This window comes from Euphorbia lathyris, chromosome 10, assembly GCF_963576675.1.
Source record: "Euphorbia lathyris chromosome 10, ddEupLath1.1, whole genome shotgun sequence".
Lineage (NCBI taxonomy): Eukaryota > Viridiplantae > Streptophyta > Magnoliopsida > Malpighiales > Euphorbiaceae > Euphorbia > Euphorbia lathyris.
Genome location: NC_088919.1, coordinates 28,312,760 through 28,456,938, shown reverse-complemented (window position 1 = coordinate 28,456,938; position 144,179 = coordinate 28,312,760). Strand labels below are relative to the sequence as shown.

Below are 144,179 nucleotides of genomic sequence, written 5' to 3'. Positions count from 1 at the left end.
ATGATGTTAGAACTTAGAATTGTGCTTTTAAAAATGAGTATGAAAAACAAAGAAAGAAGAAAGAGAAAATTAGAGGTTGCAGTTGCACATGATTGGAAGAAAATTCCAAAAAGATGTGAATAGGATTCCCTGAAGAAGAGGCAATAAATGAAAGCCTCAAGTAGATGAAACAGATGTCCTTTGATGAGAGCGGGACTTAATTGAGAGGTTGTGTCCCATTAGGACTAGTTGATAATAATCCAGGCCCATATGAGGTTAAAAATCACATTTAATGTTAAAAGTATGTCCTAATTGACTAAAAGGCTAAAAAGAATTTCCAATATTTAGCACAAGGTACTGTCCGAACACGTGTACGGTAGCTGATGGTATAGTACTTTGTTCATATTACTTCCATCCAACGTGCTCTTCTAAGTCAAGTTGTAATCACTACGATTAGTCAATTGTTTTGTTTCTAATGGAGATTGAGTTGAGAATTACTATTAACTAACTATTGGTGATATAGTAATACAGTTTCTTTACACCAAGTAATTCAAAGTTTGAATTTTGGCGACTCTTATTTATTTAAACTGGTGATAGACTCTTATTTATTTAAATGAATTTTCAACGCATATAAGATGAATATGTACTTATCTATATGTTTGAAAATTGGACATTCGGGGTGAGTCAAAGATTATAATAAAAGTCATTATTGAATATCAACTATTAGTTTAATCTCTTAGTTCAAATAGTTTTTTTTCATCATCATACGAGAGTCTTTTGAACTAAGTGATGAGAAGTTGAGATTGATGGGCTCCTGATGGGTTTTGACTTCTGTACTGTGTTGATAGTGGTCCATGTGAAACACTCTAACGATTAAGTCAGTAACGAAATCGTTAAATATAGTAGGAGATTGGGAGAAAGGAAGTAGAGAGAAGATTCAAAGAAATAATTTATGTCCTGTACCATAGGCTGGGTCTTCCTATTTATAGCTAATCCTTAAGGAGTTGAGGAATGTCCTAAATGCCTATGAGATGTCTTATGATCTTCTCATAATCATTGCGTCATACTGGCTGCAAGGGATACTAATTTAGAGCATGGGGTAGGATCTTAATTTTAGGCCCATATGCTTTATCAGAAGTCTCTCCCCTCCCTCAAGTCATCGAGTTGAGTCACTGTGTGCAAGTGTCTTTGGGGGTAAATTGAGTGTTCCATTTGGATCTTCTCTGAGCCTCTAGTGGATGTGAGGTCTTTTACTTCTCATTGTACTTTATGTACCACACACATTATGTGTTTAATTTTGGCGACTAAGCTAGGCTATAATTATGACACAAATGAGGCATTTAATGGGTGTGCCAGACGTGGGCAGTCATAATTGTTTATGTTTCCCCAATGTCTGTGCTTGCATTTAGTAGAATGACGATTAGTTTTCGCCTTTCTAACTATAAATAGGGAAGGGAAAATTCATGTCGTCTAGTTTGCTTTATCTCTCATGCTTCATGCTTCTTCTTTTTGCGTCTTTGTTCTTTTTACGAGTTTTCAAGCGAAGAACTTGGTGGTGTTTCCAACAAGGAATTTGAGGTCAGTCTTCAGTTACATTGGCTTCTACTTTCTTCTAGTACCTCTTCCCTTTCCCCCCTTTTCCCCCATTTAGAGATATTTAGGTGAGAGTTTGCTATAGTATGTCCATCGGCGAGTTTTCTGGCTCAATAAGTCCCCATTAGAGGTAGAAGTGGAGGAGGCTGAGTAGGGTCTGTCATGTTAGGAGCTTGAAGGTATAGAAACTCCATCAACCTCTGGGGCAGTAGGTAGCAAGATGCAAAAGTCAGAACCTAACTGCCATCAGTGTTGCCACCACGCCTTAGTGGAGGAGTTATGCGCGCAAATCGATGGGTGGTAATGGGGGATACCCGATATGTACAGGAGCCTAGGTTAGGTGTAGGGGCTATGTTTTGTGATTTGATAGAAATGACGTGGCCTCGAGGGCTAGGGAGAAACATCAATTCTTTCGGACTTAAGTATGATCTGTTTAAGCGACTATCAGTGCTAAAGTCTAAGAAAGTGGAGGATGGTTATAACATCATCCCCGTGAGAGAATTAGAGGCAATCATGACCGTATATCGACTGGCCTGATCGTTGATCCTAGCTGCCCTGACCAAGGATGGGAGGGTGAATGACCATTATGAGCGGAATGAAATGTTTGTGTATGAGGATCAATTAGATGCGGTGATGAGGCTACTAATGCTGCCTTTTTCATCAAGGTTCTAAGAGAGTTTAACATGGCTCCGGCCTAAATAACGGGTAATTGGTGGAGGCTAATAGTGGCGATGTATTCATTGTGGTGGGCGGCTGGCTTCCGGGTGACTAGGTTGGTATTTTAACACTTCTTCAAACCTTCATAGGCTAAGAACTCGCAGCATGTGAGTTTGTGCATCCCCACCCGAAGTTTATTGGGCGGGCTTAGATTAAAGCCCCATAGAGTGGAGATATCAATATTTGAAGGTGAAGATGATGTACCTTGCATTCCCCTTTAAAGTGAACTGGAATATGAAGCCCACCTACCTGAGCATCTAACTTTTTTAGAGGGATTTTACTATACGAAAGTGTACCTTGGTGGGATGGCTGGGTAATGTTGCCCCGGAACCTCAACAAGATTATGAGGATCTGATTTTGAATTATTTAAAGAGCGGGTGGTTTATCTACTCGACATGGCGGGTCACTCGTCTAGAGGGTTGGAAGAAGAACGGTTTGAGAAAGCATCTTTAGGGGAGAGGCCTCATCCCTCAAGATCTCGTCGATCTAGAGGCTGCTATTAAAGTGATGGTGGAAGAATATGCTCCTGCTGAGAGTAGGAATGCTTTCAACTTCTTTGTGTTTACTAGTGGACAATCGAGGGGGGCCTTTTGTTGTCCATTCTTGTGCCCATTTAGTGCACTGACCTTAATTAATTTCTTTTACATATACAATGGCAAGAGGGGACCAACTAGGTTGGTCGGTGGATCTTGATGAGTTCGAGTTTCCCTATGACCTGGAGCCAATAACTGGGGATTTTCAAGAGGACATCGAGCTTCCTTTAGCATTGGATTACACGTTATTTGCTTGAGGTCATGAGTGTGTAGGGACTGGTGTCTTGACCTCTAATGCGGAAGTGGATAGTGCCTGAGTTGAGGTGGGTGCGAGGAATAAAAGTGTGACTGCAGAAGCCGTTCTTGGCACATTGACTCTTCTAAGACCCATATCTCGAAAGAAAAGGGCAGGGAGAAAGCCTATTGATGTGCCTGATTCAGATGAGAGCGTGGAAGAAGTGTAAGGGGGTCTTCTCGTGGTAGGCTCTCCTTAAGTTATGGTGTTGGAGGATGATGTCGAAGGGGAGCCTGTGTCAAAGAGGTGTAAGACTGACTTAGTGCAGCCACGAGTGTTAGATAAGGGCGAGGCATTGCATCATATTGAAGAGGAGTCCGAGGAGCACATCATGAAGGCAACTAGCTTTGTGAAAGAACTAAGCAAAAGGTCTTTGACTTTCTGGACTTCGTGAGATGTTTAACGCCATATGAGGATGTGCCAAACAATTTGCTATGAAGGCATCTAATGTCGCTGGCGCTAGTTCTAAGAGAAAAGAAGATGGTTTGGGAGCTCAACGTGAGGAACTCAATAAGCCGAGTTGTGGCCTCAAATGGAGCTGTAAATGATAGGCTCTTCGGAAGTTGTGGCTTTGTGACTTTTTACTCTCTTTGTTCTTCTTTTTTGTTATTGTACATTCTCTATTCTTACCTTTACTTGATGGAACAGAATATGGTAGAGCTGAACTTGGCTCTAAATCAGTAATGCGAGCTCGAGAAAAGTCTGGAGAAGGCTAAGAAGAAGTCAGAGTCTCGATAGAAAGAGGTGGCTTTTTTGAAGCGACGAACAAAGAGGTTGACAAGGGAGAAGGAAACCCTAATCGGCCAGAAAGCTGAGCTAGAGAAAGCACGTTGATGCCTTCAATTCTAAATACACTTTCCGTTCTATCTTCTGATGAACTGAATCAACAACAAACAGTTAGGGAAGGGCCGAAATCTGGTGTCCCCTCTCCGATGGTAAGTCAATCGGATACTTAGGAGTAAGTAATAACTTGAAAGCAGTTAATGAGAGATTGTGAATAGTGAATGTACCTAGAGCTCTGTTTCCAAGGCTATATAGATAATCACATGCATAAAGTGTAATTTCTAATTAGGTTCAGTTAATTGTCTTTCCACATGTAGACCGTTGGTTGGCTTTGGACTCATTTCCCTTTATGTCATTCTGTAATATCTAGCATGATCTAGGGAATAGAAGCGTACCTTTGAGGTCTGAAGCTCCTTTGCTTGGCTTTAATTCATTTATCCTATATCAGATGTCTCCCCCAAGCTTTAAAAACCTCTTCGAGGCTTCGTTATTGAAAACAACGATGTCACCTGGTGAATGCTTATTAGTGATGACACTTTACTGCCATATCATATGAGTCGTCATTCCAAAGCCCATCATTATTACCTTAGGCTTTGGGATAAACAAAAAGCCTAAGGAGTAATGATGGAAACCTTTCCTATTTCCTCCCCTATATATATAGTGGAAAAGACGTCTTCCAAAATTCACCTTGTGGCTTTGCTTCCTCTTCTGCAATTTAACCTGTAAGTTTCTTTATCCTTCTTCTTTACTTTTCTTTATCTCTCTTTCCATGGCTCCCAAATCACACAAAACTAGTTCTAAAATATCTTTCAAAAAGTAGCCAACCTTCTTTTTCCCGAAACCTAGAAGAAGCTTCTGCAAAGATTCATAAAGTTAATCCAAATGTTCCTGCACAACCTTCAATTATGATGCCGGAGCTTGTTAATATAGCTATAGACATTGGAGTTGGAGGACCCATGATGAAAACCTATGATAAACGGTAAAAAACGATAAAAGCGACTGATTCACATGAAAAATAAAAATTCTGAAAAATCTTAGACAGTTCATTCAAACAGAACCGTCAGACTCGTACCAATCAAGCGGGGCCAACAAAACTCGCCAAATCCAACATAGGGCCTATGTAAATGGGCCTGTTGGCTTGAACACGGGTCCGTACAAGCAGACTCGTTCGTCCGATCCCGGGCTCGATCGATCAGGCCAGCCTGCTCAACCCCGAGCCCATGCGAAAATGGGCTCAAAACGTTGGTCACGGGTCTGCGGCCCATGGCCGTGAGCCTTCGGCTTGCGCCTATTTACAAGCGGGAGCCGAAAAGCCCAAGCCCATCCTGTCCATAGGTGTGGCTCATGCCCAGGCCTTAGGCTTCACGTGTGTAAATAAGCACGAAGCCCGAGGCAGAGGGGAGGCAACTTTCGATCCCGAAACGCTGCCAAAATACTCTTGTAACACCGAAACACATTAAAATTAGTCGTTTTTTTCGATTTGAATCGAATACCAACTAAAAAGGTATTTTTCTGAGGTACTAGCTCAGTTTAATCATTTTAGTCCATTTTTACATGTGTTTTGTATTTTAATAATTGTTTTAAATTGTTGTTTTGATTTTAAAATAATAAACTTCATCTTTATAATCCTGATACATGAACAATGACTTGTTTCAGGTAGTTTGGGGTGGAAATGAAGTTTTTAGATTAGATCCGGGACTTTTACACTATTTTGAATTTTTTTAGCGGTGATTGGGATATCTTGCCTTTTCTGTCAACATAGGTTTAGTAATTGAATTTTCGTCACTAAATCTACTAGAAATTTAAAAATTGCATTTTCAAAGTGTTAATTGGGTTTTTTTTATGTTTTGGTATATAATAGTATTTTAGTTTTTTTATATATATATGTAAAGTTATATTATCTTTAGTTTTTATATATATATATATATATATGTATGTAACTTTTATATCTAATAGGTTTAGTTATTATATATATATATATATATATATATATATATATATATATATATATATATATTAGTTATAATTAACATGTTTATATTTTAGTATATAAATAGTTATATAATTTAGTTATATATGTTTATATGTAATATATATATTCACGTGTATTTAACTTTTATTATATATATATATAGTTATGATAAATAGCTTTGTTATGTTTAGTTATATTAAATAGTTGGATTATTTACTTTATTTTATAAATAGTATTATTTACTTTATAAATAATTATATTTATTTTATTTTACAAATAGTTATATTATGTACTTTTTAAATAGCGATAATATTTATTTTACCTATATATATAGTTAAATTCTTACTTTTATATTATTTATTTTATTTACATATAGTTATTGTATAGTTGTATATATTTATGTATAATATATGGTTGTTTAGGTTTATTTGCATATAATTAATATATAGTTTATATATTTATGTATAATATATGGTTTTGGGTTATATGTATATTTATAGGATATAGTTTATATATATATATTATGTTTTTGGGGTTCACTTGTATGTAATTAATATATAGTTTATATGTATAGGTATAATATATGATTTTGGAGGTGTTTGTACTTATTTAGTTATAATGGAAATGATTAATTAATATAGGTTATAATATATATATATATATTAGTTATAATAAATATAGGTTTAGTTATAATATATATATTAGTTATAATTAACATGTTTATATTTTAATATATAAATAGTTATATAATTTAGTTATATATGTTTATGTTATGTTTATAAGTAATATATATATTCATGTATATTTAAGTTTTATTATATATATATATATATATATATATATATATATATATATAGTTATGATAAATAGCTTCTTTATGTTTAGTTATATTAAATAGTTGGATTATTTACTTTATTTTATAAATAGTATTATTTACTTTATAAATAATTATATTTATTTTATTTTACAAATAGTTATATTATGTACTTTTTAAATAGTGATAATATTTATTTTACCTATATATATATATATATATATATATATATATATATATAGTTAAATTCTTACTTTATAAATACTATATTATTTATCTTATTTACATATAGTTATTGTATAGTTGTATATATTTATGTATAATATATGGTTGTTTAGGTTTATTTGCATATAATTAATATATAGTTTATATATTTATGTATAATATATGGTTTTGGGTTATATGTATATTTATAGGATATAGTTTATATATATATTATGTTTTTGGGTTCACTTGTATGTAATTAATATATAGTTTATATGTATAGGTATATTATATGATTTTGGAGGTGTTTGTACTTATTTAGTACATATATACATAGTATATTGGAGTAGAAATGGCATGATTAATTAATATAGGTTATAATATATATATTAGTTATAATATATATAGGTTTAGTTATAATATATATATTAGTTATAATTAACATGTTTATATTTTAATATATAAATAGTTATATAATTTAGTTATATATGTTTATGTTATGTTTATATGTAATATATATATTCATGTGTATTTAAGTTTTATATAAATAAAACGGTTTTCAAAACGAGAAAGAAATGATTTCAAATTAATTTTAAAATTAAAGGAATATGTGATTAGGCCAAAAGTGCATAGTAGTGTTAAATAGGAGGTCGGCGGTTCACGGGGCGATAATGGGGTGCCTAGCCACTTTTCTTTGTGAAAATGCCAGCCTTCCCATAACGTACCCAATTTCCCGAACCCAACTGGTCTCCCGCAAGGAGTCGAGTTACGTTTTCCCGTTTAAATCGGGTGCAACTCTACTTATCTCCGAACTCCGGTCCTGCCAAGTTGTTTGATTTACACATCGGATTCGCTTCGATAACACACGGTCGACCAACGATTTCATCCCTTCGGGTCTTCTGGGCGAGGCTTGAAATCTACAATGGCGACTCGGCTGGGGAAGTGAGAAATTGATTCCGAAAGACATTGTTAGGCACTAATGGGGACATATTATATTATTCTTTTTCGTATGCATTCATTCGCATCTATACAAACCTTTTGGGTAATTTTCGCGAAAATTCTATCGAGGTCCATTCATCACTCGAAAGAATCTAGCGCAAGTTCCCCCTTATGATCAAGTTCCGAGCTATCTCATTCCATTTGATAGTGATAGTTTGGGCTTCGTTGTGAGGTCCCGCGTGAGCGTGTCAGCATATAGTAGCCTTAGAAGTTTTCCTTAGGATTACCCGTTATAATATTTTAATATGATAAATGTGTGATTTGTGTTTCACTTTTCCATAATACATGTCAATCCCAATATGATTAAAGAAAATGAAATGATCCATTAATATACTCTCCAAGTCGGTATATACATCACCCAAAAATATTAAACCAAGTCGAATTAAAACTACATAATTGTGCCATATGGACAAAACTATGCCTTTGTCTAATAGCTCGGTCGCTCCGACTATTACCAAAATGCACATTTTCACGAAGTATGGCCCGACTCATGGACGTTTAGTTGAGTTGTGTTTAATATTAAATGTGATTATAGGCCGCTTTGTCGAAGATAAAAAAATACATCATTACTCACATTCTCTAATCACATTAGGATAAAACGAATCACGTCAAAGAGAAACAAAGTTTGTTTCTACTTAAAATGACCTAAGTCGTAAAATAAAAGTATCGTTGAGACCATCCATTTTTTTAAGATAAGTCGAACGAGATGGGCTTTTACGTTAGACTTTGTGTAGTTCTAAAAAGAGACAGGTGTGTTTGTTGATATGGCGTTGGTAAATATACGATCTAAATCTCCTTTTGTCATGATACGCGTCAATCCCAACATTGTCAAAGAAAGTGAATTGACCTGTCAATATATGTCTCGACTCGGTATATACGCGCCCGAAATTGTTAAGCCAAGTCAAACTAAAACTACGTGACCGTGTCATATGGACGAAACTATACCTTTATCTAGTAGCTCGATCGCTCCAACTATTACCAAAACGCACATTTTCAAGAAGTATGGCCTGATAAACGGACATTTATTCGAGTTATTTTTTATAATAAGGACGACTGTAGCCCGTTTTGGTAAACATAGAATCAAACGGCTGTCAATATACACATTCTTTAACCATGTTAGGATAACACGAATCATATCAATAGAAGCGAGGTTCGTTTCTAACAAAGATGATCTAAGTCATAAATAAAAGCCTCGTCAATTGCTAAATAAGACTCACCGGCTTTTAACGTTGAATCACGCAAACGAGCTTTTACGTTAGACTTCATATCACTTTGAAAAGAAACGGACGTGTTCGTTAACATAGCTTTGTTCTGAGGAATCTAAAGGCAATAGAAATAAAAAGACACGCGTTTAGACCCCAAAAGTCCCAAACTCGTTAAAATGAAAAAATTAAATCAAAACAAAATACAATTTACTCGGACAAATAACGATCCAGATATGGAACGAAGCTATCTTAGGGAACACAGTCTTGTTTTAAATAGTTCGGCATATCCGAACCCGAGACGTATTAAAAAGGGTCACGCCTAAGAATGCAATTCGTCTTGTGGGTCGATAAAAGATGACGCATTTAAGCAAGCACCTCCATCGGTCGGTATAAAACATTACCAAAGTATCGGAATGCCAAACGGGTTACAGTTGTCTAATGATTCATTTAATTCTTGTAATAAGCGATGGTATGATGCATTCCATGTTAATGCAATGTGTGCCGAAGCCAAAATCCTAGGAAAGGGACTTGACCACGTGTTAGTGGAGGAATAAGGTTGGAAGAGAGCGATCAAATTACATGCTATGTGTGATTTTCTCTAACTAGTTTGTTCATGTTGGTTTATCTCTTATTACATATTGATCGAGCCAAAAACAAGTCGTTCAAGTCATACCATATAAAGCGTCGCATGCTAACCAAATTGCGTGCAGCCATTCTAGGTTTTATAGATTTAGGATATGTCTTTATTTTGTCAAACTATGAGAAAGGGTTGACCCAGCTTAGAGTCGGTTACATACCAATCATGAGGTATGCCCCGTATGTCGAGACATATCCCATACATCTTCACTAGGTCTTATACACCTATCAAGAGGCATACCATGTATATCGTGACGTATCTCCTACATCTTTACCATATCTTATACACTAGTTAGGAGGCATACCACGTATGTCGTGACGTATCACGTGCGTCTATGCCGTGTCATATACACTAATAAGGAGACATACTCTTTATGTCGTGATGTATCCCATACGTCTTTGCCTTGTCATACCATGTATCTCGTGACGTATCATGTGCTTCTTTGTCAGGTCATATACACCAATCAAGAGGCATACCCTTTGTGTCGTGATGTATCCCATACGTCTTTACCATATCGTATACACCAATCAGGAGGCATACCACATATGTCGTGACGTATCTCATACGTTTTTACCATATCTTATATACACCAATCAGGAGGCGTACCCCATATATCATGACGTATCACGTGCGTCCTTACCATCTTATTTATACCATCATGAGGCATACCACGTATTTCGTGACGTATCTCGTGTGTCTTTATAATGTATCAAGCATACCATTCAGGAGGTATATATAACCTATGTTGTGATGTACCCCATATGTGCTTACCTTGTCCAAACCGCTTATTAGCCATACCTCGTTTGTCATGATGTACCCTTATGTCATTTCCATCTTGAAGCACACCCTGTATACTTTCAACACGGTCGAGTCAAGACATACCACATATGTCGCCACATCATACATAATACACCCGTATTTGGAAAATACATCGTTGTATTGTTCGTACCCCGAGTTCAAATTAACCGTCCGACACATATCTCATATGTTGTCATCATTTGTACTTCAAGACATACCACGTATATCGCCATATCATATATAATACACTCGTACTTCAAAAATACGTCGTTGAACTATAGATACCCCGAGATCAAATTAAACTCTTAACTCATATGTTGTCATCACGGCCCATTCACACCCCGATATGTACTACGTACATTGCCACATCATACATGATACACCTGTATTTCAAAAAATACGTCGTTGTGCTGTCAATACCCCAAATTCAAATTAACTGTTCAACACATATCTCGTATGTAATCATAACGTCCTGTTCACACCTCAAGACGTACCATATATGTTGCCATGTCGTACATAACACATCCGTATTTCAAATTATTGTCTATACCTCGAGTTCAAATTAACCGCTCAACGCATATCTCGTATGTTGTCATCATTCATACCTCAAGACATACCACGTATGTCGCCACGTCATAAATACACCCGTATTTCGAAAATACATCATTTACTGTCGGTACCCCAAATTCAAATTAACCATTCGACACATATCACATATGTAGTCCTCACATCTTGTTCACACCTCAATTGGCACCCCGTAAGTCACCACGTCGTACATAATAAACTCATATGTCCAAAAATACGTCATTGTACTCACCCTTTAACTAGTATGTTATACTCACATCCTATTGGTACCTCTAGACATGCCCCATATATCGCCACGCCGTACACCTTGTATTTCCTCTACCTTCCTGAGCCACACTTAGCGCACCTTCACAATGACCAATGTAAGACATACCATGTATGTCGCCACGTTTCATAACACGTCGGTATTTCAAAAAAATATACTATTACGATACCCGTGTCTCGAGTATAAGTTAACTTTTGGCATATACACCATGTGTTGCCACTTACATCCTATTTATACCTCGAGTCTCAACAGGACATACCATGTCTGTCACCTCATCGTACATAATGTTTGTATTTCATGAGTACATCGTTATGTTAAGAGGTTCATAGTCAAACCTTTGACACATACCCCATATGTCATCATTTGGGTCTCGCTTGCATCTCAAACACCGAATTGTTCATATTACCGAGTTCAAGTCGAACCTTTGATGCATACCCCGTATGTCGTCACTTGTGTCTTGCTTTCATCTAAAAAAGCGAGTGGTTCATACTATCAAGGTCAAATCAAACCTTTGACACATACCCCGTATGTTGCCACTTGCATCTTGCTTGCATCTCAAACATCGAGTTATTCGTATTGTTGAGTTCAAGTCAAACCCTTGCCATGTACCCCATATGTCACCACATGCGTCTTGCTGGCATCTCAAACATCGAGTTTTTCATATTGTCGAGTTCAAGTTAACCTTTGACGTATACCCGTATGTCGTCACTCGTGTTTTACTTCCATCTCAAAAATCCATTAATATACCAAATACATTGTAACATTCGCATGATATGTCTACGTATTCCAAAAAATATGTCGTTATTTGGCTTGTGTCTTAAGGACAAGTTAACCTTTGACAAATATCACGCATATCGTCACTCGTATCTTGCTTGCACCTCAACCCGATTGGGGCATAACCCACATACTAACACATTCTACCAGATGCACCGATGTTGCGTAAATACGTTGATGTGTTTGTGTCTTGAGTCTAAGTTAACCTTTAACCCGTACCCTGTGTCCTACTTGTGTCCCACATATGTTGTCTTTACGTCTTATTCGTGTCCTAAGTCGGTCAAACATACCAAGTGAGTCGAATTTCCCTATAATGGTTAATATTAAAAAAATAAATCGTCCTGTTTTTCACAAGTCAAGTATGAGTCAACCATGTTGCATACCACGTATGTCGCCCAATGTGTCTTTCTTTTACCTCAAAGACATACCATGTACATCGTCACATTTTATAATGCATTGGTATTTCAAAATACATCGTCATGCTACTTGTGTATCAAGTATGAGTTAACTTTTGGCATATACCCCGTATGTCGCCACTTGCATCCTATTTGTACCTCGAGCCTCGGACATGCCCCTATGTTGTCCTGTCATATAATATGTCTTTATTTCATAAACACGTTGTTGTGTTCTTTGCGTCTTGAGACAAGTTAACCTTTGACACATACTACGTATGTCATCACTTGCGTCTGGCTTACACCTTAACCCGATTAGGGCATACCTCGTATGTTACCACATTCTACATGGTACGTTAATGTTTCACAAGTACGTCGATGTATTTGTGTCTTGAGCCCAAGTTAACCTCTAACACATACCTCGTATGTTGTTATCGCGTCCTGCTTGCGTTTGGTTAGGGACATGCCACGTACGTCAGTCTATCTCATAATGCTCGTGTTTCCAGAAAATGCGATGTTGTACTATCGTCTTGAGTTTAAGAAAACCTTCGACACGTGCCCTGTATTTTTCTTCACATTTTATTTTGGGTCTCAAATTATCAAAACATGCTATGTATGTCGCTATCATTCCACGTAATGCATCGTATTTCCAGAAAATAAGTTGTTATGACTGGTCCTGTCTCAAATGTAAGTCAACCCCTGACATATACCTCGTATGTCGTCACTTATGTTGTCTTTATATCATGAATTACATTGACGTACCAAGTATGTCATCTTCCACACGTGTCATTATTCCTCGAATATGTCGATATGATGTTGATACCATCAGAGTGTGCACTCATTTGTCTATGTAGTGTCTAACATTTCATGGAGTTTCACTTGTCTTATTGGTCCGCTCAATCTCACATGCGTTAGTCATATCAAGCATCATTCAGTATTATACATCTTGTAAAGCATGAATAATAGATTCATAGGTCTCATGCTAATGTGCATAATAGTTAACAGGGCTTCTAGTGCTACCATTTTGACCTGCACTTCAAAAGGTAAGTTAGTACAGATAATCAAAGCGCTACAATAGCGGGGTAAAATTACTGGCTCTATTCAAGATCGCCCAGTCAGGCAAAGTAAAATTATAACCATGTTATAAGAAAAAGCACACACCACAAATCATGCATAAATCATACATCCATTAGTAGAATCCACAAGTAGGTAGCTCCAGCATTTAGCTCGTACATGCATTGAATCATAAAAGTTCACAATGCCTAGAATGTTTCACTCATGCATCTTTCCCCTTTTCCTTGTTAGAGATCAAATTCATGGCACAGTCTAGTGATTCAAACCATAATCTTGAGAGCAGAGTGCAAAAAAACCTTAGTGAAATAATACCTCATTTCAGATGAGTTCAAACATGCCCTTAACTCCCAAAAGGCTCTTGAGAATGACATGGCTGATGAAGCAACTAGTCAGATTGGAGAATTAAGAAAGGAAGATCATAGCTCCAAGGGGCCGGTAAGAGATCTTGACCTCCGAGAAGCAATCAAGCAAGTCCTCCCTGATATCCTTGATTCTGTTGAATTCAAGATAGAGCTGAAGAGGTTGGTCCAAGAGATCATGAATGACTCCCTGATTATTGAGACTCCTGAAGCTGCAGTTGTGGACTACTTCCCGATTCATATCACGGTCCACCCCATCAACATCTGCTCCAGTAAGAACTGCCTCACATAAAATACCTACTATTCGACCACAGCAAACTCCACCCCCTTGGAACCGTGAGCTTACTAGGGTTGTTCACCCTTCATCACACGGTAAGTATGATAAGGAGAAAAGGAAGTTCTCCATTTTTACTCAATCCTTGTCTGAAGTGTTTAAGGGTCTACAAAGGCATGATGTGCTCTATCCCCTACCAGTCAGTGATAAATCTGTCCCTATACAAGCTAAAAGTAAGGGATACTGTTGTTTCCACCAACAACATGGCCATAACACAAATGATTGTCATAAGCTGAAGCATGAAATTCAAGATCGCAACGAGACAGGAAAGATAAGTGATCCCGATTCTTTTCGGCAGGTAAATCCTTTAGTAATGCGTTGAACAGTAAAAATCCACAATGGATCAGAACGAGCTGAAGAAGAAGTTCTCGAGATCGACGACGAAATGAAGTAGAGGAACCTAAAGCTCCTTAAAGTAGCATGAAAATGAAGGATTGCATTTTTAGTCTTTTCCTTTTATCTTTTCTTTTATTCAACAAGATGTTATGAATTGCTCTTTTAATTTCAATGAAATTCTATTTTAGTGTGATATTAATAAATTGTGTACATTCTCATCCACACCATATATCAACATTTGACATTCACTCAATTGAAACACTTCTAATTTTATCATGGCACGGACGAAAGTCTTAATATGCTTATTGCTCAGAACTTAACCACCGAAGAGAGAAAATTAATGGAGTGAATAAACAAAATAAATCATGAGAAGTTTTTCCTTGGCTCTACAATGATAAGTCAACCGTGGATTCATCAAGCAAAAAGTTCTAGCCCACTTACACACAGGAAAAGTCGAGCAACAATAGATAGAATTCAATAAAAAAGAAGAGAAGAAGTAGGTGACCAACCCAAAACTATGCTAGTGTCAAACACCAAGACTTCCGTGCAAAGGTCACCTCCAATTCCAAAAGGGACACAATTATGCAGATACACCTTTCAGTTCGGGACAAGGGCAACCGACCCCTAGATAACAAATTGTTGAAACACGATTTCCACACTGACTTTTGATTATGACAAAAATATTCAATAGGAAATTAAAATCCCATAAATAACTTAAGTATAAAAATTAATTGTTGATTTAATTAATTTAATGGTTTGTTGAGTGTGTTTGATTAAATAAGAGAAAGAAAAGGAATTAAGGAAAGACTTTAAGATTCGATAAAAGCCCAAAGCTTCATTCAGGCCTAGAAGCTGGAAGGATCCAGAAGCTTGTCTCACGCCTAGAAGACTAATTCTATCGGAAGATAAGAGAATCAAAGAAAATCAAAGTTGACTTCTCTCACTAACAATGCCTACAATATGTGGAAAGAAGTACAAGCAACATGTTGCTTGTCCCCCCTAGACAATTTAGACTATTTGCCATAATTGTCCAAACCGCTAGTTAGCCTCCGGCAGAAATCAGTAGCATGTTGTCTCAAGAAGACAGAAGGAAAAGCAACTTCAAAAAAAAAAGCTTTTGTACTGAAATCAGAATGTGAAAGTGACAGAAGGGAGCTTTCCCTCTAACGGTCATTTCAAATTTCGAAATGACCCTCCTCTAGGCTTCACTATAAAAGCCCTAACAAAAGCTTCATTTGCACTTGATCATCAACGCTGAAGTCAAGAGAATTATTCTTTAAGTGCCAAAAGCAAAAAGCAAAAAGCTTATGCACATTCATTGTTTTCATTCGTGTAATAGCTGATAGAACTTTACTTTGTGTTCTAAGTTAGAACAAAATTCATCAATTGTTAAAATCAGAAGCTCTTCTGTTCACTTCGGTTATAGGTGAATATGTTGAGAGATAGATAGATTGATGAGTGTAGTGTGCAAAAGAAGGTACTTTGCAGTGCCTCTGAGTCTATTGTAAAGGTTTGTGCTCTACCATGTGAAAAAGTTCATTAGTGGATTAAAACCCAGAAGAAAGTATTCTGGGGACTAGATGTAGGCAGGAGGCCGAACCAGTATGAATCGTTGAGTAACTTCTCTCTAACCCTTTACTTTACTTACTTCTGATAGTTGCTTGCTTTTGTATTAAATCATCTAAGTAACGCTTCCAACTATTATGCACAATAGATCTTATAACATTAAGTCTTAACAGAAGCTCCTATGGTTGAGCCGCATTCTGTGTAGAAAGATCAGAAGCAGAATAAAGCTTTATTTAGCTGTGTAACTCAATAAATGAAGATTGCCTCTGATTCAGAACTTGCCTTTGTTTCGTGCTATTGAATTATTTGTGAGAAAAATTTATTAACGGTCAAATTTACCCAATAGTTCCATTCAACCCCCCCCCCCCTCTAGCCCCTTGGAACTAAACTTTATCTCACAAGGGACCAACAAGTGGTATCAGAGCTTAGCTCTATTCATTAAAGATATAACTATGTTGAGCCAAATCCCTAAATGGCATCCAATAGCACACGTTTCCTTCCGAGAAATGAGACAACTCAAATCCTTCCAAAAGGATTGTCTATCACCAGAACTCCCTTGTTCTTTGGATCGAACTATACATTATGGAAAAACAGAATGAAGAACTTCATCCAAGCACAAAACATGAGTGAAAACAGTTGAAGGAGTGAAAACTCTCAAAACTGAAGATAAATGGTCAGATGATGACTTAAAGAAGCTTTAAAATAATGCCTCGCCTATCAATATGCTTCACTGTGCTCTAGATGATGCAGAGTATAATAAGATTTCAGGTTGCGAATCAACACAGGAGATGTGGAACAAGCTGGAAGTCACTTATGAGGGAACCTACAAGGTCAAAGAGTCGAAAGTAAACTATAATATGAGGCTCCATAAACTATTTGAAATAAGAGAAGGTGAAGGCATCTCCGAGATGAATGCCAGATTCACTAACATAGTAAATGAGCTAAAAAGACTACGAAAAACTCTTCTCAAAAGAGGAAAAAGTAAAAAAGATTCTTAGAAGCCTTCCGAAAGGTTGGTAAGCTAAGAAGATAGCTATCAAGGAAGCTCATGACTTAACAAAATACAAGTATGATGAGCCAATCAGACCCATTCTGACCCAAAAAATTTCCATGAAGAATTTCAAGGTTAAAGAAAAGTTAGAAGATAAGAAACAGAAATCAATAGTGTTGAAAGTTGATTCCTCAAAGGAAAGCACTATTGATGATGAAGAGATGGCAATGTTCACCCGCAAGATGAAGCGGATGTTCAGAAAGAACGATCAGTACAAGAAGCCATACAAGAGCTTTGAATGACCAAGAAGGGAACATGGTGATAGGAAATTTCAGATGGACTCTTCCAAACTCATTACCTGTTTCGAATGTCACCAGCATGGGCATATTAAGTCAAACTGCCCAATGCTGAAGAAGGACAATAAGTCTGGCAAGAATGCCATGGTAGCTACGTGGAGTAGACCTGGGCATGGGCCGGGCTCGGGCCGGGCCTGTCGGGCTTTTGATAAAGCCTGACGAGCCCAAGCCCAGCCCAACCCGTAAGATATTTAGTCGGGCTCGGGCCTAAGATATGAATCCCAAGCCCGCCCGTCCAAGCCCATCTGTATATTAAAAATATATTATAATTTATATTTATATATTATAAATATATATATGTATATATTATAATTTATATACATATCACAACAAATTTTTTTTAGAAAATAACACAGCAAACATTATTTGTATTTATATATATAAAAATATATTATAATTTATATTTATATTTATATATTATAAATAATATAAATATATATATATATATATATATATATTATAGTATATCGGGCCGGGCTGGGCAGACCCGATGTAAATTTGTAAAGCCCAAGCCCGCCCAATTTTTAGCGGGCTTATACGGGCTTGGGTCGGACCGGGCCTGACAGAATTTTCATGTGTCCAAGCCCGCCTAAATGGGCCTGGGCTTGGGCGGGCTCGTCGGCCCATGCCCAGGTCTAACGTGGAGTGATAGTGATGAATCTTCCTCCTCAGAATGTGATGTTGCTGAAACAACCAATATATGTTTTATGGCTACGGAGACAGAAGAACAAAGTGTCGATGATGTAGAGATGTCAAATGTTTCCGATAATGAAGATCATAACCTTGAGGTAATATCTCTTCATGTCTTCCGAAACGAAATGATAAATGCCTTATGTGATGTCTATGCATTTGTTAAAAAGTGCAACAAAAAGATAAGGGTGCTACGAAGGAGATGTGATGAAGTTGAGGAAGTAAAACTCGAAGACATCCGACACCTTCTTCAAAACAATACTAGGCAAGATGAAAACTTGAAAATCATGCATAAGTTTGTCACTGAAGTCTAGAAGAAATCTAAAAACCTTCGGAATGACATCACATCAATTCAAAGTCATTTGACTCTGAAGCAATATAGCCACCATCTCCAGTACACTAGGAATGATATTTCTAGTAGAAAATGATGGAACCCACAAACAAAAGTCTAATGTGACTTTTGTGAAAAATCTGGCCACACCATTAAGGTTTGTTAGCACATGAATGACTATTTTAAATATGAAAATATAAAACCTATCAAAACTAACCCTAAAGGACCCAAAAAGACTTGTGTACCTAAGAAGCCTTGACTATGATGCAGGCTGGCCTAAGATGTGCAGTAAAAAATGTGATGTATAGACAGCTCATGCTCAAGACACATACTATTAATGAAACTCAATTCATCACACTCGAACGAAAAAGAGGAGGTATAGAAGGGTTACTTTTGATGCCTCTGGATGTCAAATCATCGATAGTAAGAACAATTCTATAATCATTGTTGCTCCTAGAATAGATAATGTTTTTTATGCTGAACATGGAAAATAAGTTTTCAAAAGAAATTTGTCTTGTCTCAAAGGAAGAAAATTCCTAGCTATAGCACATAACACTTTGGTCATCTAAGCATGGACCTTCTAGCCAAATTAGCAAGAAAGCAACTAGTTGAAGGTTTGCCAATACTGAAATTTAAAAAGAATCACATATGCAATGCTTGTCAATCTGGAAAGCAAACTAGAAAATCTTTTAAAAGTAAAAATATTGTATCAACCAAACGTCCTCCGGAACTAATACACTTAGATCTTTTTGGCCCTGTTCAGCCTCTGAGCTTGGGCGAAAGAAGATTCACACTAGTCGTAGTGGATGATTATTCTCGATATACATGGATCATTTTGCTCCATAGAAGCCTCTGTAAGAGAATTGAGAATGACTTAAAAATCGCTCATATCAGAAGTGATAATGGCGGAGAATTCAAGAACCAAATGTTTAATGAATTTATGTAAAACCAGAGGCATTGATCATAACTTCTCTGCTCCTAGAACTCCTCAGCAAAATGGGATAGTTGAAAGGAACAACAGAATGTTAGTCAAAATAGCTAGGACAATGCTGAGTGAGAAAAAGCTTCCGAAGTATTTTTGGGGAGAAGATGTTAACGCAGCATGCTACATTCTCAATAGGGCTCTTATTTAGAGCTATGCTGAAGAAAACTCCCTATGAACTATAGAAAGGGCGAAAGCCTAAGATAGGATACTTCAAAGCTTTTGGTTGCAAATGCTTTATTTTAAATACCAAGGACAATCTTGCAAAGTTTGATTCTAAGGCTGATGAGGCCATCTTTCTCAGCTACTCAACTAACAGTAGAGCCCATAGGATTTTCAATAAATAAACCCATGTACTTAAGGAATCAGTACATGTTGAGTTCGATGAGACTGACCCTGTAGATAAACTCAACAACAAGAAGAATGAAGAAGATCCAGCCTCAGTACCTACTGAGAACACTCATGATGATGAACCTCTTCCTATTAGAACTTTGGAAGGTAAACTCAAATCCAAAATTATCTTTACTGACAAAATTATTCCTACAGATATTGTTGAAACACCCACAGCTCAAGATAATCCTCTCCCTAGAGAAGTAAGAGTTCCCAGAGGTCACTATGAGGAAAATATAATAGCCACTGTCCAGAATGGAGTAAGAACTAGAAGCCAACTAAGGCTTCTGAATAATGTTGTGTTCGTCTCATGCCTGGAACCGAAGAACTTTCCAGAAGTTAAAGGAGATAAGTACCGGATGACTGTTATGCAAGAAGAACTGGACTAGTTTAAGAGAAATGATGTATGGGGCTTAGTGCCCCATCCAAAGAATAAGAAAACCGTCGGAACCAGATGGATCTTCCGAAACAAGTTAGATGAAAAAGGAAACGTGATCAGAAACAAAGCAAGGCTGGTTGCACAAGGATACAGTCAACAGGATGGTATTGACTACGCAGAAACGTTTGCTCCTGTAGCAAGGTGAGAGGCCATCCGAATTTTAAGTGCTTATGCTAGTTATATGAATTTTAAGTTATTTCAAATGGATGTAAAAAGTGCATTTCTCAATGGGATTATAAACGAAGAGGTCTATGTAAATCAACCTCTTGGTTTCGAAGACCCCAAACATCCGAACCACATTTATAACCTCAATAAGGCTCTGTATGGATTGAAACAAGCATCACGTGCTTGGTATGAACGTTTAACAAACTTCCTTCTGACTAGAAACTATGTTAGAGGAAAATCCGATACAACCTTGTTTATCAATAGGAAGGGTAAAGATACCCTTTTAACACAAGTATATATTGATGATATAATTTCTGGTGCTACTGATGAATCACTTTGTAGAGAATTTAGCAAACAAATGCAGACTAAGTTTGAAATGTCCATGATGGGAGAACTTAGCTTCTTTCTTGGACTTCAAATTAAGCAAGGAAAAAATGGAATATTCATTAGCCAAGCTAAATATGCCAAAGAAATACCGAAGAAATATGACATGGAGAATTGCAAGGCAATCTCCACACCTATAAGCACTGACACCGTACTTTCAGTAGATGAGTTAGGTAAGTCAGTAGACAACAAATTATACAGAGGTATGATTGGTTCCTTACTCTATCTAACTGCAAGTAGACCATATATACAATTCTCTATATGCTATTATGCTAGATATCAATCCAACCCTAAGGAATCACACTACATAGCAGTGAAAAAAAATCCTTAAGCATTTGTAAAGTTTTGTGAATGCATGCCTCTGGTATCCTAACACCTCTGAATTTACCCTTCTAGGATACACGGATGCTGACAATGGACGGGTTAAGTTGGAACGAAAAAGTACCTCTAGTGGATGTCACTTTCTTGGAAGCAGCTTAGTATCTTGGTTCAGTAAGAAGCAATCCTCAATGGCTCTATCAACCACAAAAGCGGAGTACATTGTTGTTAGAAGCTGTGTTGCTCAAGTCCTCTGGATCAAGCAACAACTAGAAGTTTTTGGAGTTAGAACCAAGACCATTGATGTCATGTGTGACAATAAGAGTGCCATTGATCTTTCCAAAAATCTAATCCAGCACAACAGGATGAAGCATGTTAGCATAAGGCATCACTTTATCAGAGATCATGTTCTTAAAGGAGAAATCAAATTGATCTATGTACCTTCAGAAGCACAATTTGCCGATATCTTCACTAAGCCTCTAGCAAGAGAGCAATTCTGTGCTCTAAGAGAATCAATAGGTATGTTTAATCCTCTTCAGTAGCTCTGTCTGCCATGTATGCATGTTTTAAATGATAATTGCTTCTTGCTACGTGTCTCTTCTGATTGATTGCCACATCTTCTAGGGTTAGCATGCCTATTAAACCTAAGAACTAGAAACGACATTTCATCATTAATTATAGCCTTCATTTGTGCCGCTACTGATATAATGTTAGAATCTAGGTAATAATTGCCTCTGCTTTATTGAGACCTCTGATATTCTAACCTCTCACCTGCCTAAAATTGCCTATAAAATGCAACAGATCACATTATAATCTTCTTTATGCCTAAAAATTTCTTCTGCTTTCTCTCTCTCCTTCTCTCTACGAATTTCACTCTTCAAGAGTTCATCTTCAAGCTTTAAAGTTCATCTATAAAGTTCATCAATGGAGTCGACCACGAAGACAGAACCTCTACCAGTGCTTCAGAAAGTGAGGATCTTCACTCATCTGAAGTAAATCCTTCCTCATTGGAGGAACAACAGGTGGATTACGAGGATTCACCAAAAAACCTAAGACTCCTCCCCTAGAGCCTTTCAGCCCATTACCCATCTACCCAGATCTTCATGAAGTCACAAACCCTCCTATACACAAATCTAGATACTTTGAGATGAGTTACATGAACTCCACAGAGCCTTTTGTCTTGTGGATTAAACAACAGTGATAACATCATGATATTAACCCGAGGACTAAAAGGGATATTCACCTCAGGAACGCCGCGTAGTGATCCCCAAAGGAGAGCTGGCAGGCGGATCTCCACGGATCTGTTCTGAGGGATCCGCTGGCGGACCTACGAGGCGAATCTCTTCATTCACCTGATTCGCCACTATAACGGCTGGCCGCCGACTCGGCCATAAAGATCATTAATGATAATCAATTAGCTAACTTCCAGGTTAAAGATAACTCGTAACCGCCATTAATGGAGCATTAATGGAGACTTTCTAGTTACCTGAAGGTTACAACTTCTCAGCTATATATAGCCTGATTCCCTAGGCTATCAAGGTACACATTCTTACAACCTTTGTCAATTCAGTTTGTTTCCTTGAATCATCTTACTGACTTTGGCATCGGAGCTTCCCCCCGTCGAACCCAACGACGCCCCCCACAGGGACGGACGTTGACCAGAATTTCGCTACCTGTTATCAATTGGTGCGGTGAAGGTGGATTCCTTGACCAAGCAAAGGGTTTTTCGTTCACACTAAAAAACTATGACAAACGGAGATCAAAATCCCTCCTCGGGGATTGAAACACCATTAGTTACACCATCTAGTGCTAGCCGCACTGATTCTACTGCTCCTACAACGCACGTCGAAAATAGTATGCCTCCAGATGCTTTCATCAATATGTGTGCCCAAGCAATTGGAGAACGGTTTGGAACCGAGACGGGGAATCGCCTGCGGTCATTTATGACCCTCCCTCCACATTGGAGCATGGCATCCACATCGGCCGTATCATCTTGGCCTTTGTTAAGCTTTGGACCGGGCGCCCAAAGTTCTTCATTCCTCCAAGCTCACAACGTGGATTCTATGATAACCACCACAACGTCGACTGGCGAACGGCAAATCAATCGTGAGTTATTTCCTGATGGCGCTGAAGGAAGTCAAAGAAATAATTCATCCTTACCGGGTGGGTCCACGGGACCAGGATTAAATCTGGATGGACCCAGTATTCCCAGACCCCAGCGGACGAATCTCCCTCCTGGCGGATCCAAAGGGCGAACACACAAAAAGCATAGAAAGGAGAAAGGCAGGCGGTCCAGGTCACCTTCGCCTCGACGACCGAGATCCTCCCATCGTGGTAGATCACCCCTATCTACTGGTCGTGGACGGAGTAAAAGACCAAGAGAGACACCCCATCCAAGTGGACCACCACCACCACCACCACCTTCGGGAACTGTTGGACACATCCCTTTAGGAAGCCAGGGAGGGGGAAACGGGCCGGCTCCCCCTGGCGGAGGAGGCGGAGGTGGAGGTGGCGGAGGAGGAGGCGGACGCGGTAATGGAGGAGGGCGTTCGCCATCAGATCCATCGTCTGATTCAAGTTCTTCTTCTTCTTCTCCAAGCAGATCGCCACGAAGAGATCGTCCCGGGGCGGATCCGGAAAATTTTGATGATAGAGTTAGGGCCTTGGTGCTCCGTATGAATGAAGAAAATGCTAGGCATAACCCGTTCGCCAATAGGGATTCGCCTTTCGCAGCTTGGATTGAGGCGGAGGAAACAGACAGAGCTTTTAAAATTCCCAATCTTGCAATATACACAAGAAATGACAACCCAGAAGCTCACGTTAGAAAGTATCGAATACTGCTTAGACTCAACCGTGCCACTGAGCCCGTGCTCTGGAAAATGTTTGTCACCACGCTGGGGGGCCCAGCCTATTTGTGGTTTCAATCTTTACCTCCGGGTTCGATAAACAGCTTTGATCAATTGAGCAGGGAATTTTGTGCTAAATTCGCCGGCTGTATTCCTCCAGTGGTGAAATCTGGGAAGCTTTTTGAATTAAAGCAAAAGGCGAATGAGTCCCTTCGGGAGTATGTGGACACTTTCAACCAGTTGTGCATACAAATTGTTGATGTGGATATCTCCGTAGCTGTGGAATGTTTCGTAAGAAACACCACCTGTAAGAGTTTGCAGGAAGATCTCATTCGAAAGAAACCCACCAGCATGGCAGAGTTAATGGAGCGTTGTAAGGATTTCATAGAGGTGGATGACATTCGCCGAGGTTCGCCATCATCGCCGAAGAGGGACAAGGGCGAATCTCATCCCCGAGATAGAGACAGAGACAAGCGTCAGGACTCTTCCTCCAGAAACAGGCGAAGAGATTCTAAGAACAAATCAACGTTTGTCACCTCTTTCACACCTCTCAATGCTTCTAAAAGTGAAGTCCTTATGTGGATCGAGAACAGTCAACACAAACGGAGCATTTCATACCCCGAACCGAAGGGAGGGGAGTTCACCAATAATGGTAAAAATCCTAAAAACTATTGTAAATATCACAGGAAAAATGGCCATGACACTGACGCATGTTGGGAGTTAGCTCGAGAAATCGAGCGTCTCATTGAGAGGGGAAAATTAGATCGGTTCATCCAAACTGAAAGCAAGAAAGGAGATGGTGATAGATCCAAGGAGGACCCAAAGAAGAAAGGAAAGGGTACCATCAATGTCATAGCAGGCGGACCTGGATACCAGCCAATGCTAAAAAAGGCAAGGACTGCCGCCCTCGACAGGACGTCGTTAAATCGCCCCTTTTCCGATGTAGGTCCTGAGATATCTCCCCATGCGGATGCACTGGTTGTCACTATGATGGTGGAAGGCTGGGAGATGAAAAGAGTAATGATTGATACTGGAAGTTCATGCAATGTCATCACCAGAGGAGCTTTCGCCAAACTCATGATTGATCCCGTTCAAGTAGAACCAACTGTGGTCGATATCTTGGGAGTGACGGGACATACTATCCAAACAAAAGGCCAAGTCACTCTGGATTGTGAGCTTACAGACGATGATCAAGTCTGGAGGGGTGATCTGGAATTTTCTGTCTTGGATTGTCAGTTAGCTTACAATATCATCCTCGGGCGGCCCTTTATCTCCGAAGTTGCAGCCCTTATCTCCATACGCCACTTAATACTTTACATTCCCACGGCCAAGGGAGGTGTAATGATCAGAGGTAGCCAAAAGGTGGCCCAAGAGACATATTCGGCATCACTAATGATTCGCCCACAATCTAAAGAGGAAGACGAAGAGGAGCACATCACAATGGCCTTGGGCAAGACCGAAATGTACCTTATGGCGGATGAAAAGCAGGTGTGAATGGCTAAAGGGCTCAAAGGTGAAATTAAGAATGCAATCACCAAAGTGCTCTGTGAGGTGGAAGATGTCTTCGCATGGAAGGATGAAATTCTCCCAGGAATCAGTCCAGACGTGATCACTCACAAGCTCAACATTCATAAAGATGCAGTTCCCGTGGCTCAGAAACGGAGAAATCATGGCCCGGAAAGGCAGAAGGTGATAGAAGAAGAGATCACCAAACTCCAGCGGGCGGATGCCATTGAGGAGGTACTTTACACACAGTGGTTGGCGAACGTCGTTTTGGTGAAAAAAGCAGGCGGATCTTACCGCATGTGCATCGACTTTACGGATCTCAACAAAGCTTGCCCCAAAGACAACTATCCTTTGCCATGTATTGACATGCTTGTAGACGGAACCGCCGGTCACTCCATGTACTCCTTTACTGATGTGAAGTCAAGTTATCATCAGATCCTCATGGAGCCCTCAGATAGAATCAAGACCTCGTTCGTAACACACCAAGCCACTTATTGTTTCAAAGTTATGCCCTTTGGGCTTAAGAACGCAGGTGCAACTTATCAGAGGATGATGAACAAGATATTCGCGGATAGTAAGGGGGATAACTATTCTGTCTATGTGGATGACATGATCATCAAAAGTACGACCATAGAAAAGCATGCAGATGATATAAAGGAGGTACTAGACGTACTCCGACGCCACAACATTAAGCTGAACCCAGAGAAGTGCACTTTTGGTGCGACGTATGGGAAATTCTTAGGGTTCATGATCAGCGAAAAAGGAGTTAGAACAAATCCTGACAAGGTTAAGGCTGTCCTAGAAATGCAAGCACCACGGAATATCAGAGAAGTATAACGCCTTAATGGGCATATCATAGCCTTGGGCAGGTTTATCTCTTGTTCAGCTCGCAGATGTCAGCCCTTTTACGAGGTCATTAAGAAGCAAAAGGCATTCGAGTGGAATGAGGATTGTGAGAGAGCCTTCGAAGGAATCAAGCGGTTCCTCACGGAGCCACCCATGATGAGTCGACCTTTGAAAGGAGAGGACCTCTACATGTATGTGTCAGTTATGGATAAAGCCGTGTGCACGGTCATGATACGAGAAGAGGATGGCCAGCAATTTCCAATTTATTATGTGAGCAAGATTCTGAAAGACGCTGAAACCAGATATTCCAAACTTGATAAAATGGCGCTGGCTGTTGTCACCACGGCAATCCGCCTTAGGCCATATTTTCAGGCGCATACCGTAGTGGTTCGAACAAATATACCAATGAGAAAGGTGTTGCAGAAACCAGACACTTCGGGAAGATTGATGGAGTGGGCAATCCGCCTGGGCGAATTTGATGTGAGATATGAAAGCAGGTCAGCTTTAAAGAGTCAGGTCCTGGCGGACTTTGTGAATGAATTCACTGATGAAGGGATGGATCATCCCAACCCTCCAATAGAGGAATGGACAATGTACACCGACGGCGCTTCCTCGGCGGATGGAGCTGGTGTAGGCATTGTGATCAAGGGTCCCCAATACATAAAATTACGGTACACAGCAAAATTAAATTTCCATGCAACTAATAATGCTGCTGAATATGAAGCTCTAATATTGGGATTACGCCTACTCAAAGAAATCACTCATGAGCGGATTGTGATCTATAGTGATTCCAAGCTAATGGTCAACCAAGTAATCAAGAATTACGAGGTGAAAGACGAGGTTCTGGCCAAATACGTAGTAGAAGTTAAAAAATTGCTGGATCACCTTGAGACTAAAAAAAACTAAATGGGAACTAATTCATATACCAATGGAGTCCAACACAGAGGCGGATCATTTGGCCAAAATGGCCTCTTGTGAGGAGAACTGGACAGATCCGGATTGTCCCTTCGAAGTTAAAATAGCTCCAGCCTTCGCCTCAGAGGAAGTATCCCTACTCACAACAGTAGAAGATGATTGGAGATCGGTCATCCGCCAATATCTGCTAAATGGAACCTTACCTGAGGACAAAGAAGAGGCACGGTGGATAGTTAGGAGAGCGGCTTATTTCTCCATGATCAATGACGGCCTTTACAGAAAATCCTTTAGCCATCCCTGGTTGAAGTGCATTCTACCGGAAGAGGGACAACAAATCCTCAAGGAGCTACATGAGGGATCATGTGGGGCTCATGAAGCATCCACCGCCATCTTGAAGAAATCCAGGTTAGCGGGTTTCTACTGGCCCACGGCTGAATTGGATGCCCAAAAATTGGTAGAATCTTGTCACAGTTGCCAGATTCATGCGAATGAATCACATACTGCCAAACATATCCAGAGGCCAATCATAGAAGGACGTCCGTTCGCCCTCTGGGGAATAGACATTGTTGGCCCATTTCCTCCTACTCGCCGACAGAGGAGGTACGTGGTAGTGGCGGTTGACCATTTCACCAAATGGGTAGAAGCCGAAGCTGTTTCCTCCATTACTGCAGAACGAATAGTGGAATTTGTCAAAGACAACATCGTAGGAAGATACGGTGTTCCACATACCATCATCACCGATAATGGAACACAATTCAACTGTGGCGAATTCAAAGCTTTCTGTGAAGGGTTGGGCATCCTGAACAGATTCGCCTTCGTTTATTATCCCCAGTCCCACGGAATGACTGAAGTTACCAATCGAACGATCGTAAAGGGGATAAAGAAGAGATTGGGAGAGCATGATAAGAAGTGGGCGGACCAGCTGACAAGTGTTCTATGGGCTTATCGCACCACCCCAAGGACGGCCACAGGGGAAACACCATTCGCCCTCTCTCATGGTGTCGAAGCCGTGATCCCAGTCGAAATACAGGTCCCCAGTGATCGAGTGGCCTTTTATTGTGAAGAGGACAACGTCAAACTGCTAAGAGAGCATCTAGATCAGATAGAAGATCGCAGGGACCAATCCTATGTGCGCATGGCGGCATATAAACAGCGGATTGCAGCTTACCATGATAAAAACGCCAAGCTTGTGGATCTAAATGTGGGTGATCTTGTGCTCCGAAAGGCTGACAAAGTCCAGTCTCGAGAAGGCAAGGGCAAGTTAGGGCTCAACTGGACGGGTCCATATCAGATAGTGGACAAAATTGGATTCGCCACATTTAAAATTCAAGACATGGAGGGCAATACATTGCCACGCACATGGAACCTCCAAAATCTCCGCAAATATTTTGTCAGAAAATGAAGTGTACACACGGTCTTGAGTACTCTTTTTCCTTTAATAAGCTTTTTTCCCATGTGGTTTTTCTTATTAAAGGTTTTAACGAGGCTCACCTATAAGACCTACTTGCTGTAATAAGGCATTTCTCCCATTAATAAACATCATTTGTTCTATTATCTATGTTCTTTTTATCGTTTAGTGCAGCAATATCAATATTCCAGTCTTAAAAGGAAGGGGGGCACCCAACGCTCTCCATATTTACAATGTATCACTATCTTATAGCTACGTTCTTTTCGCCTTAAAGACATAAGAGAATCAATCTTGTGGGCGGATCCGTCTCTAAGCGGATCCCAATCTCCAATAGAGTTAAAATGATCCTTGGACGCAAGGTCTTTACACTCTTTTATCCTTCCCAGAGAAGGATTCACAAGTCCTACGAGTGGATCACTTCACCTCAAAGATAGGTAGCAAATTGATCCCCTGGGCAGCTTTACTTCCTCTAGAAGGAATAGAACAGCTTCTAACCTTCACAAAGGTTCATACAATGGAGTATGGCTGGCCACCTACTCCAAATCCTAGATGCCTATATATTTCCTTACGCAAACGTAAAGGTAAAATAACATAGCTTCCATAGAGGATTAAAACAAATTGTACTTAAAGGCGTTTTTACAATATCACAAATAAAAACAAACTAAGTAACAATGGGAGCATCCTCCTTTGCGCTTGCTTGGGGATCTTCCTTCTCCACATCCACAGATACGCCAGCCGGAGATACCTCCTTATCCACAGAGGATGTGGGGCCAAGGGGAAGAGTCTGGTCAAGAATCGGACCTTCATCCGCCTTAGGGGGCACCTCCCCAAGCTCATCTAACGTGACAGTAGTGGACGGCTTGGTTTCCTCCATAGGCCCCTTCATCCATCTCCGAACATAATCACGGAGGTACTCCTTAGCATCTGACATTTTGTCGAATTTCGCCACATCCTCTGGTTCGGGGACGGCGAATTGCGGATCTGTGAAATTAGTCTCAGGATGCGCTAGCGAGAAGTACGCCATGAGCATTTCGCCGTAATAAAAGGCTTGCTCACCCGCCATATATTCAGCTTCTCCAAGGGCGTCCTCGTGGCTTTTGGCATCAGACACTATCTTTGCCTTTAACTTCTCAATTTCTGCGTCCCTAAGGACCAAGGCGGCTGTGGCGGAAGCAAGGTTGGCATTAGCGGAAGCAAGGTTTGCATTAACAGAAGCGATATTCGCATTGGCTTCCGCTGCCTCTTTCTCTAACTTCTCGATAGTTGCCTTATCCGCCACGTTTTAGAGGAGTTCTGTTTCTATGGTACGTATGCGAGAATACAACTGCCAAAAACAAACAATTCAGTCAAAAGGCAAAAGGGAATGAAGGACCAGTATTTTCCGCAAAACGAAATCCTTGCTAAAGGAACTCACCATGAGGAGCTCCGCTTTCCCCTTTTGCGCATGAATGGAACCAGGAATCTGGTTATGGTTCCTCTGCACTTTGCCCACCTGACCCAAGGCCTCATCCAAATCGTTTAGAATGGATTCATTCTCGAAAGAACCTTGGGCTCCAAATTTGGCGGACCAGTATCCACCAATATCGGGCTTCGCTGTCTACACCAACGTTCGAGGGTTAGAACTCAAGTCCAAAACTTGATGAACAAATAAAGATCAAAGGTAACCTACCTGTGCAATCTCCCCAGCAGGCTTGGCAGACCTCAGGGCATCCGCCATAAGCTTAAGACCTCCAGTGGTGTTAGGCTTTCTCCTCTTTAGTGGCGGCTCAACCACTGTTTCTGCAGGACGTTTTCCAGTATCCGCTTGGGGATTCGCCGCTTGATCTTTCTTACGTGCTTCAGCCTCTAGAAACTTCTTACGCTTCTCTGCAAGAGCGTGATTGGCCTTAGATAAACCCCTGCCAAAGAAAACATTAAAGTAATCAAAGTTCACGAAGAAATGAAAGGTACCTTGGTCAAATTGCGTAATCTTTGAGTAAATGAATTGATCCCCTTCCCGGCGAATCAATGGAATATCACTCATCATGAAAGCTAAGGCATCCGCGTATGTCCATGCATCCGCCTTGATCTGCTTCATGAGCTCCGCCACCTTCTCATCACTATCCGTTAAAATTCGCATATCGCCCGCCATATGTAACGGCCTGGGATTCCAAAATGAAGGAAAACCCAGTGGTTCGCCATCTTTTATCTTCACGTAAAAGAATCTCTCATCCCAGCAATGAACATTGGACATTTTGTCACTAAAGGGCGAATACACTCCGAATTTGGCGAACGAAAGATAAGATTCGGACTTCCGTTTTGATGGTTTGTAAAAAGCTCTAAAGATACGACCCGTATATACCACTCCTAAATTTGAGGCGAGGTAGCAGTCTAAAGCGATATCCAACCAGCAGTTGGGATGTAGCTGGCTGACCGTGATGTCGAAGTAGGAGAGGATGTCCACCATCATCTTCGGAAGAGGGAGTCGGAACCCTCTCTCCACATGGCTACAGTATACTGTAAGGAAACCGCTAGGCGGACAGGAAGGACGTTGATGAGATGCGGCAAGCTGAGTCTCATAGTTCTTGATCCAGGGAAAGCGATTCGCCAGATCAGCTAGATCCGCGGCGCTCATACGAGACGGAGTAGACTCCGCTCGGGGATTCTTTTTCTTAGGAGGAATTGAGGAAGAAGCCATAGTCCCCGGAAACCACCTAGATGCACCGGCCGGAGCAGCGCCGGAGACAGAAGTAAAAAAACTCGAGTTCCTAGTGGAACGAGTTTGATAATGATTACGCGCCGAGTTACTAAACCCAGCTAAAACAGAGTTAATCGTGCCCTCGGAAGAAGAAGAGTTCTCCGATGACGAAGTGGTCCAACTAAAATCAACTTCTATTTCAGGAGAAGGGGTTGAATTAAAAAGTTCTGAAGTCGATCTAGAAGACGAAGATGAACTTCTAAACATCCAGAGAAAAGTTAAACAAAAGAAAATAAACTTACATGAGAAATCGGAAGCTTGGTGCGAAACTCTGGAAAATTCCTGGAAAAAGCTTCGAGCAATGGAGTAAAAATGAGGAAGTGAAGACGAAAGGGAAAGCGAAAGAAGAAGAAGAAGAAGAAAGCTTTTCTCCTTCCTAGGACAGTGCGTCCACTACACGTGTCATTCATCTATTGGCATTGAACAGTGTGCTTATTAATGCAGGTGTTTTTGACGGTGCGCGGAAGATCAAAAGCCCTAAAGGGCTTTAAGGGCATTTTGGGGGGGGGGGGGGGGCTTCTGATAACATCGTGATAGTAACCCGAGGACTAAAAGGGATATTCACCTCAGGAACGCCGCGTAGTGATCCCCAAAGGAGAGCTGGCAGGCGGATCTCCACGGATCTGTTCTGAGGGATCCGCTGGCGGACCTACGAGGCGAATCTCTTCATTCACCTGATTCGCCACTATAACGGCTGGCCGCCGACTCGGCCATAAAGATCATTAATGAGTAATCAATTAGCTAACTGCCAGGTTAAAGATAACTCGTAACCGCCATTAATGGAGCATTAATGGAGACTTTCTAGTTACCTGAAGGTTACAACTTCTCAGCTATATATAGCCTGATTCCCTAGGCTATCAAGGTACACATTCTTACAACCTTTGTCAATTCAGTTTGTTTCCTTGAATCATCTTACTGACTTTGGCATCGGAGCTTCCCCCCGTCGAACCCAACGACGCCCCCCACAGGGACAGACGTTGACCAGAATTTCGCTACCTATTATCAAACAGAAATGGGAAACCTTCTTCTCCATTCCTAGTGTAGTTTACATAGATCTTGTGATAGAATTCTACGAGAACCTCTGCATTGCCTCAGAGGATTCTGATCTCCTTATGACCACCATCAAAGGCAAATTCCATCACCCCATAAGTCCTTGTTGACCTTCTGGATGTCAATCTTGAAGGATCAGAACTCCAGAAGAACGGAGATGAAAGAGCTGTAAAGGACTTCCTTCTGAGATACCTAACTCCGAAGAGTCATCATGGTGAGCTCATTGCCACCTCCATGGACCAAATTCCCAGAAAAGCTCATTACTTAATCGTCAATTACATCCTTCCGAAGAAAGGCTCTACAAATATTGTTTGTGTTTGAGATGTGCATCATGTGGCACATTCTGGAAAACAAGGCTCTGAACCTTCCCGTTCTTCTGATCAATGCCTTAAAGAGGTTCAGTGTTCAACTGAATTTTTGTTGCCTCATAACCAAAATTTTTCAACACTATGAACTTACACTTCCCCCCACTCTCTAAAAATAAAACACACCTCTAGGTTTGTAATCAATGAGAAAATTCTCAACGGCCTAGACCACATCAAGCCTTCCAAGGCAAACGATGTTGGTGCTAAAACCAAGAAGGGAGAGAAGCGTAAAGCTTCTGAGCAAGCTTTTGAACATGCACCAAAGTCTCCTAAGCTAGCAACTAAGAAAGTCAGAGCCAGCTCTTCCAAATCTGACTTGGAGATAGAGAAAACCAAAGCTTCTGAGAAGCATGGTACTGGGCAAACCAAGGTTGAGCATAAATCTTCCAAATCCTCCAAGAGTAAAAGGCCTACTCCTGAGCACACTAACTCAGAACTTCCTCCAAAGAAGAAGCCTTCGATTGTCCTAGAGGAATGCTTAAAACCCATTAACGCCTCTCCTCTCAAGGTTCTGGCATCTGAGGATTCACACTTCTTTGTTATCAACAAGAAGTTAGTTGTTGTGTCTCCACTCCCTAAAGAACCTCCTTCTTCCACTCCCCCCAAAACCATTAAACACTCTGCCAAAGAAAAGTGCAAGCAAAAGGAGAAGGCTAAACACTCAGAACTTGCTGATCTCACAGTAGAAGAAACTATCCTTCTGAAGAAGACCCTCAATCTCAGTAAAGGTTGGGCTTCCCAACACCTTCGTTGGTGCCTATTTTGGCAAATCTCATGTCAAGCCCCCGCCTCTGCCTCCACCTCCTACTGAGCTAGCAACTACCATCTCTGAATCTGCTGAGCCAATACCTGCTGAACCCACCATCACTCTGCCTAAACACAAGAGGCTGAAAAAGAAGTCTCACAAGGTCCATTTCAAATTGACCAAGTCCAATAAAACGGACAAGGAAAACTCTTCTGCAGAGAAGCTTGATTAAGAGCAAAAATTACATGTTCCTTCTCCTACAAAAGAACAAACTGTACTTCTGGCTTCTGAGCAAGCCAAGGAAAAACGAGCCTTCGATCCTACCTTAGAGGATCAAGCCGAAAAAGAACCTTCTAGCTCCAAATTGGGTGATACTCCTACGATCCAAGCCTCTGCTCAAAACACTTCTCAATCAAATGAGCAAGCTTCTGAAAACAACCATGTTGAGCAGCCTTCTCAAAATCAAGACATTGATGCTCCAACAGTATCAGATCCCACTCCATCTCCTTCTCCACAAACTTCACTACCAAAGTCCAGTCCGCTGGCACAACTGAGAAAGAAACGGCCAAGGCTGCTGATGTCTCTACTGACTCCCTGCAAGAGACCATGAACACTCTTACTTAAGATGTTCTCAACAATCTCAGTAGAAGATCTGCGCCTGAGGATGATTTGCTAACTCCTCAAGACACTCAAATTCTTGATGGACTGAACTACCATTCGCTCCCTACTCAGCAAGCTGCTAAGCCCTCTGACAGAGACATTCCATCCTTTGCCAAGGTTACGTCTGAGCTCAAACAAAAGAGTGCAACCCTGGCCTCTGAAATCCAGACTCAAACTACTTCTGACTCTCACCAACCGTCTCCACATGAGGTTCAGAAAACTTTGGATACTGCCTACGCACTACTGTCTGAAATGATGAAGGCTCATTCCACCTCTTCCACTCCAATGATGCCTGCCTCTGGGCATTCAACATTTAGTGAAACCACACTTCTGCTTAATGAGCTGGCAAGCATGAAAAGGTTACTTCACACTATTGTCCCTCTAGTTTCTCAGCAATGTATTCATACCTATGCTGATAGAATGGTTGTTATTCAACTCAGTATGGTTCAACATATGAACCTTCTGGATGCCAAGATCTGTTCTATTCCATTAAGTGTGGCCTCTGCTGATGACGTCTCTCAACGCCTAACTTTCAATTTTCAGCAGATGGGTTCTAAGCCTAATCATATTCGGCAGCAACTTGGATCATCTCGATCTACTATTGTTGATAATCTTGGTGAAACTCTTCCCCTTCTGAACATCAACAAAAGCACCATGGAAACCTTAGACTAGAAGACCTCTACTATTCATGCTCAACACATTCAGATGCATAAGCATGTCCAAACTCTAGCTAACCAATATCGGATTCTATACACGCCTTGTTGAGTATTCATCAAAAGTACACTATAGCCCTTACTGACACCGTCTTCTAGAATGCTAAGGCATTTCAGCTTCTGATAAGTGACATGAGCAGGAATGGAACTTTCACTCCAGAGGCCGTGCATGCCACTCCTGAGGTATACAAAGTCTGGAATAAAGCTATCAAAAGCTTTAGACCTATACTGAGCAACTAAACTCCAGAAGCGTTGCTGGCCATAATCAACCTCTAGGCACTTTTCCCATTACTGTAGTTGGCAAAAAGGGGGAGAAAGTCTCAGAGGAAGAAGCCAAGCAAAAGAATGATAACGTTGCTTCTGGAACACTAGCAACAACTTAATAGCAACCACCTTCTAAGAAGAAGAATAACGTGACCAAAAACATTAGATAGAAATAGGATCTTTTTTTTTTCTTCTTATAAGCTATTGAGCTTCATATGTGTTATCTGTTGATTGTATAAATGAATATATCTTATCTTTTCCAAACTACTTCTGAACATTATTTACTTATCTCCTTTTCTCTCTTATAAATGAATAACTCCGATAAATCAACATTTAACCAAATTTATGCAATGTTTCAATGCTTAAACATTAACTCTGAACAATTGCTCAAATATCGTTGTGTGCATCTTACTTCTTTCGATATTTCATGCCTCTGATACATTACGTTTCTGTCGTTGAACTTAATTTTACTATTTAACTTTTTCACTTCTAACATTTTTTTATCTTAAGTGAAATCTCTTTCAGTAGTTCAACCCTTCTAGGGGGTATCCAGAAGCAATGTAAGTTCAACTATTATAGGGGAGTTAAATTAAATGTTCCTATCCTCTGAATTTTTGCCAACATCAAAATGGGGGAGACTGTTGAAACACGATTTTCACACTGACTTTTGATTATGACAAAAATATTCAATGGGAAATTAAAATCCCATAAATAATTCAAGTATAAAATTAATTGTGAATTAATTAATTTATTAGTTTGTTGAGTGTGTTTGATTAAATAAGAGAAAGAAAAGGAATTAAGGAAATGCCTTAAGATTGGATAAAAGCCCAAAGCTTCATTCTGGCCCAAAAGATGGAAGGATCCAAAAGCTTGTCTCAAGCCCAGAAGACTAATTCTACCCGAAGACAAGAGAATCAAAGAAAATAAAAGTTGACTTCTCTCACTAATAGTGCGATACTATATGTGGAAAGAAGTACAAGCAAAAGGTTGCTTATCCCCCTGGACAATTTGGACTCTTTGCCATAATTGTCCAAACCGTCAGTCTGCCTCCGGCAGAAATCAGAACATTGCTATCTCAAGAAGACAGAAGGAAAAGGAACTTCAATAGAAAGCTTTTGTACTGAAATTAGAAGGTGAAAGCGATAGAATGTAGCTTTCCCTCCAACGGTCTTTTCAAAATTCGAAATGACCCTCCTCCAGACTTCATTATAAAAGCCCCAACAAAAGCTTCATTTGCACTTGATCATCAACACTGAAATCAAGAGAATCATTCTTCAAGTGCCAAAAGAAAAAAGCTTATACGCATTCGTTATTTTCAGTTTTGGCGAGGTAAAGAAAAATGAATGCGCCGTTTAACAGGGTTACATCTACGATGTAAGGTCCTTCCTAATTTAGTCTGAGCTTGCCTTTGGCAAAGGGGATTGAGAGGCCATTGTGTTACGTAGGACCAGGTCTCCCGCCTTAAATTGTCATGTATGTATGCCAAAAATGTAGTAACGGGTCATTTTTTGTTTGTACGAAGTGAATGCAATGAGGGAATTTAATCGGGCTTCCTCAATGTCGTCTATAGCATGTTGCAGTGTTTGGGTATTTGCCTCATCATCGTATTCTTGGACCCCAGGGGAGCATAATATAATCTATGGTAGAGGCATAAATCCACACAATAGCAAAGGAAAAACAATATTTTCCCTATTGCTGAATGGGGCGTGGTATGTAGGACCAGAGAGTGGTTGGCAAGTGATCAACCCAACTTTGTCCTTGTGCGTTTATGCGAGTTTTGATGCCTCTTTAGATGGTTCCATTAGTGACTTCGGTGAGACCGTTGCTCTAAGGGTGTGCTACTGATGCATCCCGAGCTGACGCTCAAAGGCTCATTAAGGGATAAGTATACCCGTTGTTATCAAGTAATAATCTAGACAAGTCCAAGTATCGGATCCATAGGATTTATACCACAACTACCGGACTACTCAGTTTTGGATCGTTATTTAGGTGGTGGATAAATTGATTTTAGGTTTTGTTCTAGGTTATTATACTCCTAAGTTGATCCAAAGCAAAGCATACACTCATAGAATGTTACGGAATGATTCGATAACACAAACCTCAATATGATGAACAATCTAATAAATACCTTAATCTGAATTTTCACAAACTTAAAGCAATTAAACCGACTTATCCTTCTAAGGTCCTAGCATGCAATTCCTTTGTTACAGACCGTAACTAGCTCTAAGGTTCGGGAATTTGGGTCCTTTTACTGTTGATGTTATCAATATCTATAGGCTTCGGTATAGACAGTCGAATTTAGACTCGCAATATGAACCATGTATATATTTGGACTTTTGAATGACTTAATTCAATTCAAGCAATTCAAGCAGAAGAATAAACAGATAGGTAAAAACGCAATTGAAATCAGTACTTAAATTATATTAAAGATGGAAATCAATGTCACAGATACAACCAACTCAGAATTCATAGTAAAGATCTCAAAGCTAATACATACTAAGAGGGTAGAAATCCCCTTTTGGAACATGTTGACTCAAGCAGTCGTCTTTTCACCCCTATCAGCTACTGAAGTAAATCGTTGTTGTATTCCCCATCGTTGGTATAATGTGGAATGTGGCGCAATCAAATTATTTGCCATTGTCAATTAGGAAGGAGTGGGGAGTACCAAACTAGTCCAGAACATGACTGTGAAAGAAGGCAAAGACGTTTACAACTGAGATGATGGTTAACAGCTGAGCTTTGACCCATTTGGTAAAGTGGTTGATGACGATGACGACATACTACCGTTGTCTCGTGGCTTTAGGGAATAAGCCTAGAATGTCCATGCCCTAGAGTGCAAAAGGCCAGAGGGGATATTATTCCTTTAATGTGGATGAAGGTTTGACATGGGCGTTGGCATATACTTGGCGATATGATTCCTAATTACAAAGTCGTTATCTTCGTCCATAGTTGGCCAGTACAATCCATGGATGCGGGCCTTCCTAGCTAAAGTGTTTCCTCCTTAATTAGAACCACATACCCCTCTGCGAATTTTATGGAGTCAGTGATCGCCTCAATGGAGACATATTTCATCCAAGGGTGAGTAATTGAACACCTGTATAGAATCCTGTCATGGATAGTTGATGCGCCTCGGAGCTAACGCTCAATGAGACTCACTAAGGGATAAGCGTACCCCGTCGTTATCAAGTAATAATCTGGACAAGTCCAGGTATCAAATCCACAGGATTTACACCTGTAAGTATCGAGCTACTAAGCTTCTAATGTTATCTAGGCTATAGGGGGTTTGAGATTGAGTTTGTTTAGATTAATCTACTCCTAATTAAGCTATTCTACTCCTAAGTGATCCTTAAATCATGTAATTAACCTGAGGAGAACGTGGTGATACGATAATATCGAATTCAACCTAATTCATTAATCAATTGTTAACCTAATCTGAGTCGCTTTTTCCTAAGGCGATTAACCCTACTTATCCTTCTATGGTTCCTAGTGCGTGATTCCCTTGTAAGGCCGAAACTAGCTCTAAGGCTTAGAAATTTGGGCTTAATCTTCTATAGGGTTGTCAATCTTATAGGCTCTCACTAGGTCAGATTCAGCTTGCAATGTGTGCTAAATATTTGTTTGGACTTATGAATGAGTTAAACAAATTAAGCAAAGCGTAAGACCTTTAAATCATACAATCAATTGAACAAAATAAGAAACTGAACTAACATTAAAGATGAAAAGTATTGTCACGAAGATACAGTTACACTAGGATTCATAGCATGGATCAGAGGCGAACATAATGTAAAAGAGAAAGAAATCCCTTTCAGGGAACCTGTCGACTAATGCAGACGTCTTCCTAGGACTTAAAGGATGTAGCCTTGAACAATCCTCGATGGATGCGGAGCTTGAAGGTTCTTCAATGGTGGATGGAAGGATGGAGAGGATTCTTTAAGGATGGAGGCTAGGGTTTTTACACGAAATAAAGGATATTTTACAAATGTTATAAAGTCCTATTTATAGTTGTAGTTCGAGGCCTAAACATAATCGGATTTATTTCCTGTTGCAGGTGGAGAAGTCGGGGGCGAAAGATGGCATCATGGGGCTGGGAATTAGTCAAAAGACTAATTCCCGAGCTCTAGCTCGTCGAGCAGGGCTCTAGCTTCCAGCTCAGCGCGAGCTGGCTCCCAGCTCACCGAGCTAGCCTATTAAGGCTAGTTTGATGGGCAGCATATGCCCAACGCACCGAGCGACTGCCGGGGGTCCTCAAGTCACGATTATCGCCCGAAATTGATCCTGTTTTGACCTGCACACGCACATAAACTCCAAATGACATCAGTCCAAAGGCTAAATTGACCCACCAGTCGTTAGATTTGAGTAAAAACTCCATTTTTTGCGACCTTTGGTGGATCATTTAGCCACAGTAAGTAAATGGTAGTTCACTTATGTGCTATTTTGGCAATATTTGCCTGAAAACAACCGGAAAACGACTACAAACTACAAAAGTAAATAAAACACACACTAAAACTAACTAACACGAACAAATGCATAAAAATGCGAGAATTGCTCGCTTATTGAATGGAAACTAGACAAAACTACCCTAAAAACTGTACCTAAAGATAGGGGTTTTCGACCCCTATCAAAACTCCTCACACTTAAAACTTTACTTGTCCCCAAGTAAACTAAAAACTAAACCCACAATCACTGGCCAAGCTAGAGAAACCTCCTGGTTTTACTAGGTGCCTGACAAATTATCGCGCATCTGTAAGTACATGCATTCGGAAGTACAAAATAGAGACACGATATCCAAAAGCCGCAGTTCAATTATCACGGGTTATATTCTTAAGAAAAGGATACACGTTCAATTAAACGAGCTTTAGGGGATAGCTAAGTAAAACACCTCACCATTGGTAGTTTACTCAATTCACACAATATTTAGTGGCTCAAGTGTTTACTCTCGGCTTGTGTTCTTGCTTAGGATTACGATGAATTTGCACGTTCATCTGAGTACCTCTACTTTGCTACATGACTCCGACAATATCAAAACTAACCTCGAATTGGGGTTGTAATGTGGTTAGAAAAATGTTATAGGTACAACAAAGGTTAGGAATTCTAGCGCTAGAAAAACAAGGCTAAATGACTTTTAGCAAATATAAAGTGAATGAGCTTTTTATTTCTCTTTTTTCCTGAGACGTTTGATTTTAAGAACTGGGAATGATGTTTCTCCCTTTTGTTCATCTCTTTTCTTTTTCTCTTTTTTTCTGGTGCGGACCGTTTGAGTGGTCCTTTTCAAGCAATTTTGCTTGTTCACCTCTTAGCCTTTCGACTTGCTCTTATAATGCAATAAACGAAGAAAAAGCGCTAAAATTGAACAAAAACTCTAGATGAGTTTTGCAAAAATTAAGGCTTCAAAGGGGCTTCCTAAAGTTGATGAAAAAGATAAAAATAAGGTAAAGAAAATGGTTAATTCTAATGAGGCTAATTCATTGTCTATTGTCTCAAATCGGTGCGTGTAGACTCAACTCAGTATTTGGTGCAAAATCTGTAATCCTTCACAAGTCAAAGCATTCACACAAAAATGTCAAGAAGAAAGCCTTTTGATGTTCGCTCTTAGGCTCAAATTCAACTCACAATTCTTTGGGTTTCAATTTTGTGCTTATTAGTTCTCCCCAAACTCAAATTCAATATTACATACCTTCAATCCTTAAGTTATCTACCTAAGTAATGATTTTAGCATTTCTTCAAAAGTAGGGTCTAAATGCAATCTTAGTTCATGTGTTTACAAATACAAGGATTGTGTCCTACACCTAAACTAGTTGGCATGCAATTTTAGATTCGGTTCTTAATCCCTAGAAACAAATAACGAAGTTTAGCTTCGAAGGAAGTTGGTTTTTAGGTCCTAAAACATGCAAAACATGTAACAACACACAAAAATAAAACCCAAAATACCAAAACTAAACTAGACACAACACAACAAAAATTATAAATTTATACAGTTTTTTTAAGTTTGTCTACCCCTCCTTCTCACACTTAAATCATGCAATAAGTTCCAACATTGCATATAAAAACAACAAAGCTCATGTGTAAAAAAGAGTTAGGGTGGAGAAGATAACTTACTGATCGGTCGGGGGTATGGCCATTCCATGTCGTAGTGACTGCAGTATCCTCTGCCACATACTCAAGTCTAGATAATCTCTGGTCCATGTTCTACTCGAATGTTGTGAAGCGCTGGTCCATTTGCTGAACAGTAGCATAATTTTGGAGATTGAGATTCCGCATCTCATTCATCATAGTGCTCATGGCTTGTAATTGAGCCTGAATCCCCGGCTCTTGATACTCCTTTTGGTACTCTTCTGCTACAGTTGCAGCTTCCGCATCTCCTTCCTCTAACGTGGTGGTCTCCTTGCTTGTTTTCTTGGTTGACTACTTGGGCCCGCTTCCGCATCGTCGCCCTGGGTTAGTACCTCCTGAAAAGTGGACCAGCCAAGAAAACCCGATCCAAGAACAAATGGTGGGTGACCAATCTCATCAAAGGACGTGCCTTTCCAATAAGCCTTGATGAAGTTAGTCACCAAATATCCCAACCCAATAGACCTACGTTTACGGTTAAGCATACTCCGAAAGCAAGAAAAAATAACATTTACATTATTAACCGGTTTGCCTTTGGAAACGCACCAAAGCATAAAGACCTCGGCGGAAGCCACCTTATTGCTCTCTTTCTTACCCAACAAGTTATGGGCTATAAACTTGTGGGCGAGATTAAGGAGCAGGTCTCGTAGAGATCTAGGGGTAGCAGTACTGGAGTCAAAATAATTTAGCCCAGTCATTTCTTCCCAAGCCGTTTTGGCATCCATAGGTTTTTCAAAACCCGAAAGAGCCCCACTCTGGTTCCTTACACCCATATAGGCTGATATGGCCGACTCTTTCAGGCGAAAGGGATATCCCTAGAGCCGGAAAGTATATAGGTCGCTATTTGGCGGCCCCTTTTTCTCTAGCGTATATAGAAATTCTAGTGTGAAACTGTCATAAGCGATAGTTCTCTTTGTGGGTAGGTCGGACCAGCCTTGGACATGTAGGACCTTTTAAAGTCCTTGTCCAATCCTAGAGTTGATAGGTGACGCATATCAAAGATGACTCGGGTGGTGGTCTTGTACCTCAAAATAGGCATACTTATCCCCCTCATCTTTACAAGTTAAACCGAAAGGAGAGTTATACCCAACTTGGAGGGCATCGATGAACTCGACGTCGGATTCCTCTTCCTCCTCGTGTACAATGTCCTTTTCCTTTCCTTTTCGTCCCATGATTCCTGAAATGAAGAAGAGTAACCAAGCCGGACAAGTTAGAATCCAAATATATACACGAAACTGGTTAGTAATGTTAATTTTCCCAAACCATTAACTCACTAAGCATGATTAATCCTAAAGTTAGACATTTAGGGACTGAATTTCAAGGTTTTGTCCTTAAATGTTGACATATTAGCTCCTAGATCCTAATTAGTGCAAAATCAATGAGCCCCAGCGACCAAAACATGTTATGGGAATGAAATGAAAGCCTATTGACAAGTTTTCGGCTATAAATAACATAGTCGATCTTTGAAGCAAAAATGGAGAAAACACCCAAATTGAAGAATTTTTCCAAATATCCTTAATTATAAGTTCAAATCGCAAAGCATGTAGAAATCACTAATAAACAGTTAATTTACCAAAGAATCAAGGAAACATGCAAATAGCACTACGCCAAAACCCCCTTTAGACGACGGTTAAAAATCGTCGTCCCGCAAGATATAAATCTGTCACAGGGCTCGCCGCCATCTGTTGCCCCTTCAGACAATGGTTAGGTTCTGTCATGTGAAGATATGACACATGACATTATCCTATTTGCGTACTGTCATATTAATCTTTGTTACGATGCAGCTTATTTATTATTACCATCACCTTTAATGTCATCACATGACATACTAATAATTAAAATCGTCAAGTTGATGTGTGGGAAATTGGCATATTGAATTTGTGATGGCAGTTCGTATAATAATTTCTACCGTTATAGCTTGTTTTAGATGGCATATGTCTTAATCAATCATGTCAAAGGATTTATTTTCAGATGACAGATTCGTTTATTTTAATGTCTTTTTATTGTTCTTTAGATGACATTTTTTAAAATTAAAATGTCACTTTTTGCCTTCTTCTTCGTATGAATTTCTGTTTTTTACTTGAATAACGAAACATACTCAAATATGAACATGAAATTCTGTATATCAATGGTTTTAATTTTATTGGATACCAATACTCATAATCTGTTTACATTTGTACACATACATTTCTGAATTAAAACTAAAAAAAATAACCAATACATATATCCAAATTCTGAAACAAAATCGATCAATTGATGTATCCATATCTTGGAGTCATTATTAGGCCTATAATTCCAAAGTCTTGATATCTGCAAAACCCAATGCAGGTCATTAATACACTAGCATCATTACACATAACCCTAACCACACTAATTAAAGACCTTTCCCCTTTCAGGACCTTTCACTTAGCCACCACTATCATATCACTATAAATAATAAGCATCACAATCATTCAGTGTCCATACATTCAACCCAGAAAACTTACATTATACAATGGATCACCTTGCGCTTGTTCAACAATAGATAATTGCTGAGGTGGAGAAACTGTACATTGAGAGCCCAGGGTGGCTTCTGGCCATCGATGGTATGTCAATTCATATGTTGTTCTTCAACTCTTCCTGGTTTCTTCTGTCTACTTGTAATGATTCTTCTTATCTTGGATGATAACAGGTCCTCTGGATGATAACTTCTTCAAATGGTCGATCAGAATAAAAGGCCCACAATACACCCCATATGAAATGGATGTATTTGAAATCAGAATCAGCTACCCTCCGAATTTCCCAAACAGACCTCCAACAGTAATATTAACTTATCTCCTTAAGATATATGAACCTACATGACATTGTATACACATACACTAATCAATGTCTCTTCTTATTCTCAGTTTCGCTTCCGAAATAAGATTTATCATCTTAACGTGGCTCCTTAGGGGATGATTCATCTTCCCCGTCTCCTTACTCACCCTCCCTTTCCCACTGCCACGGTATAGATATGCCACCATTTATCTATTTCATTTGATAAACACTTAATCATGTTTGTGATCTAATTATTCTATGCATTTTGTAGCTGTTGTGGCACATATATGATCTACTACTACAACCCCACATTGAGGCGCCATTTCCTGGGCAAGAAGCAGTTGTTGAGCAATACCTCAACAACAGGGAAGAGTATGATGTGCTCGCCTGGAGATGGACTGAGGAGTATGCAAGGTGGATATGAGGGGCTCCAAATCTCCTAAACTATCTTGACTAAGAGAAAGGATATTTCGAATTTGAAGGAGAATCGAAAGGCAATGTGAGCTCGTAGGTATAAGAGTATTCCCATGAGTTCTAGCTTCCTAAACAGTTCTATCTAACCAATCATTTCATAGCAATATAACTCACATACCAATCACTTCATGCATGGTTAAGGTATTCAAGCAAGCAGTTAATAGCAATGCACATACATAACCCTTTACAATATACTTGCCACTTGAATTGCACTCATTGAAAAGTGAGCACGGTGATGAAGTTTGTGATGCTCTAACCACAAGTTCATAACTTATGCTGGTAGCATCGAAAACTCATCACCATTCTGAATGTTTTCAATCAGATAACAAGCCAATTGGAAGGTATATTGTAAACCTATCTCAGCAGCATAACTCATGTTCAAATAAAAAGGAATCAGGTGAGTTCATAACATTTTCAGCTTTAGACTATGAACATTCATACACAAACTCAATCAGTTCTAGTTTCCTAAACAGAACATAAAACAAGCCAACATGCTTCATACACACACACAGTCAGTTCTAGCAGTATAACTCATAGGTATAGGAGTATTGCCAATCACAATGAACATTTAAAGCTTAAGAGTATGCCTAATCAGCCACATGCTCAATGATCATTCATACACAAACTCAATGAGTTCTAGCTTCCTAAACAGTTCTATCTAACCAATCAGTTCATAACAATCATTTCATAGCAATATAACTCACATACCAATCACTTCATGCATGGTTAAGGTATTCAAGCAAGCAGTTAATAGCAATGCACATACATAACCCTTTACAATATACTTGCCACTTGGATTGTACTCGTTGAAAAGTGACCAAGATGATGAAGTTTGGGATGCTCTAACCATAAGTGCATAACTTATGTTGATAGCATCGAAAACCCATCACCATTCTGGATGGTTTCAATCAGATAACAAGCCAAGTGGAAGATATATAGTAAATCTATTTCAGTATCACCACAACATCATACATATACTCAATGAGTTCTAGTTTCCTAAACAAAACATCAAACATAAACATGCTTCATACACATACTCAATCAGTTCTAGCTTCCTAAACAGAGCATCAAGCATAAATAAGCCAACATGCTTCATACACATACACATACTCAATCAGATAACAAGCCAAGTGGAAGATTGTAATCATATCTCAGCAGCACCACCCACAACAACATCATACATGCAACCAACCAGTTCAAATCAACATAACAATAATATATACTCAATAAGTTAAAGAAATCTTCCCATATGCTAAACACAAGAACTGATTGACAATCTCTTCAATCAGCCTTCCCATGTAGCATTCTTACTATCCTTGCAAATATTATGCTCAAATAAAAAGGAATCATAACATCTTCAGCATCAGGCACTGTATTGCCCTAGGTTAAAAAAGATAAAGACCCAAGCTTTTCATCAGTGAATCTAACAATGAATACAATAAAATCAGTGTATCTAAGCGAGAGATCTAACCCTTTCAACGATAGGTCTGAAAATCAATAGATCCTTATCCCAACTGCTGAAATCGACATACACAAAAGTAAATCGAAAGAGAAAAAGATAGAGTAAGGAACAATGAAAATCAATAGATCCTTACCAGTACCGTGTTTTGAGCTCACTAATTGCATGTAGAAATCAACCATGGAGATAGAGATACATGAGAGGGATGAAGATTGCGTAACCTAAAATGGGGTTTTGGATGAGAGAAAGGGTTTATATATGAGCTGAAATTTCAGTCAAACGATCGAGCGCCTAAATTTGGTATATGGCCGCGTAAGTGAAATTTCATTTATCGTTTTTTTTTGTTTTCCTCATACAATGACAGTCATTTATTACAGGTGTCATCTGATGAGCAAGTGAAATTTAACAAAAACGCGCATTTTCTTTGGATGACATGATTCTGTCATCGGAACGCCACATGTGAATCGAGCGTGTTTTTAATTACGCTTTTAGATGACAGAAATTTAAAACACCGTCACGAAAAAATATTCAGACGACACGAAAACAAATGCCTGTCATGTATCTTATGTCATGTGAAAGGAAAAATGGCATAGTGTAGATCAAAAATTAGAAAACTTAAAAACCTAGGGTTAGCCAAAAACGAATTTTAAAGATCCTAAACTAAAAACTAAAGTTAGAATCATGCTTAGAATCGAAAATAGGTAAGAATCTATACCTCGTTTATTGATTTTGGGTGAAAAAAGAGGATTTGGGGGGTTAGCTTCCTAGAGAGAGAAAAGGAGAACAAGAAAGAAAGAAAAGAAGAAGGTGGAGAAGAAAGAGAAGGGGGGGGGGGATGAATTTCATCCCCTATTTTCTAATTAATTTTTTTTAATTGAGTTCGGGAAATATTTTCCCGAACTCCGTCCGTCTCGGCCGAGCTGGGTGCCAGGGGGCCGGAATTCTATCGCCCTTCGCCCCGGGTCACCGAACTTCGAAAAAATAAAAAATATTTTTTTTAGAGGAAGGAATAGAAAGATAACGGGAAATTCAATTGAAAACAAAAATCAAAATAATAAATCAAACAAATCAACAGGAAAAATAAAAAACTGAAAATAAAATGATTGTTCATAATTGAATTTAAAAGCCGGAATAACCCGACTTTTCCCCATTGCTCATTCCTTCCTCTGGATCATTAGGTTCTTCTCCGTTGTGCTTGGGAGAGAACCATGCTGCCTGTCCCTGTTAATATGAGCCACCTGATTGCTCAGATCCTTGCAAAAGGCTTCATTGTTGGCGAGTCTGGCTGAAATCTCTTTCAAGAGGGTCACCACTTCATCAGATTCCTTGGAAGGTGGCATAGGACCTTAGAGTTGCTGCTGATATGGGGGCATGCCAAGCCCCTGCTCTCTGTACTCATTGGCGAACCCGTTGGGAGGCCTTAACACGTTCTGATTTGAGCTCCCGTATGATAAGTTCGGGTGCTGAGGTCTCCTCCGGTTGTTGTTGTTGTTGTTGTAGGAGTTGTAGTTGTTGGGGTTGTAATTATTGGAGTTATGATTGTACCTCTGTTGTCCCCCAATGTAGTTGATGATCTCCATCCCATCTCCAGCAAAAGGGTTGCCATCTTGACAGTCCTTTCCATGGTGGTCGCCGCCACAATGCTCACAAGTGGGAGGTTGGATGAATTTAGCCAACAAAACATCCATATTCTTGCTCAGCTCTGTCACAACCAGGTTCTGATCCGGATCTTCTACAGTAAACACCCGCTGTCTTGAAGGACCAATGAGTTTCTCCTCCTGCCACTGCACACTCTTCCTTCCCAGCTTATTGATCATCTCATATGCCTTTGTTGTAGTCTTTCTAAACAAATCTCCACCTGCAGTAGAGTCTACAGTAGCTCGGTTAGTAGGCGTCAAACTGTGATAGAAGATGCTCACCAACTGGTGTTTAGGAATGTCATGATGAGGGCACATGTGAAGCATCTTTCTGAATCTGGTCCAGGATGCATGGAGCGTCTCATGCTCGGGTTGGTGGAATGAAGTGATCTCACTTCTCAGCATCACCGTCTTTGAAGGAGGGAAGTAGTAAGAGAGGAACTCCTTCTTCAATCCCGCCCATGTAGTAATCAACCCAGGCTCAAGCGATCTTATCCATTCCAAAGCTTGCCCAGTTAGAGAGAATGGAAACAACTTCAGTCTAACATCATCCTAAGGGACTCCGTTTGTCCTTGTGGTGTTTGCGCACATCAAGAAGCGATCTAGATGATCATCTGGGCTCTCCTGCACCTCACCTCCGAACAGTCCCGTCTGTTGGATCAAGTGTATTATCCCCGACTTGATCTCATAGGAGTTGGCTGGAATGTTAGGATCTACGATCCCAAATAGATACTAGTTTCAGTGTGGTACCAGAATTTCACTCATTGAGCGGGTATCAGGGTCTGTCTCGGTATTGTTCTTTGGTTCTGTCATCTTGATTGGCTCGATATTCTCGGTTGGCTTGATATTCTCGATTTGCCTGCTCCTGCGTAGAGTATGTTCAAGTTCAAGATTAAGAGGGACACAAGGTAATTCCGCTGATCGAGTATGCATAAGCTGAAAAGAAAAGATAAATAAACACAATTTTTAGGAAAAGAAAGCATATAATATACATAACTATCATCTAAGTTATAGTTTACACAATTACAAAAAGACATTTAGAACTGTTTTTTGCAATATAGAAATAAATAATACAAATTTTTACAATGTAACAAGGTATAACTGAATAAATTTAACATATGAACAAGTATAGAAAAGGTATAACTAAATTTATTTAACATATAAACAAGTATAAAAGGTATAAAATAAAACAGTTATAAACAAAATGAATGCCTAAACTAATAAATTCGACATTTGGTTCGATATTGCAGGAAAATAAATCCCCAGCAACGGCGCCAAAAACTTGATGCGCCTCGGAGCTAACGCTCAATGAGACTCACTAAGGGATAAGTGTACCCCGTCGTTATCACTAATCTGGACAAGTCCAGGTATCGAATCCACATGCTTTACACCTATAAGTATCGAGCTACTAAGCTTCTAATATTATCTAGGCTATGGGGGTTTGAGATTGAGTTTTGTTTAGATTAATCTACTCCTAATTAAGTTATTCTACTGCTAAGTGATCCTTAAATCATGTAATTAACCTGAGGAGAGCGTGGTGATACGATAATATCGAATTCAACCTAATTCATTAATCAATTGTTAACCTAATCTGAGTCGTTTTTGCCTACGACGATTAACCCTACTTATCCTTCTATGGTTTCTAGTGCGTGATTCCCTTGTAAGGCCGAAACTAACTCTAAGGCTCAGAAATTTGGGCTTAATCTTCTATAGGGTTGTCAATCCTATAGGCTCTGACTAGGTCAGATTCAGCTCGCAATGTGTGCCAAGTATTTGTTTGAACTTATGAATGAGTTAAACCAATTAAGCAAAGCGTAAGACAAAGATTAAATCATACAATCTATTGAACAAAATAAGAAATTGAACTAACATTAAAGATGAAAAGTTTTGTCACGAATATACAATTAGCCTAGGATTCATAGCATGGATCAGAGGCGAACAGAATGTAAAAGAGAAAGAAATCCCTTTCAGGGAACCTGTCGACCAGTGCAAACATCTTCCTAGGTCTTAAAGGATGGAGCTTTGAACAATCCTCGGTGGATGCGGAGCTTGAAGGTTCTTCAATGGTGGATGGAAGGAAGGAGATGATTCTTCAAGGATGGAGGCTAGGGGTTTTACACAAAATAAAGGATATTTTACAAATGTTACAAAGTCCTGTTTATAGTTGTAGTTCGAGGCCTAAACCTAATCGGATTTGTTTCCTGTTGCAGGTGGAGAAGTCGAGGGCGAAACGTGGAATCGTGGGGCCGAGAATTAGTCAAAAGACTAATTCCCGAGCTCCATCTCGCCGCACTGGCAGTGCCAGCTCGCCGAGCTGGCCTATAAAGGCCAGTTTGATGGGCAGCATATGCCCAACGCACCGAGCGACTTCCAGGGGTCCCCGAGACGCGATTTTCGCCCAAAATTGATCCTATTTTGACCTGCACACGCACATAAACTCCAAAGGACGTCAGTCCAAAGGCTAAATTGACCCACCAGTCGCTAGATTTGAGTAAAAACTCTGTTTGGTGCGACCTTTGGTGGATCATTTAGCCATAGTAAGTAAATGGTAGTTCACGTATGTGCGATTTTGGCAATATTTGCCTGAAAACAACTAGAAAACGACTACAAACTATAAAAGTAAATAAAACACACACTAAAACTAACTAACACGCACACATGCATAACAATGCAAGAATTGCTGGCTTATTGAATGGAAACTAGACAAAACTACCCTAAAAACCATACCTAAAGATAGGGGTTTTCGACCCCTATCAATAGTGTAGCGTCAGGATCTTCGGACAACCCACAGGGCCTCCGCATTGTCTGTTGGGAGAGTGATGTCGCGGATGTAGTGGATGATGGGAATTCTCTAATCACTAGGGTGGGCCTCATCATTCTCGATAGGGAGGGTTAAACTTCGGTGATAGTTGGTTGGTAAGATGTTTCCACGAATAGGTCATTGTGATGGGTGTGGTGCTGGACACTACTGCAGCGAGGGCGTCGGCCTTGTTGTTTTCATCTTTTGGGATGAGGAAAATGGAGAAATAAACACCTTTGGTCCACAGTTGATCTACGAGAGAAGCGGTTTTGGCTAAGTAGTGAGTCATGGCGTTGTCTTTGGTTTGATACATTTTGTCGAGGTGGCTAACCACCAACTTGGAGTCTATATATACTATCACTTTGCCTGTTGCAATAAGGATGGCAAGATGTAGTCCTGTGATGAGAACTTCATATTCAACTTGATTGTTCGTGGTGGGGAATGTGAGGTGGAGGACATAGTTGATATGAAAATAATATGGGCCTCGGATGGAGATGCATGCCCCGACCCTATCACCATCGCATGATCCGTCCATACTTATGTGTCATTCCAGGATGTCGGAACTAGGAGGGACTATGGGGGTCGATATAGGATCACTCGACCCATTGAATTCGACTAGCAAGTCTACTAGTGCAAGTGCCTTGATTAAGGAACGTGGTTCAAAGGAGATTCCAAACTAGGAGAGGCAGATGGACCAATTCGTTATTCACTCGGAGAGCTCTAGCCATTATATGGCTTTCTTGATGGGGAAGTTGGTCTTAACAACGACTGAATGGGCCTAGAAGTGCGGTCGTAGTCGGTCTATAGCATGTGTGATGGCGAATAGAGCTTTCTCAACTTTGTTGTAGCATAATTCATCACCTTTGAGCAGATGACTATAATGGCAGAGTTTTGGTGCCCTCGGTTTGAGTGATGATGGCAACGATGGCCTCCTCGGAGACTGTGGCTGCAAAGTTTCTCCGTTATGAGGGGCTATGAGCATTGGTGGTTGAGTAAGAAATTCTTTTACGGCATCAAATTCCTTTTGGAAATTTGTGTTTTATTTGAAGGGACGGTCTTTTTTTAGTAGTCTGAAACGTTGAGAGTTTGAACTCATATTTATTAGTGACATTTTAACACATTGTAAGATGGGTATGTGTTGTATACGTTTCGAGCATATGAGGCATTCCCGTTGCGGATGCATGTCCAAACTAATATAAAAGCAATTATTGAGCTTAAACTGTCAACTTAAGAGAGCTTATTTAGACCAAGTACATGCAAATCACGTGCTTAAGTTTGTCATTTATAATAATAAAAACTTTTTTTAGTCTTATTTATAAGTTTAAATTTTTGTTTAATTGATTCATTGACACCACTAAATACATTCACATGGAATGTTGTAGAACATTAACTAGAACTAAAATCTCAATTAGAATGATTTCAATGTAGATATTTGCAGGTTCATAAATTTGTGCCAAGAATGGCGGAGCCAATCTAGGGCTCGGGGGGCTTCCCTCCCGATCACCGGCTCCACCCTTGAGTAAAATCCGTTCGGTACTTAATAACCCTTCTAATTTTATTTTACTAAAGCATGTTTACAGTGTTATTTCAATATTTTAAAATGGCTGGGTTAGTTAAAGGTATGTTTTCAAACCCTTTAAATCTTTTTTTTTGTTTTTATTTATCTATTTGATAGTCCACTTTTATCTTTTTAACCCTTTTAAACTAATCTTTTTCCAAAATAATTTTTTTAACTTTTTTTTAAAATGTAATTAAATTCTACTTTATGAAAATTATAAATAATTCATAATTAAAAATAAAAAGATAAAAGTGATATAAAAAAGGGCGGCCCGGTCGCACTACGCATCCTCGCTGAGCGAGGGTTCGGGGAGGGGTCCCACCACAAGGGTGTACTGGGGGCAAGCCTTCCCCTACCAATTTATTTGGCAAGAGGCCGCTCATAAGACTCGAACCCGTGACCTCTTGGTCACACGACAACAACGTTTACCGTTGCGCCAAGGCTCGCCCTCAAAAAGATAAAAGTGATATACTTTTTAAAAATTAATATTGAATTTATAAAACATTAAGTATATTTACTTCTTTGTGGTGAAGCTCTTACCCTGTTGGTTGAGAGCTTATCTATGACCCTAGAGGTCATGGGTTTGAATCACATGGGGCGGGGTGGGTTATGGGTTTTTCTTTGTCTTTAGGGGCAGAACTAGGGGGTTGGGGTGGGCTCGAGCCTCGGCAGGCCACCGGAGAATTGAGAAAAAAAAATTTAGTAATGGTGTCTGATAATATTTTGGAGAGAATTATATTGACTCTATATAGTATTATTGAGAGGTTCTATGTTCAACTCTTTTTTCCTCATTTTCTTTTTAAAAATGATAACATTTTTACAGTTTAACGCGTTGGAGGCTAAAAAATTTTTGCTATGGACTTTGAAAATTTACCGTCAACTGCACAGTTAAAATTAGCCCCCAAATTATTGTGTTAAAAATTATTGAATTTTACATGATATAATATTTTTAACGTTATAAAAATTTATTATTAAATATTTAAGCACTGGCTTAGTTTGGGTTCTGGTTCCGCCACTGATTCAGCGCACCAAAACAATGAAAAATTAGGGGTCATAATTTAAGAAATTACCGTGGAACATATAGAAAATCAAATATGCCTACGCTTTTCCCTTTGGCACTTTTAATTTTTTTTAGTCACCATAAAACGAAGCAATTTTATCAATCTAGAGGCTAAATTTTTTTATCCAACCCTAATGGGCTAAACTTTGAAAAATTACTACAGACTGCAAAATTAAAATTAGCCTCCCAAATATGAAATTTTGGTTCCACCTCTGGAAGAGGCTGATATCTTGGCTTATCAAGTTCAAAATTCTATTTTTCTTAAGAAAAAAATTCAATTCTCTATGCAATTTTTTTAATACACAATCTGTAAATTCGACTACAAACTCTCATCGTTCTAGAGATTTATAATTTGTCTTAGGATCTGTTTGTTTCAGCTCAGTTTTGTTGTTTGATGTGCTGTTACAGATAGATAGCACATATTAGTTGATTTTTTTTTTCTAAAAAGCAATTGTTTCGAATTTTTACCAAACACTTTTTGTCTCATGTTTAAACTTAAATGGTAAAAAACAGTTTCGAAAAATGGAAACAAACAGACAGTTAGACTTGAGAATGAATAGGCCTAAAAAAAAGTTTATATATATAAATATAAAAAAAAGTTAAAGGGTATTTTGGGAAAGTGGTTGGTTTCATCTCTTAATTGCACCTTATAAGAAGTGCATGTACCATTTGGGGTATGCAGCAAATCATCCAATTTCTCTTGTCTCTCCTTAATTTCACTGTGAGGATCAGAATCAAAACATTATTCAGGTATCATTCATCTAATCGTATAATACATGGTCTCTTTTTTTTTTCCATATGATCCATATTTGCTAATTAATGAGAAAACAAACCACTTTTCCATCTCTCTCTTATCTTCCTACATACCTAGCTCATCAAGTTTTCCAAATTGTTTTTTTTTTTTTCTTTATTTTACAGAACTGACCTTGATATGATTATTTTAAATTCCTCAAATCCATGTGTGTTGTTTTTCGCAAAGATAATAATTCGAAACCTTCCAGACTTTAAAGGTAGAGATTTCTGATAGTAATTCCAGACATTTAGAATGATAATTTTTTTTTTTTTTCCAATTGTCTTGCAACATTATAATATATTGCTTCAAGAAAAGGCTTGGCAACTTACAAACCAGTCATTTCGTATCTCTCCATACTTTGTAAAAAAGCAGCCACACTTTTCCTCTTTTAGCTTACACACACGTCTTCGATTTTTAAGGAAAAAGTAAAATTATATATATGTGTTCTTTGGAAAAAATTTCTTCTCTTCTCCTCTCGTGTCTTCTTCTCTATTCATTCATATTTTTAGAAAACTCTTATATATCTTTTTGAGTTCTTAATTAATTATTAAATATATTTAGGTGAATAATGGAGAAAACAAGCATTACAAGCTTAGTGAGAACGAAATCGGACCAACTGGTGGAGACGGTAGCAGCAGCGTTCAAATCACCTCCGTCAGGAGAAGCCGGAAGAGGAATGACCTCGGAAAACTCCGGCGGAATGCTGTCTAGAAAGTCGAGCCGACGGCAGTCACCAGGGCGGAGTAGCAATGCAGGTGGCAGAAACACACACATCCGAAAGTCAAGGAGTGCACAGATGAAGTTTGACTTTGATGACGTCAGCAGTGGAGCGGCTTTAAGCCGAGCGTCAAGTGCCAGCTTAGGCTTATCCTTTTCCTTCTCTGGCTTCAACATGCCGCCGGATGAGATAGCCGACTCTAAGCCGTTTAGCGATGATGATACACGTAAGTATTAAAGTTTTTACCTTTCACGCATTTCTCATGCAATGATTAAATCCGTTAATAGCTTTTGTGGTCCACTGAATTAGCTAGTATGTTGCGGTGTCCACTAGCTAGTATATAAAGTTTTTTTTAATGAATAATTATAATTGGGATAAGACCCAAAATGGTCTACAAACCAATATATAAAATAACATCATTTCAGTTTTAATATTTATAAAAAAAGTAACAATTTAATCTCGATTAATGAAATTTAATGTCTTAACGTTTGTAAAATAGTATTAATTTAGTTCAAGTTTCGTTGCTCAAAATTAAATTGGTATCATTTCACAAACGTTAAAATTGAAATGGTGTTATTTTATACTTACGGCTAAATTAACTTTTTCCAAACCTTAAAATCATCTTAGTACTTTATCAATAAACAATTTGAAAAAAAAAATCTTTATAATCGTTCCTACATTAATTAAATATTTTCTAAATGATCACTCTTCTAATTAATTTCTAGCATATTAAGAGTATTTCTAATAGAGGATGTTACAAAAAATTATCAAAACTTAACATATTAAAATATAATATTTTATTATCTCTTTTGGCAACTTTTATTAAAAAATAATCTATTAATAAGCTATTTTAAAAGTTAAAAAAAAACACTATGACCCCATAAGTCATACTTTTTTATAGATGATTTATTTTGATTATAAATATTACCATAAAAATGCACTAATAATAAGTAACTAAATCACTTTTTTATATTAAAAAAAATTATATGTTTATAGTGGGGACTCTTATAATATATGTATGTTTATATTACACATGACATAATATATATGAAATGTCCTCCATTTGATACGAAAAACCGAATACTTCTAATAATTTTGCCCTTTGAGAATTATCAAAACCATTACTACATCAACAAATACCATCTATTAAAAATACTCTAACTATCTGTTTTGTTTGATAACCAAATTAACTACTTAAAATTTATATATTAAGTTTAGTTTGTTTAATAACACTATAGGGGTTTTTTAGAAAATAACATATAAGTCTACTATAATAATAATAAAAAGTAGTCTAAAAAAATAACACTATAGATCAAATATTTAACTTAAACATTATCGATTTATATTTTTAATATTTACTTTTATTTATCTAATAACTATATCAACTTAGGAAAAAAAATATAAAATAATATTTTATGATCAATTTGCAAAAACAATTTACGTGGTTAAAAGATTGCTAATAGAGTCTATGCTTTTTTTGGTTTACAGAAAGTCAATCAAACGAGAAAACAAAGAAAAAGTAGAAAAAAAACTAAAGAACAAAAAGAAAAACATCAGCAAATAACACTCAGGCTACATTAAGTAGCAGATTTCCTGTAAATAACTAATCCAATAAATATGTGTTTTTCACGGTTTGCAAACTCAGTCATTCCTTTAAAAATTGTTGTTGTGACTACTCACTCTAAAAGTGAGCGATTTTGAGCAATTAAAAAAGACTGATTTTACAGTTTCAAAAAGAAAAGACTGATGTTACAAATTATGCAAAATCCAATCTCTAACTTTACAAATTAAAGCCATAAGCATTTTTTGACCGATATATTTACTCACATATCATTTAACTGTAAAATTCATAAACTACAAACCATGTTTACAAATTTTTAATGGACTGATATTCAATACTTGCCGACATCTAAAAAAGAGGTGCATAGATATAAACATACATTCCCCCTTCCTTAATTTATCAATTATTTAAAATTTTAAGCCTGATTAAAATTCTTTCTATGTATATTTAAGAAGTTTTGGACATAATTTTTCCTAATTATAAAATTTATACGATTTAGATAGGGTTAATTCATTTAAGATGTTTTGGTCAATTCGCTAATTCATTTATAAAAATTATATATATACTAGTTTTTGGTCCGTGCGATGCATGGATTCATGTTGAGTATATAAATATAAATTTTTTATTATAATTTAATAATTAAAATTAATGACATAAATATGTTATCTAAATTAAATTTTATTATTTTATTTTGCATTTTTTAAATATTATAATATATTAAATTAGCTTGATTAATGCATAAACGAGGTAGTTTTAATTATCAAGTTGGATCAATTTCAGATAATTATAAAAAACATATATGTTGTTCTTTATTCTGCATTATCAATATACGATTGAATAGGTTATGAGTTCGAATCACATGGATTGGGATGATCCTTTTTCTTTGTTATTTAATGTAAGAGCATTTGACGCATATATATATATAAAGTAGTGTTTGAGACACTTTAGATACTTTCAACTACTGTTACATAATGATTATTTTTATTCCTATGAGCCTTGTTAACCATACTCATCGTCTGAAACCAATAACTATAAAAGGAAAATCACATAAAATGAAGGCATGATCGTTATAGATCAAGTAACTTGAGTAAAAAAACCAAAAAGAATGTGAGGAGTAAAAATCATAACAAAGTAGAAAATTAATAAAAACTATAATAAAACACAAAAATAATTATGAGCAGTCATTTAAAGAATAAACAGTAACAAAATATATTTTCAAATGTTTTTGAAAATATATAAACTTGAGATTAATAATTATAGAGTCTTTGAATGATGACAAATTCCTTGAATAATATTTTAGTTTTCATTGAATTCAAATTTCAATTGTTTGAGATTTGAGTTAATTAGAAATAATATAAAGAAATTTTTAACTTTACATCTATCATATGTAATCATTAATAAATATGACTCCTAAGAACGAATAAAATTGTAATCTAAATTTTAAAGACATCATCTTTAACATCCTTGGAATAAAATGATCATTTAGTCAAAGTAGATAGTTTTAATTCCAGTAACTAAATCAAAAAATCTTTTGTAATTCTATAAATTGAAATTGCAACTAAGGCACAAAAAAAAATTTAAAGTTGTCATAGAACATACCTGTCTAAATTTGTCTCATGCTAAGAGTTAAAAGACAATTTGAATCAACTTCAATTCAACATCAGTCTTTATAATCATAATAACTTCCAGCAAACTCTAAAGTTATATTGGAATATCTTTGTGCAAAGTCTATCATTGATAAGATGCATAAAAAAAGTCAAGCTCAAAATATCAAAATCAGAAAGAATTGACAGATATAATATGGAAAAAACACCTATAAATAATCAACATAATTAAGAGTCTCCTCAAAACATCCAAAACTGTAGAACAAAAGCAAAAAAAAAACATAGCTAATATTTAAACTCCTAGCCAAAAATGTCACCTCCACGCAATCCATGATGCTCACAAGTTGAATCGATAACAATTAAATACCAATTGAATCTAAGAGTAAATAATATAAAGTTGTAACAAAGTACAAAAAGAGTCAATGCTTATTATTAACTTTATGATATCAAGAGAAATCTTCAACTATTGTCATCAAAAGAATTCCTGCTTCAACGATCAACACAAGTATATAATATAGATAAGAGCTTTGAGATCCTCTAAATATATAAACATAGATAAGTTTTTGCCTTCCATAGTCCACTTTTCATTCGGATAAATCAGTGAACTCCTAAATGAAAAAAAAATATTCTAATTTGTATGTAAATCTAAAACGGGTTTAAATATTGACACATTTGTCGTCAATTAAGACCCCAATTCACAAAAATAAAGAAAGATAAAATCAAAATTCACCTAAATAACACAATCATTCACTAAGAAAAATATTAACATAATGAATAGAAGGAAAATGTATGGGTAAAAACAAATACAAAAAAAATTGTGAAAAGGGAAGCGAAAGGATAGATATAGAAAGAAAGTGGATGGGAAGAATCTAAATGATTTTAGTTGAATACAATTGGAGAGATTTTAGGAAATCTTACATATAATAATTATAAAATATTTTTTATATATATATATAAATATAATAATATAATAAAAATTAATATATTATATTATATTATCTTATATGTATATTACATTTTTTATCAATAAAAAAAGAGTGATGTATCGTTACTATTTTTTATAATATATATAGATTATGTTGAGATGTTTTGTTGAATTCATTTTTCATAGAGATGTAATACCTAATTATAAAAAAAATTACCCATCTAGTCCATAAGGTTTTGTGTATAAAACGGAATTTAAGTTAAAAAAGTTTAATGTCTTAAATCATATCATGAAAACAAGTAGAGAACTCAATTAAACCAAAATATCTGAAAATAATACACAATTTATGAATAACCATATAATAACGTTCAAAAGTAAATTATAATAAAATAAAAAATACCCATAATGTTGACAGTCATGAGCAATTTTACCCCTAACATCTAAATGGTGCAATTTTACCCCTAACGTTGGCAGCTAAGAACAAATTAATCCCTAATGTTGGCAAGTTGGATCAATTTCAGAAATTATTATAAAAGACAAATATTTTGTTCCTTATTCTGCAACAGTTGCATACCAATTGGTTCAAAAAAAACATATTCGCGGTTTTGTTGATTTAATACAAGAATTTTAAATTCATATTTTTAAATTTGACAAAATATTTGTATTTTTTTTGTCCAAGTCGTACAAAATACAATATATTTTTTTTTTTACTTTTTTTTGTTAAAAAAATCCACATTTATTTATATTGTTATGATATGTTACTAATGAGTGATAAAATGACGCAAATGTGAAATGTAGATTTGACATGATTCATGACTAAAGACAATTTAATGAATTATTTCTCAAATTGACCTAACTTACCAATGTTAGAGGTAAATTTGCTCTTTGTTGCAAAAGTTAGAGGTAAAATTATAACAGTTTAGACGTTAGGGGTAAAATTGTTTCTGACTATCAACGTTAAAGGTATTTTTGCACCTTCTTAAAAATCACCTAGGGATCAAAAAACACATAAAGAGACTAATTAAAGAAAATCGGAACGAATTTTCGATTTTAAGGCCTAAACAGTCTGATGGCCTTCATTTTGAACAGTTAAAATATCATTCTAATGTCTGCTAAATAGTACAATTAAAGTTTTCGCTAGTTTTTTTATTTCCGAATTGAACAGTATATATGCATAATGTATCAATTTATGCTATTTAAATTTTTAATTGTGTCATTCAGCAAACATCGGGACTAAAGTATGGACTAAAATTTTATACTTGGAAGTTAAATTCAATTTCTACAAACACATTGAGACTATTTTAATATTTTATCACTATAAATTGTAAGCTCTGCTAAAAAAAAAACAAGGCCATCTTAACTGTCTTGGTACCGTTTAGTCGTTCGAAATCAAGAATTCATCCTGATTTTCTTTGGTTAGTCCCTCCAGACAATTTTTTACTCCTAAACAAGTTTTAGCCATCTAAGTTTCATCTAGGCTGCCTAGACCGTCTAGACGTCGCCTAAGGAACGATGAGCAAAAGTGTTTTTTATTGTGATTTATTTATTTTTTATAATTCACTTTTGAATTGTTTTAATGATATTATTGTTGAAATATTAATATTTGTATTTTTTTTATAAATATATATTATAAATATAGGTATTTTTCTATATTGAATAATTTTATATTATTATTTTTAAATTGTATAGTACATATTTTAATTGAATTTATATAATAATTTGTTGATTAACAAATAAAAAACATAAAAATACAAATCCGATTAATACTCGAGGACTCTGTCCGTCCAACTAGCGCCTAGCAATTTTTACAACCTTGTGTTTTAAAGGTGAATTAAAAAAAAAATTAATGTGTTTTTACCAATGTTATCAGACTCGGACCGGACCGGCCGGTCGGACCGGTCTAACCAGAAACCGGATAGAATCCTGGTCCGAGTCATGCTGGGTTTTTCAATCCTCAACAACCCGTTAAAAACCAGAATTGATCAGTGACCCGGTGGTCTAACCGGAAACCGGAATGACTCCGGTTTTTTGAGAAAAAAAAATTTGAATGATAAAATTTCATTTAACTTTAACAGGCACTCTATCCAAAGGGTAATTTTAGATCATGGGCCTTATTCAACTTCCCTCTAACCCATGCTTGTATTTATAGCAGCTTCTTTTCCCATCTTCTCCTCACAATTTCGACGTGGGATCTCCTCAATTAGTTTGCGTTTCTTTGCCTAGCTGAAGACTTTTTTTTTTCTTTCTTTTTTTCCATTTTCAATTGACAAGGAAAAGAAACAGTTAAACATTAAATATATTTTTTTTAAGTAGAAGCCAAAAACTAAAAGCAGCAATGGTTGTAAAATATTTTCAAATATTTAGTTTTTGAGTTATACTAAAATGCATTAATATTTTTAAATTTTACCAAAAAAAAAAAATACATTAATAATTTCTACATTTTTAAAAATAGGATTTTTGTAATGTATAATTTAATTGGTTTATATTTTTTATTTGGTAATATTTTTTTTAGATATCAATTCTATTTTTATGAATTAACTATATATATATATATAACTTAATAAAATAAATAAATTAATTATATATGATTAATATATATTATTTATTTATTACATTATCCGGTCCGACCAATCCGAGTCATTTGGTTGAACCAAGCGACCCGTGACCCAATTACAAATCCGGTTTTATATCCGGTCCGGTTCTGATAACATTGGTTTTCACTTTTTGTCAAACTAGTACCTGCAAAAGAAATTGTCCAAATGGGAAACTGAGGTTTTCGTTTTGCTAAAAACAATGATCATTTAATTGGACACTATAAAAATAGAAAATTCTAAAAATTAAAGTCATTTAGTATCACTTGTACTATGGGCCTAAATTTTTTATTTTCCAAAGTCATCATTTTTGAAGTTTTCTCTCCTCAAACATTCATTTTTCTCTCTTCTCACTAAACGTCCAAATGACCTCAAAATTAAAAAGATGGAGAATTAGTATCATGAAGTCTTTGAATTTACTACAGAAAAAAACCCTAGTTAACTCTTTATCGCAAATAAAAACCCCAATAACAGTTTGGGAAAAAAAAAAAATTGTTCAGGTTGAGTTGATAAAAAGTGATTTTACCTAAAAAAAATCTTGAAGTTATTTGAATCCCTTATTTCTAATTTATAATTAAGAAAAGTGAATATAATTTTGCCAGCTGTGACAGAGCAAATAATGCAAGTTGAAGCCAGTAAGACGTGGGTCCGACTCCCATCCAAACCAATCTAGAAATTTTTTGCCTTTTTCCTATCCAATTTCTTTTTCAATCAACACTCGTCTCTCGTTTTTGTTTTTATTATTTTTAAAAAGAAAGCTCCCATTTTCCTCAGTGGTGTCTCATTCCACATTTTATCGCCACTGACCTTAAATTAAGGAAATTATTTGATTTGTCAATCGTAAAATAATATATTTTAATTTATATAATAAAGTCAATAGATTGGCATAACTATTGGAATAATTCGGTAGCCTATATCAATTTCAATTTTTAACTGAAGGGAAGAAAAATAAGTAGTGTGAAATTTAGTGGGAGTAGTTTGACAAATTTGATCATTGGATGTAAAATAATAGACATATTGGTCCTCCCAGCTTTGACTTATTGTCTACTGATGCGAACTTAATTTTATTACCTATTCAATAGTTGTTGACCTAAATAAAATAAAACATGTTTCCTTTTTCCTTTTCCTGTCTTATCTAATAATATTTTTATTATTATTTAAACTAAGACATTGCATTTATCAACATGTTAAAGTAAGTCCATGATATAGACGCTCCAAGCTCAAAGAATGCTCTAATCCGTTGCTTGTTCCTCCCTATAACATTTTACTTAGGGAGTATGTTAGAGATTATGGAGCCTTGTTTATGCAATTTTAACCATTTTGCCTGCTAAAACCTTTATCCTTGACATAAGATATTTGATATCTTATAGCCTCAAACTTGTAAAGATTTCACAAATGACATTGTTTGAGTGAGATTTAAGAATGCAGAAATAAATATATAAACTCTCTACATATTTTTAATACATGTCTATGGCTTTTGCAGCAGAAGATGTAGAAGCTGCTGCTGGAAAACGAAAACCAAAGTTTCAAACAGAACCAACGTTGCCAATTTATCTCAAGGTATATTTATAATACAGCAGATAAACATAAATAGGAAAATCCAAAATTAACATAGCATGAAATGAAGGATATATAATAAGTAATTATGGATCATGTAGAGGTGTAATGTGCATTGTGTGTTGGACAGGCAAGGCAATTAACAAGGGAGAAATATGTAGCCTAGCCTTCAACGGGATTCAATTCAAATAGAACACTATATAGCATGGTGCAGGTTCATTCTTGTACTGAAGGAGTTTCATTATATCTTTCTTGTACAAGACTTGATCTCCAGATCAAGGAACTTGCCTGCCTTTTAGGTATCCAACTTTTTTTTCTTTAAGTTCAATCCATCCAAAATTGATTCATAATATTCACTGTGAATCAAATTGATCGATCTTAGAACCCAAAATTGACCCTTTTCGTCTGTATATAACATTTTGCATTTCATAGGGTATGGACATTTTCAATTTCTGTATGCACAAAGTGTTCTAATTTTGTGATTTTAGTATATGAGGAACATATATGTGTGAGTGTGACAAACAAAACATGGTGCAGTTCACAGATGTGGGTTACAAGGTGATAATAAAGGCAATAAGATCAACGGAAGAGAAGGAAATACTCAACGGAATAAGTGGTTCAGTGAGTCCTGGGGAAGTTCTGGCTCTTATGGGTCCTTCAGGAAGTGGAAAAACAACTCTCCTTAGTTTGCTTGGTGGCAGGTTAACTCAGTCTACGGTTTCTGGTTCTGTCACTTTCAACGACCAACCTTACTCTAAGTTCCTCAAAAGTAGGTATGTTGCCCTACATTCTCCACGCCTTCGCCTTTATTCACTATTCATCTCTTAACAAAACTCGAACTCTCATCTAACATAAGAAAAAAAATACTCTTACCACCAGAACACACAGTAATTAAGTTATAGAATAAAGTTTTTGGGAAGTGCATATATACTCTTGTAAGGTAACAAATGATAAAAAAAAAAATTCTCAAAGTTTCCAACAGTGGAGAATGAGCCCAGAGAGTGACAGAACCAACCTTTGACTATTGGAGATGCAAAAGATAATCTTAATTTTTTTTTTTTTTTTTGGTATCTATAGAGGCCAAAATAACGCAGAGTTTTGGCCTGAACTGGAACGATAAAAAAGAATCCCAAGCTCTTCATCTGTTGGGGGTGCAATCAAATGAAGGGGATGACAGAAGTAGGACAAGGGTGATTTCCAATGGAGTGCCCAACAACCATATGTCCCTTTGCCTCTCACTCTTAGCCCAAGTAAGGGTCCCGTTTTATGAGTCGTCACTTAGACCCAAAATTGCTCCGGGTTGGAAATGTTGAAGGCAAAGTTAAATCTACACTTCTCCAAAAATGTTAGAGCAAATTTGAAACTTTATCCCTTAAATTAGAGAATCGACTTGTTTAGGCCTAAGCTTAATAAGATTAATAATTTGACCAATAAACATTATCTAAATAATTGTGGTCATATTTAGAAATAAATCCAAATCTAGTTAAAAAGAATAATTGAATTTGATGGAGCTAAGCTAGATTATATAGAAGAAAAAAGATATGATGAGAGGGAAATTGCTTTGCATGCAGGCCAAGCAAATTCCGAAGCTAACATCAGGCCTAGCAATCACAAATACAAATGTGTGACATGAAATAAATATAATGGTACAAGGAATTTTTTTTTTTTTTTCCTGATAGAAAGCAGCTGATGTTTAAGCTAATTAAAATGCAGGATAGGATTTGTGACTCAAGATGATGTTTTGTTTCCTCACCTTACAGTGAAAGAAACATTAACATATGCAGCCCGTCTCCGGTTACCGAAGACATTGACAAAAGAACAGAAGGAAAAGAGAGCCATTGATGTCATCTATGAGCTTGGATTAGAAAGGTATTCATATTATCATCAACAACACATAATATCGATTTTTTTACCTCATTGTGATTTCGAACCTCGAACCTGATCTTCACAGGTGCCAAGATACTATGATTGGAGGCTCTTTCGTCCGCGGGGTATCGGGTGGGGAAAGGAAACGAGTGAGCATTGGAAATGAGATTATAATCAATCCTTCTCTTTTGTTTCTTGATGAACCAACCTCCGGCTTGGATTCCACAACAGCTTTAAGGATTGTTCAGATGCTACAAGACATAGCAGAGGTATGCATAATTAAGTTTCTTTTTCCCATCACAACAATCAGGGACAGAGAGACAGGGGTCAGGGACGGTCCGTTGACCCCCAACTCCGAAAATAAATAAATAAATAGAATTATTGACGGAAATTTGTCTAAACATATAATATCCGTCGGTAATTTCATTCTATTCAGAATCTGCCAGGGATTTGAAATCACCAACAGATTCTGCGAGGAACTTTGCTGATGCTTAGTCCCACAAAAATCTGTAATTTTTTTTTTATCAAATCTTTGTCCATTACCCTTCAAGTATTTGGCTCTGGCTCCGCTACTGATGGCAATCAGTTAACTTGTCTTGATTCAATTGCAGGCTGGGAAAACAGTTGTAACAACAATTCACCAGCCATCAAGTAGAGTATTTCACAAGTTTGACAAGTTAATCCTTCTTGGAAAAGGGCACCTGTTGTATTTCGGAAAAGCGTCAGAAGCCATGGCGTACTTTGCATCGATAGGTTGCAACCCTCTTATCACCATGAATCCAGCAGAATTCTTATTAGACCTTGCAAATGGAAACATAAATGATGTTTCTGTGCCATCCGAACTGGAGGATAGAGTCCAAATGGGGAATTCAGACACCGAAACACGAAACGGAAAACCATCTCCTGCTGTTGTGCATGAAGTAAATACTAAATAAGCCGAAATGGTATATCAAAAGTTAGCTTGTCATAAAATTAACCTGATATTAGTGTTTGTACATATGCAGTATCTCGTCGAAGCCTATGAGACTCGAGTTGCAGAAATGGAGAAGAAGAAAATAATGGACCCCATACCTCTTGATGAAGAAGTGAAGCTGAAAGTTTCTTCGCCAAAGCGACAATGGGGAGCAAGCTGGTGGGAGCAATACACAATATTGTTCTGCAGAGGTATCAAAGAAAGACGACACGACTATTTCAGCTGGTTGAGAATCACACAAGTTCTTGCAACTGCAGTTATATTGGGATTACTGTGGTGGCGATCAGACAGTCGAAGCCCCGAAGGCCTGCAAATGCAAGATCAGGTAAGAAAAACGGTGTGAATCTTTCGATTCATGAAAAAGAAACTGCACATTTGAGGAGCTTTTTTAACCTGTTGTATTGCAGGCAGGGCTGCTTTTCTTTATCGGAGTTTTTTGGGGATTCTTTCCTGTCTTCACAGCCATCTTTACATTTCCTCAAGAAAGAGCTATGCTCAATAAAGAACGAGCAGCAGACATGTATCGATTAAGTGCATATTTCTTGGCAAGGACTACAAGCGATCTTCCTCTAGATCTACTTCTGCCAGTACTTTTCCTTGTGGTTGTCTACTTCATGGCTGGTTTGAAAATGAGTGCTGCTCCATTTTTCCTCAGCCTGCTCACTGTTTTCCTCTGCATTGTTGCTGCCCAGGTAATTGCTTTCCAAGAAAATTGTAAGAAAATAAAAGAAAACGTACCACAAACATATATCTTACCAAGGATGGTTGTAATGGCAGGGACTCGGACTCGCTATTGGGGCTACATTGATGGACTTGAAGAAGGCTACAACACTAGCCTCAGTAACTGTGATGACCTTTATGCTGGCCGGAGGTTTCTTCGTCAAGGTGAAAACAAATATACTGATTTTATATATTATGTCTGAAAGCATTATTTGAAGAAACAAATCAAAACTTTAACACATTGTCTTCATTTTGCAGAAAGTTCCGATTTTTATAGCTTGGATCCGTTATATGTCCTTCAACTACCACACTTACAAGCTTCTTCTCAAGGTCCAATACGAGGATATGTTGCCTCCAATGAACGGATTAAGAGTAGGCAATGGTAGGAGAGAAGTTATTGCTCTGGTTTTGATGGTTTTCGGCTACCGTCTATTGGCATATATTTCATTGCGCAAAATGAAGCTCAACTGTGGAGCATAAAGAGCTACAAAATGCAGGGGAATAATCATCAACACAACTATGAATCCCCCATTCCTGACTACTCAAAGAGAGGTCTTGTGCAAGAGCACAGTCTACGTTTCATTAAGGGAAACTCGCCACAGATAAGTAATCCATAAGTCATAACCATCAGACTTTTGCCTCTTAAGACCAATATAATCAACAACAATACCAAAAACTATTTTGGGTTTAGAGGGTAAGCAAATTTTGCTGTCTGTAGAATATCTGGAAATGCCATTATATCATCAGTAGTTCATGTTCACAACCTGGTTCAATGTCATTAATATTCTGCAATAATGTTTGTCAAATTTTACTAACATAAGTCAGAAATATGTATTTAGTAATGAGCTTCTGAAGTTTCAAGATGACGAAAAACATTAAAAAAAAAATTATGGAACTTTTAACTTTTATGAATTTCTTAAATAAATTTGGGTACTGCTATATACACATTGGTGCAGCCTAAGGAACAAGTGATCCGGTAGACGACACAACTGTGGAAATTTGCTAAAAACCAGCAGTCTGCCTTAAATAGCCAGGCTATTTTCATTAAGCTAGAAGTTGTTTACAGGAAAAAAAAAACAAGGGAGTGGGGGGGTCTCATTTGCAAAGCTTTGTTTTTGTCTTTCACCATTAGAGAATTCATGCTAATGTCCTCAGCCAGCCAAGAAGTCTTAGAAGAGCAGCATCCATTACAGGGGACTTCTTCTCCAGTCCTACAAAGAAGAAAATAAACAAAAGGGAAAAGTTCCGATCAATTTTTGTTTTGTTTTTCGTTTTTCCTTTTAAATGGTTGTAGACTTTTACCACCAATGAAATTGGCCAGGAAAGTCGAAGATCATCTAAAGGGATGAACCTAAGGCATTATGACTTAATCAAGATCCAGCATATGATCAGCAAATTATTCCAGTCAAACACAGAATTTAACTTGGAAAGAATGTCCATGGGCTTACCAATGTCAGCAGCTACTCGATGAGCACACATCACTCCCGAAAAGGCAACAGCTATCACTCCTTGTCCTGGAAAACAGCTATCCCCAACACAATAAAGACCATCTATAGCCTGCAAGTTTTATTATCACAGCATATAGCCTTTTTTATGGGGCTTAAAAGCAATACGCATACTACAAGCATCTTACCGAGGCCAGTGTAAATACTTACTGTTGTATTGAATGGCATTCCTAGTAATCCTTTCGGAGTGCTGCGTGGCATTGGTCCATAAGTACCTTTATCACGAGCTAAGTACCGCCTGTGCGTCTTGGGTGACCCAACCTATCATTACAATTGAAATGTTTAAGTAAAAAAACTAGATTTTTATGTCAAAAGTATCAGATATCTAAGCCAAATGTAGCATATACCTCCATAAAAGTAATTGATGATCTAAGCCCCGGAAACAGTTTTTTTTCCAGTCTGCTTATTATCTCATCTGCCAGCATTGCCTTCTTTGCCTCATAGTCCTTAGGAGAGAGTCCCTAAACAATTAATTTCAGAACTTAGAGAGAGAAGAAACAGGAAATATGGCCATTGTGTGGCAACAAGACCCGTCATAGATATAACTTTTCACATTTAAGGCTACCTCCCAGTCTTCTATAGAGGAAGTTGTGAATATGTGAAGAATATGGCGCCCTATAGGAGCTAGTGATGAATCAAGAATAGTCGGAATGCTTAAAAATATACTGCCATAAGGCTCCTCAAGTCTTGCCCAGTCATCCTAACCCACAAAGTCAAGAAAATTCCGATAACATATCAGGTCAATAATTCTTGATAACGTCACCAGTGATTACCACCGTTGCTATAGCATTAGAAGAATCCACATATTAGTAGGGAATGAAGCAAAGCAAAAAAGATAAATACCTCAAGCACAAAATGATGACAATCTGTATCCAGCGGCAGAACTTCAGCTTTAACACCCATGTGAATGGAAAGAAAAGAAGGAGCCTTAACGTAAACTTTTTGGAAATTTTCTTCTTCATCTGGAAGTTTTTCTCCTTTCAACAACTTCCCTATAACACATTGACCAAGTTATAAGAACTTAAAAAAAAAAGAGCACCATGGCAAATTGAATTATAGAAAATGACAAGAAGCTTCTGCATATGACTAACCAAAGGTATCCCATCTAGTAGCATTTGATATTACAGTTTTGGCAAAGAGTTTTCTGCCATCCGACAGCCTCACACCAACCTACAAAGTGAACCCATTACTTAGACGACAACAAAATACCTCTACATCTATAATCACCAAGAAGAGATATCTAGCAAATTTATAAAGATCAAACTCACAGCCTTTCCATTCTCCAGTATGATGTTAGTCACATTTGCCCGGTATAGTATTTCACTCCCCTGATCAAGTAAACCATTCGCCAAGGACTTTGCAATTCCACCAACACCGCCAACAGGATAGTTAATACCTCCAAAATGCCTGTCACAGAGAACCTGAAGCAAGAAGAAAAAAAATATGAGAAAATGAAAAAGAGAAGTTATTAATGTCAACATTTATTTAAACAGCTTACCATGCTTGCGTTAATCATTGGTGTCTGCAAGGCATTGACGGTACTAACTATAAAACACTGCAGACCAATAGAAGATACAAATTTCATTACTCTATTGCAGGACAGATCCTTTGCAGAACCACAAAACTATGGAATAAAATCCCAGTATTATAACAGAATTGAATAAAGCACCTCTGCATCAATGAAAGATAGTAACTCGGGATCCTTTATGTACTTCCGAGCTATGTCCCCAGCATTTTGAGGTAGGTAATAAGCTGCAGAAACATATCCACTTTCATAATTGAAATTTTTAGATACACTTAGCACAAATGCTACCTGATCTCAATAATTACCAAATGAGAGAATGAGAGAGATGGCAATCAGAGTGTGACCCGTCTCTAAATTTTACCTATGGGGTCGACAATAATGTAAAGAGAAGAAAGCAATTTACCTCATGCATTCTCTCAACAATAGAGGTTTTTAGGGAACCAAAAAGAACTTAAGGATGGTAAAGATGATAAAAAGAGGTCAGTGAAATCAGATATTGCAGTCATCAAGTTTAATATCTGATCTCAATAAATGGGAGAAAGAGAGAGATGAGAATCAGAGTCCCGAAGCTTTCATGCTCTATACTCTTAGCTGACATCAGATGAAAGCTTCACAATTTTTCTGGAGACCAACTGTTTGGCCGTTCAGGTGGTTAATCCAGAGAAACATATGCTCCACTGTGACTGTCAGGGATGGATCCAGGAGGGGGCAGGGGGGTTTGAACACCCACGGGTCGCCAGGAAACTCTATGGAAGCTGTTTATACGGAGCTTTAATTTTTTTTTTAATAAAAGCATCCAAAAAATATCAATTGAGCACCCATAGATCACCAGAGAGCAGTGAATCCTGGATCCGTCACCAGTGACTGTAGCAATCATGATTTAAATCATGAGGCAGTCAAGAAATATCACTGTTCCAGTAGTATTAGCAATTGGTTTTTCATATAAATATATCTTTTTTATTACCATCAAAATGAATATCCTAATAGTGAGATTGTCCAAAGCAATAAAACAGGAATTTCTTCTCACCAAAATTTATCACTTAAATTGATTGATTAATTCAAAAGGAGAGGAACAAAGAAACTAATACCCAGTGTCAAGCATTCAAGAGGCTTCTGAAAGAACTGCCCAAAAAGATAAAGTGGCTCCTCGAGTGACTTCAATTCCAATGAGTTCAAGGCATTGAATATCTACCCAAGAATACATATAAGTCAATGTAAGATACAGATTGCAAATAAAGAGTTTTAAAAACCACAAGAAGTTGCAGTCACCTCAATCAAAACAGACCTTCCAACATTCACCATAGAATTTAAGGATCCCTTCTTTCTCATGGGGAAATTTAGAAGTAAGCTCCGAGATGAAGTCATTGTACTCTCTGTAAATTCGAACTGAAAGATTATTGGGCAGATGAAAATGAACGGTGGTGGGATCAGGAATCACCTCCATCTTACAACCAACTGCAGCCAATGCTTGGGTTATCAGATTTAGATTTCCCTGTCAAATTTGAGACACATACCAACAGTTTTAGACTTTAAAAGGACTACTAGTTCAACAATGTATACACTATTTGGAACTGAAAGTAAGCCTATAGCTGTAGCCCTTCAGAACCTGTTGCTACTATTAGCAACTGAGAACACCTTTTCTGAGTAAATTACATTCATGGCTACTCAACTTCGAAACTAGACATAATATGTCACTCAACTTTGAACTTTACTATCATAAAAGTCTCTTACGAAAGTAAGCGACCTCAAAATGATCTTTGAGTCAATCTCAAAATGGAAAAGTCCAAAAACTAAAGTTGTTTAGAGTCATATTTCACATGTAACCACATTTTTTATTTTTCAAATCAACATCGTCGGAGATTTCTCTCTATACAACCACCTTATTACTCAAACAACACCTAGTACCAAAAGTTCAAAGAATTAAAATTGCTTAGAATATTATTTTCATCAGGTCTACAATGAAGGGTAATAGCAGTTAGAGGTTAAGGGACTTTTACGCTACTAAAAGTCAATATGGAGTGAGTTTTATGTTCGTTTCTGAAGTTTAGTGGACATCATGTTAGCAAGGGCAACATTGAGTAGCCATGGATGTGCTTCACAACAATATTCTCATTACAAATTGAATATATATACCGAGTAGATTCACAGAAAAAAAAAAAAAAAAAAAAACTGACCTTATCACTGAAACCAAACATGACAGAAGACCCAACATCAAAAGTGTAACCATCTCTCTGGTAATATCCAGAGCTGCCGCCAGGAATCACATACTTCTCCAAAACCAAAACCCTAGCTCCCTTCACTGCTAGTTGTGTAGCAGCGACCAATCCACCAATTCCAGAGCCAATAACAATAGCATCAAAATTGCTGCTTTCTCTGCTTAAACCTCCATTTCCCTCTACAGCGACCTCTTTATCCACGCTCAGCACTGACTTTGATCTCAAAAGAAAACCCTTATTCACCTTACGAGACGTTGACTTTACCTTACCCGGAATCTTATTTCCATCCAACGATGCAATTCTGAGCAGATTAAAGCACAGACACTTGGATGTTGTATTGCAAAACCCTGAATTCATACTATTAAGATTGTGAGAATTCAAAAAGGAAGGTGCTTTGGCATGATTGTGGATTCTGGGTCTGAAACTACACAACTGCAAAGTAGAGCTGAATCCTAAACTCATTTCACCAAAGATTGAAATTGACCAATGGGTCTTAAAGCAAATAAGTTAGAGAGGGCTGTTTGAGTGGATGAATATGTGTTAGCGATTCCTTTTGGTTAATTTATGGAAAGTTAGAATTTGGGAGTTTAGTTTTGAATATGGGTTCGAATGAGGCGATGACGGTTGGGTTTTGATTCCATGCCATGATTCTTACAGAATGGAGGGAAGACAAAGACAAAACTGGAACCAAGATGAGTAGTTACAAAACAATAACGGATTTTTTAGCTGCGTTTTCGGATGAATTGAAATGGAAATGGAGTGGAGTGGAAGGTTCTCTTTCGTAGTGGGTTGGGCTGATGATCACTCCCGCCCCCAAAAGGTAATAAATTGCGTGGGCTTGTGAATTATATGGGGACAGTTACACGACTGTCATAAGAAGGTTCAACTTTTAAGAGTGTTTTGTTTTTTAAGATAAGGAAGGCAAAGGCCCAAAAAAAAAGAAAAAAAAAAACACAAAAACACACGGAAAAATTAACTAGTCACTATTCTTAATGTGGAGTGCCCGCAACGGTCTACAAAGAGGATATTTTGGAGGCCTACAGGAGGCACACCACGCTCGTGATGACCCAAAAAAAGAGTACTTGCGAAATTCGTCATCCAGTCAGCTGTTTGATTTCCTTCCCTTAGTGTGTGGGAGAATCGAATTTCCCATGATCGGTCCCGGAGGTCCTGACACTTGTAAATGAGCCACGCGTGTGGGTGATGAACATGTGTTGTGGAATTCATGAAGAATAGTACTGAGGTGGAATCCAACTCCACAACAACCCTGTGAAAACCTTTATCCCACGCAAGAGATAAACCGAAAACAGTCCACATAGCTCAGCAAGAAAGGCGGAGCAGATACCAAGATTAACACAAAAAAACCCCAAGCCAGATGCCGTCAGGGTCCCTGATTAGCCCTCCAACCGCTACACTATCCGGATTGCCTCTACTCGACCCGTTCGTATTGACTTTAACCCACTCTCAGTCCGGAGGCCGCCATTGCACCCATAACGGTCCTCTTCTCGGGCCTTGGATCCTGTCGTCGGGAGCCTGACGGGCTTTATAGGCTTCACAAGCTCTCGAAAGGATGAAGTCGCGTCTCGAATAAGTGACCAAGTAACCCTCAAAAATCCGTTGGTTCCTCCATTTCCAATGCCACCAAAGGCTGATTGTAAAGATGGCCGACCATGGGATAGCGCACAACTGTTCTTGGCTACATATTATCTACAACCATACAGACCAGTTTGCTGAAAAGAAAGCATCATGCAGGTGATGGGGAAGAAGCTGCTGCCAACATACCCGAACTTGGGGGCAATCTCGCAGCATATGAAATAGAGATTCCTTTGAATTACAAACCACACACCTGGGTCGGTCGAGAGATGTCTACGAGCTCTCTCACTGTTACTCAGGATTGCTTTTTTTCATGACTAATCAGGTAAAGGTACGGACCCGTTCCGGCACTTGAATTTTCCAAATCACACTTTCCAACCCCGATGGTTCCTGAGTCAAAAGATGATCTTCCAACCATTTCGCTCCTAATGCAACATTATACAGCCCCGTATTAGTTCGAGTCCAATACCACTCATCGTTCCTATCCCCCTCCACATCCAGAACCAAAGACGCCATTTGTAGCAGAGCCGCAGTTGGAAGAAAATCCGAAAGTATAGTCCAGTTCCAACCAGTCCCCACAGTTCAGAAATCCTAAACACAGAGAGAAGTCCAATTTGACGGAATCGGGTTGGTGGCTTGAGCAAAGAGAGGAGTATTATCGCACCAAGTATCAAACCAAAATGATGTATCACGTCCATTGAAAACAAATCCGACCCATTCCATAGTGCAGGACAGAACTGATGCCAAACACGATGCTCTGCCAAATCTGAGAACTCGAAGGGCGAATCTCGAAAAGGCACAAACCTTGATTGGAATTCCCATACTTATTCATCACGACCTTAACCCACATAGCCTGCTTATCCGTAAGACTTTGCCATCCAAGCTTGGCAACCAACGCAACATTGAAGGTCATGGTGCACCGAATGCCCAGACCACCTGCCATCTTAGGCTGACACACGTTCTTCCAATTTACAAGATGAATTTTCTAATTCTCAACCGTTGAGCCCCATAAGAAATCTCGATTTAATCCATCTAATTTTAAACACACCTGTATAGGAAGAAGCACATGTTGCATAACAAAGGTGGAAATAGTAGAGGATACTGACTTGATAAGAGTAAGTCTGCGAAGGAGAGGCATTTCGCCTTCCAGCCTGCCATCCTGCTCAAAACTCTGTCCACTAGATAGTTAAAATTTTCATGTGTAGGCCTTTTATGGAACAGGGGGACCCCAAGATAGACTCCCAAATCCTCAAAACGATTCACACTTAGAACATCACAGATCCCATGACTGACCGTTTCAGAAACATTAGGAGAGAAGAAGATTTTTGACTTACCAAAGTTGATCTTCTTCCTCGAGCAATCACAAAAAATGTCAATGATTTGTCGAATAGAAGCCACTTGATCAATACTAGCTTCCGCGAACAGAATGATATCATCAGCAAAAAAGACATGAGACAGTTTAGGACCACCCTTCGAAATCTGAACTGGCTTTCAATTCAAGTTCTGGATCGCGTCTTCAATAAGGTGGATCAGTCTCTCCATACACATGACAAATAGGTAGGGCGAAAGTGGATCCCCTTGCCTAAGCCCTCTAGTTGTCTTAAAACCATGTAGTTTTTCTCTATTCCATAAGACTTGCATCGAAGAAGCCGCGACACAGCTCATGCTCAGATTAACCCAGTGAGAATCAAGGCCAAACAGTTGAAGAGTGTCCCAGAGAAATTGCCAGCTAATCCTGTCATACGCTTTCTCGAGATCAAGTTTAATAACCATGCTCCCTTTCCTCCGTTTTTTCTTCTGAAGAGAATGGACGACCTCCTGAACAAGGATTATATTATCCGAGATAGAACGACCCGGGATAAAACTACTCTGCATGGGACCAATCATGCTCCAGATGAAGGGCTTTAGACGACTCACAATACATTTTGTAACCAGCTTGTAGAGAGTATTGCAAAGGCTAATCGGTCTAAACTGATGAAGGTATTAAGGGGAATTAACTTTGGGAATTACCGTAATGAACGTGAAATTAACACCAGGGTCTATAAATCTAGAGTATAGAAAGTCGATCACATACTTGCACAGCTCAGCCCCAATAGTAGACCACTGGCGCTGAAAGAAAAAAGCATGGAAGCCATCAAGCCCCGGGCTTTGAGCGGGCCCATTTGGAACAGAACGGCTTTCACTTCGCACGAGGTAAATGACCGGATTAGACCTTGGATTGCGCTAACCTCCAGCCTCGGGAAAACCTGAGTTGTCAATAACTCGAGCCTCGCAACGTGTGTTTCACAATATAGATTATCAAGAAATTCTCTAACAAGGACCCGAATTTGATCCACATCCTAGCACCAGGATCCCCCAGCATTTCGAATGCCCTCAACTCTATTCCGCCTCCGACGAATAACGATAGTTAGGTGAAAAATTGAGTGTTGCGATCCTCATGCTAAAGCCAGCTAACCCGTGATTTTTGTAGCAAAAAAATTTCCTCATGACTGAAGATTTCATCAAGTTCGGATTGGATCTTCTTCTCGAGGCAGATCAGACCATTAGTCACTCTAGAGGCCAAGGCGAGCTGCGTGCCAGCCAGACGGTGGAGAACTTTCTGCTTTCTGTACTGAATATTACCAAAGTCTGAGGTGTTCCATTCCCGTAATCACGGTTCAAGCAAGGAAAGACTATCAAGAAAATGCAGAAAGGGCTGCCAGTTATCGATCAGAAAATCTTGGAACATCAGGTGATTGATCCAAACAACCTGAAACCGGAATGGACGAGATGATCTAGGCAGAATTGTGCCAAAATGAGACAAACAAATAGGGACATAGTCTGATTTGTTCAGAGGAAGATGCCGAAGAAAGGCTTCTGGAAAGGCCACCCTCCAATTAGTACTGCATAAGGCTCTATCCATCCGACACACTACCCGAGTTCGAGCTGTGATCCCTCTAGACCAAGTGAAAATAGGGCCTCGGAATCCAATGTCAACCAGGCTCATATTAGCTATCCATGTAGCAAAACTCGAACAACGGTTCATAATACTGAGATTACCCCCTTGTTTTTTTCTAGAGATTTGATACAGTTAAAGTCACCAATTATGACCCATGGGTCAGTGAGCTGGGCCTTCATTGAAATTATCTGTTCCATATATTTATCATTTAAAATATAACTGCGGCCTAACATACACAAATGTCATGTAAAAATTGCACCCAGACTGAGGTCCGTTAATCAGAAAAACTTTGGTATGGAGGAATTGAGGATCCAAAGAGAAAACCTCAGCTAGCCAGAAAACCCAAATCCCACCACTGAACCCCTCTGTTTCAACAATTAATAGTTCCAAGATATGACTTTCATAAGGAGAGAAGTAAAAAATAGTGGACAAAAGAATCCAAAAGTTATGCTTGTAGTTTCGTTAATCCCCCTTGGGAACCAATATTAAACCCTGGTGAATGCCGATCAGAAGCAGGACCACTACAATTCTGAGTCTGTCCTTGCAGCCCCCAGAAGAACCAACAAAACTCCCATGTTGTGTTTTGGACACAAATCCTTCCCGGTCAGTCTCGTTTCAATGGGGGATATTCTCATTGGAATTATCTACATGGCTACGTTTGGAATGGTTTGTCAAAACCATATCTGGTGCTCCAGGGCTCGAATGCTCCTCCAAATCATTCTGAAGAGCAGAAAAGACATTTTGAAGATGGACCTCACTTAAAAACTTTCTGAGTAGTTGAACACATCCCTGACCTGGCCGACTATTCTTAGTTTTCAGCCCTGGACTCGGATTAACGACACCACTGACTGGAAACATTGGAGCATTCCCAGAGGTACTAGGTATATTATCTACAGGCTTCTCAAGGGTGGCACCCATGCTAAAGGCGGCAGACTGCTTGGTGCTTCGTGAAGAGTATTTTCATCGAGGAATCATCATCCAGGGTCCGTACTCAACTTCATCATGGTGTGCCTTCTGAGTATCCAGGTTATTAGCTGAAGTTGTGCTACTATTATCAATTGTCATCTCCTGATTTGTCTACAGCTCTGCCAGAGCCCCTACCAAAATCGCTGGGGCCACGCAATTTGCCCGAGAGTGGCCATACCTACCGCACTTCGTGCAAGCAACATGGAGTCCCTCATATTCAATTTGATAGGAACATTCATTAACCTCAAATTCAACAATAAGAGGCTTCAACAAAATCGATCTCAACGCATACTCTAGCGAAGCGACCATGCACAGTCTTAAGGGTGTGCTTATCAATCCTCACTACTTTACCAATGATGTTGGAAATAGTTATGATAAAATCTTCATCTTACATTTGGACAGGTAAATCCCGAAAGCGAACCCATACGAAGGTGGACGCAATAGTTGTAGAAGCAGCCATGAAATCTGGTGACCATTGCCGTACAGTTAGATAGTGTCCCTAGACTATCCACGGGCCATCACAAAACAACACATTCCCTGTCCGACATATCATCAAAACGAACAAGGTGGAAGCCATTACCAACATCCATCATATTCACTCCCCCTTTGAGCTTCCATAATTCTAAAACTCTCTTCTGCAAAGCTATATAACCAACATTCTTGTCTAGCACTTTAACAATCAAATCATCCTTCCACTTTTGGGACCAATCATCGAGCAGTTGGGGAGCAACCACAAACTTAGGCTTAAAAGGATTATCCTGGTTTACAGACACCAAAATTGCAGCCTGGAGTTCACGCGGGGTACGATAAGGAATTGCTATCTCAGCTCCGATAAAGGAGTCACAGTATGACGGGCGGTTAGAAGAATCCATCCGCATGGGGCCATCGTCATCTGCCGGTGGTGGAAGGGTAGGAGGGTCGATCATGCAATTAGGAAAGTAAATTTACTTGTCATCTTAGAATACTTTTACGAGTGTCTTATCCTTGTAAGAATAATTTCAACCATATCAAATAATAAACAGTTTTTATATGACAAAAAACAAATAAATAAATTATTTGAGAAAATAATAATTAAAAAATAATTTTCTGATATTTTAAAATAAAAATACCATAGGATGGTAAAAGATAAAGTAGAAAATAATTAATTGTTAAAAAAAGTTTAAAATATAATTTTCTATGTAATTCCGTCATTATATGATGGATGATTTTGTTAAGTGAAATTTCTAAAGAATATTCTTTAAGAAACTACACTGGAAGTATTTTTAGAATTTTTTTCAAAAGAAACTATTCATTTTTATTAAATATTATCATAGTTATCTACTTGTAAGATTCTTATTCAATTCTTTCCAATTTTGTCAAATTTGCACTTATCTAAGGCACCCAGAGACGAGGAAGGACGTAGTAAGCGACAAAATGCTTCGGGGAGTTGAAAATAAGCGTAGATCCGGAGATTCCCGAATAGGTCAACCTTTCAAACTGCTGCTGAATCCATGGGCCCCAACTCGGTATTCTTAAAAAAATAGAGAAATCAGAACCAAGTCAAGATGATACGGATCAGCCCCTTCTTCTTGCGCAAAAGATCTTACCATTTTCGAAGGAACTGGAGTTACATCTCTTTTCCATTTCCATTCAAGAGTTTTATGTGTTTCCACACCCCTTCGCGACCCCGAGGACACATTAAATTATTTATTCCAAATTTATTATTCGAACCTACATTCATGTAGCCACTATTCTATTGTATTTTTCCTTCTATTTTCTGTGTTTTTTTTGTTCTTTCTTCTATTTTTGTTGTTTATAAATTTGAGAAGGAACTGTCTTTTTCGAATATGTTTTGGGTTTCTTTTTATAAGTGTATTCTTGTTTTAATGCCCAAAGCATTTCTTTTTTAGCCAGGTATTCAACAGTAAGAAGTGCATGATTTTGTTTGTATTGATAAAAAACATTAGATCAAAGCTATAAACACAAGCATAAGACCCGGAAGCAAAATCCAGAAACATTAAGCTTATAATTCACAGTAAGCTTATAATGTAACAAAGTAATTCATATGTATTCCAAAAAAAACCTCGTGGACAACTGACGACAGCAAAGCCACCAAAAAGGGTAAAAATGGATAGTTAGTTTCTAAATACCGTGCAAGAAATTAAGGCATCTAGAATTTCAGAAATATTAAGTAAAACATATAATGCTTGACAATAAAACTTGTAGAATTTTCGTAATCGGCAGTGAAATACGGATCACCAAATAAAACTTGAGAATAACAAATAATTGATTAGAAAATTGTTTTTACACAATGCTTTTGTCATTGTCATTGACGGTTCTTCTAAAGTTGCAAAAGAAATACTAGCTAATGATAAATTTGTTTGCAGTTGTAATTTCATTAATGGAAGTTAGGATATGAAAATAGAAAAATGAAAGGATGATGAAGAAATTGAAATTCAGAATACATAGAAGAAAAAAGAGAAATTTGCACTTTTTATTCAAGATAGAAGTCCATACTTTTTGGAAGGGTTTTGGATATGAATTGAATCAGTTTTTTCTTTGTTTGATATCTTTTGAATGAAATGCTTCAGAAAGCTAGATTGCAGATAAAACTCTATGTAATTTAGAAAAGTGTAATATACAAAGAAAAAGAATAAAAGGAATTTCAATAATTAATTATTTTTAAATTTAATACATATTAATTCCCCATTTATTTAGGGATGTGTCGTTTCATATGATAGAAGAAGTTTAAAATCATTAAACTTTGACAAGATGATAATTTTTTAACAAGTACGTAACAATTGTAATATTTTTAAGTCATTTATGATTTCCTTATAACTAACTCTTTTTTTCGCAAAAAAAAAAAACATCTTGAGGCATCTAATTTTTATTTTGTGATGCATTAAGTCCCTAATGTTGCTCTCTGCAAAAAAAAAAAGTCCATAATGTTGCCTTTGATCATTTATTTTTGGTAACATTAAGCTCCTACTTTTCAAATTGGTTAGTTGTGAATATTTAATTCAGTTAAAACGCGTTATTCATTTTATATGTGTTTGAAATTATATTTTTTTACACCTCGAAATATGGTTTTTACAGTTTTCTTACAGTCACATTAGATATAGTAAAAATTGTGTTTGGACTGTCAAAAATAAAAAATTTGAATGCATAACACTCTGTTAACCAAATTTTATATTCAAAGTTGACTTTTATGGTCATCATTGGCTTAATGTGGCATAAAATAAAAGTTCCGAGGTTTAATGTGTCCAGATAAAAGATCAAGGGGTTAATGCACTAAAAAATTAAAGATCAAGGGCCTCAGGATACTTTCTTTCCTTTTTTTAAGGTAAGATGTGATTTGGCAGATTTACAAAATTAATTCTGTAATTTAAAGTTTGTATGATAATGCTCATTTGGATAACGATTGACTAAATGAGTTTAGTGAGTCCCCACTAGATATGGACAATATAATGATGACTCACAAAATTCATTTGGTTAATTCCGTCCAAGTGAATATTATTGAAGTTTGTAAAGTGTACTCTATGTTATTTTCAATTAGCAATTGGGAGTATAAAAAAGTCTAGATATTAAGAAATAGAGGTATTTTTATTGTTTAAATTTATTTTATTTTTATATTATTTAATTATTTCTTTCTCATTTTTCTCTCCTCGCCCATATTTTCTCTCTCATTTCCTTCTTTCTCTCTGCATCTATTTAGACATCATGGTTTTTCAGTTTATTATAATAATTTCAATTTCAAATGCTATAGATTGAATGAAAATTGGAATTTTTTTTAGATAAAAGTACAAAAGGAAATCATATAGTTTAACTGATTTGTAAACAAAATCTCGTTGTTTAAAAGTTGGCAAACATATTCCTTGAAGTTCAAACTGTTACTAAAGATGAAAGAAATACTAATACCGTAAAAAAAATCACGTAGCAATTTTAGTAAAATAGTAAAAAAATAATAGTTTAACCTTTTCTTATTTTATATTTTTTATTCCCTACCACAGTTTCTCTTTCCTTGCTATGACTCTCATCTTTCATCAACAGAAACTCCAAAATTCTTATTTTACTAAATTCAATTTCTCCCCTCCTTCCACCATTTAATTTCCTAAGATTAATTTTCTTCCATCTCAAACTCTTTCACTAATACATTTTCATAAATATGATTTTTCTTTGTCTTGATCTATGATATGGGAAATCTTGAGGAGGAACTCTTAGGATATAGATTGAGACTGCAATCTCCTATGATAAGACATAACATCAAAGAAGGGGCCGAGGACCTCACTTTGATTCCTAAATGATCATAGCTAAAGAATAAGAAGGTGATGAATAAGAGAATTCTAGAGTTTAGTGTTGAGATACCTTAGCTGCACAGCCATCTCATTCTTTGTATAAGATGTTGGGAGTTTGGGGAGAAGTTGGCTTTTATGTCCTAGCTGACGCCACATACATGTGTAAATATCCTCTAGTGGGACCACCAATATTTGGCATTCCCTATAAATCCACATGTCAAAGGCAGTTATCTCCATCATTACGTTTTATTCGGGCATATTGATTGGTCTATGTGGTAATTCCTTTATTTGCATGTAATTTATGTTCCATCCTCTTTGTTTTGTCGAAGTTCTATAGGGCTTCTGTCTAAAAGCGTGTAGTCAATGATTCACATAACGTAATGATTCTTCAACTGCTTGGAGTCCAACATAGGCTGAAAAGGAGATTAACTAATGAGCCAAGTGTTCTTTTGGCTTTTGTTCCGATGCAACTAGAACGACCAATACATGGTCTCCACTCATCCACGTAAGTAGTTGGGGAGAGTAGAAGGCAGCAAGACAATGGGGTTAAATATCACATCATATGGGCCCCTATAGGAGCCTTTTCAAATCAAACCATTATCCCATTAGAAAGTAGCCACGTGTCGGGAAGCGTGCTTCCATTTCGCAAGAAAAATAGAAATGTTTCATTTGATACATAATGATATTTTTGTGATTTAAAGTTTATTCAAACTAGACGTGGTAAGAAATATTTTATTACTTTGATTGATGATAGTACAAAATATTTCTATGTATATTTGTTTTAAAGATGAGGCTATAGAGAAATTTGTTCTCTATAAACATGAAGTAAAAAACCAACTTAATACAAAAAAAGGTTAGAAGCGACACAGTGGTGAATATGTTAAACAATTTGGCAAGTATAACTTAATGTAGTATACATGACTTGTTTGACTTAATCTATGTTATAAAGGATGAATGTAAGAATGTGAAAACCAAAACAACACGAACAAACACGTTAGGGTTAGCACATTCATAAAATGCACTCCCTTCCAACCTTATTCCTTCATGATTGGTCAACATTGAAATTCTCCAGTAGGTATTTAGGTTAATTCATCATCAACATGGGATAACGAATTCGTTCTCTCAAGTAACAACACAATATTTCGTTATCCTGGGGGAAAATTACTATGACTACCTTAAGTATGACCTTTTGGACATGGATATGGTTAACATCAAGGTTCCTCATAGTAAGATATACCATCAGTACGAGGCTATGGATGATGAACACATTTTGTCCCGCATGGCTAATGAAGCTTTTGAATGTACAAAGCATGTTGATCGAGTGTAAAGGGGAATACGAGATAGCGTGCAAGTGTAGTGAAATACGAAGAAATAAATCAAGTATTAAAGCTTAAGCTTTTTAATTAGATTCTTCAATGTTGTTCTGCTAATTTTCCCCAGCGGAGTCGCCACTATGAGCGCACGATACTTTCGGGAAGGAGCTTACTTGAGTTGTTTGAAAAAAAAGCGAATCGTATCACGAGTAGGACACACACGATTAATGATGCTTAGTAAAACATGACATGGAACATCTTATAGCTGAATTGTATAGAGTCGCCACTCGATCTACTAGACCGAGAATGTTACACCCGACTCTAAATGACCTTATATGGTATAAGGCATGATAATAAGAGATCATAATCAACACCTATGAGTCTCCAAATTATCCAAATATCGTAAATATCATACTTTTTAGGTAGTCCTCTTAAATGTATATTCTAAAATAAATACACACTTCTACTATATTTAAGTCCCAAAATATTACATAATACAAACAAATCTCCAAATGAAAAGTAAAGGTCCTAACTAAAGACAAAACCAATGACTTGATACTTCAAACCTCGTTTATTGACCAGTAACTTCTCTTATACCTTGCTCTTTCTCACATTAAAAACATTTACAAACGTGAGATAAAATCTCAATAAGTAATTATCAATTACATAAAGTACTTACTCAAAATAACTATATATATAGAGAGGAGAGATCAGGTGTGACACATTTTTTATGGTGTGACAAGTCTTATTGTGTGATAAAGATCAATTTTGTAATTAACCAGTGGAAGGTGGCAAATTTGTAAATAAAAGGAAAGAGAAAATTGTTTTATTTCTTTTCTTTAAAATGTATTTTTCCGACTTTTCCAACCTCGTTTTTCAAAAAATTTTATACCCTTGGACTCGTCTTAATTAGACGGTCATTTTAAAATCCCAAAAGCTTAGGTAAAAAAAATTCCGGTGAATGAAATCCGACGATTTGTTTTTCTGTGAGAAACAAAATGTCCAGAAAATTTTCAAAAAATTCCAGAAAATATAAAATATCATTATGAGAAACTTTAATTCTTGACTTAAAGTGAGGTTCCTTACAGTTTAGTCTCAAATCAACGGAATCCGACGATTAGATGGACGTTTTCCGGCGAGAAAACATAAAGTACCCAGAAAATTCTAAAAAAATTCCAAAAAATGTAAAACATTATTTTTAAGAAACTTTAATTCTTGTGTTGGACTCAGGATGTTTTACGGTTTAGTCCCAATAAAAACAATTTCCTTAATTTTATCCATTTTACATGCTTCAACAATTTATTGGGTCAAAACCGTAAGAAATCTCGTTTTGAGCCAATAATTAAAGTTTCTTAAAACGATATTTTACATATTTTAGAATTTTTTGATAATTTTCTAGGCACTTTTTGGTTTTACTTTTCAGCACTATGTGTTGCAATATTTTGTTGGAACAATATAACAATTCTGTTGGAACAATATAACTATTATGTTGGAACAATATAATTATTCTGTCGGAAGAATATAAGAATTAGAATTATTTTCTAAATAATATAACTAATATAAATTTGAAGATACTATATTAAATACTAAGAAACAAAAATGAAATTGCAGACATAAATAATAAAATTGATTTGGAACAATTGGTAAACTGATTTATTATGTTGGAACAATATAAGTATTATGCTGGAATAATAGAACTATTTTGTTGAAAAAATTGGTACACTGATTTATTCTGTTGGAAAAATATAAGTATTATGTTGGAACAAATGGTACACTGATTTGGAACAATTTCGTACACTGTCGGAATAATGTAAGTAGAACAAAAAACGTATCTAGAAAATTATCAAAAAATTCCAAAATATGTAAAACATCATTTTAAGAAACTTTAATTCTTGGCTCAAAATGAGATTCCTTACGGTTTTGACCCAACAAATTGTTGAAGCATGTAAAATGGATAAAATTAAGGAACAAGTTTTATTGGGACTAAACTGTAAGAAATCTCGATTTGTCCCAAGAATTAAAGTTTCTCAGAATAATGTTTCACATTTTCTGGAATTTTTTGAAAATTTTCTGGGCACTTTTTTCGTCAGAAAACGCCCACCCGGATTCCGTTCACCGGAATTTTTTTTACTTGAACTTCAGGGATCTTAAAATGACCGTCTAATTTAGACGAGTCTAATAGTATAAAAATTTTCAAAAAACAAGGTTAGAAATATCGGAAAAATGTATTTTAAAGAAAAGAAATAAAACAATTTTCTCTATCATCTCTTTCCTTTTATTTACAAATTTGTCACCTTGCCCTTTTCAATTATCATCAAAACTACGTAGTTTTGTTATGTCACACAATAAGCTTCTTGTCACACCCTAACCCGTTGTCACACTGGATCTCACCCCTATATATATATATATATATATATAAACTTCCCAAAATGTAGCATATAAATTTCATATTCTTAAAAATGACAATTTTTCGAATTAAACTATAATAAAACATGCAAATGATACTTTTAACAAAATATGCAATAAAAATATCATAAGATTACTATTAAATATTATTTCTCAAATCATCACATATTGCCAAAACATATATCACTGTATTGAAATACTTATATAAAATTCTTGTCCATCATCGGATTCCACCTGTAGTTTATCTTAACAATATCTATAATTTAGATATCTCTTTCCTTGCCTAACGTTAGGACTACCAGCCGTGCACTCTGGCTATATCGCCCTTAGGTATAGTCTTTCAACTACTACTAATCCTAGATGGACAAAACCATTTTACATGTCTTCCAAAATATCAACATCATACAAACAAGAACAACAATATCAACTTTCTCAATATATTTCTTCACTAAATTTCCATAATACTAAATCATAAACCATTATCAAATAAAAAAAAGTAAAATTCACCAATATTCAAAATCAAAACGTATTAATCAAAGACTAACTTGAATTTCATAAAATCATATACATAAATCACAGTACCAACTTTATTTTAGAATTTAAGAATACATTCATCAAAATCCCCAATTTAATAAATTAGTGAAAGCCCCATAAAAATCAAATTGATGAAATAATATTTGAATATCTTTCAATATATACATGCAAATATTTAAATTTTTAATTTCTATTTAAATTCGATTTAAAGATTTCAATTCTATTAAATCTATTAAATAGATTCTATAGAAATTTTAGTTAATTTGAAATTCTAGTTAATATTAAATTTAATTGGAATATTTTGAATATTCCATTTTTGAATTTTTTAATATTATCGAATTACTTAAACTTCAAATTACAATTAAAAACATCACTCTTTAAGATCACAATTTAACCATATAATTTGTAATACCTAGAAATTCAATTTGAAGATTCAATCTTTGAAATTATCATGAAATATAGATATATATCTCAAGTCATAAAGGGATAGTTGATAATCTACTTACCTTAGCTAAAAATTTGAAGAAACCCCGCCCCCCAACACCAAATCTTTCCTAAAAATCTGTCTAGGTCGAATCCACTCTAGAGACCTCTAAATCTGATCTCGTCCATCCAAAAGTTGGGACTATATGTCTGAAAGCTATGGTTACAATTACACAATGATTGGATGGTTAGATTTCTGGCAAAGACAAAAAAAGTGAGGTTGGTTCATGGTGGAGAAGAAAAAGAACAAAGGAGAAAGAAGAAGAATATGAAAAGGATATGGGATCCCAAATGCCTAATTTTTTCAGAGAAATTTACATAGAATTACATGATTTCATAAGTATTTACAATAAATTCAAGTCCTTTTTTAATATTGTCAATTACATGAAAACTCTTTCCCTTTTGTCAAATTATGGTTACTAATTCAAAAAAAATTAAAAACAGTTAATTTTCCCTTTTCCATAAGGATGTCCGTTGTGATAAATTACATACAAAGTATATGAATTTGACATAAGTAAGATTATTTTTGTATGCATGATAAATTTGTAATAATTTAAGTCACTCTTGACTTTTATGTAACTAACCCATTTTTTTATAATCCTATTAATTACCAGATATCCAATTTGGTCCTTCTAGTTCATAATATGTTTTAAAAAATTTCTTAAACTTTTCAATTTTCACTTCAATACATAGAACTAAACTTAATAATATCCTTACAACACCAACTCACTTATACATATTTTGTTGTTATATAGACACATATAAATATGTATATATTTCCATGTTTAATCCATTAATAAACTAAACTTAATTTTAAATTCATTCTATACATAAAAAAATTATTTACATAAATAACATATCTCCAAAATTCACACAATTATTACTAATAAATACATCATATCACCATATTTCTTTTATGTGAATATTTCATTTATTTCCACACACAAAATTTTAAACTTGGGATATAAAATCTAAGAATTTAGGACACAAATGTGACAAGGAAATTCGATATAGTAGATAGAGCGTTCGACTACTACACTCTTAAGAGATAGGTTTGGGTCATTCACTTACTCATCTTTAATGCTAAATTAGTTTAAACTTTAATGTTTGATTTACTTTGAATGATACTGCGATTGATTGATCAATATGAATATGAGTAAAACAAAAAGCGATAAATAAATACATGAATTAATTATATATTTATAATGAATGAATAAATGAGGATACAAAATACCAAACTAGGATATACAACACGATACAATCCTAAATATATATATATATATCTATTAAACCTGCAAAACTATTACTAGTTGGGGTTGCAGGACTTTGGGCCCGTCTTTAGTTCTTTTGGGACGCCAGACTCGACATATACAAAACTCAAGTGTGGACTCAAAAAAGACAGATATGGAATATACAAAGTGGGGAGTGCTACGGGAAATACCATGAAATGCAATTAATTCTAATTCAGTAACTGATTAATTGTTAGAAATATCTTCGAGATGCCATAATAAATGTCAATCAACTTATTTCGATATAAAATATTCGAAACAGCTGATTAATATTTATTATGAAAAAACTGATCCCTAATTTCAACAATCAACCAATTATTAATAATTAACGATTAACAGATTATTAGAATAATCTTCGAAATGTCAATAAATGTCAATCAACTCATTTTGAGTATACTAAAATGGTTAATTAGTATATCGCTATAAAGCATGGATAGATGACGAGATATGATTAAAGTGGGCCAAAATTTGACAAGTTGAAAACAGACTATATAGGTCTTTTCTAAGATAAAAAGGCGACCGACCTTCTTCGAGTTTCCTCTCAAGGCTATCAGCCTTTTCTTCCAAGGGGAAACACCAAGCTTTAACCTCTCAAACACATTCCATTTCCGACATATCTTTAGGACTTTAGATGAAGCAAGAATCAAACGACACCTTTCTACCTTTGAATCTAAAGGCTTTGGTGGATTGATTTTGTTTCCATTGATGGTGTACAAAGAACGAAGTATTCGGGCGAAAACTTCAGACCAAAGCCAATCGGCCTCTATAAAGGTCTCGTTAAGGCCGATCGGCCTTCGTCTTCATTTTTTTCCTTTTATTATCTTTGAATGAGTAAGAGACGACTGACGTTCATCTTCCTCAAACAAGGTCGATCGCCTTCTGTGCGCATAAATATGGAAGAGTAAACTTTAATACTAAATTAAACAACAATACATATGATCTTTTAAGCGTATCAGTTTGTTACCTTTGTAGAGTGATTCTAGAGCTTCCAACGAACTTGATTTGGGTGATTCTCCTCCTCCAAGTCCTTAAGCAAAGCTCCTCAAACCCGAACAAGAACGAAAAACGACTTTTGGTGATTTCAACACTTTCACACTAGTTCAAAGATACTACCTTAACAAACTCGACCTTGTGAAGATGTTGATACGGTAAAAACAGATTATAGGTGGTATCAATGGGATTAATTCTTGGAACTTAAGAGCTTTCTCTTTTCTCTCTCAAGAACTTCAAACCCTTAGATCTCACTCAAAAGCCCTTTCCCTATCCCAATCTTTGTCTAAAAGTCATGGTTCTTTCAAATCTCACTCTAAATCCCCCCCCCCCTTCTTACATATTGCCGCACCTTTAATATAGGCGAGAATGGGGGGGGGGGATTTGACATTGCTACAATTTCCTATCGAAACCCTGATTTCCCGGGATTGAGGGCAATCAGCCTTTCTGGATTTCCAATTAAGGTCGACCGGCCTTAAGGCAATGAGCTGGCCTCATTTTTTCCTGTTAAATGGTTAATGTTCGAGATATTTTTAGCTAAAGGCCGATCATTCTTAACAATAGGAGATCGGTATTGATGACAAACAATTGACCTTCATTAAGGTAAATTTCTTATTGTTCTCGTTCATTTTCTCGCATCTTTAGCTTATTGCTTGGAGGCGGGACTTTTCCCCGGATCAAGCTGCAGCTCAAGATTAACAAACCATACATTATGGGTGTTGTTAAACCCAGCCCCAAATTCCCACCCCTAGCCCCGTGAAAGGACGAAAATGCCCTTTCATGGGTTTTGGGGAGGGAAATTTCTATTTTTTTTGCCAATCCGACACGCGGGCGTGTGGCTATCACGCCTCACCACGTGGTCGGGCGTATAGATATCACGCCTCACCGTGTGATCGGGCGTGATAGCCCCATGCCTCACCGCAAGGTCGGGCAGTTGGCTATCACGTCCGACCACGCGATGAGGCGTGTGTCTATCACGTCCGACCACGCGGTGAGGCGTGATCGCCACACGCCCGCGTGTCGGATTGGCAAAAAAATAGCTTTTTAACCCCATAAATATTTCATTAAACCCGTAAATAGGCCGTTAAACCCGTAACTACAAAATTGTACTTAAAACCTAAAAATACCATACAATTTAGTCCTAAAATCAGTAAAAATAATATAAGTTAATTAATAAATATTATTAATCACAACATATAAAACTAATATAATCTAGTCCAAGCCTCTCTCCTTTCAGCGTATAGATTCTCCAAGTGACGAACACTCGGATGACGAAATAAACGCCATTGGGTGGCAATGGGAGGCACTGGAAACGTAGGATGTAAATAAAGACGTATGTAGTGATGATAACTCCCCAAATGACAAATCACAATCTCTCGCTCTGGTGGTCTTCCATCGTCCGAACGCATCGGCAGTATAGTGCAACATCCTAACTGTTGTGTAGTAAAGAGGAATATTACTGCGTTCAATACAGATGCAGCAGCATATAAGTCATCCAGACTCACCATCCAGTGGGACTCACCACAACCCGCTCCTGCCCATTTAATATGTGTGAGGGCAACATCAAATCTGTTCCCGTACACTAGCGCATACAGATCACGGTTTGCCCGCATCTCAATCTCTATGAGCACTCTTATCAGCTTCCACTCCTCTTGGTTATAGGTGATGGCATCGGCTAAAACACGAAATCCACAGTTACCATCTGCTACAACATCATGGAATCCAGTAATAAATGGTACGATGAGACCTTGAACCCGATGTAAATGGTGGTAACCGGCGATATCCGCATCAAATCCGACTGAAAATATTAATATATGAAATTCATCAATAAAAATATATTTACTTTAACTTCAACATATATATTAATAAAATAAAATATACCCGGCATCTAGCTGTTATGCACATATGAGGATGAGGAACGGCCTCGACTACGACTACTCCTCGAACCTGATGACCGTGCTCGGCCTCGTTGACTGTACTCCCATGCACTCGGATTTCATTTCATTAATGAATTTCCCTTTGGTCTACCCCTAACAATGTCTTTGACCTCAGGTTCTTTGAAGCCACTTTGTTCCGGGTTTATCTGATCATGAATGTACATCGATATGCTACGCACCATTGAAGGATCTAATTTTTCAACCTTTTCCACAAGAGATTGAAAAAATCGGTGATCCTCAGACCCGTCAGCATATACTGGAGCAGTAACTGGTATGTCACTCAACCCTTCAAATGCAAGAGATCTCCAAAAAGGATGGATGCGGTCAACACAGACCGATTCATCTGTGTCAATATATGTTTTAAGCTCACATGCACATGGAATGCCATGAGTCATGGGCAACATGCATCCGCATTCACTTACCATATCCATACTCAATCCGTGCATACGCTTGAGCTCATCATTTAGTACAGCCAAGCAGTAATGCGAAACGTGTAAGTCGAGATACGTGAAAGGTGCTCCACAGTGATTCACCGCAGATCTTCTTCTCGAGTCCTCGAGTGAGTATCTGATTATATACAGTGAAGGATTACAAAACTAATGTATTAAATTTTAAAAGATTAAAGCAAATAACAGAATTAATGTCTTACTTGATCGCCTCGATCTGAGCCTCAATGTCCTTGTGCACCTTCGCCCACACTGTATCGAGTGCACCAGTAGATGAATTCAACCACTGTTTCAACTGTGCATGTGAACTCTCCACTCGACAGGTTGTGGTGTTTCCTAAGTGCAACACATTGTTTGTCCATGCTCGACAAAACTTCTCTTTATGCACTAGCTATGTGGTCTCCACGTACTCTATCACACGAGGCCAGTTGGCAGTAGTATTCTTCATGGCTACCACTGCCGCCTCATATTCGGCTACTGTCGGGGCTTCAATTATATGTTTCCATTTGGAATTCTTAAAAATTTCACCAAACCTCTTCATTCCACACAACTTGCCTACTCTATCCTCCACATCTTTATTAATATGCCATGTGCACAATAAATGATGACTATGAGGAAATACCTCACGATTTTTGTTTGAAGGCGTCATTCCAATGATTTCAAAGAATGGCATCTTATACTTGTTTGTTTTATATGTTGAATCCATACCAACAAACAAGTAATAAGATCGGAAATAAGTTTTTGTTTGATAGGATATTACGTCCCACCTCATGGTGGGGCATGTGGCTATCACGCCTCACCATGTGGTGGGGCATGATACTCATACGCCCCACCACATGGTGAGGCGTGATGCTCACATGCCCGAGTGCCGAACTAGATTTTTTTTAAAAATCAAATTACAGAAATGAAAGGAAGTTCAATCGGAAAAATACATCGACTTCAGACACAGCATCACTCCCGTCTCTTCCCGGTGATAACGGATTGCCTTCCATCAAACGTGTTGTCTTTGATTCGGATAAAAATGTATTTGGGAGACTTTGAGAGAGTTTGGGAGGGATTGGAATTTTTAGTTTTTGGTTAAAGGGCGGTTACGTCTTTTTCCGGGGATGGAAGTGTGAAATTGGGGCTGGGTATAGTAATCCACTACATTATTGAGGTCAAAAAAATCTATGCTCACAAACTTCCCCTCGCTTAACCAATTTTGTGGCTTCTCGGGCCTCTTAGCCTAGACGGTCAAAATTGATTAAGCATTGAATAGTGAGATGATGACTTACTTGTTCAGTGAGAGGTTGCTTTAACCATTGATGTTCGGTTCTCCGAATTTCCCACCTCCGATGGCTATTCCAATTCTTGTACATGCGCGGGAAGCTCGTATTTGTGCTATCTTGTTGGCAAGCTAACTCCATGGTTATCCATCGAACTAGAAGAAGTGAACATGACTTGTGATTTTTGTATATGTGAAATCACCACCCACCATACCTTCATTATTATCAATCATTGATGTGTCATTTTCATGCTCTCCATCTTTTGGACAAAGAATTGCCAGTTGTCACACGCGTGGGAGAACCATCTTCGTGTTATCCTATCAACGAGTTTAACTCCATGGTTATCCACTGATCAGGAAACAGTAAATTCCCATTTTTTTTATTTTCATATGTGTAGAATCACTACTTGCCATACGTCCCTCTTATCGCCTCATGAGAAGCCCATTTTTGTGATATCTTATCGTCGAGCTAACTCCATGGTTATCCGTTGATCGGGAAAAGAAGGATTTATGAATCCTAATTTCTATATACGTCCCTCTATATATTGCCTATCTTGATAGCTCATTCCTTATCACACGCACGGGGAGCCCATCTTTGTGTTATCTTATTGGCATACTACCGAGTAGAGTCCCATCGAACTGGAAGAAACTCACCCTTTCTAATTCTTGTGATTGCTTCTCTTTCAAATAAATCAGAATCACCGGTATCAAAGAAGGAAAACAAATAAACTAAAAGAATGAAAGTAAGTCGACCTTCTACGGCAGCAAATTTTTTAGACCTAGGTATGTGATTCCCTTGGTTGTACTAAAAAACCGGTGTATTGGCCAGTTCAGATCACACATATCATATCTTGATACTTCCATTGAAGTGTGTAGGCGCTAATCCTTTCAACTACCACCTCTTCTTCGAGGCTTAACGCTCTTTCAAGTTTCCATGAGGACTTCGAAGTGGGAGTTTTGTTCCATTTTGTGGCGAAGGAAATCTTCAAACATAAGGATTGTTCGGATCAACCCCATTCGATTCTGCCTAGAACCACTTCGATTTGAAATCCTTAACACTTTGAACTTTCTCCTTCAAGAAAGGCCATCTTCGGGAGGAAATTGTCCAATAAATCATATCCTCATTTGGCTTCTTTGTGGGCACCAAAAGCTTTAAAATAGTGGTTCGTCAATCCGATGTTGAGATCATCATAAACTTTGGAGAAGCTGAGAAGTTCCAGCCATGCATTTGGAGTAATTTGGCAAGGGCACAAGCCGAACTCATTAACAACAGCCACAATGCTTTCAAGCAATGGAAATCCCATCTCCCAATCTAAATATTGGTTAAAAATTTCTAATTTTGTTGAGGAGGGGGAGGATGAGCCTTCTCATTACTTTCAAAGGGAAATGGTCATTCTTCGAAGCCAACCATATTGTTCCTCAATTGCCTTAAGGTGGAAAGCACTCAAGGTTGAAGGTTGCTCAGGAACTTTGGGATTTACTTTGCGAGTTTCGCAACTTTCTCAATATTAGTAGGTTTTTTAGCACGGACTTTTTTAGGTCCATTTTTTTGAAGACTTGGGAGCCATTTAAACGAAGAAAGTGAAGGGATTAAACAAAAGAAGAAAAGCATAGGAACTTACAAGTTTTGAGAATGGCAGATTCGCAGAAGCAGGAAAAAAAGGAAATGGAGAGGAAAGCTCTTTCTCGAATTTATTAGCAGGCCAAAGGTGTTGAAACGTCTGGAAAATGGAAAACCCTTCTTATTCTTAGGGTAATTAAGTTTCTTTATAATAATGACATTTTAGGGAAAACGGTTGATGTATGGCATGAGGATAACATCATCAATGTCAGATATGTCTACTCATAACATTTCGATCGAAATAAAGAAGCCCTAAACAACTTCATTGAGAATTGGGGGGGGGGGGGACATCTGATATAGTGATAAATAAATAGGTATTGAATGCTTAAGCATCGGTTTAAGCCCGAATTCAACATTTGGGCCTAAACTCCTCAAGCTGATGAATGACTGCTTATTCGGATACTTAATGATAAATGAAGCCTCTTTGGGAGCTGTTTAAGTGGACACATTGACCAATGGTTGGATCCCAAAGGCACGCTCCCTAACTCTCATTTAGCATGGAACGAAAAGATAAGGTCCGAAGCCCAATCAGAAGTTGCCATATGTCAAGGTACACAAACTTTATATGAGTAGATTGCAGATAAATAACCTGGGAATCAGAGCTATAGGTACGTAATTCTTAACATTCTCTCTCTTACTCAACTTTTTTCAAGTTAACTTCGTACTTCCTCAAGTGCCTATCTAACTTAGCATTAGAGAGGGTTTGCCGGAACTCCGCCCCCCTTTTTTGATTGTTGCTGTAATTTTAGGTCATTGAAGAGGGTTAGAGAGAAGATTTCAGTAAGGAAGACATTATGATAAGGGCTGCTTCCATTGTCTCGAGATGGGCCATTGGAAGAGAGATTGTCCAGTCTTCTTGGAGGAGCAAAAGAGGAATGGAGACATGGCCTTGGATTCAGGTATCTTCTATCATTCTTATTTAGTTGTATTGGATATTTATGGGAACTAACATTTGTTGCAAATGTGTAAGAACCAAGAAATGAGAGAAGACAGATGCAGAGTACATTCAATGTTCATCCTCTAAGAGGATTTTATGCTTTTACTTTATACCTCTCTTATATCTTCGGATTGTTTATTCTCTTTTGAGATAGTACAATTATTATTGGGTGGTCCTATTTTGGATTAGGACATCATAGTTTATTTTATTTAAACATATTGGCTATGTTATTTATTTTGGATTCATATTTATTTAGAATAAATGTTGAATGCCACGAAGGCCTTCTATTTTCATAAGTATGCTACTGATGAATGCATGAATGCTATAAATGTAAAAACAATCATAAAGAAGATAAACCAAGTGTTTATAATATCAGGGATATTATAAAATGATAAAAGAATTTATTGGGATATGTTTATCATTTAGAATGATGAAACGTTTCAAACGCTAATAAGATTAGAATCCCTCATTAAGGACCTTGAATAAATTAATAACCACTAAACATATAAGATAATTTTGGAAATGTCTTATTAGATATAAGGTATATCTAAGTGGTTCTACTACCTAGTGAGAACAAATGGTTTGTTGCTCAAGCAGATATTTTCTGAGAAAATAAGATCTTCATTTCTAGTAAGACGGTGGGAGCAGAATGGAGATTACTTTTGTAAGTCTCATTAGATGAGGACTTAAAACGTATACATGTTTCACAAGAGAGTGAATACATGGTCTTATTCTCCAAGAGTTAGTGGGAGCACAAATTGAATCCATGCAAAAGAGAACTGAAATTTGAGTTTAAGGAATTAATGATTTAAAATTTCAAATGCTCATTAAAGGAAATGTTTTGTTTTGTACAAATAATACATTATTAATGAAATCTACATAGAACACAGAGTAAATAGGAGCATTAGATGCACCTGGATGATGTCTGGGATATCGAAGATTGTTACTGGGATACAATCAGAACCCTACCACTTGTATTTCTCATCCTAGTAAAATTAGACACCTTTAGTGATGGAAACGGGGTCATTGCACAAGCTAAGGCATCCTGGTCACTACTAAACATCCAAATACTACTCTGGGGATTACATGAATTGTAAATACCATTAAAGTCAAGTTAAATAATGATGTCGAGGATTCAATTATAGAAATCAGATCAGTTTTGATATGATGGTCATATCAATTCAACAGGGACATGATCTTGCTTAGTCGTTACTAATGCAAGTGGGAGATTATTGGGGTATGCCTAGTCCCGAGACGTTATATTTAATGGTATCATTAACTATTAGGCAATAATATGTTAAGTCAATATTTACTTATGCAAGATGATTAATAGAGTATCCAAGATTAGTGATATGCACACATTTGGTAGATTGAGGACCTGGTCAAGTGAAGTCGTGTGGCAATAATATACTGTTTTAAATATCTCTGGTATGTTATTCTTGTGGGAATGGATATTAACTAAAGACTAATATGTGCCTTGGTTGTGATGGTGTTTCACCGGTCATAGACATGGAGCAAACCAATGCATTGTTGTTTGTGGGAAGTAAACTCTGGATCGATCTGCTATGAGAACACCACATGGTTATCAATGTCATAAGCGGTTTTCATGTAACAGTCATATATGAATCCTTAGGCCCAAAGTCACTATGGGACCTAGATGAGAGGCATGCTTTTGTTGTTTCCCAATAAAGTTCATGGATTGCTACTCACTTGAGGGAGAGTAGATATCATCGACCACTTGAGTAGTGGAACTAAGAAAAGTGTGGCCACACCCGAATGAAGTAATGGATATTGCTTATTCGAACTTATCAATTTGCTAAGAGATCAAGGAATGTCTAAACACTTTATGAGGATGGCATTACCATGCGTCATGTTCAACATGATGATATCGCTTAGTAAGGCATTACTATGAGGTTACTATTAGGTTCGCAGTCTTTGAACACGACATAAATATCTGAGTTGGATAGTCATAGAGGTAAGATAAAAGCTATTTATGACTTGTTAGACGAATTTGAAGTTCAGGTCTAACTACCATCCTAGATATACCTAGATGGATCGCTAGCGGGAGGAGAAACTATTATGGAATCAAGGTTTTTTTTCTTAAAAAAGGTTAGATAAATGTTATTGGACCCAAATGAATAGTGGAATTCAATTTCGATTTGGCCTAAATCAAAGAAATAATATGGCAATATTAATTTGAAGTTTAGTTTTCAGTTTGATTGGATTAAATTGGAAATGTAAAATTCAAATTTTATATATATATATATATATATATATATATATATATTATTGGATAATATATATTTATATATAGTTTCATATGACAATACCAAACATTATAATTAGAACTTTATAATATAATATTAGTTGTTATATATATATAAATATATAATTAGATCTAATATAATACATTAATTAAAAGTTAAATAATAGTTTGGATATTATTATTTCTAATTAGGTACATGTTTAATCAAATTGGATTTGATTAAACGTAATTGGATTAAAGGCCCACATAATCAATGTGGATTAATATTGGATATTAAATTACATAAATTAGTTTTAAGCCAGACAAAATACTTATTAGAAACACCAAAAAGAAAAATTGTTCTTCCTTTTCTGCTAAAACAGCCACCCTGTACCTGTGGTTTGGCCAGAATGTGTTGCACCAGGTACATGGAATTGATTTCGGCGATTACAAGCAGTAGTACCTATTCTGCAAGTGACGAAGTAAATAAAGTTCGCTTTTCAACTTCTCGTTCTTGTCTAAGGATTCTGATTGCTCCACAAAGGTGAAAGGTAGTTTTTCCTAACCTTAATCATATATTATATATGCTAGATCCTCAAGGATCAATTTTTGTATGCTTTATGTGTTTTAAACCTAAAAAGCATGATAAAACCCAACACATATATGTATGGAGGTTCAACGTACTTAGTACGTCTACTGACACGACTACACAACATAATATATATGGTTATATATAGATGGAGGTTCAACATACTTAGTACGTCTACTGACATGACTACCAAACGTATGTATACGGTGATATATGGATGGAGGTTCGACGTACTTGGTACGTCTATTGACACACTATGGCCAAAAAGGGTAGACATGACTTGTTTGACTTAATGTATACTATGAAGGATAAATGTAAGAATATGAAAACCAAAATAACACGTCAGGGTTAGCAGATTCATAACTCCCTTCCAACCTTATTCCTCAACAATTGGTCAACATTAGACCTGTTCATGGACCTAGGTACTCGTCTGGCCCGCCCAGGCCCGTGTTCATAGGGCTGGGCTTCGATATGAAAATTTATCTTTAGGCCCAACCCGACCCCAACCCGTAAAAGCCCGTCTCTTTTTTAGGTGGGTTTGAGATTTATAAAAATAGCACGGGCCGACCAAGTAATGCGAGCCGAACAGTAGCGACGAATACTTATCTAGGTTCTATACATTATCTAGGCGGTGAATACTTATGTTTTTTTGGGTAACAATTATAAACTACTCCTAAACTATGAGTGAGACAGATTTCATGCGTTTCAAGCCTTTATGGGATGATACAGATGACGTTAAGTTACAATACATGATAAACAATAGTTTAGAATATAGACGAGTAACAGTTTACTATTGCAAAGACGATTATATGCAGGGGTGGCAATGAGGAGGGGATTATCCAAAAACCGCGGGTATCCGAACCGATGGGGATGGGGAAATTTTTTTCCTCAAAAGCTAAATGGGGATGAGGATTGCTATATCCGCCCCATGGGGATCTCCGCTCCGTTACCGTGCAAATTCCTGTGGGGATTCCCGAATAAAATTATTAATTTTAATTTCTAACGATTATTTTTAGAGAAAAGTACAAAAATAAACCTTGTGGTTATACATGTTTTCGAACAACACCCATGTGGTTTAAAAGTTTGCAAAATGGTACCTTGAGGTTCATTCCGTTAGCAAACACATACCAAATTGACTAACAGTGTTAAAAGTCAAAGGAAAAAGAGCCAATTTTTTTTTTTGGTAAGAAGGGAAGAAAAAAAAAACAAACAAACAAAAACCTAACCCGGGATCAGTCTAGGAAGACTGACCCCAATCCTATCCTCAAGAAGAGAAGGTAACAGAAAAGAAGGAGGAACGGAAAGGGTAGAAACACCTAACATCCCCCCATGCCCAGCAGCTGCCAAGCGATCCGCCACGCGGTTTTGCTCCCTATAAATATGGGAGAAGGTAAGAGAATCGAAGGCAGGACGAAGCCTCAAGATGGCTTTAATGAGATTCTGACTCTTAAGACAAACAGTCTGTCTATCCGAAATCCTGTTGATAGCCTCCAAATTGTCAGACTCCACCGAAAGTCTTTTAACACCCATGCGAATGGCGAGTTTAATGCCAGACAAGATCCCCCAGAGCTCTGCAGTAAAGGAGGAGCCCGTACCTAAGTTATGGGTAAACCCAGCCAGCCAGGCGCCACCAGCATCCCGAAGAACTCCACCAGCAGCAATTCTGCCATTACTAAGGCAGGAGCCATCCGTATTCAACTTGACAACCCCTTCCCTGGGCTTCCTCCAACCAATTTAATCCTTATATTTATTTATTTTATAAATTAACCCACCTTATTATCTAATTATCACAAACAAACCCCAAAACAAAAAATAAAAATCAATTATGCCATCTTCTCCATCTCTCTATAAAATTTTTTCTTCTTCTTTCTCTCTCATCTTTATTAATTTTTCTCTCTCTAAAACTGTTTTGAAATGGGGAAAAATCACCCTAAAATTATCACAAAGTTTAAACTAATTATAGTATTTTAAAAATAAGTGTTGAAATAGAAAAGTGCATGATATCACCAACTTCAAGTTATCGTGCACATGGAAATTAATACAAAGAAGCCCAAAAGTTTGCAGTTCCTTCCACTAAACGACAATTAAGAACAAATAAAACCAAATATGAGTCATCAAAGCTGGATATTTCCATACCCTGAAAAACTGGTTCCGCCTTGTAGGAACCGTCAATCACGATGACTTAAAGTCGAACCGTATGGATATTTTCTCTCTCTAAAATACCATTTATCTGACTAATTACAACAGCAATGATATGCAATGATATGATGAACCTGGAAATGAATAGTCAATATCATATCAATGGCTTCCTTTGTCGAGCTCGAACAGGAAAGTTGAAGACAATCACCTCCACACATTTTGCTTAGTCTCCATGCACCGCCTCTGAACTACAGAGCTATATAAGAACAACATATAACTAGCTGAACTTCAAGTTTAGCAACTAATGCTCGGAAAGAAATGCATCATTGTTAGCGTGAAAATTCCAAGTCTGTATCCAAACCATCTTCTAGTATATGAATCAATCCCCGAACTAAATTATAGGTGGCGGTGATTATTTTCTTTCCTCAAATCATAAGTCAATCTTATTTTCAATTGATTTTAGATTGAGGAAAATTAACAAAGAATAGAGAAAAAGAAGAAAAAAAATAAGAAATTATAGAGAGACGAAGAAGATGGTGTAATTGATTTTTAGTTTTTGTTTTGAGGGTTATTTGTGATAATTAGATAATAAGGTGGATTAATTTAAAAAATAAACAAATATAAGTACCAAATTAACTTTTTTCCTTTTGACTTTTAACACCGTTAGTCAGCTTGGTATGTGCTTGCTAACGGAATGAACCTCAAGGTACCATTTTGCAAACTTTTAAACCACATGGGTGTTGTTCGAAAACGGGTATAACCACAAGGTTTATTTTTGTACTTTTCCCTTATTTTTATATCAATGTATCATAATAAATTAGTAACTTTTTATAAACAAATATGCACAGGGCAATATAACCAACCACTGTTGCTGGTTACATTATCTGTAACTAGCAATTGTTGGTTACAGATTTCTCTAACCAGTTTGTTGGTTGCAGATTAAAAAGTAAGTAGTAAACTGGTTACGGATTAATCTGTAACCATTTTGCTGGCTACTCTATAATGTAACCAGTACAATATTAGATGTTTTTGGTTATTTTTTTTAAAAATTATTATAATTAAATTTTTGTATATATAAAAATTAATATTATTAATTTATTGGGCATGAGGATTCCCCGAAACCGTATGGGGAGGGGATGGGCATGAAAAAAATTCCCGAATCATTTAATGGGGATTCCCCAAAACCGTCCCGTAAACATTTAGGGATGGAGTGGTAAATGCATACCCGTCCCCGCCCCGCATCGTTTGCCACCCCTGATTATATGTAAACCGACCAACTCCGTGAAGTTTTGAGATCATGGTTCCTTCTTTAAGGAAACTCTAATTCTTAGGTTCAGAAACTAGGGCCTGTAAGTTCCGTGGCTTGTCAATTCCTACGGTTTCCCGGTTGTCAATTCCAGTAAGGCAACACCTATATGAATCCTAATGGATTCATAATCAATCTACACAATAATCAATTATGAGAATCAAAGCAAGGAATAAAAAACAACAAGTATAGTGAAACTGAAAATCGTAAAACATATATTATAATTGTAAAAAGCGTAAATGCGGAATACAACCGAATCTAGTAAATAGGAAGAGTACAAACTAGTTAATAAGGATTAAGGGAAGAAGAACCAGCCCTTGGAACTAGCTAACTGGACTCAAGACCGTCGCTTCAGATTCGAAGGTGGAACTCTCGAGCTTGGGGAATACAGATGGAACGTAGCTTCATCGGGATGACGGGAGAATTACAACAAGCTCTCAAGGTGTAAGAAACTTTATTACATGAAAAACTGAATCAAAACTCTGTCAAACTAGAATCTAAACAATACCCAATGAATTGAATTTCTAGTTGAGTGCTACTCTTGTTTATACATAAATCAAACTCGGGCATAATTGTAATTACATTTATCTTCGATCATTTCACACTTCAAAATGTTGAAAAATGGTCCCACATGGTGTGTGGGGTAGCTCACACGGCGTGTGGGTCTGCTTCTGGCCAAAACCGGACAAAATTTGATGCTCGAAAAGCTGTTTTAGGCTCCCCACATGTCGTGTGGGACTCTCACACGGCATGTGGGATGCCTGTTGACTGGGAAACAACTCCAAAATGTCTTCGTTTGATTGCCGTTTTTGTCCCCTTCACACCCACACGCCGTGTTGACTTTCTACACACCGTGTGGGACTCTAGAATAGTATTTTCTTCCATTCACATGGCGTGTGATGCGTCGCTTCTGTGCTTTTCGTCTGTCTCTTGCATCTTGCGTGCGTTTCTTGAGCCTGTAAAATACAACCATTAAACTCGAGATTACTTAATTTATTTATTTACTTTATTTATAACGAAATGAGATTCAAAATGACTAAAATTAATAAAAGTACACATTTTATTTACTTCTCGTTGATTTATTGAAATATGCATAAAACTAAACACTAAACTTAATTATTTAGCTAAAAAATAAACTGTAAATTATCCCAAAAGATAGGGATAAAAGTTCCCTATCACCCGGCCCGTCCCACCTATTAATTTAATTAATAAATGTATATATTTATATATTAATATTTATTTTAAGTATAAATTTAATTTTTTATTTTAAAAATTATACATATATATTTAGGTGGGCTTATATGGGCTGGGCTTGGGATTTGATTTTTGAGCCTGAGCCCAGCCCGATCTGAGTCCGTCTAAATTAATAGCGGGCTAGGTTGGGCTTGGGCTGAGCATTTTTAGACAAAAGCTCGCTGGGTCCTACCCGAGCCTGGTCCTATGGGCTTCGTCCTATCCTAAAGAAACTTCTCCCGAAGACAACATCGTCTTTTGAAATGAAAGCCGTCATCCTGGATTCTTTTTTCGTATGTCGGGGAAAGTTCTGCAGCCATGAAATCATGAACTAGGGCCAAGAGGCGTTGATTTATATAATTCCCCATTGCATGTCTAGTCAACATTGAAATTCCCCCCTAGGTATTTAGGTTAATTCATCATCAACATGAGATAACAAATTCATTCTCTCAACTAACAATGCAATATTTCGATATCCTAAGGGAAAATTACAATGACTACCTTAAGTACGAGCTTTTGGACATGGATAGGGTTAACACCAAGGTTCCTTATAGCAAGGTATACAATCAATACGAGGCTATGGGTGACGAACAAACTTTGCACCCCAAGGCTAAGGAACCTTTTGAATGTACAAAGCATGTTGATCGAGTGTAAAAGTGAATACAAATATCATATGCAAGTGTAGTGAAATGCGTAAAAATAAATCAAGTATTAAAGCTTAAACCTTTTAACATTAGATTTTTCAGTGTTGTCCTGTCAATTTTCTCCATCGGAGTCGCCACTATGAGCACACAATACTTCTAGGAAGAAGTCTCACTCGCTTCGCGCAGAAAAGAAGTGCATCGTATCACGAGTGGGACAGCAAGATTAATGATGCTTGGTAAAACGTGTCATGGAACATCGTATAGCTGAATTGTATAGAGTCACCATTCAATCTACTAGGTTGGGAAATTTGGTATTGTAGATAGACCGTTCGACTACTACACCCTTTAGAGATAGATTCGGGACATTCACTTACTCATCTCTAATGTTAAATTACTTTAAACTTTAATGCTTGATTTACTTCGAATGATACTATGACTGATTGATTAATGTGAATATGAGTAAAACAAAAAACAATAATACCAAACTAGGATTTAAAACATGCAATATAGTCATATATATATAGGGGGAGATCCAATTAGACAAGGGGTTGGGGTGTGGCAAGGAGCTTATTGTGTGACATAACAAAACTACGTAGTTTTGATGATAATTGAAAAGGGCAAGGTGGCAAATTTATAAATAAAAGGAAAGAGAGGATAGAGAAAATTGTTTTATTTTTTTTCTTTAAAATACATTTTCCCGACCTTTCTAACATTGTTTTTTGAAAATTTTTATACTGTTAGACTCGTCTTAATTAAACGGTCATTTTAAGATCCATGAAGCTTAGGTAAAAAAAAATTCCAGTGAATAGGCGGTTTCCGGCGAGAAAAAGTGTCCAGAAAATTCTCAAAAAATGTAAAACATTATTATGAGCAACTTTAATTCTTAGGCCAAAAGCGGAATTTCTTACGGTTTACTCCCAATAAAACTTTTTCCTTAATTTTATCCATTTTACATGCTGATGAGGGCATCCCTTCCTCGAGTACGAGTCCGGAGCCAAGGAAAGAGACCCACGGAGAACCATCCAAGGAAGGCGAGAGCAAGGGCAGTCAGTAGAGCACGCAAGCCATGCCTCCTTATGCGCGGAGCATGGAGAGCTCTGTCTCCGAAGGAAAGTCCAGAAGCTCATGTACGCGGGGCGTGCCTGCTTATGCGTGGAGCTTGGAGAGCTCTGTTTCCTAAGGAAAGTCCAGAAGCTCATGCACGCGGGGCGTGCTTCCTTATGCACGGAGCGTGGAATCAACATCCGGAGTGAATTTTGTCCTAGAGGTCAAATATGCGGGGCATACTCCCAAGGACGCCACACGTGAAGTCTACCAGCAAGAGCCTCCAAGTCTAGAAGCTCAACCACGCGGGGCGTGATGAGGACCAGGCGGAGCATGCCACCTGGAGAATACTTCTTCACTAAGTTCCTATTGCTGGGAACCATTTCTGCTCCACCCCTATTTACTATTTTGCCAACACCCATTTAATTACTGAATTACCATTACCATTTCTTCCTTAGTTTCCCCCTATCAAGTGTGTTATGTTAGAAACCCTATTCAAGGGCTTTTAGTCTTTTCCCTCAAGAATTAGATGGAGTATATAAGCTCCTCTTTTTGTAATGTTCCTCAATTTTTAATGAATTAACACTATAGCCTCCATTGGAGCTTGGATTTCTATCCTTAGGTTTACTCAACCTTCTAGTTTAGCTAGAGAAGGTTTGCATTCTTTGTGAGTTTATGATTAAAACTCTCAACCCGACTTCAATCTACATTAGTTGGTATCAGAGCCGAGTCGTTTTCCTTCCCGGAGACTTCTTATCGGAAATGGTTCGACCACGTATCACAAACGAAGCCAGCGGATCCTATGGACAATGAGTTGATGTGCTAGAAGGCACCGTGAGGCAGTTGACGGACTCCCTATGGGTGTTGGAAGAGAAGCACAAAACGAGTACCCGAGATATCATTCTCTCCATTAAAGGGCTAAAGCTCGAAGGTCGAAACACTCAAGGTCTCCTAGTCGGAGAACCGCACCGGCGGCAAGAAGAGCAAGTCCACCCCCAACATGTCCGACAACCGACACCACCACCAAGAAGAAATTATGCACCCCAACTAATAGACCCTCGGGTTCATGAGGTAAGGTCCATTAATCCCGTTATCATTAGAAATGTCGATAGTAATAGTGATGGGGATTTGTTTGATGATTTTGAGATGCCTAGGATTGCTAGGAATATGGGGATTAGAATTGATGATAATGCTTTGAATGATAGGCATAGGCATAGGCATGATATGAATGTGAATAATGTTGTTGGTCCCGCGCATGTGCGTGCCAGGAATTTGGATATTGTGCATAATGATGTTGTAGGTGGTTATGAAAGGGAGAATTTCGGTTTGAATGACCCGTATGGGGGTAGGGGTAATGAAAGAGGCGAATATAGAGGCGAGCCGAATGGGAGAGTGAGGTATGGAGGAAACTTTGAGAGGGATGATGCCTTCAAGTTAAAGGTGGATCTACCGTCATTCGGGGGAGAACTCGACATAGAGGGGTTTCTCGATTGGTTACTTGAGGTAGAGAGATTCTTCGATTATGCGGGTATCCCAGAGAATCGGAAAGTCTGTTTAGTGGCTTATTGGTTGAAGGGAGGAGCTTCGGTTTGGTGGGATAACGTGAAAGAGGGAAGAAGAGGAGGAGGAAGGGAGCCGATTAGATATTGGCTTAGAATGAAGTCTATGTTGAGGGAGAGGTTTCTACCACCCGATTACGAGCAATACATCTATAGTTCATATCGGAATTGCTCTCAAGGATCAAGGAGTGTGCACGAGTACACCATGGAGTTCTTGCGGCTTTCGGTAAGGACTAACTTGTCGGAAACCGAAAGCCAAAAGACTTCAAGGTATCTTGAAGGGTTAAGATACAACATTCAAGACCGGATTGGAACACAAATGGTGATTCGGGTCCAAGACGCTCAGAATCTAGCATTGAAGGTCGTCTTAATTGAGTTTGAGGGGGCGTGATGGCTATAGAAAATCCGGAGTTAAGAATACGTATGGAGGGAGAGGAGCTCCCAAAGGGGTTGATAAGGGCAAGGGGATTGCTAGCTCTAGTGATTCCAAGGCGCCTAGTGTTGGAGTTTAGTGTCCTAAAGAGAATTGTTTTAGGATATAAATATTAATGAATAAATTGTTTATTTAGTCATTTGTTTAATCAGATATATATCATTAATATGCAACTATATATAAGGCACAAAACTTTCATAAAGAAAGTAATCCTAAGTTTGTTTAAGTAATTATAAAGTGTTCATACAAGCATGAAGTGAGATTGTACTTTATAACAAGATCAATAAAGTTAAAATCAACCCAAGTCAAGTGATATGTTATAGGGGTTGGCATATCACTGTTGAGACTTGCATGTAACAGTGTTTTCTATCGAGACAGAAAGCTGATCTCACAAGCTTTAATATAGAGATATCTAGACAGTTACGTGGATCCAGTGAAGGAGTTCATTAGGATTGGGACCCAACTTGAGATAACAGTATGGATTAATTTATCTAAATGTGTCAATTGTTCATCTCATTGGTATTAGTAGGTATAACTAATCCTCAGACTTAAACATTCATTAATTAGTGATTCTGGATCATGGAGTGTGATGCTTAGATTCTGTGCGAGCACGATGCATTATAGGTGAGAGCCTGGGGTGTGTAAGAGTAGGGTTGGGTATCACACAAAGTGATTGCAGAATAGTTAATATCAGATTACGCATGCATCGCTCCTGATAAATGGGAGATATATCCATATGGCCGCTTGTGGTGAATTAACTGAAATCCTTGCAAGGTGATAGAGTTAAGAGTAGAAATGGATATTTCACTTAACTTATCTTTCATAGTGAAATCAACCTGTACAAGTAAAACAGACTCTTCGTTATATGTAACCTTGACACGTTCCATGGTTATAAGGAATTGACCAACAAGATATAGTTGATGAAGGATCGTATTATACTGTACCTAATGTAGAAAGGTTAACGTCAGTTATCAACCTGACTTCTTAATTGCTCTGGGGGAATATCATAGATTCTGCTAGTAACAGCTCGCGACGGTATTCTGTTATATACATGTTGAATTTAATCATGATGAATTAATTTTTAAAGGATATATACGACTAGTAGCAATAAAGGACCTAATGGATCGCATATGGGACTTGGAACCAGAGGACGAAAATGTAATTAGTCAAACACTATATATGGGCCGAAATTTATATATTAATTAGGGATAAATTAATTTGATTAATAATTATAATTGGATTATAGCTATAAATTAAATTAATGGATTATGTGATAATATTAATTAGAGGTTTTTATGTGATTGAAACTCTAATTTTTTTTTTGGTAGGAAAGGAAAGAAAAAACAAACAAAACCAAGCCGCTAGCCCGTGATTAGCCTGAGAAAGCTGACTCCCACCATATCATCCAAGATCAGAGACGAAATGAAATCTGGAGGAGAAGAAAAGGTTGAGAGACCCAACATCCTTGTATGAATCAAAGGAAGAATAAATCCTTCTAATTCCTTCAATTAGATTTTGGCTATTCAAACAAATAGCATTATTCTCCGAGATCATCTTGACCGCTTCAAGGTTATCAGATTCTACTAGAAGCTTCTTCACCCCCAGATTTTTAGCTAGCCTAAGGCCAGAAAAAATCCCCCAAAGCTGTACAGAAAAGGACGAACCCATACCCTAATTCTGAGAGAAACTAGAAACCCAACCACCACCTTCATCTCTCAGAACCCCTTCCGCAGCAATTCTCCCGTCCTTTAGACAAGAGCCATTAGTGTTAAGCTTAACCACACCTTCACTAGGCCTACACCAGCCTAAGAGATGGACCTCTTTCCTTTGAATAGCCCTAGCCAAAGGATCCTCAACGAAGCTATCAACCAAGGTGCAAATCCTTCTAAAAGAATCAAAGGAAGAATAAATCCTTCTAATTCCTTCAATTAGATTTTGGCTATTCAAACAAATAGCATTATTCTCCGAGATCATCTTGACCGCTTCAAGGTTATCAGATTCTACTAGAAGCTTCTTCACCCCCAGATTTTTAGCTAGCCTAAGGCCAGAAAAAATCCTCCAAAGCTGTACAGAAAAGGACGAACCCATACCCTAATTCTGAGAGAAACTAGAAACCCAACCACCACCTTCATCTCTCAGAACCCCTTCCGCAGCAATTCTCCCGTCCTTTAGACAAGAGCCATTAGTGTTAAGCTTAACCACACCTTCACTAGGCCTACACCAGCCTAAGAGATGGACCTCTTTCCTTTGAATAGCCCTAGCTAAAGGATGATCAACGAAGCTATCAACCAAGGTGCAAATCTTTTTGGAAAAGAAATCAACAACATTAGGCAAAACAACCGTTTCTCCTCCAAAAATCTCCTCATTTCTCCATTTCCAAATCTGATGACAAACCACCACAAAAAGAGGACACCATGCTTCAAATCAGCCAAAAGCTTCCCGTTAATCCCATCCATAAACCAATCAAGCTCAGAGTGGGATAAAAACGTAGACATCACCTTTATAGGGAGAACTTTCCTCCAAACCTCTTTACTTTTCGCACAATCTCTAAGAGCATGGCACAAAGTTTCTTCATGATCTCTGCATCTGCCACAAGCTCCAGACTCCACTAAATGCCTCCTTTTCCTACCAGAATTAGTAAGCAATCTATTTTTAACCCCTAGCCACAGGAAGCTTCTAATACGGTAAGGCACTTTTAAGTCCCAAATCATCTTCCACACCTCAGGGTGCGAAGTATCCAACTCTTGATAGAACGCATGAAAAGCCGATTTATAAGAAAAAGCCCCGTTGTTCGTCAAAGACCAATAGTAACTATCCATGTCTTCCTCTTTGCTACTTATTTGAACTCCTCTAATTCTCAGGAGCGAATCCAGACTGAGGTAAGAATCAAACTTAGACCAAATCCACTCCCCCTCAGAATCCACCACATCTGCAATCCTCCAGTTCTGAATTTCAAAAGGCGGTAAAGACTCACAAACCTCTAATAAAGGGTTTTTACCAATCCAAGTATCCTTCCAAAAGGTAATAGAAATACCATTGCCCACATTCCATCCAATCCCTGAGCAAAATTCAGCAAAAACAACACTAAGGCCTTTCCAAAGAAAGGAACAATTAACCACTCTATCCTTAGGATCCCCAAAAACCTTATCCTTCCTATATTTCCCGCATAATAATTGAACCCAAAGAGCAGAAGGAAGTTGCCACATTCGCCATAGAAGCTTCATTAATAAAACTTTATTATTATCTCTGGCTTTTCTAATGCCCAGACCTCCTATATCCTTAGGTTGACAAACCTCATTCCAAGGCACAAGGTGAATCTTCCTCCCTCTTCAGCTTCCCCCCACAGGAACCGACGATTAATTTTGTCAAGATCTTTGAGAACAGGCTCAGGAAGATGACAAGCCTGCATAATGTGATTAGGAGTCGCACAATTCACAAACTGAACCAAAGTAAGGCGACCCGCCAGTGGGAGAGTCTTAGCTTTCTAAATGGCACATTTCTTATTGGTTTTATCCAAAATATCCTTAAATGACGCTTTTGAAACTCTTTCACTATGGAGAGGAATACCCAGATACTTCCCCAGAGAATTAGTCAGAGGAATTCCAGATAAAACACTCAACCTTTTGCAGGCTCCCTGGTTCATATTCTTAGAACACATCATCCTAGACTTCTGGATATTAAGCTTCTGCCCAGAGGCAGTGCAGAAACAATCAAGAATATCCATAATCACACTTATATGCTCCTCATTACCTTCCACAAAGATCAAAACATCATCTGCAAAGAACAAGTGGGTAACCTAGGGACATAATTTATTGATGGATACCGGGTGGAATTTCCCATTATCAACAACATCCTGGATTAGGTGAGTCATTCTTTCCATAGCAATAACAAATAAGAAAGGACTCATTGGATCCCCTTGACGGATACCCCGGGAAGGAGAAAATCCCTCCGACATATCCCCATTGATCAAAACTTGAAAAACGGGAGAAGAGATGCAAAACTTAATTAATCTCCTCCACTTGTCCGGGATCCTTGCCCTCTCCAGACTCTCAAGAAGGAAACTCCAGTCTAAGCGATCATAAGCTTTCTCCAGATCCAACTTAAGAGCCACAATACCTTTCTTCCCCTTTTTGGTTTTCATAGAGTGGACCATCTCTTGGGCAATGACTACATTATCCATCATTTGTCTACCAGGAACAAAGCTTCCCTGATTCTGGGTAATGATATCAGAAAGGATACAACGGATTCCATTGGCTACAATTTTAGTAATAGCTTTATAGAGAACATTACAAAGACTAATAGGCCTCATTTGTAAGAAAGATGAAGGCTTCTCCGCTTTAGGGATCAGAACTAGAAGAGTGCCGTTCACCAGCCCAATATCCTCAGAGCCATTAAAAACACCTTTAATAAAGCTATAAATGCCTTCCTTCACAACCTCCCAATGTTTATGATAAAAACCAGTAGGCAGACCATCAACCCCAGGAGCTTTAGTAGCCCCAATACTAAAAATATCTTGATCTATTTCTTTCTGGGAAATAGGGTGGAAAGCTTCCAGAATTCTATCATCTCCCAACATGGGAAAGGTAGCAACAGTCTGAGCCTTATCCAGATCAACAGGGTCCTCTTTAAAAAGGTCTTTATAGAAGATAGGGGCCAAGTGACGAATATCTTCATCCTCATAAACCCACTCTCCATTTGAGTCTTTAATAGTATCAATCCTATTGTTCTGTCTTCTAATAACAGTAGAGAGATGAAAATACCTGGTATTCCGATCCCCATCTTTGATCCAGGCTTTCCTGGATTTCTGAAACCAAAGGAACTCTTCATGTCTAAGCACAGCTTCCAACTCCTTCTGAAGGGTTCTGAGGAGACCATCCAGACTGTGATCGAAACCAACCTCCAACCTACGATGAATGCCCCCAATTCTACTCAATATTTTATTCTTTCTCCTAATAATATGACCAAAGGCATTTTTATTCCACCCGAGAACATTCTTTCTGAAGCCCTCAACAGTTTGTAAGACATTAGAGTGAGGCTTCCAATTGTCTTGAACGAAGTCTTTAAACTCAGGATGAGATTCCCAAGCCACCTGATACCTAAACGGTCTCTCCCCCTAGGCCGATTGCCTCTCACCAGCCTGACTAAGATAGGACAGTGATCCGAATGCCTGAAGGGCAGATTTAACACAGACACTTCAGGAAATCTAGTTTGAGCTGAAACATTAGCATAAACTTTGTCCAACCGAACAAAGGCACTGTTACGCTTCCAAGTAAACTTATGACCAGCAGCACCCAGATCAGAAAGCCCGCATAAATCCATACTATGCTTATGATTGAGGCAATGATTAACATAGTGATTCGCACCCCCTCTCTGATCACTCATTAGTGCAATATCATTAAAATCATCAGCCACAAACCAAGAATCAGTCATACTAACACTCATAGAATAAAGAACCTCCCAAAGCCGTTTTCGATTAGCCAGGACAAGATCAGCATACACCCAGGTAATGAAGAAAGGTTTATTGCTAGAAAATCTAACTTTACTATGAATAAACTGTTTATCCATACTAACAATATCGAAATGAACTCGATCTGGCTTCCAGAAAAGCCAAATCCCACCAGCCCGGCCAGTAGCCTCCGATCTAACACAATTCCAGTTCCTAAATTTATTAACCTACTCATCTGCTTTAACTCCACTAATCTTAGTTTCCATTAAAACAAAACAAGAAGTATTAAACTTTTTAATTAAATCTTTAACATGGATACGGGTAGCCTTGCTAGCCGCTCCTCTAACATTCCAAACCAACAAATCCATAGAAAGGAGGACAACTGACCTACCCACAACCCTAAACCATGTATTTATTAGGGGCTCCTGAGAGCCTTGCCGAGGTACCAACAGGTCCCCTCTTATCTGACAAAACCATAGAACTACGGACAACCTTTTGTTTACCTTTAGGCTTTTTCATGCTAGTTTTGTTAACACCCATAGCCTTCCCAATACTAGGTTCACCACAGTAATTAGGAATACTAACCTCATTTAACTTCACCTTCCCATGAGAACCCTGAGCTTGGGATCCAATCTGGCTTCTCCTTTGGAAACAAAAAGGGGGTTAACGGACTCAACCACCTTATTTGATGGTTCAATAGATTCTAAGCATGGCATGCTTTGCTCAATGTGTTCGTCAGCCTGGTCAGATTCTTGGACCTCCTCAATAGTTAGAGCCCCAAATCTGTACCCTAAAGTGATGACCGAAGTAACCCCAGAATCCACACTAATTTTTGGGCTAGGCTTCTCCTTAACAACAGAATTAGCAATAGGATGGGCCAGAGTAGACTCGATATTAATGTCAGGGGGACGATTTTGTACTACAGATGGTCGAGTCCTTCGTCTAGTCGACCTCTTAGCAACCATCCAGGGGCCAAAATTTCCCCCGTCTCCTTGGTTCCCTTCAACTCTTCCATTAACACCCTCAATAACCTCTTCTAACACCTTCTCCCTCCCAGGGCATCCCTCATGAGTATGAACATACATACCACATTCAAAACAAATATTATGTAAACCTTCATACTCAATAAAGTAAACCTTATTATGAACACAGAATTTTGACAAAAGAGGTTTGGCAAGATCAATATCAATGCAAACTCTAGCAAACTCACCTCTAATAGCCCCAATGGTGGTCTTGTCCACATGGTGAACCTTCCCAACAAAACCACCTATTTTATTAAGGAAACTTTCACTATAATATTCAATGGGTAGGCCCGGGAACCTAATCCAAGTCAAAATCCTGTTTACAGAGCAATCATGAGGGTTAAAATTAGGAACCCATGGCCTTAAGGCCAGAACATGATTAGAAATAATGTACGGACCTCCATTGATCACATCGTTATAATCCTCAACCCGAGTAAATTTAATGACATAGTAGTCATTTTCCAAATCAGGAATGCTGATTTTCCCTTTCTTCGCCCACTGAGCTTGGATCCTCTGAGCGAAATAGTTAAAGCTAATTCTTTTCCCAAGCACCGTTACTATTAATGAAATCCTCCACTTATCCCTAAGATCCCGCTTATCAGCTGAGGAGAGCCTGATTACAAGACATAGCGGATCATCCTGATCCTCACACTCTTCATCAGACTCAGAATAAACATCTTCCGACTCCCCCTCCATAATAACTTCATCTAAACAAGGCTCCTCCTCAACCACTCCCATAACTGTATCCTTCCACGAACCTCTTCCAATTCCAAGGTCAGAACAGTTTTTATTTCCCAAATCTCCAAATGGCCTCGGAGACACAATTGCAATGTCAGGGTTCTCGGAGGTAGCCACACCCCCAAATTTCAGGCCAACCCTACCCGAAACCACACTGCCCGCCAGCGCCTATAGCATCCCCGCCGCCTGCCTGGACCGCGCATCCTGCGGCATTGGCCCCGCCTCTCCTCTCCCCAGCACCACGCAACTCTCCACCCCCCGCCTGGCGTAGATCGGCACTCACTCCTCCCTCTGCACCAGTCGCGCCCGCCAGATTTGCCGGCACAGCTCCCCTGCCGACCGCCTCCAAGCCAGCACCAACCCCAGGCGCATACCCCTCACCCCCCTGCAAAGCCGCGCGGCGATAGACGCCATCGCCCCTCACCACCGAAACCCCAACTCCCTTCCCCGCCTCCGATCTCCTTCCTCTACCATCCTTCTCATCATCCGATCCACCTCCCCCCATCCCTACCTCCCGATCCACCCTAAACCGACCCCCTCCCTCACCGGCCGCCCCCCTTTCCGACGATCTCTCCCTCACCCGGTTGTCTCTCACCATAAACCCTAGCAGAGCAAGTTTTTGGAAAGAGAAAATTTTTAAAAACTATGATTGAAACTCTAATTGATTATCCCTAACGATAATTAAATAACTAATTGGATTAGTGATATTATCTAAATATAATTAGTTATTATTTAGATAATAATAAGTGTTTATTTAATTATCTAATTAGTAATCCTATTCTAAATAAGATTCTAATTAATTAATTAACTAACACAACTAGGATTAGGGTTTTGAGAAGTCTATAAATAGACTCCCTAACCCCTAAATTTCGACACACTCAATAATAGAGGAAGAGGAACCGTTCCGTCTTTATCTCGGCTAATTTACATTCTTTCTAACTCTCTCTTTGATCTCGTATTGATTCCGTTAGAGACAATCATTGCGGTTGTTTATTATTAAGGTTGATTACTGATAAGTTATTGTTTTTCTTTGTTGAACAAACCATTCGTGGATCTCGGATTTAATATAAGAAGTTGTGGGCATTTCGTTTGCAATTATAGATAGATCTTCAAAAGGTATTTCATCCTATCCCTCTTTATATGAAATAACAATTAACATAGCTTGGAAAAGGGAAATAGATAAAATAGATAAAATTTTATTATTCCGTTATGCCTAGGCTTGTCTATTTTCTTACATTGGTATGAGAGCCTATGTTAATCTGTCATTTCATATATGTAAATAAAAGGTTTTTCAATCAAATTGAATGAAAAATTTATTGTTAGGTTAATTAATAAATCAGTTTATTTAATTAATCTAAAGATAAATAAGTTTTAGTTACTTGATGATTAAAACTGATTATGCATAGTTCTTAATTATATTTGTTTGATAATCATTGAAACGATAATAAAGGTTTTATAGTTGGATTAATAAAACGATTTGGTTATATTAAATCTAAAAGATAAAACAAGATTTTAAAGTTTTGATTGAAAACTGTTTTAAAACATATATATATATATATATATATATATATATATATATACTTAATAAAATAAAATATATATATATATCGGGGTTACTTCCGCGAGGCAGCAACCCCGAACTCGGCTGCTGCTGCCGCAACGACTGTATTAGGGGACAGGCCGGTCGGCCCGGTCCGACAGTTTGTTCGTTTTAGAAATTGTTTTATTAAAACGAAATTTTAAATATATATATAAATATATGTTTCAGAATATAAATAGTTTCATTTGATTATCAAATAAGATAAGTTTGTTTAAAAGTTTGTTTTACCTAATATTTGATATATGTAAATCAAAGCGTTAAATGAATTATACAAATTAATTACGATATGCATAATACTAATTTTGTATAGGTTATATTAAATCTAATTTGTACTTGTTACAATTTGATTAGATTAAATATAAGGGATACAGAATTAATAAAATTAAAGTTTGGATGAAAATTAATTTGAGATTTTAATTTGATTAATTTAAAATATTACATAAATAGTTTATGTAATCAACCAATTAAATTTAATTTAATTGAGTCTTTGCATGGTTGACATTATGGGCATATTAGACCCCTCTATAATAGTTATTCAGTCTTTTGGTAATTTTTGAAATAGGGCCTGCATGTCCTGCCTCTCTTACTCTCTATTGTATTTCTCTTCTCATCCAAATCCCTTCAAGTAAATTGAAATTTTCTTAGAAATTGAATATTGTTGTAATTCAAGGCGCCAAGGAAAAGACAGAGGACCCAAAGAGAAATATGTAATAGTTAGTATTTCCCTAGGGTTGACCTTTTATTCCGTTTCTGGCTGAACGAAATAAATTTAGAAATATATCCATAATTGTCAATGTTGAATGTATGAGTGTCTGATGTATGCTAAAGCAAATCAAGACTAGGTTAGTTTATGAGACAATAAAATTAAAATCCCTCAGTAATTAAAAGGTTAAGTCAATAAACAAGTTATTAAAATAAGGTCAGTTGCCCCCCTATTATTATAATTCAGCCGGCAGTATCTGGGGACCTTTGGGCGATTGAGAGTCTCAGGGCCTGGGGTCTTATGGGTAACACCTGAATTATCGAAAAGTGTTTTCATGAATAAATGAGGTCAATGACTTAAAATGGCTGAGAGTAGTTAGGCGAGTCGTCTAGATTATTTAAAGCTGTTGGGCAAAATGATTGGGATTAATGTCAAAAGCATTAAGTTACTAATGTGGTTAGTAACCCAACAAACCTAGGAATCACATGGTTGATGTGATTGATTACATGAATCTACCTATTAAAGGGAGTGAACTTGTTTGAGTCATTCAAGGTAAGCTTCACAAGATAGGATCCTAGCTTCACAAGATAGGATCCTAACTCACTAAGGAATTTATATTAGATTCTTCGAATTAATATGGAGGGTTATTAATTTGGTAAAATAGTGGGAGCAATTTAAAATCAACAAAGTCCTACATACTTAAATTGTAAAAGAGTTAAACAAATGAATAACATTCGTCACCTTTTCTCACTCTCAGGTTATAAATCAAATCTTACTCTAAACAATCATGTCGAAAACCGATTTAAGAAATATCCTTACCGATAACAAACTGAATGGTTCAAACTTCGCCGACTGGTTTCGTAACCTCAAAATCGTTTTGAAGTTCGAAAAGATAGGGTATGTATTGGATACATCGATACCCGAGGCTCTGGCTGATGATGCACCCATTGAAGAGATAGATGTTTATCAGAAGCATCGATCTGATGATGAGCATGCAGGATGCATCATACTTGCATCGATGACACCAAAATTGCAAAGGCAACATGAGGAGATGGATGCCTATTCTATTGTCATGCACTTGAAAGAGCTGTTCAGGAAACAGACTCATTATGAACGTTTTGCGATATAAAAAATGTTGTTTCGCTGCAGGATGCAAGAGGGTACATCTATTATGACACATTGTGTCAAAGTGATTGGCTACATTACCAAACTTTTTAGTATTGGCTTTGCGATGGATCATGAACTAAGTGTCGACTTACTTCTCGCGTCCCGCCTAGAAAGTTATTCCCAGTTCGTGATGAACTATCAGATGAATGAGTTACAGACCTCTCTTGAAGAGCTCGCCAATATGCTCAAAACTGTTGAGCCCAATATGAAGAAAGATAAGGCAATTTCCGCACTTGTCATTGAGGGGTCAAAGAAGAGGAAAGGGAATTTTCCAATCCTAAATATCCCAAGAAGCACAAAGGAGCCAAGTCAGCCCAAGCCAAAAGGAAGCAAGTTAAGAAGCCCAAAGGGGAATGCCACTTCTATGGTAAAGACGGGCATTGGAGGAGAAACTGCAAGGAGTACATAGCTTCTCTCAATAAGGGAAAGAACGGTGCTTCAACTTCTGGTATGTTCTATATTGAAATTAATTCAATTTCATAGTCTGAATCTTGGGTATTGGATACCGGATGTGGATCTCATATTTGTACAAATATGCAGGAACTAAGGCAGACTAAGGACTTGAAGAAAGGAGACATAAATCTGCGAGTTGGAAATGGAGCAAGGGTTGCCGCACTCGCGATTGGGATTATGTTCTACACCTACCATTAGGACTTGTAATAGAATTAAGGAACTGTTTGTATGTTCCAGAGATGTCTCGTAACATTATTTCTATTAGCTGTCTTGTTGATGATGGTTTTCATGTTTCAATTAAGAACAATAATTGCGAATTTTATAGAAACAACATGTTCTATTTTTCAGGAATATCATTAAATGGGATTTATATTTTGAATGATAAGATTTCTGCTTACACAATTGATACCAAAAGACTTAAGCTAGATAATTCAACTTACTTTTGGCATTGTCGTTTAGGCCATATAAACCAGAGACACATGCTTAAGCTACATCAAGATGGGCTTATAGATTCGATTGATTGTGAATCAATGGGAACATGTGAGTCATGTTTAAAAGGTAAAATGACAAAGACACCCTTTAGCAATAAAGGTCAGTGTGTATCAGACACTCTAGTATTATTACATTCAGATGTATGTGGTCCTATGTCAGTCCAAGCAAGAGGAGGATTCAGATACTTCATTAGCTTCATAGATGATCATACTAGATATGGTTATATCTATTTGATGAAGCACAAGTCATAAGCTTTTGAGAAGTTCAAATTCTTTAAGAATGAAGTTGAAAATCAAACTGGAAAGACTATTAAAATACTTCGATCAGATCGAGGTGGGGAATATCTTTCAGAAGAGTTTATGAATTATCTAAATGAATGTGGAATATGCTCACAATGGACACCTCCTTATACCCCACAGCACAATGGTGTATCAGAGAGGAGAAATCGAACCTTATTGGATATGGTACGATCCATGATGAGCACCACATCTCTTCCAAAGACATTCTAGGGCTATGCCTTGGAAACTGCTCTATTTACCTTGAACCGAGTACCCACCAAATCCGCCAGTGCTACTCCATTCGAACTATTCGTTAGAAAGAAACCCATTTTCACCTTCATAAGAATATGGGGATGTTCAGCATATGTTAAAAGAATAGTATCAGATAAGTTGGATTCTAAAATGTAGGATATTACTTCTATCATCCGGATGATCAGAAAGTAATCGTATCCAGGAATGTAGTGTTTCTAAAGAAAGAGTTTCTAGAAGAAACACAGAATGGAAGCATAGTTGAACTTGAGGAAGTTCAAGAAGAAACACATGATGAGACAGCGGAAGAGGAAGTTGAACCAGAACCTGTTTCACTGGATGAAACACAAGTGTCATATCCAACACGTAGGTCTCAAAGAGTTCGTGAGCTCCCACTTAGATATGGTTCTCTAGTGGGAGATAACGAACTGGTTCCTGTGTTAGACGGCGAACCTGAAACCTACGAAGAAGCACTTGCCAGTCCAGAATCTAAAGCATTGCTTGAGGCCATGAAATCTGAAATTGACTCCATGTATACCAACCAAGTATGGACTATGGTTGATCCACCCGAAGGGATAAAACCCATTGGGTGCAGGTGGATCTTCAAGAAGAAGACAGACATGGATGGAAAGGTTAGTACCTACAAAGCTAGGTTGGTAGAGAAAGGATATCGTTAAAAGCAAGGAGTTGACTATGACGAGACTTTCTCTCTTGTAGCCATGTTCAAATCCATCAGAATATTGCTTGCAATTTCCACTCATTTTGATTATGAGATTTGGCAAATGGATGTGAAAACAACTTTCCTAAATGGAAACCTGCTTGAGGATGTATACATGATGCAACCTGAAGGTTTCACGTCGAAGGATGCAACCAAGGTTTGCAAACTTCAAAGGTCCATTTATGGACTCAAGCAAGCATTTAGAAGCTGGAACAAACGTTTTGATGAAACCATAAAACAATTTGGTTTTGAACAAAACTCTGAAGAGGCTTGTGTTTACAAGAAGATAAGTGGGAGCTCACTTGTTTTCTTAGTACTATATGTTGACGATATACTACTTATGGGAAACGATGTTGCAATGTTGTAAACGGTAAAAGTTTGGTTATCTGGTAATTTCTCCATGAAAGACTTGGGAGAAGCAGCTTACATCTTGGGGATTAAGATCTATAGGGATAGATCGAGAAGACTGCTTGGACTATCCCAGTCTACATATATTGACAAAGTTCTAAAGCGTTTTGATATGCATGAATCGAAAAGGGGTAACTTACCAATGGTCCATGGTGTCAAGTTATCAAATGATCAATGTCGTAAAACGGACGATGATAAGAAACGCATAGCTGTAATTCCTTACTCCAGTGCGGTTGGTTCGATCATGTATGCCATGCTTTGCACTAGACCTGATGTGGCGTTCGCATTGAGTATGACGAGTCGCTATCAAGGGAATCCAAGATTTGATCACTAGATTGCTGTCAAGAACATTCTTAAGTACCTAAGAAGGACTAAAGATATGTTCCTCGTGTATGGACACAGAGAATTGAAAATTGAAGGATATTCAGATGCTAGCCATCTGACTGATGAAAATGATTATAGATCCCAATCAGGATACCAGCTTATCTTGAATGGAGGTTCAGTTAGTTGGAAGAGTTCCAAGCAAGGAAGCGTTGCTTTCTCGTCGACTGAATCAGAGTACATCGCAGCCGCAGAAGCGGCAAAGGAGGCAGTTTGGATTAGGAAGTTTATAACAGAACTAGGAGTGGTGCCCGACATTGTGAATGCCATTACTTTGTACTGTGATAACAATAGAGCCATTGCACAAGCAAATGAACCACGGTCTCATAATCCATCCAAGCATTACCTCAAGCGATATCATCTCATTAGGGAGATTATAGCCAAGGGAGATGTGAGAATAGAAAAGGTGCCTACGAAGGACAACGTTGCAGATCCGTTGACCAAGCCATTACCACAAAGAGCTCATGATAGACATCTTAGTTCTTCTGGTATTAGTTACAGGAACAATTGTCTTTAGTCCAAGTGGGAGAATGTTGGAGTTTAGTGTCCTAAAGACAATTGTTTTAGGATATAAATATTAATGAATAAATTGTTTATTTAGTCATTTATTTAATCAGATATATAGCATTAATATGTAACTATATATAAGGCACAAATCTTTCATAAAGAAAGTAATCCTAAGTTTGTTTAAGTAATTATAAAGTGTTCATACAAGCATGAAGTGAGACTGTACTTTATAACAAGATTAATAAACTTAAAATCAACCCAAGTCAAGTGATATGTTATAGGGGTTGGCATATCACTGTTGAGACTTGCATGTAACAGTGTTTTCTGTCGAGACAGAAAGCTGATCTCACAAGCTTTAGAGATAGAGATATCTAGACAGTTACGTGGATCCAGTGAAGGAGTTCATTAGGATTGGGACCCGACTTGAGATAACAGTATGGATTAATTTATCTAAATGTGTCAACTGTTCATCTCATTGGTATTAGTAGGTATAACTAATCCTCAGACTTAAACATTCATTAATTAGTGATTCTGGATCATGGAGTGTGATGCTTAGATTCTGTGCGAGCACGATCTATTACAGGTGAGAGCCTGGGGTGTGTAAGAGCAGGGTTGGGTATCACACAAAGTGATTGCATAATAGTTAATGTCAGATTAAGCATTCATCGCTCTTGATAAATGGGAGATATATCCAAATGACCGCTTGTGGTGAATTAACTGAAATCCTTGCAAGGTGATAGACTTAAGAGTAGAAATGGATATTTCACTTAACTTATCTTTCATAGTGAAATCAACTTGTACAAGTAAAACAGACTCTTTGTTACATGTAACATTGACACGTTCCATGGTTATAAGGAATTGACCAACAGGATATGGTTGATGAAGGATCGTATTATAATGTACCTAATGTAGAAAGGTTAACGTCAGTTATCAACCTGACTTCTTAATTGCTCTGGGGGAATATCATAGGTTCTGCTAGTAACAGCTCGCGACGGTATTCCGTTATATACATGTTGAATTTAATCATGATGAATTAATTTTCAAAGGGTATATACGACTAGTAGCAATAAAGGACCTAATGGATCGCATATGGGACTTGGAACCAGAGGATGAAAATGTAATTAGTCAAACACTATATATGGGCCGAAATTTATATATTAATTAGGGATAAATTAATTTGATTAATAATTATAATTGGATTATAGTTATAAATTAAATTAATGGATTATGTGATAATATTAATTAGAGGTTTTTATGTGATTAAAACTCTAATTAATTATCCCTAACAATAATTAAATAACTAATTGGATTAGTGATATTATCTAAATATAATTAGTTATTATTAGATAATAATAAGTGTTTATTTAATTATCTAATTAGTAATTCTATTCCGAATAAGATTCTAATTAATTAATTAACTAACACAACTAGGATTAGGGTTTTGAGAAGTCTATAAATAGACTCCCTAACCCCTAAATTTTGACACACTCAATACTAGAGGAAGAGGAACTGTTCCGTCTCTGTCTCTGTCTCGGCTAATTTACATTCTTTCTAACTCTCTCTTTGATCTTGTATCGATAAGTTATTGTTTTTCTGTGTTGAACAAACCATTCGTGGATCTCGAATTTAATATAAGAAGTTGTGGGCACTTCGTTTGCAACTGTAGATAGATCTTCAAAAGGTATTTCATCCTATCCCTCTTTATACGAAATAACAATTAACAGATCTTGGAAAAGGGAAATAGATAAAATAGATAAAATTTTATTATTCCGCTATGCCTAGGCTTGTCTATTTTCCTACACCTAGTGCGGGTAAGGCCCCTAGTGGGGATGTAAGGCCTTTTAAGGCGGCACAACCCCCTAGGGGCAATAACCCCTATGCAAGACCGGCTCCATTCAAATGTTTCCGATGCAACGAGCCGGGTCATCGTTCTAATGAGTGGCCCAAACGAAGAAACGCCAACATGGTTGAGCGGTATGATGACGAAGATGAATATGATGATGAGGGGGATGTGTGTTGTGATCCGATAGATGATGAGGATGATGGAGAGTATGATGGTGGCCGGGCGATACATGTAGTGAGAGACTCTTGGTCTCGAGTAAAATAGAAGCGGATCAACGACACCAATTGTTTCGAACCCGATGTCTAGTGGAAGGGGTGAAATGCAATGTGATCGTTGATAGCGGCAGTCAAGAGAACATCATTAGTGACACCGCGACCAAGAGGTTTGGGTTGACTATTGAGGCGCACCCGAGTCCGTATAGTGTGGGGTGGATCAAGGACGTGGGAGAGATGAAGGTCACCCAAAGGTTTAAGGTACCTCTTGAGATTGGCGAGTACCGAGATGAGATCTACTGTGACATTGTGGAGATGGATGATTGCTACCTACTCTTTGGACGTCCTTGGTAATTTGATAGAGATGTTACTCATGCCGGGAGGAAGAACACCTATCGGTTTGTGAAGGATGGGGTTCAATATGTGCTCACACCTCTTGTGGGAGAGATTGAAACCAAAGGAAAATCTACCTTGATCGTTTGCCCAACTCACAAGGCGTTTATTAACGAGTGTGAGGAAAGTCAAAAGGTCTATGTAGTGATGGTGAAATCTAGCACGCCGTCGGATGGGGTAGGAAGTGAAGAAGGAGAGGTTCCGGAAGATGTGGGAATATTGCTTAATGAGTTCTAGGATGAGTTTCCGGAAGAGCTACCATATGGGTTACCACCTCTACGGGACATTCAACACCATATTGACCTTGTGCCGGGAGCTAGCTTGCCTAGTCTCTCTCATTACCGAAGTCCCAAGGAGAGTGAGGTTATGAAGGAAAAGATGGAGGAGCTAATCAAAATGGGTTATGAGCCCATGTGCGGTTCCGGCATTGTTAACACCTAAGAAAGACGGTGTTGGTCCCTTATAACGTTGCAAGTATAGTTCCAAGGGGGGGTTAGGAACTATTTAAACTTTTTCTTAAGTTTGGGCAAACTTCTTTTCTTAAGAGAAAAGGTTTTAACAGCGGCGCTGAGTGATCAGTAAGATACTGGCTTAGTCAACTGGTGACTAGGTCAGTTTCTTGACTTGAGTCAGGAGATAGCACTTAAAGTCTATTCCTGAGCTCAGATGTTCGATGCGCACAACTCAGCTTGACCTCTTTACTTGGTCAGTTTTTGGTTATTTAAGCAAGCAATATATATAAGGAGTTTAAGGTAAGAAATACGTTACTCAGCAGATTTATCCAGGTTCGGCTTCTTCTAAGCCTACGTCCTGTCCCCGGAACACGTTCTGAGATTTCGAATCCTCTACTGAGCTCTTTAAAGGTAGAGCCTCAAACCTTTTACAATCTTAGCAACTGAGTATAACAAGAGTACCTTCCTCTATACCTTTACTCAATCCTAATCTCTCGCTGAGTACTATAACCGAGTAATCAGCCTCTCCTTTCTAATCTCTAGAAATGATAAGTGTTTGTCCTAAACAATGAATGCTAAGACACCTTAGATGATTGAATAATCACTCTAGACTTTTACACAAATATATGAAATGTAGTGTAAGATTTGCTTTGCTTCTTGCTTGCAGAACTTGTGTAGAAATTTGGTCAGCGAAATGGCTTGATCAAGTTCTGTGTTGAATGAAGCTTCTGATGGCACTATTTATAGAGACGTCTTGAGGCATCGGTCATTTCAAATTTCGAAATAACCGTTGGAGGGAAACGGCTTCCTGTCGTTGTCATCCTGACTTGCTCAGAGCTCTCGGCCAATCAGATTTGTGTATCTTCTGTCCTCGGTCAGCTTTTGGTCAGCTCGGCAGAATGTCTCTCCTTTTATGGTAAAGTCAACTAGACAGCATACTGTGTCGTCTGAACTTTACCCAAAGTGGAAATACTTTGTCTGGAAGTTTTCATTAGCCAGATGCTGTCTTGTACGCTTTGTCGAATCAACTCAGCAGCTTCGTTCCGAAGTTGTCCCCTGAAGGTCTTCTAGATCCTTCTCATGCTGAGTTGCGTTTTGCACACATCGACATCGTTTTGATAAACGCGGGCCGAGTTGTCTTGAGTTGTTTGACTTGGGCTTTGACTTTCGTATTGGGCTTGGGCCTTTTAATTCTTGTGTCTTATAATCAATTTAACTCAACATTGAACAAACACATTAGTAGAATAAATCAAAGCATTTAAACTTAGTGTGTTTAGAATATGTTTTTCAATTTACTTAAACAATTTTGTCAAATCAAAATTATGTGGAAAGGTGTTTCAACAAACTCCCCCATTTTGATGTTGGCAAAACTATTCAGCGAGGAATCAGTATTGAGCTCCCCCATGATAGTTGACCTAACTTAGCAAACTCCCCCGTAAGGGTTGAGCTGCTGACTTAGTTTTACTCTAAACATTTAAAGGTTTAATCGAGTAAGTCTAAGGTCAGTTTTTCAGATAGGTCAGCTCATGTTAACATATTCTATTTTACTCAGTGTTTAAGCGGAAGGTTTTATCATTCAGAGGGCGCTGAGTAAATTGTTGTTCAATGAGTTTTATAAGACAATGTTATATAAGCATATAAGTCAATGTCAAACATGTTATCAGTATTGGGTTCAATCAATAAGTTTTACAAGTGTTAGACATAGCTGATTCAATTTGAAGATACATAATAACTCAGTACACAGCAACATATATCATAACTCAGGAATAGAATGAAAGGTGCAGGTATGATATATTGATATCGGTAGTCAGTGTTTTCAAGCAAAACTTAAAGATAAGGCATATAGATTACATCATACTTAGTCTATACTGATCTAGCCTATATCTATTTCTTTTTCTTTTGTTAGGATTGACTAGATCCATATTGTGTTCTTGGTTGTGTTCTCGCTTGTTCTTTCTCCCCCGTTTTGTCAGCATCGGGAGGAGGAATCCTAAAGCTGTCGGTTAAGACAACCCTGGTTAGTTCGTTGGACAGCGCTTTAAGTCGGTCAGCACTTTCATTGACACCATAAAAAATGGCAACTCCCTGATTTGAGACTTCATCAGGTATATTGAGTGCGGCAGCGCTGATCATACTGACGATAAAAGCTTCAGACTTCCCAATCCATATAAGCGCGTCAGTCAGTCCAGCAATGACTTGATGAAAGGTTTTGAGTAAGTAGGTGTCAAAGTACTGACGCTGAACATTGCTGTGACGAATGTGATTGAAGGTTTGTCTTGTGATAGACAGCATCTCGTTTTGTTTCATTGCGTCAGTGTCCATCTCCTGCTTGTTCAGATTCAGCAATCGAACAGCTTCACCAATTTGCTCCACTGAGCACTGAGAGTAAGAAACCATTTGCTCATTGGTCTTGAGTTGCTCGGTATGAAGCTGAGCAAAGAGCATCTTTACTTCATGAGAAGTTGCATATCCAGGGTTCACAGCTGACAAGTTCTGTACTTGCTGTTGTAGAGCGTTTAAGTGTTGCACAGTTGTCAGCTGGATCTCGGCCAGCTTGGCGATGGAATCCTGCTTAGCTTGCTGTGTTTGATAGGAGATGATGATACTCAGCAAGTCCTTAAATCCCTTAACTTCGTTCAGAAGCTGAGTTACTTGGGAAAGCTGAGTAGTCTCCACATTAGAAGACCCAGCAGCAGGAGTAGACGATTGTTGAAGGTCTTTGATTAAGGTTTGTACTGAGTCGATGATGCGTTTGCCAGACTCAGTGACATTCATGTAGCTTAAAGAACCTTCATTCAATTGTCCAGATGCATCAGTATGACTGGTGGGAGGAGGAGTCAAAGGAATGACATGGTCAGTGACTGGAAGTGTTGTTCCAATCTGCACTTGAGGTTCTGGCAGGGTTGATTGATCGGCAGAGATGTTAATTGGAGAAGTAGAAACTCGAATACTGTCTGTGCTGACGGGGGCAGATGTGTTTGGAGTCAGCACAATGCTTGGATGGACAACATTGACAGCACTCGTCTCAACCTGACTTGTTGAGGTGGCAGAAGCATTTTGGTCGACATGTTCCTGTTGGGAAGAAACAAAGGCTTATTTTTCGATGGATGCCGCAGGTTTTCTACCAACAAATCTGAGTTTTAGAGCAGAAGGGTCTTTGGTTGGTTGTTGAATGGCAAAGTTAGGAAGAGTTGATAGTTCAACAGGAGTCTCACTGACTTCTTTCTGACTTGCCTTGATGAGTTTTCTTCTTCAAGGAGGAGGAGGATTGTCAGCTTGAATAGAATTGCCGGAGTGAGAAGGAGAAGTTTCTTCCTGATCATGATGAGGGAGGTCAGCTTGGTCTTGGACTTGATCAACATTGTGTTGGTCAAGTTCTTGCTCTTCTCCAGCAGCCAACCCAGTATTGGCTTGCTCAGCTTCGATTTCACTAGCTGTCTCCTCGGAGTCAGCATCATCGTTGTTCTCATCATCGTCATCAGAATCCCCATCTAATTCTTCCTCAACTTGTGCAATGAACTGGTCGTCCAGATGCACCTCTTCTTCTTGTTCCTCAGACACAGTTCCTAAACACTGTGTGTAGTGAGAGTCACCAGGCACAACAATGTCAGTAGGGATAGCATCGAGGGGAGTCAGTGTAGAAGGCTTCTGCTTCTTCTGAGGTTGCTAATTAGTGTCCTCAGTTTCAGGCTCATCTTGCCTGCTCCGTTTATCAGCTGACTTAGGTCTCTCCTGACCCTTAGTACCAGCTGACTTCTGCCTCTTAGCTGGAGACTCAGCATCATGTGAGGTAGTCTCAACAGCTTTTCTTTTTCGGGAAGCGGGGGCCTTAGATCTTTTCCCTTTCTGCGGAACAACTGTTTCCTCAGCTTGTCTAGCAGCAGCAGCAGCTTTTCCTTTCTTTAGAGGCTGGCCGAACTTCAACGCTCTCAGTGAAGCTGCTGTGATCTCAGATCCTTTAGCTTCTTCTTCATCAGTTAGGTCTACCTGATGATCAATGAGGATCCTAGTGATGAGTGATCCTAGCCTTAGAGTTCCGGTACTCCTTAGGAAGCCAGAAACGAGGAATACTGGCATGTTGATCGGCTTGTACGTCAGCATATGCCAGATGAAGCATTGCTCGAAGTTTGTTGCTGAGGTGGTGCAGTTAATCTTGGGATAGATAAAATAACTCAGCAGATAATGAGCCATCTTCTAGTGCTGACCCATGGAGGAACTGGATACTTCTCTTGAGTGGCCTGCAGGTTTACAGAAGTTGACCTCGTACCCAGTACCATCCTGATCTCCAGATCTCCTTAGCCTTGTTCCCTCAATTTTTAACTTGAGCAGATTCCCTAGGTAGAGAGGGTTGATGAAGATGGTTTTCTCTTTCACCACAGTTACCAAGTAGTCCTGGTTATCATCGGCAACGCGAAGGTTGTGGTAAAACTCCTTTACAAGGTCAGGATAGGTGGGATCCCTAATCGAAAACAGCTCAGTCCATCCATTCTGTGAAATCCACTCACAGAAGGGTTGTTCGGATTGTACGAAGGCTTCAGATACCCATCTTGAGGGCTCAACCTTCCATTCTCAGACGTTTTCGAAGACCTTTGAATAGGTCCTGACTTTTTCAGGCTTTCCCTTACCAGAGGAGGTTTGGCCAGTTTTTCCTTTGCTCGGTGAGGTGACCTTGGTAGATTCTGGCACAGAGGTTTGCCTGGAAGTTGGAGCTGGGCTTAGGGTGGCCGGCACTGGAAATGTTGAAGGAAATTTTAGTCATAGTTGAAGGATGCGTTTGGCAAGCTTTGAGAATTTTAGAGAAAGCTCTTTGCCTTAAAATTCGGTAGACGTAAAGAAGATAACAATGGGGATTTACCCATTATTTATAGCGGTGAAGTGTGGATCTTAACGAATCCATGTGTCAGTTTTGCCTCGGGATTGTGAACCGACAATGATCCTGGCATTTGTGACACATTCGGCGCGTACGTCATCCTAGGTGGCTATACGCGTGCTTTTGCATTTATTCTAACGGATCTAACACTCAGCGTTTAGAATACTAAACGTTTCATATTCTGAGTGGTCAATATTGCATAAAGGGATGATTTCTAAGTTTAAACTAACTTACTCAGTGTGCAAATTTACTCAGTATTTGCTGTTTAATTAATTTCAATGAGTACTCAGCAAAAACAATTATTCAGCATAATAATTCACTCAGCATGCATATTCATTTAGTTCAGGAATTTACTGAAGAGGATTAAACATACCAATAGCTTCTCTTAGTATGCTGAACTGCTCACGAGCCAGTGGCTTCGTGAAGATATCCGTAAGCTGCTCGTCCGTTGGGACAAAGGTCAGCTTGATCTCACCCTTAAGTACATGATCTCTAATGAAGTGATGTCTGATGCTGACATGCTTCATTCTGCTGTGTTGAATTGGGTTCTTTGAAAGATCAATTGCACTTTTGTTGTCACATTTGACTTCAATTGTCTTTGTTTGAACACCATAGTCTTCAAGCTGTTGCTTAATCCATAGGACTTGAGCAACACAATGACCAGCAGCAATGTACTCAGCTTCAGTGGTAGACAAGGCTACTGACGCCTGCTTTTTGCTGAACCAGGATACAAGACAGCTTCCTAAGAAGTGACATCCTCCAGAGGTGCTTTTACGTTCCAGCTTATCCCGTCCATAGTCAGCGTCAGTGTATCCGATGAGTGTGAAATCATGAGTATTGGGATACCATAAACCTGCATTCACTGAGCTTTGCAAATATCTAAGGATTCTTTTTACAGCAATGTAATGAGATTCCTTAGGGTTAGATTGATATCTAGCACAGTAGCATACTGAAAACTGAATGTCCGGTCTACTGGCTGTTAAGTAAAGTAGAGAGCCTATCATACCTCGATATAATTTGCTGTCTGCTGACTTACCATTCTCGTCAGCGCAGAGGACAGTGTCAGTGCCCATAGGAGTGGATATTGGCTTGCAATTTTCCAAGTCATATTTCTTTAATATCTCCTTGGCATATTTGGCTTGACTGATGAAGATGCCATTCTTTCCTTGTTTAATTTGAAGACCGAGGAAGAAGTTGAGTTCTCCCATCATGGACATTTCAAACTCAGTCTGCATTTGTTTGCTAAACTCCTTGCACATTGATTCGTTAGTTGCACCAAATATTATATCATCAGCATAAATTTGGGCCAGCAGGGTATCTTTACCATTTCTCTTAATGAATAAGGTTGTATCAGCTTTGCCCCTGACGTAATTTCTAGTCAGCAGGAAACTGGTCATCCTCTCATACCAAGCACGTGGTGCTTGCTTGAGGCCGTACAGAGCCTTTTTGAGTTTATAAACGTGGTTTGGGAATTTAGGGTCCTCAAAACCTGGAGGTTGATTAACATAAACCTCATCGTTTATAACTCCATTAAGAAATGCACTTTTGACATCCATTTGGAATAATTTAAAGTTCATGTAAGATGCATATGCACATAGAATTCTAATTGCCTCTAGCCTTGCCACTAGGGCAAAGGTCTCACCGTAGTCAATACCTTCTTGCTGACTGTAGCCCTGAGCTACAAGTCTTGCTTTATTTCTGACCATGTTTCCTTGTTCATCCATCTTGTTTCTGAAGACCCATCTTATTCCAATGGTCTTCTGACTCTTTGGATGAGGCACTAGCTCCCATACATCGTTTCTTCTGAATTGATCGAGCTCCTCTTGCATTGCGATCATCCAGAATTCATCGTACTCAGCTTCAGCGAAATTCTTCGGTTCTTGAACTGAGACGAAGGCTACATTGCTGAGGTACTTCCTGAGTTGATTCCTTGTCATCAGGGTATTCCCAGCAGAATCAAGGATTGCACTTTCTGAGTGCCCTCTTGGAATCCTTATCTCTTTAGGTAGATTTTTGTCTTGTGCTGTCTGTGTTTCAACAATCTCTGCAGAAGTAGATGGGTCAGTGAAAGTAATCTTAGGTTCACTCTTACTCTTGGTCAGCCTTTTAGTGAATGACTCAGTAGCTGGTTCTTGGTCAGCGGTTACTGAGTGTGGATCATTTTCGGTCAGCGGCTGGTATCTACCTGCAGGGTTAGTTTCGTCGAACTCCACATGTACTGACTCTTCTAGAACTTGAGTTCGTTTATTAAAAACTCTGTATGCTTTGCTGTTTGTTGAGTAGCCCAAAAAGATAGACTCATCAGCTTTTGAGTCAAACTTTGCTAAGCTATCTTTGGTGTTTAAAATAAAACATTTACAGCAAAAGGCACGAAAGTATCCAATGTTGGGCTTTCGTCCTTTCCAAAGTTCATAGGGGGTTTTCTTTAATATAGGTCTAACTAGAGCCCTATTAAGAATATAGCACGCTGTGTTAACAGCCTCTCCCCAAAAATACTTTGGAAGCCTATGCTCATCCAGCATTGTCCTGGGTATTTCAACCAGAGTTCTGTTCTTCCTTTCAACAACCCCATTTTGTTGAGGTGTTCTAGGAGCAGAAAAATTGTGGTCAATGCCGCTGGCTTCACAGAATTCAACAAACTTTTGGTTTTTGAATTCTCCACCGTTATCGCTACGGATGTGAACTAATTTTAGGTCTTTATCATTTTCAATTTTTCTAACCAAATTTGAAAATGTCTCAAAGGTCTCATCCTTGCTACTCAGCAAGATGACCCACGTGTACCGAGAGAAGTCATCTACAATGACCAAGGAAAATCTTCTTCCACCCAGACTCAACGGCTGGACTGGACCGAAGAGATCCAAGTGTAGTAACTCTAACAGACGCTTAGTTGAGACAATATTTTTGCTGTGAAAAGATTGCTTGGTTTGTTTTCCAGCTTGGCAAGCGTGGCATAATTGATCTTTTTCAAATTTAAGTTCAGGCAGTCCCTCAACCAATTGCTTTCTTGCTAATTTGGCCAGGAGGTCCATGCTTACATGACCAAGTCTCCTGTGCCATAGCCAGGAATTTTCTTCCTTTGATATTAAGCATACAGTTTTTGAAAACTTTTTCTCTAAGTCTAGCATAAAGACATTATCTATGCGAGGGGCAGTTAAAATTAACTCATTTGATTCACCCTTGTATATTTTACATCCAGTAGCATCAAATATAACTTTTCTCCCATTGTCACATAGCTGAGCTACGCTGAGTAAGTTATATTTGAGTCCGCTGACTAGGGAGACAGATTCAATAGTAGGATTACCTCCAATGGTTCCTGACCCTACTATCTTACCCTTCTTGTTGTCTCCAAAACTTACACTTCCTCCTCGTTTACGCTCAAACGTGATGAATTGAATTTCATCACCAGTCATATGCCTCGAGCATGCGCTGTCAATATACCACATCTTTGACTTCTCGGCACATCTCAGGCTTACCTGCATTGTAACTAGTTACTTTTAGGTACCCAATTCTTTTTGGGTCCTTGCTTGTTAGGTGCAACAGGTAAAACATCATATTTTATTTTATGGCGACATACTTGGACAGTATGGCCATTCTTTCCACAGAAGTCACAGCTGACCTTCTGTTTAGGATGTTTCACTGACTTGTCAGCACCCCAGTGCTGAGCGTGCCAGCACACCTTAGTGGTGTGTCCTTTCTTCCCACAAAAGTCACACTGGACTTTTCGCTGGGGATTCCATCTCTGCTGAGTACCTTGGTACTGAGTTCTCAGAGGAATGTTTCTTTTATTTGGAACCTTTAATTGGTTCTGGATAGTTGTGACGTCCTTTCTCAGTTTCTTTGAAGCTGATTGGACTTCAGAGACAGACTCATGTATGATCTTCATGTTATCATGCAAAGTCGAGTTGTCCTGAAGAAGGAATCTGAGGTCACTCAGCTTAACCTCTTCAACCTCATCACAGCGCCTGCTGAGTGCTCTAATTTTCTTATTACATTTTTTAATAAGTGTATAGAGATCACTCAGGGCATTACCCATTTCGTTTCTGAGCAGAGAAAGTGATATTACCTCATTTGATTGCTCCTCATCGTCAGATTCAACGGAGGGGTCAGCATGCTCAGAGATGCATGGCTCAGCAAGTTCGTCAGCCATGAAGCATATCTTCGCTGACTCGGTGGCCTCAGCTTCTCTTAATGAAGACTCATCACTGTCGCTCCATGTAGCCACCATTGCCTTTTTACCATTCTTCTGATCTTTCCTCAGCGTGGGGCAGCTTGACTTTATATGGCCAGTTTGATGGCACTCAAAGCATGTAATGGGCTTTGAGCTGTCCTTTTTGTATTTGCTGTCGCTTGAGTCAGCTTTATACTTATCAAACTTTCTGTAAGGCTTCTTAGAATATTTGTCATTCTTCCTGAATAGCCTTTTCATCTTCCTTGTAAACATAGCCATCTCCTCGTCATCAGTTGAGCTCCCGTCAGTGGAGTCAGCTTTCATGACAAGAGACTTCTGCTTCTTGTCTTCAGATTTTTCCTTCACCTCAAAGTTTTTCATAGATATCTCATGGGTCAGCAACGAGCCGATGAGTTCGTCATATTTGTAGGTGGTTAAATCCCGAGCTTCCTCAACAGCGGTCTTCTTTGCTTGCCAGTCTTTAGGAAGACTCCTGAGTATCTTTTTGACTTGTTCTTCCTCAGTGAAGATTTTCCCAAGTCTATTGAGCTCATTAATGATGTTGGTAAACCTTGCATTCATGTCTGAAATGCCCTAATCATTGTTCATCTCGAACAGCTCGTACAGTCTCATTTGCTGATTCACCTTGGACTCCTTTACTTTATTGGTTCCCTCGTAGGCGACTTCCAGCTTTTTCCAGATCTCTTGTGCCGACTCACAACCTGAGATTTTATTATATTCTGCAGCATCGAGCGCACAGTGAAGCATATTGATAGCCGAAGCGTGATTTTGAAGCTTCTTAAGATCATCCTCTGTCCATTTGGCCTCAGCTTTTACAACTGTTTGGTCAGCCACAACTTCGACAGGTACAAATGGGCCTTGAACTATAGATAGCCAGGCACTCATATTTGTAGCCTGAATGAAATTTTTCATCCTATTCTTCCAGAAGGTATAGTTAGACCCGAAGAATAGGGGAGGCCGAGTGATGGACAGCCCCTCAGGTAGTATCTGAGTTGTTTGGTTTCCTGGGAGAAACCGAGTACTGTTTTTGCCCATGGTAGGGATCAGCTCAAGGTTGTTAGACCTTTTACAGTGAGCTTTTAAGCTCTGATACCACTTGTTGGTCCCTTATAACGTTGCAAGTATAGTTCCAAGGGGGGGTTAGGAACTATTTAAACTTTTTCTTAAGTTTGGGCAAACTTCTTTTCTTAAGAGAAAAGGTTTTAACAGCGGCTCTGAGTGATCAGTAAGATACTGGCTTAGTCAACTGGTGACTAGGTCAGTTTCTTGACTTGAGTCAGGAGATAGCACTTAAAGTCTATTCCTGAGCTCAGATGTTCGATGCGCACAACTCAGCTTGACCTCTTTACTTGGTCAGTTTTTGGTTATTTAAGCAAGCAATATATATAAGGAGTTTAAGGTAAGAAATACGTTACTCAGCAGATTTATCCAGGTTCGGCTTCTTCTAAGCCTACGTCCTGTCCCCGGAACACGTTCTGAGATTTCGAATCCTCTACTGAGCTCTTTAAAGGTAGAGCCTCAAACCTTTTACAATCTTAGCAACTGAGTATAACAAGAGTACCTTCCTCTATACCTCTACTCAATCCTAATCTCTCGCTGAGTACTATAACCGAGTACTCAGCCTCTCATTTCTAATCTCTAGAAATGATAAGTGTTTGTCCTAAACAATGAATGCTAAGACACCTTAGATGATTGAATAATCACTCTAGACTTTTACACAAATATATGAAATGTAGTGTAAGATTTGCTTTGCTTCTTGCTTGCAGAACTTGTGTAGAAATTTGGTCAGCGAAATGGCTTGATCAAGTTATGTGTTGAATGAAGCTTCTGATGGCACTATTTATAGAGACGTCTTGAGGCATCGGTCATTTCGAATTTCGAAATAACCGTTGGAGGGAAACGGCTTCCTGTCGTTGTCATCCTGACTTGCTCAGAGCTCTCGGCCAATCAGATTTGTGTATCTTCTGTCCTCGGTCAGCTTTTGGTCAGCTCGGCAGAATGTCTCTCCTTTTATGGTAAAGTCAACTAGACAGCATACTGTGTCGTCTGAACTTTACCCAAAGTGGAAACACTTTGTCTGGAAGTTTTCCTTAGCCAGCTGCTGTCTTGTACGCTTTGTCGAATCAACTCAGCAGCTTCGTTCTGAAGTTGTCCCCTGAAGGTCTTCTAGATCCTTCTCATGCTGAGTTGCGTTTTGCACACAGCGACATCGTTTTGATAAACGCGGGCCGAGTTGTCTTGAGTTGTTTGACTTGGGCTTTGACTTTCGTATTGGGCTTGGGCCTTTTAATTCTTATGTCTTATAATCAATTTAACTCAACATTGAACAAACACATTAGTAGAATAAATCAAAGCATTTAAACTTAGTGTGTTTAGAATATGTTTTTCAATTTACTTAAACAATTTTGTCAAATCAAAATTATGTGGAAAGGTGTTTCAACAGACGGTTCATGGAGGATGTGTGTGGATAGTCGAGCAATCAACAAAATCACTATCCGATACAAGTTTTCGATTCCCCGACTTGATGATATGCTTGACCAATTGAGTGGGTCCAAGGTCTTTTCGAAGATTGATTTGAGAAGAGGGTACCACCAAATCCGAATTAAGGCAGGAGATGAGTGGAAGACGGCGTTTAAGACGCGTAATGGGTTGTATGAGTGGCTAGTGATGCCGTTTGGGATGACCAATGCACCGAGTACCTTTATGAGGTTGATGAACCAAGTCTTACGACCGGTGATTGGGAAGTTCGTAGTGGTCTACTTTGATCACATCCTCGTCCATAGTAAGACGTTGGAAGAACATGTAGAGCACTTGAGGTCCGTCTTAGTATTATTCCGAGAGAATCAACTCTTTGCTAACACTAATAAGTGTGATTTTATGATGGAGAGTTTGGTGTTCCTTGGGTATATGGTGAGTGGGAACGGAATCCGGGTTGATGAAGAGAAAGTTAAAGCTATTCGGGAGTGGCTGACTCCGAAGACCGTTGGGGACATTAGGAGTTTTCATAGGTTAGCCACTTTCTATAGGCGATTCATCCGGAATTTCAGCGCTATTGTTGCTCCCATGACCGAGTGTTTGAAGAAGGGGAGAGGCTTCAAGTGGGAAGATAAGCAAGAGAGCAGTTTTGCATTGATTAAAGAGAAGCTAAGCACCGCTCCGGTTTTAGCATTCCCAGATTTTGACAAGCTCTTCGAAGTTGAGTGTGATGCAAGTGGAGTAGGAGTCGAGGGAGTGTTGATGCAAGATAGGGGGCCCATTGCTTACTTTAGTGAGAACTATGTGATTCACGATAAAAGTGAGCCACCTATGATAAGGAGTTTTATGCGGTAGTGCGGGCTCTCAAGACGTGGGAGCAGTATCTCATTGGAAAGGAGTTCATATTGTACATTGACCACGAAGCCCTCAAGTACTTGGGAAGTCAAAAGCAACTCCGGAGTTCTATGCATGCTAGATGGTCCGCCTTTGTGGACAAGTTCCCCTATAAGCTTCTTCACAAAGCAGGCCAACAAAACAAAGTGGCGGATGCCTTGAGCCGAAGGGTAGCACTCCTCAAAACAGTGGCATTGGAGTTAGTGGATTTTGAGCACATCAAGGGGGAGTACTATGATGATCCAGACTTCGGAAGTGAGTGGGAGAAGTGTAAGAGTGGCACCGAAGGAGGCGAGTATCAGTTGGTTCATGGGTTCCTCATGAGGGGTAGCCAATTGTGCCTTCCGGGCACATCTATTCGAGAGAGAGTAATCCTAGATCTACATGAAGGGGTTTTAGGAGGCCACTTTGGTAGGGATAAGACCTTTGAAGTGGTTAGCTCTCGTTACTTTTGGCCTACAATGAGGAGAGATGTGGCGTATATCGTGGAGCGATGTGAGAGTTGCCAAACTTCCAAGGGGCATGCTACTAATGCTGGATTACGTATGCACCTACCGATTCCGGAAACCATTTGGGAGGATCTCTCGATGGACTTCGTGTTAGGGCTACTGAGGACTCAACGTGGTATGGGTTCTATTTTCGTGGTGGTGGACAGATTTTCGAAAAATGGCCCATTTCATCCCGTGTCGGTAGACCAATATTGCCACCGCCATTGCTAAGCTTTTCTTCCATGAGGTGGTGAGGTTACATGGGGTTCCGAAGAGCATAGTGTCGAATTGGGATACAAAGTTCGTTAGCCACTTTTGGCAAACTCTGTGGACTATTCTTGGAACCACTTTGAAATTTAGTACCACGGCTCACCCACAAACAGATGGGCAAACTGAAGCGGTAAATCGAAGCTTGGGGAATCTATTGAGAAGCAAGTGCCGGGACAAGTCCAATATGTGGGATTATGTGATCGCCCAAGCCGAGTTTGCTTACAACTCCGCCATGAGTTCTACTACTGGGAAGACCCCTTTCGAGGTCGTATCCACCAAAGCTCCAAATCATTCACTTGACTTGGGAGAGGTTCCAAAGGGGGAGAAAAGGAGTATACCAGCCCACAATTTGGCCAACGATTATCATCAAATGCACCAAGAAGTTCAGCATAGCATTGAGGAGAAAAATAGCAAGATCAAGGCCAAAGTTGATGAGCACCGGATGGATGTTCAGTTTGAGTTTGGGGATGAAGTGATGGTGTACTTGGGAAAGGAGCGGCTCATGCATGCAACGAGTAGTAAGTTGAGGTGAGGAAGTATGGCCCCTACTGGGTCACCAAGAAGATTAGTGCCAATGCATACCAACTAACCCTTCCTCGAGTACGAGTCCGGAGCCAAGGGATGAGACTCCCGAAGAACCATCCGAGGAAGGCAAGAGCAAGGGTAGCCAGTAGAGCACGCGGGGCGTGCCTCCTTATGCACGGAGCGTGGAGAGCTGTGTCTCCGAAGGATAGTCCATAAGCTCATGTACGCGGGGCGTTCCTGCTTATGCGCGGAGCATGGAGAGCTCTGTTTCCGAAGGAAAGTCCAGAAGCTCATGCACGCGGGGCGTGCCTCCTTATGCGTGGAGCGTGGAACCAACATCCGGAGTGAATTCCAAGTCTAGAAGCTCAACCACGAGGGCGTGATGAGGACCACGTGGAGCGTGTCCACCTGGAGAATACTTCTTCACCAAGTTCTTATTGCTGGGAACCATTTCTGCTCCACCCCTATTTACTGTTTTTCCACCATCCATTTAATTACTGAACTGCCATTACCATTTCTTCCCTATTTTTCCCCTATCAAGTGTGTTATGTTAGAAACCCTATTCAAGGGCTTTTAGTCTTTTCCCTCAAGAATTAGATGGAGTATATAAGCTCATCTTTTTGTAATGTTCCTCAATTTTTAATGAATTAATACTATAGCCTCCATTGGAGCTTGGATTTCTATCCTTGGGTTTACTCAACCTTCTATTTAGCTAGAGAAGATTTGCATTCTTTGTGAGTTGACGATTAAAACTCTCAACCCGACTTCAATCTACATCACATGCTTCGACAATTTATTGGGTCAAAACCGTAACGAATCTCGCTTTGAGCCAAGAATTAAAGTTTCTTCAAATAATGTTTTACATATTTTGGAATTTTTTGATAATTTTCTAGACACGTTTTTTTATCCTACCTTTCAGCACTATGTGTTGGAAAAACCAGCACATACTACTGGACGCTAGCACGTTGTTCTAAATCAGTATACAAATTGTTCTAAATTAGTGTACCAATTGTTTCAAATCAGTGTATCAATTGTTCCAACATAATAATTATATTGTTCCAACAGAATACTTATATTGTTCCAACAAAATACTTATATTGTTCCGACAGTGTACGGAATTGTTCCAAATCAGTGTACCACTTGTTCCAACATAATACTTATATTGTTCCAACAGAATAAATCAGTGTATCAATTGTTCCAACAAAATAGTTATATTGTTCCATCATAATACTTATATTGTTCCAACATAATAAATCAGTTTACCAATTGTTCCAAATCAATTTTATTATCTATCGTCTTCAATTTTATTTTTGTTTTTTAGTATTTAATATAGTATCTTCAAATTTATATTAGGTATATTATTTAGAAAATAATTTTAATCCTTAAAATTTATTGAAAATAAAAAAATTACCCTTAAAAATCAATAAATCATTTTCCTTAATTTTATCCATTTTACATATTTCAATCATTTATTGGGACTAAACTTTAAGGAATCTCACTTTGACCTAAGAATTAAAGTTTCTCAATAATGATTTACATTTTCTGGAAGTTTTTGAGAATTTTCTGGGCACTTTTTGTTTCTCGCCGGAAAACGCCCACATAATCGTCGGATTCTGTTGATTTGGGACTAAACCGTAAGGAATCTCACTTTGAGTGAAGAATTAAAGTTTTTCAGAATGATATTTTACATTTTTCTGAAATTTTTTGAAGATTTTCTAGGTATTTTTTTCTCACAGAAAAACAGATCGCCGGATTCTGTTCACCGGAAGTTTTTTTAGCTGAGCTTCTGGGATCTTAAAATTACCGTCTAATTAAGACAAGAAAGTTTTTGAAAAACAAGGTTGGGAAAGTGGGGAAAATGCATTTTAAAGAAAAGAAATAAAACAATTTTCTCTTTCCTTTTATTTATAAATTTGCCACCTTACCCTACTTAATTAAAAAATTGGTCATTGTCACACAATAAGACTTGTGTGTGTGTGTGTGTGTATCTTCAAAACAAATAATAGTTAGGGTTGCAAGACTTTGAATCCATCTTCGGTTCTTTTAGGACACCAGACTTAACATATACAAAACTCAAGACATATATAGAATATACGGATTGGGGAGTGCTAAGGGGAATGTTGTGAAACACAATTAACTCCAATTCAATAACTGATTAATTGTTAGAAATATCTTCGAAATTCCATAATAAATGTCAATCAAATTATTTTGGATTTCAAATATTCGAAATAGCTAATTAATATCTATTATAAAAAATTGATCCCTGGTTTCAATAATCAACCAATTATTAATAATCAATGATTAACCGATTATTAGAATATCTTTGAAATGTCATAATAAATGTGAATCAACTCGTTTTGAGTATGAAATACTTAAAATGGTCAATTAAAATCTATTATGAAAATTCGATCCTAACTTCAATAATTGATTTATCGTTAACCCGATTTAGCAAATGACAATTAAAATGGTGGATTTAATTGTTTGTTACCTTTATCTTTTATTCATTTTGATAAAGACACCAAAATGAATAATAAATATGTCAACACCCAACTAAATCTCATCATTTCATCAAATCACTTGTTAATTCACTAGAATCAATAAGTTCCTTTTATCTTTGGGAAAACACTTTTTTGGATAATTTTATACGAAAATCTTGCTCTTTTATGGTTGATTTAATCTTCTTATTAGTCCTAAAATACACCAAATGTGTAGATTTACTCTCAGATTGTATATATGTATATCGTTATAATGGATGGATAAATGACGGGATATGATTAAAGTGGGTCGAAACTTGGCAAGCTGAAAATATACCATATAGGTCTTTTCTAAGAAAAAAGGGCAACCGGCCTTCTTCAACTTTCCTCTTAAGCCCGATCAGCCTTTTCTTCAAGGGGGAAACACCGAACTTTAACCTCTCAAACACATTCCATTTCTGACATATCTTTAGGACTTTATATAAAGCAAGAACCAAACGACACCGTTCTACCTCTGAATCCAAAGACTTCGGTAGATCGGAGTCATTTCCCTTGACGGTGTATAAAGAACGAAGTATTCGGGCGAAAACTTCAAACCAAGTCTGATCGGTATCTATAGGGGTCCTAATAAGGTCGATCAGTCTTCGTCTTCATTTTTTTCCTTTTATTGTCTTTGGACGACCAAGGGATGATCGACCTTCATCTTCCTCAAACAAGGTTGACCGCCTCTTAGTTTATTACCTTTATAGCATGATTCTAGAGCTTTAAACGAACTTGATTTTGGTGATTCCGGTCCTCCAAGTCCTTAAGCAAAGCTCTTCAAATCGGAACAAGAATGAACAATGACTTTTGGTGATTTCAACAATTTTACACTAGTTCGAAGATGCTATCTTAGCGAACTCGACCTTATAAGCGTGTTGGTAAGGTCAAAAAACGAATTAATGGTGTGTATCAGCGGGATTAATTCTTTGAACTCAAGAACTTTCTCATTTCTCTCTCAAGAACTTCAAACCCTTAGATCTCACTCCAAAGCCATTTCTCTCTCTTAATCTTTGTAAGGTGTGGTTCTTTACAGATCACCACACCCTTAATATAAGTGGGAATGAGGGGATTGACATTGCTATAGTTTCCTATCAAAACCCTGATTTCCTGGGATTAAAGATCGATTGCCCTTTTCTATAAGTTAAGGCCGATCGGCCTTAAGGTGATGACGTGACTTCTTTTGACCTATTGAACGATCAATGTTTGATATATTGTTAGCTAAAGGTTGATCAACCTTGAGAATAGGTGATCAATACTAATGACAGCTGGTCAACCTTCATTAAGGTAAGTTTCTTATTTTTGTTCATTTTCTTGGATATTTGGCTTGTTTCTTAGAGGTGGAACTTTTTTCCGGATCAAGCTGTAACTCAAAGTTAACAATCCATACATCATTGAGGTCGGAAAAATCTACGCTCACAAGCGTAAAAACCATAATGTAAAGAAATGATGAACGCTATGCTTTTTGGTTGCCACAGAACTTGTGAGGAAATATGCTCTATCAGTTAATCACCTTTTCAATAAAGTGCCCGTAAGAAATAGGACAAGACACAACATGAATTATTAAAATGAATAAAACCTTCCTATAATCAATTGCAAGTGTGGGGGTCTCTTGCAAAAGTAATGAGTTTGTTACTAAAGAAAATAAAAATTGGTCCAAATATGGTTGATTGTATTTTCATTGGCTATGATCTTCATAGTAATGTATATCAGTTTCTTGTGTATGAATCTAAGAATCATAAGATTCATAAGAACACCATCATGAAATTAAAGAATTCTTTATTATTTGAAAACGTATTTCAATACAAGGAAAATGAGGATGGATCTAGACCAAAATAGACTCTAGAGACTGTTGATGAAAATAGTCAAGACCTTCCACAAAAAGCTAAGGTTGAAGTTGAGGAAGAGGTAGATCCTAGAAGGAGTAAAAGAGCAAGGGTGGAAAAATCTTTTGGACTAGATTTCTAAGCTACATGGTAAGTTGAACCTTGGATCTACAAAGAAGTTGCAAGCTCAATGGAATTCCATTTATGGAAATAGGATATAAGGAGTGAATTTACTCCATCTTGCATAACCATACATCGGATTATTGGACCTCCCTCTAGGAACGAAACCACTAAGTTCTAAATCAATTTTCAAATGGAAAGTGAAAAGCATATGGAACAATTGATATGCATAAGGTTATAAAAGGATATAAACAAAAGAAAGTCCTTTATTAGTTTGACATGTACTCTCTTGTGTCCAAAATAACCTTCATTAGGATGATACTTGCAATCGCCACTTTGCGGAATCTTGAGGTACATCAAATGGATGTTAAGGAAACTTTTCTAAATGAAGATTTGGATAAAGAGATCTACATATAACAACTTGAAGGTTGTGTAGGAAAGAAAAGTCTGCAAGTTGGTACATTCTTTATATGGATTAAAGCAAACACCAAAAGAATGGAATAATTTTTTGGTGTTGTCATGATGGCTAATGGCTTTAAAATAAATGAGTGTGCCAAATGCATTTATATCAAAACAATAAATGAATGATATCATTTTGTGTTTGTATGTTGATGACATACTCATTTGTGAGAAGTAATGATAATATAGTGAAGAGTACTAAGGACATGTTAAACTCGCGGTTTGATATGAAAGATATGGGACCTACAAATGTGATTTTAGGCATCCAGATCAAATATTCACCTAAAGCTGTCATCTTGAGTCAGTTACACTAGCCAGCATCTGTCTCAAAATAAAGGTGAAATCATTGACCAAGTGGAATATGTAAGGATTATATGCAGTCTGATATATCTCATCAGTTTTACAAGGCCCGATATTACTTTTACTATCAACAGTTTAAATAGATACTCGAGTAATCCAAGGGAGAACCACTAGAAATCCATAATAAGAACTTAATTATTTATGGTACACTCTTGATTACAGATTTCACTATACGAGAGAACATATTATGTTAGAAGGATTCTCTGATACAAGTTGGATATCTTATATAAAAGATTCCACAAGCATGCGTGGATACATGTTTACTCTAGCAGGAGAGTATTGTCCTGGAAATTATCAAGAAAAATGATTATAATCATATCCACTATAGAGTTTGAGTCTGTAGCCTTGGATAAAACCGAAGACGAAGTCGAGTGCCTCCAAAACTTCTTGTGCTTAAAATTTGTATACATTGTGATAATTAAACAATGATGACCAAAGCATAAAACATGATATATCAACACATGGGTCATTGACATAACACTATTAGACAATTGATCTAAACAGGTATCATCTTTATTAATTTTGTAACATCAAAGTATAATACAGTTAATACGCTAACTATAGGGTTAAATCGAGATCAAGTTGAAAAGTCATTGGAAGGAATAAGACTCGAGCTTATTAATATTTTAAGGCTCTATGCAATGGAAAACCCAACCTTGTTGATTCGACATCCCAGGATCTAAGTTCAAGAACTTCGAACATCACCAACATCTTTATAGACATTTTCAATGCTATGTCAAATCTGCTCAAACTCTCTATAACCGATGCCTCTAATTTCTTTTTCATTATTTCAAGATCTTTGAGGTGCACATTGTCATGCTTTCTTCCTTTGTCTATCACCTTTCTATGCATCATCCCCATCATCAACAAACACATACACACCATCTATATTTAGGGATGGGCACGGTTCGGTTAACTGGTCCATTAGGCAAAAAAATTAACCAAACCGTTATCAACGGTTTTTTAACCATCCAAACCGAAATCGGTCCATATCAATCGATTAACCATACAACCGGTTAACCATTAATTTCAGTTAGGTTTTTCGGTTAACGGTTTTTAACCAATTCTCACTACTTAACTAAAAATCAATGATTAACCATAATTTTTACCCAAACCTAAATTTTTAAACAATATTAAAATACACATTATTTCAAAAATTCAAACGATAGTACCGAACTAAAAAACAATCCATCAAATTTACATTTAAAACATAAAGAAGGGTAAATAATATTTCGTCAAAGTACTTATTACAATATAAAGCAGTATAATCTATGTTATATATTTATATTAATCTATGTTATAATCTATGTATATATTAAGTAGTATAATCTATGTTATAATCTATGCATTTATATTTATATTTTCCTTGCCTTTGTCGTCAAATGACCTATATATTTTTTTTAAATTTATATTTATTAAACGGTTCGGTTAACCATTAACCGCGGTTTTTAAACACTCTAACCCGAAACCTAAACCGAAACCGTTACCTATCTATTTTTTTAACCATTAAGAAAACCACCGGTTCGGTTAACCACTTTTTTCGGTTCGGATTATCGGTTTTCGGTTCGGTTACCGGTTTGACCGGTTTTTTTGCCCACCCCTACCTACATTCTCTATCATTTTTGTTCTTTATAAAACATTTAGACTTGGATTTAATTCACTTGAATCAATCTTCATAAGCGGTTCATAAGTCTATAGGTTAAATGGTTCAGCTCAACTGCAATGTGGGTTATAAATGCACCAACTAATATACTGACTTTCTCTCTACCAGCCATGTTCTTGAAATGCCTTAAAATTACTTCCTTGTATGCACTTGAAGCCCTTCTACCTGCAACATGTGAATAATAACCCATTTATGTTAATAATAGTATTACTCTCACCCCCGCACTTTATAAAATACGTCATAAACCTGTGAAAATTTCTTAGTGCTTTATCTTTGATTTCTGATTCATTAGAGCAACCTTCTGTTAAAAAAACCCTTCCCCCCAACTATTTCCAGAACTTATGCTTGTTGAATGTAGAAGGAATTGGATCGTATCCTTTAACATTAAAGCCAATCTGTTTTGTAAACTTTTCATAACTCATATAGATATTACCATTCAATAGCCGAAAAGTCAATGAATATATGGCGAACATACCATCTTCTACCAATTGAACATACAAAAAGCTCAGAAATTGTAGTGC

At 37.9% G+C, this 144,179-nt stretch overlaps 2 protein-coding genes across 9 annotated transcripts; one reads left to right on the top strand and one right to left on the bottom strand.

Moving 5' to 3' along the window:
- Positions 1–53,869: 53,869 nt before the first annotated feature.
- Positions 53,870–67,357, top strand: LOC136208981 (ABC transporter G family member 22-like). 3 transcript variants are annotated; one of them, XM_066000303.1, is made up of 11 exons: positions 53,870–53,957; positions 54,562–54,944; positions 62,883–62,959; positions 63,494–63,729; positions 64,670–64,825; positions 64,908–65,091; positions 65,434–65,742; positions 65,827–66,120; positions 66,203–66,487; positions 66,573–66,680; positions 66,774–67,280. In XM_066000303.1, the coding sequence occupies exons 2-11, from the start codon at positions 54,569–54,571 to the stop codon at positions 66,993–66,995; spliced, it is 2,247 nt and encodes a 748-aa protein (XP_065856375.1). In that variant the 5' UTR covers positions 53,870–53,957; positions 54,562–54,568; the 3' UTR covers positions 66,996–67,280. The 3 variants fall into 3 exon arrangements, with proteins under 3 accessions (XP_065856375.1, XP_065856376.1, XP_065856377.1); XM_066000304.1 differs by lacking the exons at positions 53,870–53,957; positions 54,562–54,944 and adding an exon at positions 62,721–62,779; XM_066000305.1 differs by lacking the exons at positions 53,870–53,957; positions 54,562–54,944; positions 62,883–62,959 and adding an exon at positions 63,118–63,255 and having other exon boundaries at positions 66,774–67,357.
- A 176-nt stretch (positions 67,358–67,533) lies between these two features.
- On the bottom strand, positions 67,534–72,571 carry LOC136208982 (prolycopene isomerase, chloroplastic). 6 transcript variants are annotated; one of them, XR_010677339.1, is made up of 14 exons: positions 71,720–72,570; positions 70,831–71,037; positions 70,634–70,733; positions 69,690–69,772; positions 69,519–69,575; positions 69,289–69,441; positions 69,112–69,190; positions 68,864–69,012; positions 68,586–68,720; positions 68,368–68,481; positions 68,171–68,281; positions 67,964–68,040; positions 67,818–67,866; positions 67,534–67,726 (listed from the first exon to the last, which is right to left on the bottom strand). XR_010677339.1 is itself a non-coding variant. In XM_066000307.1 (14 exons), the coding sequence occupies exons 1-13, from the start codon at positions 72,221–72,223 to the stop codon at positions 67,853–67,855; spliced, it is 1,815 nt and encodes a 604-aa protein (XP_065856379.1). In that variant the 5' UTR covers positions 72,224–72,570; the 3' UTR covers positions 67,534–67,726; positions 67,818–67,852. The 6 variants fall into 6 exon arrangements, 5 of the variants coding, with proteins under 5 accessions (XP_065856379.1, XP_065856380.1, XP_065856378.1 ...); XM_066000307.1 differs by having other exon boundaries at positions 67,964–68,072; XM_066000308.1 differs by lacking the exon at positions 67,818–67,866.
- Between the last annotated feature and the right edge of the window lie 71,608 nt (positions 72,572–144,179).

Coding starts and splice junctions, on each gene's coding strand:
- LOC136208981 (XM_066000303.1), top strand. CDS start 54,569: ATGGAGAAAACAAGCATTACAAGCTTAGTGAGAACGAAATCGGACCAA. Junction 66,121..66,202: donor GCCTGCAAATGCAAGATCAG/GTAAGAAAAACG, acceptor GTTGTATTGCAG/GCAGGGCTGCTTTTCTTTAT. Junction 66,488..66,572: donor TCTGCATTGTTGCTGCCCAG/GTAATTGCTTTC, acceptor TTGTAATGGCAG/GGACTCGGACTCGCTATTGG.
- LOC136208982 (XM_066000306.1), bottom strand. CDS start 72,223: ATGAGTTTAGGATTCAGCTCTACTTTGCAGTTGTGTAGTTTCAGACCC. Junction 69,576..69,689: donor TATCTTTCATTGATGCAGAG/GTGCTTTATTCA, acceptor ATTGGTCTGCAG/TGTTTTATAGTTAGTACCGT. Junction 69,191..69,288: donor TACTGGAGAATGGAAAGGCT/GTGAGTTTGATC, acceptor TTCACTTTGTAG/GTTGGTGTGAGGCTGTCGGA.